This window comes from Phodopus roborovskii, unplaced genomic scaffold, assembly GCF_943737965.1.
Source record: "Phodopus roborovskii unplaced genomic scaffold, PHOROB, whole genome shotgun sequence".
NCBI classification, from domain to species: domain Eukaryota; kingdom Metazoa; phylum Chordata; class Mammalia; order Rodentia; family Cricetidae; genus Phodopus; species Phodopus roborovskii.
The window spans coordinates 8,539,901-8,661,796 of record NW_026126516.1 but is presented as its reverse complement, the minus strand read 5'-3'; the positions used below and the strand labels follow the sequence as shown (position 1 = coordinate 8,661,796).

Sequence of the window (121,896 nt, the reverse complement as noted above, 5' to 3'; positions counted from 1 at the left end):
AAGAAAATTTGTCCTTATGTTTTCGTTACAGAGACTCTTAATTACATCCCTCTCTCTGGCTTCCTGGAATGATGAACAAATACTACCTGTAAAGATAACATTTAAATATGGTACCACCACGATAGTGCTATTTAATACTATTTATAAATAATTACAATGTAATATATACTTAATGTTGTGGTAATTGGCTCAAATATATAAAACTTATCATTGTCTTCATAACTAATAAAATATAGAATAATACTATATAAGTACACATCTTAAACACGCCTGTGTGCAGATAGGTCTCTCCTCTCGATTTGTACGTTGTTTGTGTTCATATGTGAAGTGTCACCCAGAAGCTTTGAATGCTTGGTCTCCAGCTGGTGTGGCTATGGCGGGAAGGTCTGGAAACTTGAGGGGGCAGGTCCTTGGATGGCTGGTGGCTCTGGTCCCTTCTTTCTAGCTCTGTCTCCTAATAATTGGACAGTAGGCGTTTCTCCAATCTGCTTCTCGCACCCCGCTGTTCTCCCTAAATGCCCACGGCCAATCGACCTGGCCTCTGACACCAGAAGCTAAGCCAAGCCCTCCTTCCCTGAAGTGGTTTCTGTCAGGCATTTGGTTACAGTAACACCGAAGGAGGCAATGTGCGCATTTGTATGGGCCTCTTTCCCTTCCTTGACATCTAATCATCCCTCTATCAATTACATGTGACTTTTTGCAGCACTCTTCAGAGTTGTCCCATTTGATGAAGGCTTCTACACTATATGCAAGGCCGAAATCCGTCTGCAAGGGACCCAGGGGAATGAGCCCTCCATACAGGAACATAATGTAGTGTGGATCGTATCTAATTTTAAGTATTTTAATTTATATACTTCCAGAAACATAGGTCAATAAGAAATTCACTTTCAGAGTTTATTTCATTATAGAATATATTTGATAAGGGTAAGTACAAACGGCTTCATCTTGAGTCACGTTCTTTTCTGGTGCCCTGCCCTTTCACAGCAGACTTGAGATGGTGAGGGAAATGTCTCCACTGTTGTCCTCCATTGGCCATTCTAAACAGCCAGTGTGGTAGAGTTCAGATAACTCAGTTCGCGTACTTGCTTAAGTGAGTTAAAAATCTCAGTATTTGTCCTTAACTCTTTGCAATCCTTCTATTTGAAAATCCAAGATCCAGCCCCAAGTGTAAACAATGAATCCAACCTGTCACACAATGGGTAAGGCCTTCTTGACTGACTCACTTAGACCACCTACGTTCTACTCACCAGAGCATAATTTTTGTCCCTGTGCTCCCCCGGTCCATGCACGAGAGTCAGGAAAGGGAGCTGCCCTTAGCACAGGAGCCTCTGAGGGTCTGTACTCTGCAGGCTGCCACCACGCCGAAGACAGTCTTTCTCCAATTTGACCTACTTGGTCATCCGGAACAAACATACAATGTCCAAAGCACACAGGTCAAGGCCCAGCCTTGGGCATTTTATCATGAGCTGCTAAACTCTACACAAGGGCAATATTGTATCATCATGCCATTAATACACAGAGGGTGGTGGCTAAAATGTCTCACCATTAATCAGGGCACAGAGACTGGGGGGGGGATAATTTGTGAGGTGCCCAGAGGCTGGCTGTGTCCCAAGAAGGACAGTCTAGCCAGGGCATGGAAGCGCCAGTACACCCCACTGAAACCCATGGTTCTGGAGTAGAAACTGCTTATCCAGAGAACACAACCTCTTTGTTGCCAGCCTCCCCACGGGAGGGGTTGGTGCGATCTTAGTTACATGACCAAGGAAAGTCTGGTATTTGCATTCCTGATTCAGCTGAGCAAATCAGGTACGTGATCTATCCTTTGAGGACGAATTGGTCAGCATTGACCCAGTTCTGTACTCCATTCTCACACATATCTGACTTACAAGGTGGAGCAGTGAAGACTATGTACAGTATTTTAAAAGGCATTCTGTGACCATTTTGAAGAGTTCATAGAAAAGTGACTATAAGGACACACCAGTCCTTTCCGCTGATGCCACTGCCATGTAAACCTTGGGAAACGTCCTTTCCCCAACATGCATTCTGTCCCGCACTATATAACAAAAGTGGACGTGAAACCGCTTATCTGGTGTGACACTTGCTGGCTCCCCAGCTAAGGTAACCGGTAGAGGGACAATTTTCCTGAGGTTTGTAAGAGTTTGTAGACAAAACAGAAATCACAGTGACCAAGCAGAACGCGAGTCTGTCTCCTCGGGCACGGTCTGCTCCCGGAGCTCCCGCGGGGACTAAATGATCCGCCACTGCATGATGCTCGTGTCTTTCCCACCTGTGGAGATGAGGTGGCTGTCTTCGCAGAGGAAGTCAACGTTGGTGACATGGCTGCTGTGTCCTCCATAGATGTGGCTTGGCGCCTGGGAAAGTATGGCAAGGAAGAAAGCTTAGACGGGGCCGACTGTGGCCTCAGGAAATGCTTGGATTTGAGATAGGTCCATAACTGTGTTAACACCCCCCACCCCAAGCTGCTCTTGTCTGGGCGCCTGCTTTGTGTACAGGACTCAAGAGGGGTGCAGGAATAATCCCCTGGGACAGAAGTAAGCACAGTGGATGCCAGAGGATACATCAGGTATGAACCAACTCTAGGGTGGGGCTAAGCAATTGCTGGGGTGAAGGACAGGGTCTTCTGGCTAAAGAATGTTCAGAGTCACCAAAGCCCAGGAAAGCAATCTAGGTACAGGGGTGGGCAGCTCAGTGGGGTTGGAGTGGGTGTGGGAAGGTAGGGAGTAGGTGTGTGTGTGTGTGTGTGTGTGTGTGTGTGCGCGCGCGCGCGCGCGCGCACGCACGCGGTGTGTCAGCATGAAGCTCATGTAGCTGCAGAGGTAGACATGACATACCAGACACAGAGAACTTTGTAGACCACATCTGGGTTGAGGTTGCCCCGAGGGCAGTGGGGAACCACAGAGGTGCTCGGGGAGCAGATTACCAGGGTCACATGCTGGCAACCCTCACGCACAGGTTTCCACCAGGTCAGAGCACCAGAGTGTGTCCCGTAGGAAGAGAGTGAACAGCTAACCCTTACCCTGAACTGCGAGCAAGGGTAGGAGAAGAGGTGCACTTTGCCAAAGTCATCGCCTGTGCACAGGAGCTTTTTCTCGTGGGCCCGGCACACGGCGTTGATGTCTGTTCCGTCTGAGCCTTCTGGCCACACTCCTGAAACGGCACAGACAGCACTGCAAACCCCAGAGCCACAACACACAGGAACTGTCACCAACAGGCCACAAAAAGAAAGCCACCTTCAGTCTGGGCTTTAGAATCAAGGGCCAGGAGGCTGCTCATCTGCAGCCCCTGCCTCTCTCCGGTTCCTGGTTCGAATCTACCCTAACAGTTAGCTGAGTGGCATGGCCCCAGCAGCCGTGGGAACGGCCTGCCGCCTCTACTGGGGCCCTTCTGGGTGGAAGGGCAGAGTACCGGCTGCCCCAGTTATGAAACGATGCCTTTTTCACTGTAGGTCCTTAAGACTGCAGGGTCACCTGGAGGGCGGGGCACTGTGTCCTAGGAGAGACTTTTGGTTGAGAACTTTACATACGAGAGAGCTGAGTTCATAACAGCTCCTCAGCAGGCAGCCCTGGTGTGAATCTAGAGGGCTTGACAGGAAGAAATTTTAGGCTAAGGGTGAAAAGATAGAATAATCCTAACAGGTGGTAAATAAGTCATGGAATCACCGGGAGAGGACCATCCTGTGCTTGGGGAAGGGTTAATCACCTCCCTCATCCTTCTCACCTGGCCCGAACCCGGAAGACGAGGAAAGTGTGTGTCATGGCCCCAAGCAGGGACAGCAGAATGGCAAGATTGAAGGTGGGGGGGGGGGGGCTGGAAAGATGGATCAGTGATTTGGAGCAAGGGTTCGATTCCCAGCTCCTACATGGTAACTAAAAATTATCAGTAACTCTAGTAGCAAGGGGATCTGACGCTCTCTTCTGGCTCCCCAGGCACTGCACACACGGTGCACAGACAGACAGGCAGACAAAACACTCACACAATTAAAAATAATTAAATTCTTAAAGAGAGACTTGAGGTTGTGTGATCTCACACATCACAACATATTCTGCGTTCAGAGTTGAGGACATTTGCAGACTCCTACCAAACACATGGAATCCCAAGGTGCAGGTGTAGGTGGCCCACTCGATGTCCCTGGTGGTTTCCACACTCACGACTTGCTTACAGGCAGACGGGACCCCTGGAAGAAGCAAACAGCCTTGTGACTTTTCAGCCAAGGCCCCAGCTCTCCCTGGGGCCAGGCAGGGTCCTCAGAGCCTTCCCGTCTGGGGAGACCCTCCCCCACCTTCCTACCATGTGCACAGCTGTCCGTTTGTCAGGGAATGAGTGCAAATCCGGGTTTCGGCAAGGGCAGCCTTTCAGTATCCTATATCCTTTCCTGAGACTCTCTGCTCCCTGCCACCAGCCTGCCTTCTCCCGTCTGTGACCAGTCTCTGGTCCCCAGCCTCCTATCGCTCAGTGACCTCATGGCAGGCCTGAGCCCTGCTGCTTCTGACTGTTCAGTGTGCATGCACACACATGTACATGCACACACGTACACACATGAATACACACACACACACACACACACCTGCATGTGCCTGCAGGCCCTCATGCAGATCTCTCGACCTCTTCAGCTTTGAGGCAGGGATGCAACTGCACGGAAACCAATCTCAGCAGGTGCCAAGGCCTCCAGGCTTGTCTGTCTGCTCCCCCAAGTGAATCTCACCAAAGGCTTAGGTGCCTGTGTCTGTAGGTTCTAGAACCAGGCCTATCCCCACAGCATCTGCCTGCTGAGTACCTGGGTGAGGTTGGACCTGTGAAGGAGGTCCTCCTGGAACTGGCTGCCTCTCTTCTCTGACTCCTTCCCAGACTCCTTAATAAGTAGGCAACAGGACCAGGAGGAGTATAACTTCCTCCCTACCCACTGGCTTTTGGCCCCTCACTGGCATCTGAACCCTGATTTCTGTATTCATGAGCCTGAAAATGCCAGAAGACACTGTGGATCATGGGGAAGTGTAAGTAAACAGCAGGGTGCATTCTGAGGAACTTCCTGAAGGTGGCGACCAGAACACTATCAAATCCATGCCCCCCTCCAGTTTGCTCAGGGCATGGCACACACAAGTACTCAGTAAATGCTGCTGTTAGCATACTCTCTCCTCCAAGATCCTGCCTGTGTACAGAGACTAGCTAGGCTTGAAGAAAAGGATTAGGGTCCAGGGGCCCAAGTGGGAGGGACTTCATGGTGTCTTTCTGCTTACCAGGACCAATCATACTGTGATATTCACCTCTTCCCCGGGGATGGGCCCTGCTCTTCAACTAGACCCCTCCTAATCAACCCAATCCAGTATTAGACCAACTCCTTCACATCACAGAGGACGCTAAGGGAAGGAGAGGGCCTCATCCCACACGGCCCCGTGGGAGTCTCGGAGTGAGTGTACTGTGGACTCTAAGCCCAGACAACCCTGTTGCCTGTTACTCACAGTAAAGGATTTCATAGTCGCCAGAATTTGACACCAGGAATTGCGAGTTCACGGACCAGTCCAGGTGGGTGATGAAGCTGGAGTGACCCTGGGAGAGGAGAACACTGGGTAAGTTCCCTTGCCCTGCTGAACTTGGCAGACACCATGCCACTGTAAGGAAATACCCACGTAAGTGTCCCCTGAAATGGGAAAACGTACGGAGCACTTGCCAACTCTTGTGTATTTCTTCCCGTTGTCGCTAACTCCATATATGTAGATGCAGTTGTCGTGGGAGCCTATCGCTAAGAAATTCCCATCTGCAGAAACAGGACAGATGCAAATGTGAAGTCATCATTTTACTCATCACAAGAGAAAACGCTACCTGCCACCACAGATTTGGACCAAGCTGCCCAATTAATGAACTATTCAAAGGGAAACATTGTTTTTCAGTGCGTCCTACACAGCTTTCAAAGCTCTCGTTTGAAAAATACCCATAGAATAATGAGTATAAGCTTGGTAAAAGTTTATAAATCCTTTTTCTTCTAACTTTTAAAATATCGTTTTGAAACCTTTATTTTATTTATGTGTATGTGTATTTTGTCCACATGTACGTAGGTATGTATACCCTACATACATGCAGTGCCTGAGGATGCTAGAAGGGGGCATCGGAACCCTTGGAACTGAAGTCACAGGTGGTTATGTTGCCTTGTGGGTGCTGGGAACTCAACTCAGATCCTTTGCAAGAGCAGCTAGTGCTCTTAATCACTGAGCTCGCTCTCAAGACCCTGCAATGTAATTCTATAAATTGTATAAGATCCTTTCCTGGCTATTCCTTTCCCCATCCCTGCAAGGTAGAGACCCAGTTCCTTAGTCCAAGACTCTGTAGCCACAGCCTTCCTCACAGGGCACAGGTCCCTGTGTCTTCCTGAGGTTCCACTTTAGTGGATTCACTCCCCTGTGTCAAGGAAGTCTAGGCTGCTGGGCTGCAGAGCTGCAGGGCTGGTGCTGAAGGGCCAGGAGCTTCTGGTAAGGGTGGTGGAGTCCTTCCTGTAGCTGACCAATAAGCAGCCAAAGCTGATGGTGGAGGAGGCCCTAGGACCCACCAGGAAGAAAAGGGTCTGGAGACTAGTCTAGAAATGCCAGCGTGTCCCAAGCAGGGCTAGCAGGAAAGACACGGAAATGAATGACATCAGAGTGGTGGCCTTGAGTTGTCAGGAGGGGAAGCTGAGAAAGGGGCAAAGCATGATGGGTGCCTCCAGCCAAGTCCTTGCTCTCGTCAATCACCCGTCCCTGGCCATGAAGCATGCTGACTTTGGGTCTCTGTTGCTGTGAAGAGACACCATGACCACAGCAACTCTTAGAAAGGAAACCATTTAATGGGCTGGGTTATAGTTCAGAGGTTCGATCCGTTTTCATCCTGGTGGGACATGGTAGCGTGCAGGCAGACATGTGCTGGAGAGGGAGCTGAGAGTCCTACATCTTGATTGGCAGGCAACCAGAAGTGGACTGTCTCACTGGGCATGGCTTGAGCATCTGAGAGCAAAGCCCACTCACCACAGTGACACACTTCCTCCAACAAGGCCACACATGTGCAGGCTACCTTTCACAGTCCTCATCAGGCTCACTAGACAACCTCTGGGAAGTCCCTGGCAGCCACTGGCACACACTATCACTTCCCCCAGAAGGCCAGTCCTCGCCCCATAGGAGGAATGCACAGGGTGGCATGAATTGAGACCATCAGGAAATGGTATTTTAGAATGCAAGATTCAAACAGCCTAAGCAGCCTGGAAGCCCAAAGGGAGGAGACAAGCATGTTGTTGGAGAGGGAAAAAGAAAGAATACCACAATGCTGGCATACTGGGCAGACCATCCACACTGCTGGCTCCAGACAGGGCCAGGGTGCCTTAGAAGAGCCAGTGTCCCTGCACTGACACCATCTGATCGTGACCTCTGCACTGTCAACCACTAGTAACTGTCACTTTCCCAGTGGTGGCTGTGGACCAATGCTGTCTTAACTGTTCCCACACTAACCTGCTCAGATGTTATGAGGCAGGGGTTACCAACCCTGTATTTTAGTATTAGGGCCATGGTGGCTCCAGGGTGTGTGTGTGTGTGTGTGTGTGTGTGTGTGTGTGTGTGTGTCCGCATGTGTGTGCCAGCGTGTGCACATGCCACAGTACATGAGTAGAGATTGGCAGACAAGTCATAGGGAATTGGTTTGCTCCTTCTACCATTTGGGTCCTAGGGACCCAACTCAGGTGGCCAGGCTTGGCAATAAGAACCTTTCCCTGCTGGGTTCCAGCATCAGCTCTGGGAGCTGAGGCCATTGTGATGGTTTGAATTAAGAATGGTCCCCATAGAATCATGGATTACAATACTTAGTCACCAGGGAGCGGTACTCTAAAGGGTTAGTGGAGTAGGTGTGGTCTTGTTGAAGAAATCGTGTCACTGGGGATGGGCTTTAAGGTGTCAAAAAGCTCATGCCAGACCTAGTCCCTAATCTCTCTCTCTGCCTGCAAATCAGAAGTAGCTCTCAGCTGCTTCTCCAGTGCCTGCCTCCTCCCTATAATGATGATAATGGACCAAACCTCTGAAACTGTAAGCCAGCCCCAATTGAATGCTTTCTTGTATAAGTTACATTGGTCATGGTGTCTCTTCACAGCAACAATACATTGACTCGGACGGCCATTCTGCAAAGTCTTTGTCCACTGCCCAGGTGCTTCTCCTAGGCATCCCTGATGCTTTCTAGACGTTAGTGACAATTTTATCTCCCACAGTCCTCTGTCAGAGAACACATGGACACCTCCTCTTTTAGTTGAGCCTCTCCATAGTGTACTGTCTCATTTGTCAAAACCACTGGGTTGACAAAGAGCAGTGACTCCAGACAGTTGGCTGGCCCAGGGCGCTCACATGGAGTGGGCAGTCCGTGACTCCGAGCAGGAAGCAGCGTTACCCAGAGGAAAGTTCCAGGGATTGCCATTGGGATAACAGAAGAAATGGCCCTGCTCACATTAACAGCTTCTGAGGGAGGCAGGCTGCAGGATGAGGCTCTCTTGTACCTACTGAAGAGCTGCAAAGTAACTATGAGAAAGGAGAGACACCTAGGGGCAGCCCCAAGGATGCAGTGAGGGACTGGGAAATATCTGCGAGCTGAAGACACCTGCTAAAGTGCCTGAGGTGTGGCTTAGGAGGTGACTGCAGGGATCTATAGCCTAGAGCATCTGTAGGGTAAAGAAAGGGACTCCATAAATAATCTGTTTGCTTTCCGAGGCTAGGAACTCAAGTGGGAACTCAAGATAAGTCAACCAGGAAAGCAAAGAAGGGAATAAACCTAGGTCAGAAAAAGAATAGGAAAAACCCACCAGTGACATACAGAATTGTCTCTTTGCAAACAAAGTCCAGCAAGATTGACAAGGTGGCAGAAGCTATGCTGTCACCCTTGGGAACAGTCATAGGTGTGTTGCAAATGGAGCTCCTTAGACGGCAAGGCCCTTTGGAGAGTCCCATCCATTTGACAAGGACCTGTGGATACAATACTGCAAACTCCTGCACTGACCTAGGGAGCTCATGGGCTTCAGGCTTCTCTAACGTTTGCTCTGATTAATTTTATGGGTAACTCTTAGTTTTGCCTTGTTAGTCATGATCACGCCTGAGTTTACTGGGAATTGTAGAAAAATGATATTCCTCTGATCTGTTACAGAAACCACTTTCTCCCATCGTCCCTGGCTGCCTTTGCAGTCACCCTGAATATGCAGGAGGAACTCACTAAAGCTGATGATTAGTGCTTGTCAATACCAAAAAGAGATAAATATATCCCAAAGAACTCAGGAACCAAGAAAATGGTTTCTTAAAAGATGACATTAAAAACCTTATAGGAACACAGATGGAAAAAGAGATAAGATATGAAAGGTCAGACGTTTCTCTGGCGCCAGGACATGAACACTCAGATACTTTCCCAGCATCAACGTATCAATGAAGGAATCTAAAACTCCTAGTTCCTCTTAAAGAAGTACATTTAGAAATTGTCAGGAAGGATAAAGAAACTTAGTCTCAATAATTAAAGAATTAGGTATTAATCATTACTGTTTTGAGAACTTATAAAGAATAGGATTATAACAGCAATCCACATAGTAAAGGTGATATAATTATTAGAGACTGGTATACACCTGAAAATGATATCCTAGACATCACAATACACTCAGCTGATTCCATTTTGTTAAGAATTAATCACAGGGCTCAAATCTCTTACTTTGTAACCTCATGTTTGCTGCTGGCCAGGGCATAGTATGAATAAGATGTATTTAGCTAGATACAAACATTTGGCTTACTAAATAATGATATGGGGTAAAGGTCAATGACGTCAAGTGAGTGGAAAAGAAGAGAAAGTGAAATGTTAATGGTTCTTGGAAAATTGTTAAAGAGATCAGATTGAAGGACAACTGGTAATTAGACTTCATTTTTCACAGCCTTTGCACGTCCTTCCTGCCGGAGCTGAACTCCAGCAACGAGGCTTTGTCTAGTTGACTGAGTAAAAGGACATCAGTTTCCAGCATCAGGATTGAGACACGGGCTACTCACAAGCAGCCTGGGAGAAACCAAAAGGATTGTAATCAAATACTGTACGTGTTGGTGCCAACAAATCACTTAATGCAGACGAAATGAGTTCCAAACAGACCCATATCGTCAAACTGTCTTAAAGGCGGGGGAAAAATCAGCATAAAGCTACAACATTTAAGAAGGCACCTATCCAGCTGTTAAAAATCTCCCCAGAGCAAGTGTGTGGAGGCCCATGCCATCGCAGCAGGCAGGGTGGACTGCTAGAAGTTTGAAGCTAGCATAGGCTACAACAGCCAAGTTCACACTAGCCACAATTTTATATCGAGACCCTGTCTCCAAACCAAGCAAAGTGTATACATAAATACCACCTACAAAGAGCATCTCCATAGTTTCATTGGGTTTATGTGAATGCTATCAAATAGTTAATATGTATCCAACAGGTGTGTGGCGCAGGCCAGGAATCTCAGGACTTGGGAGGTTGGAGGCAGAAGGAGGATAGCTAATTCCAGGCTGGGCTACATAGCACATCTGTCTCTCTCTCTCTCTCTCTCTCTCTCTCTCTCTCTCTCTCTCTCTGTGTGTGTGTGTGTGTGTGTGTGTGTGTGTGTGTGTGTGTGTGTGTGTGTGTGTATCTTTGTATCTCTCTGTCTCTGGACTGTAATTCCTCCACAAGCTCAGAAAACAGGAGGACACACCTCATCATACTCTATGAGGCCAATAGCATTTTCCTAATGAAAACATCACAGTAACACTATAGACCAACATAACAATGAGTGCAAACCCTCCACAAAATATTAGTAACTAAAAATTAACAATATAGAAAAGACATGAAACACTGCAACAAAACATCGTTTACCACAGGAACATAGTTGTTGAATGTCGGAAAATTAACGTATCACAGTTAAAAAGAACAAACACATTCTCCACCTTTTTTTGAAGACAAGGTCTCACTATGTAGCCCTGACTGTCCTGGAACTCTCTTTGTAGACTAGGCTGGCCTTGAACTCACAGGTTCTCCTCCCTCCTCCTGGGATTTAAGGCAGCACCACTGCCCTGCTACTTTCCCATTCACTGTTTTTTCCACACTCCCCATCTCACCAGATGTATAAAAGCATTTGACCAATCTCAGCACGACATCAGGACAGAAGAGAATGTCCTCAGGGTGTGGCATCTGAGGGCAAAGCAAGAGAGCCACCAGGCCAGCCCCACCCACATTTTACTGGAGGAACCAGCTATGCAGTGAAGGATAAGAAGGCAGATTTGTTATTTATAGATGATATCTATAAATAGATGTTTGAGGAAAATCCCAAGGATTATACACACACATACATAAACCTCACATATACATACACACACAAACACCACACGCATTCACACCCACCATCCATAGACACAAATACATACATACATACACATACACACAAACCACACACACATATACACACACCACACATACACATACATACACATATACACACACCACATACACCTACATAAATACATACATACACATACATACAAACCACACACATATATACATACACCACACATACACATACATACACATATACACACACCACATACATACATACATACACATATACACAAACCACACACATATATACACACACCACACGCATACATACATACACATATACACAAACCACACACACATATATACACATACCACACACATACATACATACATACACACATATATAAACTACACACAAACACATGAACACATACAAACCACACACGTGTACACACAAACCACACATGTATAATACTCATATATGCATGTGATGCCCCCACCTCTTTAAAACTGACTAGACAGTTTAGAAAGGGGAACCTATATAAGAGTCATAGGCAAAATTCAATTTTCTTTCTATACACGAGTAGCTAATCATCTGAAAATTAAAATCCGGAAAATTTCCATTCACAAGAACATAAAAATAACAGGAATATCTAGAAGAATAAGTACACATTTAGCAAACAGGGCTGGGAAATAGGTCCTCCAGACTCATGCTTACATGGCCCACACTTTATGGATTGAGCCATCTCCCCAGCCCCCATGAACCTCTGAACTACACGTTTGAAATGGACAAATGACACGCATCTTGGAGGGACATGGAGGCAGCAGAGTGATTGCGTCAAAGTCTGGGGATGGGCTGGGGCCTCACCCTGATGCTCTGTCTAATTCTGTTTGAGATTTTATGTAACACAAACTGAGCGGCGGCGGCACACACCTTTAATCCCAGCCCTCGGGAGGCAGAGGCAGGTGGATCTTTTTGAGTTCAAAGCCAGCCTGGTCTACAGAGTGAGTTCCTGGATAGATGGGGCTCATAAAAATGAGAGAGAGAGAGAGAGAGAGAGAGAGCGAGAGAGAGAGGAGACAGAGAGGGAGAGAGAGAGGGAGAGAGAGGAGACAGAGAGAGAGGGAGAGAGAGAGAGAAGAAGAAGAAAGGCGAGGAGGAGGGTTGTCACTTGTTTCTTGTAGAAAATGGCATTATTTGAGAGAAAATGGAAAGCTGTATCTGACCTGGTGAATAACGCATCACAGACAGCTGCTCGTTTCCGTCTGTATGAACGGTGACCAAGTCCTTCGTCTCTGTGTCAAACACGAACCACCTGTTGTAAATGTGAGATGCAGTGAACTGTCTGTGAAGCACAAGGCTGTCCCAAAGCATGAGCCTGTTCATTGCTGGTTCATGTAAACACACTCTGCGCTTACTCAAGGAAATCCCCCCCACCCCGACACAAGCTTTCCCCTCAGAAGGGCGCACTGACAACCACCAGAAGCTTTTCAGAACTTAACACTGAAGACTTTCTCGGGGTCTTGTTTGCACATGGGAACTTTGCCCTGAGCAGGGAAATGAGCAAAACCTGGCATCAGTGCCTGTGGTCAGAGGTGCAGCAGAGAGACACCGGCATGAGGTGGCTGTCCCGGAGCTCTGGCCCAGGGTGGGGGAGGAGACCAGCCTCCAGAGACAGGAGCCACAGAGAGTGGAGAGATGGGAAGGGAAAGAGAGAGGAAAGAGCGGGAGAGAGCAGAACAGAGAGAGGGAGAGAAAGAGAGAGAGGAAGATGCGAGGTGGGCAGGGCCCTTTCGAAAGGGAACATGGTGAATGTGTACAGGAGTTTCTCTTAGTGGCTGCAGCTGAGGACGTATCCTGTCAGGACCCCAAGGACAGGCCAGTACAGATGCCTGAACTAGGGCAGTTTGCCCCCTGAAGCTCCCCACTGTGATGAGACTATTTAGTGCTCCCCTAAGGGCAGAGGTCAGGGAACAGGGTGCGTAAACATCAGAACGATGGAGCTCGTGCCATCCTGTACCGTTCAAGATCCAACTACCCGGGCGGGTACCCAGGAGGCCTCCATGAAACCTATACATTGCTTTCAGCTAGAATCAAAGATGGGAGAGGAGTAGGAAAAGTGGTGGGATTAGGTTACATGTGTCACCTATTCCAAACTAGGATACTTCAATTCTGAACGCTGTCCCCTGTCAGCAGAGATGACGGTGATGTCTGTCAGACTGCCAGCCAGTCTCCGGAGGGACAGGCCTATTGAATTAAAGCTATGATATCTCAAAGAGAGTCCCTGTGTGCCTGCATGCACACATGTCATCACACAATGTATATATATAAAGAAAATCGTATGTACAGGTCTGAGTCTGTGTCTAGGTTTTTATACACACATGCAGTACCAGGGAAGACCAGTAGAGGGTGCCAGGCACCCCTGGAGATGGAGTTACAGATGGCTATGAGCTGTCTGAATGGGTTCTGGGGAACACACCTGGGTCCTCTTTAAGAGCAATATGCGCTCTTAACTGATGAGCCATCTCTCCAGCCCCTCCCCGGCAAGCATTTTGCAGAAGGTTATTATGACCTGTGAGTAGTTGTCTTGGCAAACCCCACAGGTATGGGGCAGAATCAGAGTGGCATGCTTTTAGGAAAGGGTGGGTGGGAAGGGGACACCTAAGAATGTAAGGCTGGAGCTATAATAGACTCAGTCTTCCTCATCCACGGCTTTGCACTCTATGGTTTCATTGCCCCTTTCACCCTCAGGCTTGAAAATTATTGAACGGGAAAGTGCAGGGGGAAAAAAATCTGTAAGTTTTACAATGTTCCGAGGACATTCCTCACTTCATTCCATTTCTTTGGGGAATTGAGTCATTTTGTCCCATCATGGTGGAGGGGAGGAGGGTGAGTCCATCATAACCAGATGCTCTGAGACAAAACCATATGTACAGAATGTCTACAGTCACAAAGACTCATTATTACTTAGCATCATGCATCTCACGGAGCCGCATCAAATTTTATCACAGGAATGTATGAGAGGGAAGAGCTAGGGCGTAGGGGGCTCTGTACCAACCACAATTTTAGACATCCAGCAGGGGTCTCAGACCACATCCCCTGAGGCCTGCTCTATTGAGTCAAACAAAACGGAAACACGGCCAACCCCTGCCAAGCAATGGTAATACCAGCCACCGCTATCACCAGAGAGTCAGCTCGACAGATGTCCCTATGCACAAGGCTTTTTCAGTCGTCAGTGTTGGTGGCGTTACCATAACTCACCGACTAGAAAGACAGAGAGTTTACATAACTGGCTCACAGATGTGCTGCTAGGCAGGGAAGCTGAGCAGCCGGCACAGACCTACTTACTGCCCAGGGAATTAGAGGAGGCTATGGAGAGGAAGCTGAGGCCATGAGGTGGGAGGGCCCAGGAGCTGAGTGAGCGCCTTCTACAGTGTTGCAAGGTTCTGTAGCCTCATTTCAACCTTCCTGATGCTGTGAGTCTTTAATAGAATTTGTCACATTGTGGTGACCTCCAACCATGAAACTATTTCACTGCTACTTTATAACTGTAATAGTGCCACTGTTTGGCATCTGTATTTTCCAATGAGTTTGGGGTGGAGAACTACTCTATAGCAGGCTTCCAGGAGCTCTCCAGAGCCTCTGGAGCTGGAGGCTGATGGGGTAGGGTGGGGTGGGGGTGCAGCTGGGGAGGAGACATGTTGACAGATCCATGGCTTTCCTCAAGGTTTCTACCCGCAAGGGCTCAGTTTCGCTTTTGAGTTTTGACTTAATTCCTAGTAAATGACTGGGACAGAGAAGATGCACCCCTCAGCCCCGCCTCTGGGGAGGGGCTAGGACGTTAGCTGCTCCCCATAACTCTGACAGCATAGGCTGTGCTAGGGGTGGGGTGGAGGCGGGGACTTACCTCCCAGTCAGTGTCCCGACGGCAACCACAGACCCTGAAGGATGAAAACCAGAAGACTGAGCTGGATCCTAAAATATTTTAAAGGAAGTGTAAATAGACAGCCAGACACAGCGAGACAGCACAAAACCCACCCTCTCCTCGGGCTACGGGCTCTGCTTGGAAAGTCTCTTAGCTCCCCGGAAGAAGCACAGTCCCCCGGGGACCCATGTTGTACTGCAATCGCAGAACAAGCCTGTTCTTGGTGAATCTCTCGGTTGCCTTATAGTCTATCCTATCTACAGTAGTCACAAAGGGCAGATAGGGCTCTTCTTCTAGGCCATAGTTTGTGTATCCAGACCTCTTGCTGACCCCTAGGCTCAGTGGAAAGTTGGCCAAATACTGGACTCCAGCTATCTGGGAACATAACCGCTGACCACCGCCAGGCAGGAGTGGACATCGGAAGCACAGGGATGTTACCAGGTCAACTGAAACCACAAGAGGGGACAGAGACTCGATACCAGAGACTCACACCATCTTTAATTCCAAAAGAGGTCGTCCTCACCAAGCCTGGCCCTGCTGAATTGCAAGCAGAACTCGACCCCACTACCCGACAAGCTGTCTCCGCAAACACAGCTCACCTGAAGCACACAACCATTTTCATATGAGGTGCTGAGGTGTGAGGAGGCTAAGGGCCCCTCTCCATCGGGGAAGGTGGGAAGAGGGTCGAGGATACTGCAGAGCTGTGGATTCCAGCCCTGTCCCAAATTTGGGTTAGCTGCCTGGTGAGGGGCAGGGAGGTGGCCATGCTCACAGAACTGCAGGAGCGCCGCCCTCCCTCCATGCAGTGAAAATGCCTACCCTTCAGACCCTCTACCCTGGGGCTGCCCTGACCAGGGCCCTGGGACAATCTTCTCTGAAAGTGGAAGACAAGGGAGCCAGGCCCAGTCCCTGGCCCGGGCAGCTTGGCAGGGAATAAACGCACAATCCCAGACACTGCAACTCATACGGGTGTGTGAGTTGTTGGGACACAAGTAACCGATGGCGGCTGCCTGTGACCCGCTGCAGTGTGACGAAACAACACAGCCACTTAACGTTTATATAAGTGTTTTGTCTGCGTGTGTGAGTGCACCATGTGTATGCCTGACAGCCCAGAGGCCAGATCAAGGCCTTAGGTGCCCTGGAAATGGAATTACAGATGCAGTCTGTCTCACTGCCTCTCTCTATGTGGGAGACGGGCTGTTCACACACAGAGTACATATGCATCCAGTGCAGGGATACACACATACATACAACCACACATGACATCCAGAAACACACAACTGTCATCAGACGGTTGTGAGTTGCCGTGTGGGTGCTGGGAACAGAACACAGTCCTCTGTAGAGCAGCTAGGGCACTTAGCCACTGAGTCATCCTCCAGGTCCCATTTACTAACTTAGTGACCTTGACAAGTAACTCAGCCTCTCTGTCCCCTGCTTTCCTGATGAATTGATGGAGCAAAACTAAAATTCTTCAACCTGCAGGGCAACTGTAAGAAGAAAGGACTATGGAACACATTCACAGCCTGGTGTACCAACAGCTAAGGGATGCTGGCCTGATCTCCACCCTGGGGAAGACATGAGGCACCAATAAGAGATCTGTTTCCTCTGTAAAGTTCAAAATGAATGCTTTATCTCTGGCACCGAAACCCCACAGAGGGATAAATGAAAGCATGTCCTCAGTGTGGCTTATAACTCTGTTAGGCACGCCAGCACAGAACCCAAGGCTCTGTACAAGGCTTTCTCAGCACCTGGGTCAGTTACATCTGCTCTCAGGAATTCAGATCATCCGATCAGAAATGCTAACTTGCTGTTGAGAAAGCTCAATAGTACATTTCAGAATGATATGGGTGAGAACACTGGAGGTACTGTTTTTAAAGATTAATTTATATAGGGGCTGGAGAGATGGCTCAGTGGTTAAGAGTACTGACTGTTCTTCCAAAGGATCCAGGTTCAATTCCCAGCAACCACATGGCAGCTTACAACTGTCTATAACTCCAGGATCTGCCAGGCTCACACAGACAAATATTCAGGCAGAACACCAATGCACATAAAATAAGAATAAATAAAAAATATATACATATATATGTACACACACATATATGTATATATAATGTATTTATTGTGTATAATGTGTTCTGTCTGCATATGTGCCTACAGGCTAGAAGAGGGCACCAGGTCTCATGGCTGTGAACCACCATGTGGGTGCTGGGAATTGAACTCAGGACCTTTGGAAGAGCAGCCAGTGCTCTTAGCCTCTGAGCCATCTCTCCAGCCCTGGAGGTATTCTTAAAATCAAGGTAATTATTAAAAGATTAAAACAACTTATTATCACTGTTAATTTCGTGCAAAAACACATCCCTGATGAGTTTTTATAAGAAAATAAGAAAGGTAGCATGCACACTTACCTCTATGATTTTGTCCCAGACAGGCCGGTGACCAACAGCATCCCAGAGAGTAGCATGCTTGTCATGTCCACAGGTCAAGAACTGAGGTTTGGAGGCATGGATGGCCAGCCCCCAGAGCTCATCAGTGTGACCCTACAAAGAACCAAGACACAGGGACTCAGTTCCCACGGTTGCAAAGGAACCTCCACTATGCCTGAATGACTCTCTTATCCACTCGTTCCTTCCCAGCTTAGTACGACACCAAACACAACTCTGAAGTAGAAGGTCATCCCACTGGGAGACTCAGGAGCCAGCCCCCCTTCCAGTAAGAGTTTGGCATTTGCCAAGCTGAGCATACCTGAGTGATGGGTGTGAAGTCCCCTGACAAGGTGCCTTGCAGGACAAAGTTTCTAGTTGTGCCTATCAAGATGACATTGCCCTTCCCTTCAGCCACTGTCCGTATCGGGCCGAACTGCTCAGGAATCTGCACGGTAAAGAGTCACGTGAAAACAGACTGGTGATTTCATTCAATTGGCTTTTTTTCTCTTTCTCTCTCCTTTCCCTGAGAGAGCTCTCACTGTGTAGTTCTGGCTAGCCCCGAATTTACTATGCAAACTAGGCTGGCCTCAAACTCAAGGAAATCCTCCTGGTTCATTCTCTCCCAAGTGCTAGGATTATAGATGTGCACCAGCATTTGGCTCAGGCATTAAAAATATTTGCGTCGCCTGGCAGTGGTGGCACACACTTTGTTCCCATCACTTAAAGGAGGCACAGGCAGGTGAACCTCTCTGAGTTCCAGCCCAGCCTGGTCTACAGAGTTCCAGGGCAAGCCAGAGCCACACAGAGAAGCCCTGTCTCAAAACAAACAAAACAAAACAAAAATTGTGTTGTGTGCTAACTTTTATGACAGTTTTATATATGCACCCAGAAGAGAAGCTCAGTTATATAGATTCCAAGGCCAGCTGTTGAGCAAGTGATCAAAACCCTAAACCGTGTGTATGTGTGTGTGTGTGTGTGAGAGAGAGAGAGAGAGAGAGAAAGTGTGTATGTATGTGAGAGAGTGTGTGTGTGTGTGTAAGACAGAGTGTGTGTACGAAAGAGTGTGTGTGAGAGAAACAGAGAGAGTGTGTGCTTGAGAGAGAAACAGAGAGAGTATGAGAGAAATAGAGTGTGTGTATGTGTGTGTGAGAGAGAAATAGAGAGAATGTATGTATGCACACACATGTGTTTGCTTGTTAGTGGTGTTAGAGGTGGACCTGGTACCTGTTGCATCTACACAAGCACTTTGCTTTTTAAACTATAAAAATTCTAAATATCTGAAATGAATCAGCAAGAATAAAGTCTTAGGGCAGGATGGCCTTTAAACACAATTCTGGGGAGGAAGAGCAGAAGTGCGCAGATCTCTGTGCATTTGAAACCAGCTTGATCTAGGCCGTGAGTTCCAGGCCAGACTGAGTCTTTACACACACACACACACACACACACACAGAGAGAGAGAGAGAGAGGGGGGGGGAGTGATTGGCTAGTCTATCCTTTACTTGTTAGGTCTTCTGACTCAGTAGTTGATAAAACCTGAGAGGTGTAAGACTTCCAAGCCTCCTTTAACTTCAAAGTGGTCCTTGAGCAGCGCCATTGTGCATGTTGATAAGCATGGGGGGAGGGGAGGCGGGGACACTGGGAATGTTAAGAACAGCTCGCTCTGCTAAAGTGAGGTATGTTCTTTCACTACAGTGAGAATGCTGGGGCAGCGGGGCCGACCGGGCTGTCGCGGGGTCTCCAGGCCTGGCACGATGAGAAGCAGCCTGCCCCGGCACACCGTCTCTGCCTGCAGTGTGTGTCGGCAGACATGTGACACACGGCCAAGGCTGGTGTAGTGGATCGTGCCTGGACTCCTAGCGACTAGGAGGTTGGAGAGGGATGGTTAGGGGTTAGAGGCTAGTCGGGGCTGCAGAGCGAGATTCTATGCCAAAACAGAGAAAACAATTGGGAGATGGCACAGTCAGTTGAGTGCTTGCTATGCAAGCTTAAGGACCAGAGTTTGGTTTCTGGAACCCAGGTAAAAACCAGATGTAATCCCAGCACTGGGAAGATTGAGGGGAACAAACCCCAGGGGCTTGCTCTCAGCAGGCTGGACGAATCAGCAAGCCCCATGGCTGGTGAGATGCTGTCTCAGAATCAAGTGGATGGCTCCTGAGGGATGGCACCAGAAGTTGACATCTGGTTTCTACATGCATACACATGTGCATGTTCACTCACACACATAAACACACTCACACACACATACTCTCTCTCACACACACACATTCACATACACACACACTCACACAAAAATCAAAACTAAAACTTTTTTTTTAAATGGCATTCTGCACAGTGGGAGAGCTGGGTGGTGAGTGACGTCATCTGAGATGCCAGGAGAGGTTCCGGTACCTTTTTTACCATTTAACGTAAGAATGCCCACAACTAGCACTGCACAGCACACCCCTCATATGCTGACCCAATCTTAGTACAAAGAAAGGCATGTGTTTTTGGTGCTGATGCTACAGGATTTAATTCAGCACATGCGATGCTTGTCCTCTGAGATGGGATGTCACGAGTGTGATCAAGGACTTCAAATGCCAGAAGATGGTGGCTGCTTTTCTACATTGGTCAAATGGAAAAGAAAGCAGGAACAGAAAAACCAATTCTAAGGCAAGGGACCCGAGAGTTTACCCACCGTGAAGAACTGGAAACAAAGAATTTGAGTTACAGAGCAAACACCTGACTTCCTTCCCTGTCTGGCCTCCACAGATATGTGCATGGGTATGCATTCCCATATACACACATGTGCACACACCACATATACATCACACATACACTCACACACAAAATATATAAGTAAAGGTGTATGACTGAATAATCATGGAAAGGGAAGGGGCTGCTAATACTCAGAAGAAATCCCTTCTCTACCAAGTAATGATGAACCACAACCTCACACTGCCCCAAACAGTGCCACAAGCATGCAGCGTGCGACTCAGAAGCTAGAGAAGCAGACACACCATCAACATGCCATCAACACGCTATCAACACGCCATCAACATGCCATCAACACGCCATCAACACGCCATCACACGCTAGGGATGGAGCGCTGCCCCTCACACTGATGTCAGTTTTGCTGTCTCCCTGCTCATGACCCAGATCTAGAGGGAGAAAGCTCAGCGAGGCTGCTGGGTACCAGGTGTTCTGCTTCGGCTCCCGCAGGAAGACCATCTACTCTCAGGTCTTGGGTGGTGAAATGAACCATCAAGGACTGGAAGTGTTAGAAAGTGTGCCGGCCCTCAGCTGAGAGCCATGAATAAAGCAGGAGCCCAACACGCCTGGTTCACAGTGACAAGATATATAAGCAACGTGCTGGGGATTGGAGAAGAGAGATTGGTTATGGAGATAAATCTAAACGTGCATAAGGGTCCCGTGGAAAATGGCAATTGCTTCTATGAAAACAATACTCCAAACAGGAAGTGTTGGGTAGCCTGAAATCATATTTGGTTTTACTTGTGCTCTATGGTTTTGTATTCTGATTATGTACCCTCCAGTCATATTTTGTTTTGCAGCCTCTATGATTTTTCTAAGACTGTTGCACCCCTCCATAAAAATTCATCTGATTCTTTTCAAAACTCTGAGCTGAAGATTCCAAACCACAAGCAAGTGTGTCAGGTGAATACGTACAGTGTCCACGCTGTGGCTTACCTCTGTTTTGTGAAGTTTTTGATAGTTTCCATTCCAGGAAATGAGCCTCCGGTCCTTCCCTCCTCCCGACACCAGCGTGCCATCTCTCAACATACAAAGTGCAAAAATGCCACCCTCGTGGGCCCCTTGAACTGCATAGCTTATCCGATTTGTACCTAAACATGCCAGGAAAAGCACCGTTAACCAGGACAGAATCAAAAGGCTAGCCATTGCTAGTCCTGTTTCAGTTTGTTTTAAAGGTGTTATGGTCGGTTGTGGCATTATTTTAATACACTCCTAGGAAGGACCCAGATTGTTTACGTTCTCTGAGCCCTAGCATGCACGAACCTGATCACCCTATAATTGAGGACGGCACAGTGTCATGGGAGCTGCGTGTCTGGGAACATGGACTCTGCCTGTGCTCTCTGGCTTCTCCCTAGTGGGCTGCTTCCGCTCCTCTCCCCACTTTGTGGAATGGGGCTACAGCTTACCCTGCAGGGCTATTCTAAGAGCCAGATGAACATTGTCTACATCACCTTGCCCTTCTGACATTACATTGGGAGGTCTGTCTCCCACTCCATTCCCAGACCCAAGTCTGAGAGCCAGGAGGACAGGAGGGCGTGTCTTCCTGCACACTTGTGAATCCTCACTGGACTGAACTGGTACCTCTTCTCCAAGTGACACTGTCCTTTTCTAGCTGTAGGGATTCCTAGCTGACCTGTGCTCATGCATCTCGTCTGTATGGGTGTTTGTAGCTCTCCAGCAACATCTGTCAGGCGCTGTGTGGAGCACAAAAGTTGCCCGCCTATACCACAGCTATGTAGCCATTAATAACCTCTGCATTGTAATCTGCTAATAGCTTTCCCAGCAAAGTGATTAACGCCATCGTAGTAGCCTGACCTTAAGAAGCCTTTTACAACGACATATGCAACGCCACCAGCTCTTAACATCCCCGCTTCCCTTCTACCTTGACTGTGTGGTTTCACTGAAACCACACACACAAACACACCCGTGCAACTTGGAACTCAGTGGTCATCCTGGACGTTACACCAACAGCTCGTTTCTATAAACATCCTCTCCAATGTCCTAGTTCCCACATTACCGAAACCATCAGACTGCTTGTTACCTTTTCCCCACACCAAGATGTTGCCACCCGAATCTCCAGTAATGGTGTCACCATTTTCAGAAAACGTCACACAAAGGACAAACTTTGGCTTCTCTTGTTTCTGCAGAATGTAGGAAGTATGCATGGCATGTTATTTACAGAAGACATCCTTTTCTTTGTGGTGATAAAGCTAGGACCCCATCAACCCCAGCAGGATGGTGTCGGCCTCTGTTGTCACCCTTGTGACCTTTAATTTTATGCACTGCCAGGACACGTGTGCCTCCAGATTAGTCACTCTAAGAGAAAGAAATATCTGGCAACACTAAATGGCTGGGAAATCCTAAAGCTGCAGACAGTTCAAGCAGGGTGGTGGCAATCAGGGGTGTGAGGGACGGGGGTCAGAACACAGAAATTCCCCGCCACCCTTAGCAAAGCCATGGTGCCTATCCCTAGGCGTAAACGCCTGTCTCAGGCTCCTTGCAGCTAGCTGCTCCATCAGGAGGTCCCGACTTCTCTTCCCATTTTACTACCAGGGAGATGCTCAAGGCAAGGGGGGCTTCCCAACCACGTGGGGAACTTCGAGGGAGCATCGTTTGCTGTACCCTCATATTTGTCACTAAATCAAACACAAAGACGGAACTATCTGGACACTCCCTCCTGCACGCCATGCTGGAAGACTGAGCGAAAAGTGCAGTTTACCTCAAACAACCCTTGCTTCTTATTCAGGGAGTTCCCTTCTAGGGTCCAAAAGTAAAGATGGGACTTCCCGCAGGTGACTATGATATTGGTGTCTGTCGGGTGGAAATCCGCAGCAAACACCGCCTCATTCGAACACTTTAAGGAAAACAAAGCAAAACAGAGAATCAAATGCCGCAGGCCTCTTACAACACTTAAAAGACTGTTCGAGCAGGGCAGTGGGCCCCACTGACTTCATTCTGCATGGTTAGTCTGGCTGCTGCCTCTTTCCCCCTTTGTCTTCTGCCTTATGGCACAACCCATGACTCTGCACGTCCTGTGGATTCTTACTTCCAGGACAGGTGTCCTGGTCCACCGTGGCTAGCCATGCCTATTGCGTCTGTGTAATGATTCAGTTCTAGGTTCATAATCCTGGCTAGGACTTTGCCTCTGGCTGCTTCTGACCTGGCACACCGGACAAACACCATGCATCCCTGCTAGGGACTCTGGGAGACAGGGAATGTCAGGTCTGGAAACACACCTGGTTAGAATATAGGTCTACACCCCAGACACGGCACAGAGAGCTCGGTAGCTAAGGCTGTCTGGACGCACCCTCCGGTAAGGTATTAAGGCTGTCTCAGCAAGCCTAATGCTATCTGAGGAAGACTGAATGTTGTTTTTCTCTAGGGCCAGGATTGTTGAGGCTGACAGAAGCCACCAGCAGAAAGCAGAAGTCAGATCTATGAACATAGGATCCAGGGGCGCTCTTGGTAGAAGAAAACCTTCAGAGAGCTACAGGAATGTCAATTCAACATTCTGGGCAAAGCCGATTAGAGGCAGAGTCCTGACCTCAGGGCTGCTGGCATGGACCTCTCCTGCAGCCCTAGAGACTGGTAAGGCCTGAGTGCACCTCGGTCTCCCTCTACTCCACTCCCAGCATCCTCCACTCCCAGCATCCTCCACTCCCAGCATCCTCCACTCCCAGCACTCCTCATGGAAGGCAGCCCAGCACATAGTGGGCACCTGGGTTTGTTGAATGAATGTCAGCAGATGAGTGACGGAATGAATTAAAATTAGGGTTTTCACTATGAAATAAGGAAGAAAAAATTCTGCAGATGCCGGAAGGCGGGGTACGCCCTGGCAGGCCTTCAGCAGCATCTCATGAGGGAAGAGAGATAGAAGCAGAGGGATCTGCAGGGAAGAGTTGTCCCGGGGGGCAGGGTGGGGGCGGCCCTGGAGCCTGACAGCTGTGCAGGCGGTGCCCTGTGGGGAAGGGCTTAGCCCCAGTGGATGGCTTGAGCGAGACCTTCACATCGGCCAGTCTCTCTTCTCTCTGCCAGTCCCACACAGATAGTACGTGGTCATTGGAGTCGTCCACAGCACAAAGATGGCTTCCTCCATTCTGCCAAGAAGAAGCGTTCATGGGAAGACCGTACGTGAACAAAGGGAGACAAGCACAATTAAACAGGATCATTTACTTCACCTTTTTCTTCCTTTTTTTGTTTTGTTTTTGTTTCTTAAGACAGGGTTTCTCAGTGTGTGTAGCTCTAACTGTCCTGGAACTTACTCTGCAGTCCAGGCTGGCCTCACACTCACAGAGATCCGCCTGCCTCTGCCTCCTGAGAGCTGGGATTAAAGGTGTGCGCCACCACCGGGCAGCTATTAATTTTACTTTTGATAAATCACTTATTACTGAGCTGGGTAAAGGGATCAGTTGGCGAGAGCTTGCTACACAAACACGAGGAGCTGAGTTTGAACCCCAGAACCCAAAGCTGTGGTGTGTGCACTTGTAACGACAACATTAGGGAGGCGGGGGCGGGCGGGTTCATAGAGCTTGCTGGCCAAGCGCCCCGGCTGGATCTGAGAGCCCCAGGTCTCAGTGAGAGACACTGCCTCAGAACCAAGGTGGGCAGCAACTGAGGAGCAGCAGGTGAGGCTGGCTTCTGGCCTCTGCATGCACGCATACGCATGCTCACCCCACTGTGTGCACCTGCACACATGTACCGCCCCCCCCCCCGCCCCGTTATATCATAGGAGAGCATGCACTCATTGTTTCGGGGGCCTGCACTCCCGGCCAGCCACATGGCTGCTGTAGGGTTGTGTGCAGAGCTGGCATTAGGGGTCCTGAACGTATGTCTCCACACTGAAGTGCCTTAATTACGGCTCTGTTGGACCATCCTGCCTTGAGAAAGGCCGGGAGCCCCGTGGCTAGAAATGTTTGATTGGAAATGTGTCCCTGTACATTCTCATACTTACAGATTTTGAGAATGCGATGCAGGTGACGGCCCGGTCAAAAAAGCCTATTCCGATGACATGCAGAGTGTTCAGGGTCACAGAATCCCAGATGCGCACATGTGGCGGCAGTTGCTATTTGGAAAGAGTACAGCCATCGTTTGTGAATGCCAGTTAATTACGTCTCTTTGCCTTGGGACTATAAATTATTTTGGTGTCAATCAAAAAGTCTTTTTCTGCATTTTCGGAGTCCACCCAAGAAGGTAACTAAAGCATTCCCAGTGGCTTAAAGAGAGGCACTGGGCCCTGTGGGCAACTGAGGAGTCGGGAGAAGGCTACCAAGTTTTAAACTTTGACTAGTCAGCCTCTGACAGCAGAACCAGATAAACTGGCACTCCTTTTGTATATTTGCATTTCTGCAAATCTTAGAAATGACATTGCACCAAAGATAGCATCATAGTGCAATCTGCAGATTTGTCATCACGAAAGGGCATTGGGTGAACCTTGTTCTAGTTCAGCCTCGTCTCCAAGTAGTTGGGCACCATGTACCATTATGTGCCTTCTCTGGGTTTCCCAGAAGGACAAAAATCATCTCAGATAACCGTAATTTTCTCTTGGTTCTATAGCAGATTCAATTCCAAAGCCAGAAATGGAAATACACCTTCATGCCACTAGAGGGTAGAATAGTTTGTTTCTGATTTCAAAGAGCTCCTCCAGGCTTTTCTTTTAAAAACATGAACTGCTCCATTTATGTGAGTTTACATAAAAGTAGCCTGGCTTCTGGAATTCCACTCTTTGCAAGTGTAGAATGCCGATGAAAACCAGCATGGAATTAATGGTTAAAATTTGATATTATGAAAGCACCTTCTCAGATAAGGTTGCGTTCATGTTTTCTGGTCAGATATACATTGATAAAAATGAAGGTCCCGTTGTGATTGGTTTTAGGTAAGACATCACACAAGGACAGCTGTACAAACGGGGGTTTAAGAAACTGTAAAGGTTTTGCATAAAACATGACAGTCCCACGTAGAAGCCAGCCTGGAAATGTCTTGGCTGTTAGACTCACTAACTCCCTCACCTCCTTTCTTAAAAGCCAGACTGAAGTCTTGCTAATGCACTTGCAGAGTTTGCCTGAAGCTTCTAACAGCTTCTGTGATGAACGGAGGTCACGAGCTCCGCCCCCTGAGAAAATAACTGGTGGACGCTCACAGCCAAGGACTTCCCATCACATGTTACTTTGTGACTTTAATTCTGCTCATTAGATTGATAGATTTTTGTGCTGATCACGTATGCAGATAAGAATTTCAAGAACTGATTCTTGGGCAAGACACTGCTGTTCTAATTGTGCTGGTGCTATTGTTTGCTCTCTCTCCCTCTGTTTCTCTCTCTCCCTCCATCTCTCTCTGTCTCTGATTATTTTGAGACAGGGTTTCTCTGGGTAATTTCCCTGGCTGTCCTGGAACTCACTCTGTAGGCCAGGCTGGCCTCAGACTCACAGAGATCCGCCTGCCTCTGCCTCTCCAGTGCTGGGAAAGGGCGGGTGGCACCACCTCTCAGATTCTTTGCTATTTTTAAAGACAGTGTGTTGCTATGTAGTCCAGGCTGGCCTCGAGTTCCCACGCATCTGCCTGCCTCTGCCTCCTGAGCCCTGGGGTTAAAGGTATGCACCACCACAACCAGTGATAGTGTTATGTAAAATTTTGTTGAAATTACGGTGAGCTCGGGGGTAGGGGGTGTAAGATCATGATGACAAGTTCAATTTGCACAAGGAGGGCTCGAAATTCCCAGGTGCTGTAACTATGTAACCATCAACAAAAGTGTTTTCAGGAGGGTGTGCCAGTTCCTTACAAAGAACCAGGGTGACGATGAACAAACCTCACCTTTCCGTCTTTAGATGTGCCCGCAACTTGTCCTGTTGCTATGGTGATCCTGTCAGGGTGGACCGCTAGGCTAAAACAAGGATATTTATCAGACACCTCCACCATAAAGTTGAGTTTTACCTTTGATTAACTCCAATCTTCCAAAAGTTTAAACACAAGAACCCATACTGCTTAGCTTCTTACAGACTCACCCAAATTCCCCGAACAGCCCAACAACCTCAGACAACAAATGTTTCTTTTATCTGAATCCCCTTATTTCTTCTTAAAAACTCCCAGGCTTAAAGAAAGTCATCCTTTGTTGGGAAAATAACACTTCAGTCTCAGAACCACTGACTTAGTCCACACCCTTTCTTACAAGTCACTTCTGGGTGTGTTAATTAGGGAAGGTGCCTTAATTTCTGTCGGGAGGATTTTTGTCACTAGCCAGGCATCCAGGATGACCACAAATCCATCTACCTTTCCAATCGCTCCAAGGTCTTCCCTAAGCTATAAGATGAGCTGTAGGCATATCAGACTAAGCCGTGCATACACAACAAAGCACATTTACCTTTACCTAAAAGCAAAGACCCAATCTGAAGCTTTTGCATTTGGTATGTTAAGAAAGCTTCCTGGAGTTTTGTGTTTGTTTCCTGGTTTTTCTTCCTTCCTCGGATAATCTGGCCACACAGAAAGGAGTGTACCGAGGACAGACAGCTGCATGAACCTGGCAGCAGAGGCAGGGAGCCCAAAGACGCCGTGGAGAACAGAAAGAAGAGCTTTGTCCAGGCCAGCCTCAGGGCCCAGCTCCCACACCCTCAGCCCTGGTTTGTGCTTCATGCTGACCTCTTTGGGCAAAGGCTGGCTCGCCTATGCTGACCCTGTGTGGCGAAGGCTAGCTCACCTACGCCATGGCGCTGTTCGTGAGGACTCACCACTTGACGTCGTCATTGTGGCCCGCGTAATGCCTCTGCAGCTGCTCCTCCACGTTGTAAAGAACTACCACCGAAGCGATGAAGTACACGGTCTCCCCCGTGGGCAGCAAGTACAGGTTATTTCGGCAATCTCGCCCCCGGTACCCATAGCTTAGTGTTAGTCAAGATGAAAACAGTTTGCCTTTAAGAGCTGGTAAACCACTGATTTTTACTCAAGAGGCAAGTAAATGCTGCACAGCTATTCCTATCAGTTTCACCGACTTAAACAACGTTGAATGGAAAACACGTCCAGGGCGTGGTGGTGCATGACTTCAATACTAATCAGACCTCTGTGAGTTCCAGGCCAGCGAGGGCTGCATAGTGACACCCTGTCTCAAACAAAGCAAAATGAAAAACACTCTGTACCTAGTAGACCTTAATGTTTACATGCCTGAAATAAAGTTGTAATATGAACACATCGTCTTGCAGTATTGGGGGTTGAACCCAGGAAAGTGATCATTGTGTATACCAGGCTGGCTTCAACTCAGACCTTCTTGCCTCAGTCTCCCTTGTCTGGGATTATAAACATGCCTGGCTACATGGTCCTGTCTGGTGTGAACACGTATTTTTTTACAGCATGAAGATTTGTCTGACTTTTAGAAGCTATTGAGTCTGTAATCTAGGAGCTAAATCTTTTCATTAAAAATCACTTAAAAGCATCATACAAGTACTTACAAAGAGTATAAATAACACTCAAACATAATAAAGGTTTAAAATTAAATCTTAATTGTTAATTAAGTTAGTGAATTAATTAGCCTTGCTCCAGCATTTTAGGGATTATCAGTGGTTTTTTTTTTTTTTTTTTTTTTAATTTATGGCATTTGTGTGTGTGTGTGTGTGTGTGTGAGAGAGCACATGTGCATGGCTGCTATAGTGTGTATGTGGAGGTCAGAGGGCAACTTGCAGGAGTTAGTTTACTCCTCCTACCATGTGGCCCAGGGAATTGAACTCAGGTCCTCAGGCTTGGCAGTAAGTGCCTTTACCCACTGAGCCCTCTCACTGACCCAGTGTTAAAATTTTACCCTGTGTTCAAGCAAAGCATCACTTGAACTTAAGTGTAAAAAATAACCTGGCCAAAATGCCATTTATTTGGAGCAAATTTTATAGCTTTGCATCTTTTAAAACACAAACAGGAAGCATCCTTTGGATAACATTTTCTGGATTAGATTTAATAAACTGCTCAACTTGATTAAGAGGCAGATCCCATCCACGGCATGCACCAAAATAGATTGCCAAGCAATATCTAATCCTTTGATTCCATAATCTCAAACACTAATTTCTTGCCAATGAAGGCAGGTCAGCATCAACTTAAACCGACATCTTGCAATTTGTCTTCAGAGTGTGACATTAGTAGATGAGCGGCAGGCAATCACTGTATACTTGAGTGTCAAGCCTTTGTAGAGGGAGAGTGGCTGCTGTAGCCTTCTCCCACAGTGAAGATGACTACAGTGAATTAAAGGGCAGAAACAGAGCACCAGCTCTTGTAGGGAGCAGCTGCGCATGCCTACAACCCAACATTCAGGAGACTGAGGCAGAAGGATTGCTGTGGGTTAAAGGCTAGGCTACAGAGTAAGACCCTGTCTCAAAAGGGCAAGAGCAACAAATGGTCCCATCATGGTCCTTAGTCCAAATCTTACCCACTTTGATTATTTTCACTCAGCTTGCTTTTCTGTGTCTGTCTAACTAACTGTTCTTTTAGGCTGACAGGCAGGCCTCAAATGTGATGTATCCCCCTGCGCCCAAACCATTGGTCTATAATGATCAATTTCATGTTGTCTTTTCAGGAAGACAGTGATGCAGGAAGACAGCGGGGATGCAGGAAGACAGCAGGGATGCAGGAAGACAGCGGGGATGCAGGAAAACAGTGGGGATGCAGGAAGACAGCGGGGGGTGCGGGAAGACAGTGATGCAGGAAGACAGCGGGATGCAGGAAGACAGCAGGATGCAGGAAGACAGCGGAATGCAGGAAGACAGCAGGATGCAGGAAGACAGCAGGATGCAGGAAGACAGCGGGGGTGCGGGAAGACAGTGATGCAGGAAGACAGCAGGATGCAGGAAGACAGCGGGAAGACAGCGGGATGCAGGAAGACAGCTGGATGCAGGAAGACAGCGGGGATGCATTTGATCAGGAACCACAATCATGAAAACTTGCTCAGGAATTGCTTCTCCTACATGGCCACATTTGAAAACTCGATTTAAAAAAAAAAATGTTTAATTTTTATGAATCTTTCAACTAGACTTTCAGCAGTCACCCACCGACAATCTGGCCAATGAATAAAGGATACACCCATTCCAGCTTCAGCCGCTTTGTTGGTAACTCAGCTTTTGCCTCCAAACTGTAAGAATCCACTTGGTCTTTGGGCATGTACATGGTGACAGGGCGGCCTCGGAGAAACATTTTTACATAGCCCTCTTCTACAAAAACAACGAAGATGTCAGCGATATATCGTGGCGGCCTGAAAGCAAATGCCACGCACCGGCTTGCCTGTCAACACACAATTTCCCTTGTGTACCTTAAAAGATTTTTCCAAAGTGCATTTATGTATTTAATGTGTTGTTGGGGGTGTGGTGGGGTCACATGGCACATGTGAAGGTCAAAGGGCAACTTTGGGGAGTCTGTCCTCTCCTCCATCGCTCCCTCCATCTCCTGAGATGCGGGGAATGGGGCTGTCAGTCAGGCTTTGGCAAGCAGCTTCATCTACTGAGCCACCTCACCGGTCCCATCACCATCCCCATCTCTAGCCCCCACCCCCACCCCATTGTTGTTCCATGGGAGATAAAACCTAACATGCAGGGGTTGGAAAGATGGCTCAGTGTTTAAGAGCACATACTCCTCTCCTAAAGGACTCGAGTTAGATTCCAGCGTCCACATCAGATGGCTCACAATACTCCAAGGGATCTATCTTCTGCCTTCTTCTGGCCTCCTTGGGTACTTACATACATGTGTACATATCCCAACACAGAGACGCTTACACGTGTAAATGAAAATTAATTTAAAAATCGAACACAAAATAAAATAACTTGAAATAAAAAGTTTATGTCATCATTATTTTTGAGCTCATTCAAGTTCACACCATACATAAGAATTGGTAAATAGGTATGAACTAGATTTTAACAATCATTCACTGAGACATCTTGGTGCAGATATGTTATTATCCGAAGAAAATGTACAATCAAGAATTACAACTAACTCAAGAAACCCACTTAAGTCTGCTATTGAGTCCAACGGATATAAAATCTCAGTACCAAATTTTAAGAAATATCTTTTGATATTTAAATTGATTTGTTATATTAAGTGTAAAATATAATTCCATTTTCACATTGTACAATTCTTTCAAATGCAAAGAATGCTAAGTGCATGCAAATATTTAATAAAAGAAAATGCTAAACAAAAAAAATTGAAACAGGGTTTCTCTGTGCGCCCTTGCCTCTCCTGGAACTTTCTCTGTAGACCAGGCTGGCCACAAACTCAGACATCTGCCTGCCTCTGCCTCCCAAGTGCTGGGATTAAAGGCGTGTGCGACCACTGCACAGCTAAATAAATAAATCTTAAAAGCAAAGTTTTAAAATCCAAAAAACACTTAAAGAGAAGCTAAAAAAGGAAAGTAAGAAGAGAAGACCCAACGGAGGAGGAGGGAAGGAAAGAGAGAAGGAGGAGAATGGGGGGGAGACACCAAAGAGGGGAGTTTTCTAGAAGGACTATTTCCATTAAAATAACTGTCTTTTTTTAACTGGAGGATTTGGTATTTTTATGTATACAAGTATATGCACCATGTGTATTCCTGGTGTCTCTGGAGGCCAGAAGAGAGCCCCAGATACCATGGGGCTGGAGTTAGAGGCAGCTGTGAGCCACCATTTGGATGCTGGGAACTGAACCTGGGTCCTCTGCAAAAGCAAGGGCTCTTAACTGCTGAACCATCTGTAGGCCCCTAAAATGACTTGTGGCATTCTAATAAATAGAAGGGTCAAAGTAAAAAAGAAAAAAGTAAACAAACAAATCAAACCCATCTGGGGTCCTGGACTAGATTTTCAAGGCTACACTATGAGCAAAGAAATCATGCCACGGACTCCCGGTGAGTTTGGAGTCAGACCCTCCTTTCTGATGCCCCTGCAGACTGGAGAATCCAGAATCAGTGGAATCTGAAGCAGGCAGAGGCAACAGCAATTCTCGCAGCAGACCCCACAGAAAATCACCCCAGAGAGGATACGGCTGAGTTATAGTAAGTTACAGGCAATCACAGTACTTCAAGGGCTAAGGACTTTCAAACAGGGCTGCATGCATCATCATTCATTACCAAGGGCATGCGATTCAGATCCCAATGCATGTGACATTCTCCACTCTGGGTTTAATGAAGCTTGGCTTTTAGGTAAGAACCATGAATGTGCCTATCCCCTTGGCGCACACTGTGCCAGCCACTGCCCCAGTGATGGTTGGAGTGTTTCTTACATGGGCACCACCTTCCCCGGCTGTATCTGAAGCAAGCCTGCCATCACTGTAACTGCTCTCTGTAACACCTTATCTACTGTTGCCAATCCCATTGAGCCCCAGCTACACTTCAGCTGAAGCTTCATCCATCACGGCCACTGCCTACTTACTAGGCTGTCTTTATCTGACCTCATCTTTACATCCACCCCATGAGGAGTCTCTTCTCAGGCCAGAAGTGTCTCTCGGTAGCCTCCCTGTCATCCCTCTGAGCCCCAGCTCCAGCTCTTCCCTCCTCTTCCCTCCCCTTCTCTCCCCTTCCCCTTTGAACCTCTGACCTCCTTCCTCTAACCTCTCAGCCAAGTTGCTGCTCTGCCTTTAGTGACCACAGACGGAGACTTAGAAAGCAGCCACCAGCCCCACCCTAGAGAAAAGGGAATCAGGAAGGATGGAGTCTAAAGTGAAATGGAAAGCGATCCCGTCAACTCTCTGCAGGACTTGCGTCAACCCTGCCAGGGTGGTGGGACTAATGCCCGTATAATGGCATTTCCAAAAGACAGGGAGACAGCCGATTGTGGGTGCAGACAGAGCACAGTCTGTTGGACAGTCTGTTGGAGTTACCTGGTGGTTAGGCTCTGGTGAAGAGTGCTGTGACTGAGGTTTTCTTACCTCACCACTAACCATGGCCCACACCTACAATCCACACGGCACGGGGAAGCGATACTGTTTCAGGCATGTTAGCGGCACAAAACACAATCGCCAAACCCAAAGGCGCTAGCTAGCAGGGGGCAGCGGTGCAGAGCTTCATGCCGTACAGTGGACACTCAGGGGGCTGCCTTCCAACTCTCTTCAGATCCCTTCAGACCTCCCATAGTCAGCCAATGACAAATGGCGATCCAAGTCACAGCCACGTGTTGAAGCCCATCCAAGTGAACGTTCAGAGGTGCGTTGGTTTTAGGACAAATTACGGAAACTTTGTTGTCATGCGAGGAGGGCTGTGCCTGCTTGAAACAGACTCTGGACTGGGGCGGGGCCTCGTGCAGAGAGCTGTGGGCTAGGGAGCTCTGCCTACCTTTGCAGTGTGTCACCCGGCGCTTCCCTTGGGGTTTCGGAGACTGAAGGGCTAGACAAAGAGATGGCTGGTACTGCAAGTGTGGCTGGCCTGTCTGCTGGGCGCTCACTGGCCAGTCGCAGGCTGGCGCTACCCTGCCCCCCAGAGGACAAGGGAACGGGGGACATTTCATGTATCCTGACATGTATGCTCAGTTTGCACGCTTGTGGGTTTATGGTAATTACATTCTCAGGGATTAGTCTTTATTTTGCATGGAGGGGGGGGGGAACTGGGAAAATTAAAATCAGGTGGATTTATTTATTTACACACTCGTTTTTTTGTTTTTGTTTTTTTTTTCTAAAAAAAAGAGAATGCAGCATCTGCTTTCTTATAAAAGTGTGATTTAGAGAGATATATGGACAGCTATCTGTGAAGTACTGGTTTGCATTTCAGGAAATTGGAGGCAGAAAGGGAGCAGGTACTTTGAACAGCTTTATGGAAGAGACTTTCTCTTGGGGAGAGGTGCAGGAGACGAAGGCTGTCTTCACTGTGGAGTTCTCACTCTGACCTCTGACCCTTACTGACCTCCATGTGGGCCTGACAAGGGCTAGAAGGGGTCTAGTCTCTGCACGGTTTATTGGCGCTCCTGCTATCAGCTGAGCTGCACTCATAAACACCAGAGCTGTTTCCAGAGTACCCGAGGCCTGGCTCCGAGGCCACTATTTTCTATTTGCCACCCAGTCAAGGTCTAAATTTTTGCCCTCCCTGATCCAAGAATGGAACTAGAACTTACCTGGGCTGAATGCAGGCTCCTTGGGTTTGCTGTGAAAATAAACAAACAATTTAGTATTTATATGTATGCATGTGTACATATGTATTTGTTTGCACATACACATGTGTTTGCAGTGTGCATACACATATAGATGTGTGTTTGCATGCGTGCAGACATGAGTGTGTGTGCATGTTCACGTGGAGGTCTGAGAACACGTCATGTTTTCCCTTGGTAATTCTCTGTCTCACAGATGGAGGCAGGGTCTCCCACTGAACCCAGAGCTCAGTTTTAGCCAGTATGGCTAGCCAGCTTGCCCCAAGAATCTCCATCTCTGCCCCTTCACACAGGGTTCACAAAAGCGTGAGCATATCCGCTAGACTTTGATGGCTTTGGGGGGATCTGAACCCCTGTCCTCACTCACTGTCAGGGTTTTGCCTGCTGAGCCATCTCCCCAGCCTCCGAACACCTTTTAAAGGGCACCTGGGTGTTTCCTCTCGAAGCTCTACAACCACATGCTACAGTCATTTTCAACACTCGTGGTGTGCATGAATTAATATGCATGAACTAAGAAATAACATGCACGAATTAGGAAAACAAGACCAAATGCATTGCAAAAGATTGTCTATGTATATGTATGTGTATGTATGTATATATACACACACACATATATATGGTCAAAATTAAGTGAATGAGATTCTGTTTTGTTTTTTTTTTAAATCAAAGATGTGCTTTAAGGAGAGCAGACACATGTCCAGGGACAGCCTATTCCTGCCAAAGAGATACCTGTGAATTCAAGATTATGGCTGCATGATTCACAGCAACAAGGGATGGAACCATCTGTATGTTCGTCCACAAATGGATGGAACCAGCTGCATGTCTGTCTACAGAAGGGATGGAACCAACTGTATGTTCACCCACAGACATAGATCCAGCTGTATGTCCGTCCACAGACAGATGGAACCAGCTGTATGTCCACCCACAGACATAGATCCAGCTGTATGTCCGTCCACAGACAGATGGATCCAGCTGTATGTTAACCCACAGACAGATGGAACCAGCTGTATGTCCATCCACAGACAGATGGATCCAGCTGTATGTCCACCCACAGACAGATGGAACCAGCTGTATGTCCATCCACAGACAGATGGATCCAGCTGTATGTCCACCCACAGACAGATGGAACCAGCCAGATGTCCACCAACAGAAGAATAAAAACGTGGTACAGGAACACAATGAACTTTTATGCAGCTGCAAAGAAAAATGAAATTTACAGGAAATGGATGGATCTGGAATATACTATATTAACTGAGATAACTCAGGCTCAGAAAGACAAACATCACATGTTGTTCTAGTTAGGGTTACTATTTCTTGAGGAAACACCATGACAAAAGACACTTGGGGAGGAAAGGGTTTATTTCAGCTTACACTCCCAGGTAACCTTCCACAACTGAGGAAAGTCAGGACAGGAACTCACACAGGGCAGGAGCCATGGCAGAGGCCATGGAGGGGATCTGTTCACTGGCTTACTCCTCATGGTTTGTTCAGCCTGCTTTCTTATAGAACCTAGGACCACCAGCCCAGGGATGGCCCCACCCACAATGCACTGGTCCCTCCCCCTGCCAGCAGTCACTAATTCAGAAAACGCCCTACAGGCTTGCCCACAGCCAGACCTTACGGAGGCATTTTCTTACTCCAGGTTCCCTCCTCTCTGATGACTTGAGCTTGTGTCAAGGTGAGCTAGTCAATACAAGTGCAAGTTCTCTCATTTAAAAGGAGACCATGGAGGGGAAGATGAGCTGGGAGGGGGTGATGGAGGGCAATAGAGCACATGCAACTCGAAAGTGGAAAGGGGGCTATGGGAAGTCAGGCTTACATGGAGGACAGGGAGGAGGGGGAGGAGACGAGGGAGAAAAACTAATAAAACACATTTTAGGTAGGCTGGAGAGGTAAGGGTTAGCTGTCCCAGCACTAAGAGCACTATCTGTTCTTTCAGAGGACCCAGGTTCTGCTCCCAGCATCCATATGGCAGGTCCAGTTCCACAGGACCCACAGCTCTTCTTTCTCAGTTGAGGCTCCCTCTTCCCAAATGACTCTAGCTTGTGTCAAGTTGACATAAAACTAACCAGCACATCATCTTGCATGGCAGACGCTACTAATTGAACCATCTCCCCTAAAATCCCAAGATTGCCTTTTTTTCTCTTTAGTCCTGATTTGAAATACAACGAAAAATACCTTGACCAGAAGTCACCCTTTAGCCTATACTATGTCACTGGTGTTACCCATGGCCACCCTTGATTTCCAGGCCACCACATGCTGTGTGGCCTGGGTGGTGGGGTTGCTGCTTGCAAGGTGGCTCAAGCCTGGCTCAGACATAAGCAGAAGAACTTGCTGTTGGTAAACTCTGAACTGTGGTCACCAAAATGAAGACTGTAAAAGCCCTGTCTGGCCTTTTCCACCTAAAAGCCTGGGTTTCCCTTGGGGCTCTATGGCCCCAGGCAAGCCATTTCTAACCAATTGGAGAAGTAGCTCCGGCCCATCTCCAGCCTGCAGCTGCTGTTCTGTGGCCTTGCCTGGTGCACTCCAGTATGCAGCCTTGGCTCCCCATCCTACCTCTTGGACATGAGCCTGCAGATGACTCACTTACTGCTTGGGTCCATACGTGTGGCCACTTCCTGTGGAGGCTTCTTGGATATCCAGCCAACACTGCAATGTCCCCTCAGGCCCCACTTCTGTGCCCCCCACTCCTGCCCCACCCTGGGGCATTTTGTCCATGGCACTTTTAGCCCTATTTTATTATTTAGCCCTAGTTTATTTTGCTCTTCCATTGACAGAACGGCCCATGAATGCAGGATCTTCACCTTGCTTACCACGGGGTCCAGTGCAGATGGTGGTGACCAATGCCTGACACTAAAGGCAGGGCCTGGGGATGTCTTCTCTTGGGTTTTCCCCACTCTGGCCTCACACCCCTGCTGACCTGGTGTACCTCAGAAGGTATCCCCGCCCACATTCCACTCGGGTCTGTTCTGGGCACTCCCTGAAGGTCTTAGGACCAGGAGTGTGCGAATGTGAGGATTTCCCTTGTCTTGTCTTTCTTGACATTTTACCAAACATGCAGCATGGGCCTGTCCCTTGAGAGGGGTCTGTCCTTTCTTGCTTTTTTTTTTTTTTTTTTTTTTTTTTTTTTTTTTTTTAGTCCAGTGTGCCACTTAGTGGATTCAGCTCTGTCCTCTGTGTTTAACTTAGCATAGCTGTCTTTCTGTGGCTCACCTGGCTTGTTCCCGCTGTCTTGTGATCTGTCCAGAGTTCTGATTCCATGTCATTTACGCATTAGGCTCACAGGCAAGAGTGAGGACAGGAGAGGGAAGGCTAAGAAAAGAAGACAGCAAGGCACTCCCGAGGTTATAGAAACAGGGTCAAGGGAGCCAGACGGTGAACAGAAAGGCAGGAAAAGAATTCTTTTCATCGTGATGTTAATCACATGGGTAAAAAGATGCAAAATCCCTGAACACTGATGTCAGTAATCTTGGGCAGTTTCTAGAAATAGGAAAGTACAGTTGTGAGAGCTGGGGAGGTGACTCGATCAGCACAGTGCCTGGTACGCATGCATGAGGACCTGGGTTCAGGTCCCCAGACCCACACAGAGAGGCTGGTGCCGGTGGGGGAGGGACCAAGGATCCCACGACTTTCTGGCACAGCCAATCAGTGAGCTCCAGGTTCAGGGAGAGACCTCATCTCAAAATAAGTGGGGGAGTGATCGATGTACATGTATGCAACCTCTGGCTTGCACACATGTACATACAGGTAAGTACACACACACACACACACACACACACCACTACACACATGCACACACACATACATAGCTCTAGACAATGGTCTACAAAAGAGAGAAAGTCCACAGGGAAGTTGAACCTCAGCTCTCCAGGGTTCTGAGAAGAGGGAATAGCTTCTAGGAGCAGGTAACACAAGGTGGGTACCAAAGCCGAAGGTCTCTGAGGCGGCATCAGGGTACTGGAGTGTTTTATTCCTTTACATCAAAGCTCTGCAGGGCATGGGGGGCATAGCCGACTTCCCCTTGGAAAGTTTTACCCCTTCATCCACAAAATGGACAGAAGCACCTCAGACTGAGTTAAGAAGGACCAAGAGCCAGCACACTGATGTTAATTACTTCCCACTTGGCCAACTTCGCCCTCTGCTAACAGTAAAAACAAAAACAAAAACAAAACAAAAAAACCAACTAAGGAAAGCCAGCACCGATTATTTTAAACCATCTTAAAGAGGTAAACAGCCCCAGGGCTTGAAGAGTGAAATGACCAGTGGTCCACCTCTAGGTGGCGCTCTTTACCAGTTTCTTAAACGATCACAGGTTTTTATGTAATTTCATTCATTCCAGGACCTCGCACTGGGCAGTTTTTGTGTTCCCTGCACTTTGCAAAGTGCTGCAGGGTCAGAGACTGAAAAAGGACAATATCTCTGCCTTTCTAGAGCCCAAGGGAGGGAAGGGAAGGGAATGTGGGGGGGGGGGGCAGAGGAGGGTAACAGACTCCCAGCCACAGACACAGGCAGGCTTTCAGCAAAATGCCTACCTCAGATGAGGGCTAAAGAAGGGGCTCTTCAGCTGAGCCCTGCAGGGTGTCCAAACACTGCCACGCCCCTCTCCACACTCCACAGCACCAGAGGGAAGAGCACAGCCCAAGTAGGTGACTCAGAGCGAGTCATGAGTTAGGTAAGCCACCTTCTTCCTTCTGTGTTCTGAAGGGGGTCTGAGCTCCGTTTTATCTCTTCAGGGCTGTATCCTCCTTGGCGAACTGCTTATCTAACCCTTCCCCTACTTCCCCCACTGGTTTGTGCTGTGTCTTACTGAAACCGAGGGACCAACCCCGGTCCGTGACCATGCCTTATCTACGTCCTGTCTGGATGAATCTCTTCACACAGCCCGTTCCATTCTCCATCCATGCCATGCACATAATAGGTCCAAGTGAGGCAGTGCTGTGTGACTGATGAGTAAGGTGACAGGCATTGTCCAAGTTCCTGGTTCCTTGCTTTTTAGGTTGGGGATAAGGGGCACAGAGTTCCAAAGCATCCGCATGACAGAGTTGTCGATGGGACTTGGCCCAGCATCACCTGGAAAGAGCATCTCCCCGAGGAATTGCCTGGATTGTGTTAGCTTGTGAGAAACTGAGGGTGGGGGGGGAGCCCACCCCACCCTGAATATGAGCAGCACCATTTGTCCTGGGCTGTGTAAATGTGGGGAGGGGCTTGAGAGGAAGCAAGTAAGCATGCCTGGGCTCTTTCTAGGCTCTCTAGTTTAAACACTAATGTGTGTGTGTTTCGCTTGCATGCATGCCTACATACCACATGCATGCCTGGTGCCCACAGAAGCCAGGGCAGTGTGTTGGATCCCCTGGAACAGGCACATAGGGCTGTGGCCTTCCCTGGCCCGACACTGGTGCTGGGAACTGAACCCAAGTCCAGCCCCACATTCTCTGTCCTTGACTATGGACAGATGCGATGTGTTTCACTTCCTCAAGCTCCTGCCACAGTGACTTGCCCAGAGTGACAGACCCTAACCTGGAACCTCGAGCTGAAACAGTTTATTTTTATTACAGTGACAGAAACATAAAGGTCCCCAGGAAGAAAGGCATTTTCACTGTGGGGGGGGGGATTGCGCAAACATGATCCCTGGCACCTGGGGACAGAGCAGCAGTAACCCTGGCAACTGCAGGCCACTCGGGTGTAGAGGAAGCTGGGGAGTGGACCTTATTGAGTCCTTCATGACATCTATGAGGTAGATACTATTTTTATGCTGAAGAATCCACCCTCCTTCCCCAAATCAAGTAACTTGGGATCATAGAACCAGAAGTGGCAGCATTGGGATGGAAACTTGGGTGTGAGCTTCAGGTTCCCTCATTTTAACTTTATCTCATCTCATTAAGAGAGATAAGCATAGTCGTTCAGCAAAGGTTTTCTACATACCTGTGTGCCTTGGCATTGTTTGAGATGCTAAACTAGTCTGACCAGTTGAGAAAAACCTTGTTGGGGTTTAACATGGTGGTAATCTCAACACTTGGAAATCTGAGGCAGGATTGTGGGTACCAGGCCAGTGCCAGCTGGGCTACACAGCAAGTTCAAGGCTAACCTGAAACACATTGGTGAAACCCTGTTTTTTTTTTTTTTTTTTTTTTTTTTTTTTAAGTCCCCAATATACACAATACTTACGCAGCTGCCTGGGAGGGGTGTTCAGATTATTCAAAATAGCATTTAGCATTTCATTGTTCTAAGGAAATCCTTCCAGGGTGTGTGTGTGTGTGTGTGTGTGTGTGTGTGTGTACCTGTGTAAAGTACACTATGTCTTTGGCTGGATGTGTGGGGACACACCTCTGAAATGAGTCTATCTGCTGACATGGGACTGTGCTTATACGGCAAAATAAAGAGGGGAGAGTGATGCCAAAATTAACCACACCGCCTGCAGGGTGTCCTAGAAAGATCTGGTTGGGAATGTGGAAAGTATCCCATGAGTCAGTCCCGAGTCACTGCTGACACCAGAGGAGACTTGCAAGTCCTCTTTCGGGATTTTCAGAAACAGGTAACTTGTAATAAACTAACTCTAAAGGACAGGGGAAAAAAATAACAACCTGCTGGGCAACATCAGAGGCATGCTGGAGGGGTGTGATGCCAGGGCCCAGGAGAGGAGGAGGAGCCAGAAGATGAAGGACCCGAGACCCGAGGCTGAGCACAAAGGCGACCACTAGGATGGTAATGCACAAGAGAAACAACCGAGTCTTTAGCAACTGGAGGAAGCGGCCAGAGGACAAAGCCATGGCCCGTAGAGCTCTATGAAAGAGGGAAGACCAGAGAGCCCAGCACAGCTGACCTCACCACCCTGTAAAGCAGCAAGGTCGCCTGCCTCGGTTCAGACGGCACAGCAGAGGAGGCTGTGTGCCTGAGGGAATGCTTGTTTTTCCCTTCAAACCTTGGGTGGACTCCAAAGATGGGCAATATGTGACAACCAAGATTCCAACAGATGGCTAGACAGTTATTACTCTACAGAAGCGCTCATCCCAGCGAGCTGTAGACAGACACATAGTACCTTAATTATGAAGTTGCCATATCTCTACCAGTGGCTGTAATCAAAAACTTTTTGAGACAGGGTTTCTCTGTATAGTCCTGGAAATTGCTCTGTAGACCAGGTTGGCCTCGAACTCACAGAGATCCACCTGCCTCTGCCTCCTGAGTGCTGGGATGAAACACTTTCTCAGCCCAGCAATGTCTACTGTGAACTGTGCTCATAAACTTATGAATAATCAGGCATTTCTCTGATATAAAACATTTTTAAGTTAAAAAGATTCCTTAGTGGATTACTGTACTGCTACATCACATTCTTCTCTCAGAGTGTTATTGCAGACACTCTATTGAAATTTAATAAGTACTTCATGCTGACAAGACTCATTATGTAATTATTAATATTCATTTGCCATGAATATTACATAAAGTAAAATATTACATTGCCCTACATTGTCAGTGCAGAGATTAAATGCTGTTAAACCTGAGGCTGGTTAGAAGCAAAGCATTTTTACATGTTAAACAGTCAAGATGGGAGGTGACAACTGTGCCAAGTCACAAGCAAGGCTGTCACCTTCACCGATCGCTTCTGAAGAAAATGAGAAGCCGGGCAGAGGTGGCGCACGCCTTTAATCCCAGCACTCGGGAGGCAGAGGCAGGAGGATCTCTGTGAGTTCGAGGCCAGCCTGGTCTACAGAGCGAGTTCCAGGACTACACAGAGAAACCCTGTGTCAAAAAGCCAAAGGGGGGGGGCAAAAACACGGGACGCCTAATAAAGAATGTAGCTCTGAGTAAGAGAAAAGCATACCTCTTTCAGAAGCTCCTACACGCGACAAATGCTCAGGACTTGCCAAACACTAACTTTCATCTCAAGAGAGAAGAGCTGCACGGTGCATACGGAATAGCCCTGCAGTTGCTCTCACTGTTGTTGAGGAGTTGTCATGGCATCCTTGCACCAATGACAGCTTTGCACATGGGGGGGGGGGGTGACGCATAGCATTGAGGCCACAGATCAGGGCAGAGCCTGAATTCTCTGACTGATAACGGTGCGTTTCTACCTATGCGCCAAAGGCTGTCCTGAGAGGAAGTGGAAAGGCCTCCAGACATCACGAAGAAATCATCAAGATTTCTCCAGCCGGAATCGCCCCTTCTACCGTCAGTGCACGACAGGTGACTGACTGGCTGGGAGGCTCACAGGGTGGGCCATCCCTTCCCAGAACCATGGTTGGATTTTGTCAGAATCTGGGTTGTGTCCAGTGGCCCGGACCATTCATACAAATGCAATTAAACCTGTCAACCCAAAGGAAAGATGTGTCACTTGGGAAGTCATCAATCGCTTCACCTTCTACCTGAGGAAGAGGCTGAAAGTTCGGGAAGACTGGTGCAGGCATTGTTTCCCAGCAGGTGACCATTTACTGAGCAGCAAGCACTGGCGCTCTCTTCCCAGTTAGCACCTTTGTAAGAGCGACAGAAATGAGGCACAAAAGTCTCCGAACCAGAGGAAAAGCCAGGGCTCTCCGTAGTGAAGACGCCCAGACCTTTCTATGTACTTCCATTCAGTCTCTCTACCTACAGGAACTGAACAGACGAGTCTTCAGATGGGAGGCAGCCACCTAAGGTGGCTGGAACTCAGAACCCCAGTGAAGTGGGGTGCCAGCTTATCTTCACCTTCGAAGTCACAGGAGAAGCCACCGGGCCCTCCCTAGCCTTTTCTCTGTACTAGCCTAGAACCCAAGAGTTCCTCAGTAAGCCGCCAGGCCTAGGATGTGAGGCTGGAGCTGGCCAGGCCTGGGGCTGCTCACGTGGGGAGAGCAATAAGGATGTGGGTCCAGGCCCACAACGATAACTTGATCCTATCGTTCCTACTGCTATCCCAACAGGCACCCCAAAGTACCTTCCAGTACCAATGGGGCCCCAAGTGTCCTGTCTGAACCCCCTGGCAGCATGATGGCCTGGGTGGTCTCTGGTTCCAATGAGATGGAGGGTTTGGCTTCAAGTGGACACTCTCGGTGGCCAGGGTTATTTTTAGAAAATGATTTGCAAACATTCCCATTCTCTCATTTCCAAATCAAAATTCCTTCCTGTGGCATTTCTCAAAAATCCCTTTGTAAATATCTTTTGTGGAAATATTTACCCAGTACATTAACCAAAGCCGTGGGATTTAAGGGATAAAACAGGTCTAGAGTTTACACAGTGTAGATTCTTTCTGGAAATTCCTAATAAAAATCAGATGTTCATACGACCTGCCAAAATCTAGACATTTCAAATCAGCACCAAACAGCCTGAATTCCACTCTGTGGCCACCTGCTCTCAAGGCCAAGGTCTCACTTGCCCATTAGCATGAGATTAGCATAATCTTCCCTAAGAAACACTAATAGCTGGAGAAGAAGATTTGAGAATTGTCAGAGGACTGTGAACTCAATTTACCATATAATTGAGATAGGTATCAGTATTTTTAAAGATTGTTTTACTTTAAGATTGTTTTGCCTGCATGTATGCCTGGGTACCTGGGTACATGGTGTGTGCAGTACCCAGGTAGAGGTTATTAGAGCCTCCAGGACTGGAGTTACAGGCTAGTAGGAGCTGCTACATGGGTGCTGGGAATTGAACCCGGGTCCTCTGGAAGAACAGTCAGTGGTCTTGACCGCTGAGCCATCTCTCCAGCCCTTTATCTTTTCTTCTCCATTGTCTTCTTCCTCTCCTCCTCCCATTCCCTCTACAAAGTTCCTTTCAGAACTAAAACTGACTCATCTAAGCATCCCTTACAAGACTGCTTTGAACTTGGAAGCTTCGCAGCCTGTGGTTTGGAACTGGCCCTGTTCTGACTAAACTGTCCCCTTACATGAACATCTAAAAAAGAAACAAGCTTAACCTCTAAAACTGAGCCTCCTTCCCAGACTTCACAGAGCAGAAAAACTAAAATCAGAGTGTGGCAAGAATAAGGCCCACACTAGGCAGACAGGCACAGGAACCTCACCAACACAACACATTCTTAAAGCAGGCTGTTAACACGCAAAAATAAATAGATAAATAATAAATAAAATGTTACTATGCATTTCACCGGTATTTATCGTAGTTTGCTGTAAACTAAAATCACAGAACCTTTAAAGTTAGGAGTAAGTGTAGGCCAGGAAACCAGAAAGGAAAATGGTTCCTAATTCTGGTCTTAGCTCACTTTGGAAACCACCCCTGAGTGGGTGTAACAGAACGACTTTCAACCTGTCCCAGAAAACACTGCTGACAAACGCGACACGTTCCAGGAAAATTAGCTTCAGGGTTAACTTGGGAGGGTGTGTTGGTGATGGGAGGTACGGCTCCTGGAAATTCAGAACCACTTCTGGGTTCATTTCTCAGACACTGCTTTATTTGACTCAGAATCGTTATCATAACTCAGACGTGGTGGCGGGCTGGGAGTCTGAGTTACAGGTTTTCTGGGTGTGACCTGTGATTGCCAGCTGTCATATTCCATCCTCCCCCACTTCCCCATTCCCCCCTCCTGCCATTAATGCAATCTCACTAAGCCTGGGGTTCAGACAGGGACCTGACTTGTCAGAGCGAGCCATCTCCTGCGGTGCCCCTTGAGTAAGAAACGGCGGATGGTATTGTCAGCGTGCCAGGGTTCCTGACCTCTCGTTCTTCTTGCCACTGGAGGAACTGCTGGTGGAGCCCGTGCGGTTCCGGCTTCCTTTGGAGTCCCCGGAGCTCTCCCTCCGGCCACCTGGAGACACCCGTTCAGAAGAGCTGGTTCTATTGATGCTGTAGGGAGGAAAGGCAGGCAGGTGACAATTGAAGCCTCCACAGGATGACTGCCCCTCACTGAGGGTAATGGGTACACACTCGGGCTACCAGACTGCCAAAATCCTTACCACAGAGATCAAAAGGCTCCCACAGTGGACCTGAAATCCACGTCTCTGCTTGCTCGCTGCCTTTGCGACGAGGCAAGCGAGACAGGTCAGAGTCGTAGAGAAAACTGAGCTGAGCTGAAGACCCCAATATACTATGGGAGGCTTTGAAGGCCAGGGACCTGCGCTTGGAGGGCGTGTCAGTCGAGATCAGTGGTGCTTCATCAAGGGTGACAGACATTTCTGGTCACAGGTGTGGGGAGGGGCTGCTACTGAGGGGTAGAGGCCAGAGAGACTGCAGATGACCCTCCAATGCATGGGGCACCCCTCAGCAGGGGGTCACTAGAGCAACAAGAACTCCTGCCAAAAGCACACGGGCACAAATGCAGACAGGGTGCCGTGGGTCACAGCATCTACCACAACCGTCTTTATTTACAGTCTGAAAACACAGCTTCGGACCATCGAATGAACAGGCCTGGAATGGTGGGAGCCTGGGAAAGAGCCAGCAAGGGCTTGAATGTCAACCTAGTTTAAGAACCCAGTCTAGGCCCAGCTTCTTAAACATTTTCTCACGTGCCTTTACCTGAGATACCGTCACCTGACCTGGGTTTATAGTGTCTAAAGGAAGCAAGCAAATGGAACCCTCACCACTAAGAAACTATACTTTTATTTTTAAAAGTTCTTTTGTTTACATCTCATTTCCCACTTACTGAAACCAAGTTGCATTTTAGCCACGCGATTGGTTATTTTGACATGAAGATTTAAATCTTAGCTGAATATCTGATGGTACAGGGCGTACAGCATCTTCAGTGTTTATCAGAGTTTACTGATATTCCGGTTGAATAACTCTTGATGCCAAGAACTCTACTTCACATAGATTTGTAGCACAAAGTGACAAAAGTTTCTTTAGGACCATTTCAACAAGTATCCCCAACAAGTTTAGAACTTGTTGGGGATACTATCCTAAATTAAAATTTATTCAAGAACTTACAAAATTCAAGGCTGTACCTCAAAACAGCAATTTAAAGATTGTTTTTGTTTTTAATTATGTATATACACACATATAGTATGTGTATGTGTGTGTGTATGGTGTGTATGTGTGTGTGGTGTGTATATGTGTGTATGGTGTGTATGTGTGGTGGGTGTGGTGTGTGAGTGGTGTGTGTGTGTGGTGTGTATGTGTGTGTGTGGTGTGTGTGTGTGTGGTGTGTGTGGTGTGTGGTGTGTGGTGTATATGTGTGTGTGTGTGTGTGGTGTGTATGTGTGTGTGTGTGGTGTGTGTGTGGTGTGTGTGTGTGGTGTGTGTGGTGTGTGGTGTGTGGTGTATGTGTGTGTGTGTGTGTGTGGTGTGTGTGTGTGTGTGTGTGTGTATAGTGGTCATTGGAGGCCAGAAGACAGCATTGGATCCCCTGGTGCTGGAGTTCAGGCAGTTGAAAGCCACCCAGTATGGGTTCTGGGGACCAAACTCTGCAAGAGCAGGAAGTGCTCTTAACCACTAATCCATCTCTTCTGCCTCAAACAGCAGCTTTAAAAACTCACACATTCTAACACAATAGAATTCAAAGGTAGATTATTAGATACTTACATGCTGAGGAAGGACGGTAAGAAAGTATTGATTAAGCTTATGTATGTACAGGGTCAGGAAACTTTGTATATATAGTAAAAACACCATAGTTCATAGCATACACTAGCCTGGAATCTGAGCCTAGGTGCTAAAACCAAAGCTCCCTGGCATTCCAGGCATGATGGAACGCACAGTACAGAATGCACACTGTGTGTTCAGAGCCAAGGCTGCAACCGAGACACATAAGGCGCTGTCAGAAACCTCTGGTTCATTATGCATTTAATTTCAAGCTAATTTTTGATTGCTGGTTGTTCGGAAATCCTTTATTCTTTCCCTTTTATTCACAGAATTGTCAAGATCCCTTCATTCAATCACTGACACCACACGTGCTTGTCATCCAAATTAAAAGTGTGGTCTAGGAGAAAGCAATCAATGTATGGGAATCAGTCAGCTGTGGTGGTGCACACCTTTAAACCTAGCACTTGGGAGGCAGAGACACATGGATAGTGGTGAGTTGGAAGCCACCCTGGTCTACAAGTGAGTTCTAGAACATCCAGTGCTGTTACACAGAGAAATCCTGTCTCAAAATACACACACACACACACACACACACACACACACACACAGACCACATGTATATGGGAATCCCATAGACAATGAGGAGCCCAGGGACAGTGAAGACTGAGTTATCCTCCCAGAGCCTCCAATGGTAATCTCTGCACCACAGTGCTGGAGGTGTGGTCCTTCGGGAGGTAATTAGATCAAGAGGGTGGAGTGAGCCCTGATGAATGTGGTTAGTGCGTTCATAAAAGGGACCCCTGAGAGTCTCCTCCCTGCCCACCTCATCAGGACACAGTTGGAAGAAGCAGGCTGCAGCCCAGGAGAGGACCTCATGGGCCTGGCACACGATGGATCTCCCGCCCACAAACATGAGCAACCACTTCCTCTTCTGTGGCTTGTCAGTCCACAGACTGGTGGTTCTGTGGGAAAGCATCCGGAACACACCTAGGCAAGCACACGACTGCTGCCGGCTTCTCTGGGAGCCCCTTTCCTTCCTTGTGGGCCAACCCTGAGATTTCACCACACCAGCTGGTTTCACATCCTTTGCAGAGCCCCCCCTCCCACCAGAAAAGATGCAATAAATGGATGAAATAGAGAAGTGTCAGTCTCTGCTCCTGCGACAGTCTCTGCCCTCACACTCGCTAATCTGTGAAAGGGGGAAGGCGTCCACTGTGCAGACAGGGGAAGAGCAGCCAGGAGCACTGGACACATGGAGCTTGGCAGTTACAAGCACAAGTGTGCAACTCGCGCCATGGCTTGGGACAGGACTATTCATCTGGTGGCTACTGCAGCGTGTCACTGTGCTGCAGATGTATGGAAGGCAGCAAGAAAAAGAAGAAGGTGATGGAGAGATGGCTCAGAGGTTAAGAGGACCTGAGTTCAATCCCCAGCAACCACAGGGTGGCTCATAAACCATTGGTAATGAGATCTGGTGCCCTCTTCTGGCAAGCAGGCACACATGCCAGCAGAACACTGCATACATAATAAAAAAAATTAATAAAGGAAACAAGAAGGAAGGAAAAGAGGGAAGATAAACCCCTCCCCCTCCCTAGGGAAGGTGCTTGTTTTTAGAAGCAGGTTGAAAGGCTGCCATGGAATCAGGTAGGTAGCAGAGAGACAGGACAGAGAACCTGGTAGCGTTGTAGAGAAGTGTGTGTGTGTGTGTGTGTGTGTGTGTGTGTGTGTGTGAGAGAGAGAGGGGGAGAGGGAGTGGGGGTAAGATTATCGCAGAGCTATGAAGGGCATGCCCCATGGCAGGGAGACAAGCCACCAAATCTCATAGCGCAGTACATGGGAGCTGAGGGCCCTAAGACAGCAGGGCCCCGCAGGGCCCAGTCCCAGGGAGAAACCACCTCTGTGTGCCTCCAGCCCAGGCTCCTGTCACTCATCCGTCTTCCTTTCTTGCCACTCTCTCCCTCCCTCCCTGGTCTATGCCTCTCTCCTTCAGTCTTCTTCCCTGATGGTAACCTTGTGTTACACTCGTAAAAGCCACCTAATGTGCTGGCCTTTGAGGGATCACCCTGTTCTCAGAGTGAGAAAATGTACTCCCAGTGACCGACCATGATCATGGCTCTTTTTACACACGGTCTTTCCTTTCTGGTGACCAAAGGAGCTTTGGATCTGCATCACTGGGCATCTCTTCATGGGCGGGCCTAAAGGTCAACATGTGTTTTTGTTTTTTTTTTTTTTTGTTTTTTTTTTTTTTGTGGGTTTTGTTTTAGAATGCTCAATTTGGGGACAAGAAAATGGCATGTCTTAGGACAACACTATTTTTCTGAAAGCCAGGATTACAGTCTAAAGACCAGAGTAATTGTTATGCTTGGGGCTCACCATCCTCACATGATGAAAGCCATCAGCTGCTGTAGCTCACCGTAGCTCGCCGGGTCACCTCTGCCAGGTACCCACTGCACACTCTGAAGCTCTCCTGTGGGAGCCGCTGGAAGGGCCCAGGAGACCGCAGCAGCAGAAAGAGGCCCAGAGCGAAGCCTCTGCAGTGTCCTTGTGGGAGTTCGTGTTAAGTTCACGGCAATTTAAAGGCCTACATAAAACACCCCAGTGGCGTGGTAAACCACATCTACCATCCAACTGTGGCAAACACTAACCAAACTCAAGCCGGTGCCTGGAACAGGTGATGTTGATGACGGGAAGAGCTGTTAACAGGAACTGGACACATCCCATCTTACATAGATTATTTCACCGAAACCTCATGCATTTCCTGCATAACTATCATCACTTTCATTTTACAGATGATGAAAACAAATTCATGGATGTCCAGCAACTTGCCTGAGCTTCTGAGAGCTGCTGGGTCAGTGGTTCTGGCCCATACCGTCTCTCTGGCTTTCTCTCTCTATTGGTCACCTAACGAGGGTCTTCCTGCAGGAAGCCTCCTTAGTCACTCAGCGGGGATAGCAAAGGGGTTATGTTCCCTCGGGGCTGTGAGGAATACCAGCTATGTATATCTGATAAGTTTCTACAAATTCAATACATAACAAACGAATACAGTTACACAGCCTAAGCCTTGCCACAGGGAGGCCCTGGATAAGGCCATTAAGCCACCGTGTTGGAGGGAGGAGAACATGGGTTACACAGCAGATCTAAGCTCTCTCATCTTGGCACTGATCTGTTAGGTGTATCTCAGACTCATTCTGTCCACACACAAGAGCGGCAGTGTGAGAAAGAATTTTGTTGTTTTAGATTTATTTATTTTTATGTTATGTGCATAAGTGAGTTGTGGAATATTAAAGATGTATTACATTTGTTTATGCTGTGGAACATTTGTTTAATGATGCAAAGATGTGTTGCATTCTCTTATGTTTCATCTGTTTAACTCTGTGACTCTGTGTTACTTTGCCTGTCTAAAACACCTGATTAGTCTAATAAAGAGCTGAACAGCCAATAGCTAGGCAGGAGAAGGACAGGCAGAGAGAATAAATATCAGGAGAAATTGGGCTCGACAGAAAACAAAAAGAGAGAGGAGCCAGAAAAGGAGGAGAGGAGGGCACCAGGGGCCAGCCACACAGCCACTTAGCCACACAGCCACCCAGCCACATAGCCATCCAGCCACATAGCCACCCAGCCACCCAGCCACCCAGCCACACAGCCACATAGCCACACAGCCACATAGCCACACAGCCACACAGCCCCACAGCCACCCAGCCACCCAGCCACACAGCCACATAACCACACAGCCACCCAGCCCCACAGCCACACAGCCACTTAGCCACACAGCCCCACAGCCACACAGCCCCATAGCCACCTAGCCACACAGCCACCCAGCCACACAGCCCCATAGCCACCCAGCCACCCAGCCACACAGCCACATAACCACACAGCCACACAGCCACATAGCCACACAGCCCCACAGTCAGCCACAGAGTAAGATGGAAAGATATATAGAACAAAGAAAGGTAAAAAGACCCAAGTCAAAACATAGCTAAAGAGAAATGGCATAATTTAAGCTAGAAAAGCTGGCTAGAAGCAAGCCAAGCTAAGACCAAGTATTCATAAGTAAACATAATATATTTTTATTTCATGTATTTCATTGGGAGCTGGGTAGCAGGTCTCCAAAGATTAAAAAACAAAAACAACTACACAAATGCTTGCTTGTGTGTGTGTGTGTGTGTGTGAATGACTGAAACTCAAGGAGACCAGACAAGGGCATCATGTCCCCTAGAACCAGAGTTATATACTGTTGTAGGCTGCATGTGCATGCTGGTAATTGAACCCTGGTCCTCAGCAAGAACAGCCAGTGATCTTAACCATTGAGCCACCTCCCAGCCCCAGCAGAAAGTGTAGTAAACTCTAGGAACTCGCAGGCTGCAAGCATCAGAAGGGACAGATACCAAGCTTTGCTCACACAGCTCACACAGCCATCACAGCTCATTTAGGACATTTGTCATGCCCACATTTGCATCTAAATGTTAAACTTTAAAAAGAAGAGTTACTATTGCCCTATGTGTAGAAAAAGAAAAACAAAAAAAAAAAAGACAATTTCTTTTGAGAATCAAGAGCCCTTATGAATTAAAGAGGATTTAGGAGGGCTCAGATGAAGGACAGAAAACAAAAGCTTGAAGACATTGCAGCAAGGAGGCAGCCAGAGAGAGCCGGGCCGTGGATTCGCTGCAGGAAGCTCCCTTTAATCACCAGCAGGGAATATCAAAGACCTTACAGTCCCTCTGGACAGCAAGCGAGAACAATGCTCTTTATTTGGGACATGGCAGGGGTACCAGCTTGGGAGAGGCCTCACAATAACACAGCTCATCTCTGGGTGCTTGAGGGAGGCTGGGCGTTTTTTGGTGAGTAAACACCAGAATTTCTTCCCATCTGCTTCTCTGTCCCCACACCCGACCCCAAACTTCTAAGTCTGAAGGGAAATCGGCTTTTTGTATTTCATTTTATATGCGTCAAAGAATTCTTGCCAATTTGACTCTCAGACACGATAACAATTTCTGCGATGGAGATGTGTGGTATTCCTCCTTGTGATGAGATAATAGCTCTCAGCCCAAGGAGCTACAATTATGGCTTTCTGTCATTAGATGATTTGAACTCAAGAAATGAGTTTTTCCAAAATTTCACGAAAAGGCCCAGAACATTTACAATGGGGGGTGGGGGTGGATGATTCTGTAGCAGAGCTTTTAGGACCTGAGTTTCTGATATGGATTAAGGACTGCGGCCCACAGTCTGAGTTTCTGATGATGGATTAAAGACTCCACAGATACGAGGCATTGACTGTGTCTTCCGCTGCAGAGGTGACAGGTACTAGGGTCACAGGGGCTTTCTGTCCTGCAAATTATGACAACTTAATTCTGACAGGCAGAGATGATATACTTTAATACTGATTGAGTAATGGTGCTCTTCCCTATCACTATGATATAGATTAAACTGTGTCTTTCCCCATTCTGTGTGCGGGCCTGTGCTGTGGGACAGGTGCACGCACCCGTCCATGTACACACATGTAGGAGCCAGGGGAGGGTGTCACGTGCCTTCCTCCACTGCTCTCTGCCTTCCCCCCTGGAACAGGGTCTCTCACTGAACTTGAAGTTGAGCTGGCAGTCAGTAAACCCCAAGAATCCTTCTATCTCAGCCTTCTACTGTTAGTGTTCAGGCATCTGTGCTTGGATCCTGACAGGATGCGCCCTCAGCTGCAGCCACTGAGATCACCGGCCCATCTCCCATCCTCTCCCCGCCCCCGCCCCGCCCCTCTGCCCCTCTTTCCTGCTGCTCTTGTCCCCACAGGCTGGTCTCCCCCCTCCCCTTTCCTCTTTTTTATGAACCCTTTCCCTAATTTAAAAAAAAAACAAAAAAAAAAAAACAAAACAAAACAAAACAAAAAAAAAAAACTCTGCTTGAACCCTGTCACATGGCGTCATTCTGTCACACGCTGCTTTTCTTAAGTTACAGCATCTACAGCACTGGGGTTTCATGTATGCACAACTCAGGCCCATGCTCGTGCAGCAAACACTCTCACCCACCGAGACATCAAACCAGTCCCTAAAACTTTTGTGACACAAGTACTTTCCCAGACACACCACCATGTACCCCCGCCACGGAAAGACTACTTGAGTTATGGGAACTGCATGGTTTCTGGTGACCAGCAGAGGCCAAAGTCCTTCCTGACTCAGCACCATCACCATCCCCACTCTGCTTCACTACCAACAACTGAAGAAACCTATATTCCATTAACCTCTCCATTGTGCTGGGCCTGAATACAAAGACATGTATTATAAATAACAGGGTCTCACCCTGCATCCCGCCTCGACCTGGAACTCCTATAGACTGCCCCCAACTATACACATGTTGGTGGCATTTCAACTGTCTCAGGCTCCCAAGTACTGAGATGATAGAGATGAGCTGCTCTGCCCAGTCTAGAAATAACTTTCCTAAAGCATCGACTGAAGTCAGGTTTTGATGTTTCGGTTCTTTGCATGGTGCGTGTATCTGTGCCAGGTCACACGTCCAACAGCCTGACTGCTTTCCTGAGGGCGGCTGGCTGTTTGGAAGCAATGGGTACTTTGCTCCTTCAGCCTCAGACAGGCACAGAGCACTTTGTTCTTTTGACCTCTGCTAATACTCACACCCCAACCGTCCTGCGCTGCTAGCCCCCCCCCCCCCAATGAGCCACTGTTTCTCTCTTGTGCACAGGGAAACTGCTGTTGATGGTCTCAGTAGTCCACAGAGCAAGGTGTGACCTACAATGTCTTCCCTGGATTTCCTGCCCTCTTCCCAAGGATTCCAAGGCAGTGGAGCCCAGGCCCAGACTGAGTTTTAATTGGCTACACAGTGCACCACCACTGCGGCTGGACTGTTTCCAAAGGGGATTTTGTCCTTGAGCACCAGGCTAACAGCCCAAGAATCTTCTCTTGAAAACAAACACACACCACGCAGGCCTCCCAGATGTCCCAGCTTGGCTCATTTGGAGTCTCCATTACAACAACATTCTTCGTGATTGTAAATGTGTTTATGGAACCCTGGCCTCCACCCTGTTCTAACCTCTACATTCAGGAAGTCTGGCTGGCTTCTTTTGGCTGTCAGAAACCTTTCCTAATGAGAGCTACTTCAATGCATTGCATTGAGAGGTGGCCGTTCATGCCTCCAGCTTCCAGTGAATGGGACACATAGACACATACCCTAGGAAGCCTGTGGCAGCTGGGAAATCTACAGTCCTCCTCACTTTCAGCGCTAAGTCTGGAAAAGGACGAGCGGCCAGGCCAAAGCTTCATGCTAAAACAGCGGAGCAGGAGAATTGGATGGGTCCCTTTGTAAACTGAAAAGGAAAAATCTAGCTGGGGGTGTAGCTCACTGGTAGCGATTGCCTAGCATACATGAGATTCTGAGTTCTATTCCTAGTACCACAAAAATTACTGATACCACAAAAAGGGACAGGAGGAAAGAAGATTGGGAAAAAAGAAAATGAAAGTCTACAGAGCTAGAAAGGGCATGTTTAAATGCGTACACACACACACACACACACATGCAGAACATTGGTAGTTATGAGTCATGATTTCTTTCCTCCTCTCCCTCTTCCTTCTCTCCTCTTAAAATAACACTGCCGACAGTCCCCACGACCCAGGAATCTTTCATACTGGGCTGAAATGAGGTAAAGACCCGACCACTACCTCACTTCACTCCTTGGCAGACCAGAAAAAGAACAACACAGCCTGGGCTGTGTTGGCCTGCGGGGTTGGGGGGGGGTCACTGAGGTTGGAAGACCCTCTTTAGATGTGAGCAGCACCATCTCATGGGCTGGGCCCTGTTGGGCATGTTCCTTGATGCGGTATGTATCTACCTGCCTTGACTTTTCCAAAGTGATGGGCTGCAACCTGGAACTGTGAGCTAAAATGAGCCTTTCTTCCTGAGCTGCTCTTATTGAGGGCATTTTGTTACAGCAGCAGGAAACCTAGCTGGGATGGCAATAAAATGCTCCTCTGTCTCTCACCTGATGGCGGGACACACACACACACACACACACACACACACACAGAGTCAGTGTCTCTCACCTGATGGCGGGACACACACACACACACACACACACACACACACACAGTCAGTGTCTCTCACCTGATTGGGGGGGGGAACGACAGTCAGTGATGTCTCAGAGGGCATTTCCCTTGGGAGGAATAAAGCAGACACAGGTCCACAGAGCCACCATGCATATAATGACAAGCTGCTTGGGTGTGAGCGGGACACAGGCACCCAGCCTCCGCTGAGATGAAGCAGCATCTCATGAGGGCATGCCCTGGGCCCAGACAACATGGCTGGGGTCCGTGGCCATCTTCTTGGGAGGGACCAAGACCAAACTAGAGGTGACAAGTGAGGGTGATGTCTAGATTCCCATTCTGAGACACAGCTGCAGCCCATGGGTGCCCTCTAACAGTATCCATACACAAATCCTCAGTGTCCCTAAGGTCACTAGTGTTTCAGTGAGCTCCATGGGTTCTGCTGTATTCTGGGTGTATGTAAGTGTGTGTGTGTGTTTGTATGCTTGTGCACATTCATGCGTAGCCATGAGGCTGACGTCAAGATTCTTCCTTGAGTGCTCTTCACCTTATTTATTGACGCAGGGTCTCTCAGTTGAGCCCAGAGCTCAGAGCTCACTGATGGGCTCTGAGGATCTGAACTCTGGCCCTCATGCTTGCTGTCTTCATGGAAAATGTTTTAGCCTCTGCATCATCTCCCTAGCCCTCATGCTTGCTGTCTTCATGGAAAATGTTTTAGCCTCTGCATCATCTCCCTAGCCCCCTGCCACATTCTTATGACATGCCTATGACGGAGGAATTTCTTCCAGGCTAGCTATACTATAAATTAAGTGAGCATTTAATTATTTTTATTAAAGATTTGTTTTATGTATGAGTGCCAGAAGAAGGCATCAGGTCCCCTACTATAGAGGGTTGGGAGCCACCATGTGGTTGTTGGAACTTGAACTCAGGACCTCTCAAAGAGCAGCCAGTGCTAGTAACCACTGAGTTGTCTCTCCAGCCCCTGCATTTAATTTCCTATAGTCTAAAAAGTTAATGCTTATTATAAAATATAGCATTGAAACTCAACAGTCAATGTCATCGAAGTTGAAAGTGAACTTCCAGAATCTCATCATTAGGCATAATTTAAAAGTATGGATTTACCTAAATCTTACCAATAAAAGTTAAAGGCTGCTATGGGAATCTGAATTCTTGCTATATTGCATGTAGGGATGTGGGTTGGAATCCCAGTCATGTTTATAAAGAACTGTTAAGTAACGAGACAAGCAGCACCTTGCCACTCAGGTGGCTGAGACTTCACCTTAAATCTAAAGCAGAGAAACCCTGAGACACCATTCTGTGGATGACAACAGTCTCCTATAAGCCTCAGCTCAGATGAGGCCACAAGCATCTATGAGACAGAGGCGCTCCTTCTAGTCCTCCAAGGAGCTGGTTTGAGAAGTCGGGGGGGGGGGTCCTTCACATAACCTACCTTTTGGTTACTGGCACAACCATTTCTTTCCTGGACCCCGAGGGGGATGGGAGGGAAGCACTGGGTTTCTTTGGTAACACGGTGCCATTGTTGACGGTGGTTCTTAAAGGCAGAGTCTGCCCCAGTGGTCTGGCTGCAAGAGAAGCATAGGATGAAGTCAGAACTTTATCCACAGCAGCAGTAACACTTCACAGAACCCAAACCGTATAGAACCAGAGCCTCACAGAACCCAAACTGCACAGAACCAGAGCGGTACAGAAGATGATTTCAATTCTACAAGCTAGCAGCAGTGGCATGGGTACAAAGGCAAGCTGGGGGACTTTTTCAGCAATGGTGAGTAACAGTGATCCCAAACAGCATCCTTCACCCCAGACAGACTAACAAGCAATGAGAAGCACAAAACTGAGCATCTCTAGAAGCAAGCCTTGAAGGGCTAAGTGATCGCCTGCTGCTCCTCCTCCTCCCCTGAAATTCCTCTTACTCCTCCTGCTGCTGCTCCGCCTCTCCCTCCCCTTCTGTCCTCCTTGTCCTGCTCCCCTCCACTTCCTAGTCTGCCTGTCCCCAAGTGCTTAGGTTACAGACGTACAGCATCATGTCCAGCTTACACAGTGAAGGGGATCAAACGCTGAGCTTCATGTACGCGACAGAAGCACTCAACCACCCGAACTGTATCCCTGACCCAGTGACGTTGCTGTTGTTTAAGATATGATACTGTTCTGGTTCCACTTCCGTTGCTGTGATGAAATACTCTGACAAAGGCAGCGTAGAGGAGGAAAGGGTTTGCTCCAGCTTACACTCAGGGGAAGTCAAGGCACTTCCACAGTAAAGGGTGGAGATGAAGGACTAGGACTCACACACTGGCTTCTGTACCTTCTTCTGCCTTGCCCTCTCATACTGTTCAGCATCCTTACCCAGGAGATGGTGAAACCCACATGGACCAGGTCCTCCTTCATCAATTAGAAATCAAGACAATCTCTCGCAGACGTGGCCACGGGCCAAACTGACCCAGACAATGCCTTGACTGAGGCACTCTTCTCGGGTAATTCTAAGTTAAGGCAAGCTGATAGCTAAAACTAACCATCACGGGGAGGGGCTGCAGGGATGGCTCAGAGGCAGCTGTGATACTTACACACACACGAAGACACAACATTCTTACACACGGAATTTTTAAAATAATTAAACTATTACAAACATCAAAAGCTTGATCCATGGGGGGAAAACTGACAAAGTGAACCTCGTGAAGAACTTTACAAGTTTGCCAAAGGAATTTGAAGAGGTTGGAAACACAAAATTATAGGTTGAAAGAAAGTCTTTTCAAATTAAGTGTCTGATAATGGACTTGTACAGAGTATAATAAGAGCTCTGAAAACTCAATATTAAGAAAACAAATGGCCCAATTAAAAAAAAAGGCACCTCACTAACAGTCTTTGGGTGCCAAATGAACATATGCAAAGATAGCTAACATCACTGTCATTAGGGAATGCAAACTAAAACAATAATGAAATAGCTCTCTCTATACATCTATCAGAATGGCTGAAATCCCAAAACCAAAACACCAATTGCTGACCGGGACTGGAGCCACAGGAACCCACGTTCATTGATGAGGGGAGAAAATGGTGCTACTACTTTGGAATACTATTTGGCAGTTCGTTATAAAGCTAACGATAATCTTACCATATGCTCTACTAATCACTCTGACACTAAGTATTTACCTAATTGTCTGAAAACTCATGTCCACACAGACCTGCACGTAAATGTTTATAGCAGCTTTAATCACAATTGTCAAAACCTAGAAGGAACCAAGATGGCCTTCCATAGGTAAAGGGATGAGCAAGACGGTCCATTCAACAGCAGGCTATGTTCAGTGAAGAAAACGATGAGCTGCCTGCAGCATTCACGGGTCTGAAGTCTGAGTGGGCGTGATGGCTAGTGTTAACTGTGAACCTGGGTGAATCTGGAATCACCTGGCTCTGGGCATGCCTGTGGGGGATTATCTTGGTTATTGTTCGTTAAAGGGGAAGACCTGACCACTGTGGGTGCCACTGTCCCCTGGCTAGGACCCTGAACTGTGTAACAGAAGAGAAACTGGGCTGAGCCCTTGCTCTCTGCTTCCTGTTTGTGGATACATTGTTACCAGCTGCTTCAAGTTCACCTAACCCCACCCACTTGGGGGGTGTCAGGTGACCTGGAGGGTGTGCCTGCTCCAGCCTCTAGCGCTCTAAATCTGGAGGGAAGAGGCGGGCTCTTAAGAATCTGCCACTCTGCTCAGCTCTCAGGCAGTGTCCTGTCGCTCTGGGACCACACTGAGAAAGGCTGACTATGGTACTGTCAACCTTGAGTGTCCTCTTTCTTGTCTTTAACCAATCTGTCGCCCCCTTCTCTAGGATTCCTATCAGGTTCTTGCCTGTCAACCTGACAGCTGGAATTAACTGAAACTCGAGTGGTGGCGAACACCTGTGAGGAAGAAAATCTGTTTCAATTAAACCACTTGAAGTGAGAAGACCTACTATTTTTGTTGTTCTTTTTCATTTCAAGGCAAGATTTCTCTGTGTATCTATCCCTGGCTGTCCTGGAATTCACTCTCTAGGCCAGGCTGGGCTTGAACTCAGAGATATGCCTGTCTCTGCTGACAGAGTGCTGGGGTTCAAGAAAGGTGTGAGACACCATGCCTGATTTTAATCTGGATCTTTTGAGGTGGGAAGACAAACCTTCAATCTGGGCCACACCTTCTGCTGCCTGCTTGCACTCACTCTCCGTGGCAAATCCACTCCTTCAAGGTTCCGGAATCTACTGAAGACTGGCTGAGACAGCCAGCCTCATGGACTGACGAACTACTGGATTCTTGGACTTTTCTGTTGATAATCATTTTGGACAACCTGGACCACAGCCTGTCCACAGCCTGTAAGCCATTCTAATAAATCCCCCACAAATATATTAATTCTATCCGTTCTGTCCCTTTAGAGAACCCCGACTAACACAATGGCGCAGTAGATTCCTCTGAGGTAGCATTTGGTTGACACCGTTGCTTCAGGTGAGCTATCCACTGTCCTAGGGTCACAGGGGTGGGATCACCTAGACACACACCCTCCTTCTATCCATGTGCTTTACTAGAATGGACTCTGCACCCAGGCCCAGAGCCCAAGCTAAACACTGTGTCCCTTGGGATAACAGAAATACATTGTCACCACCCCCAGCCCTCGCTGAAGGGCTGAGGGAGACAGCAGTTACCAGAGCCTGGGAAGAAAGCAGAGGACAGGGGGGGGGTAGGGGGGTGGAGGGGGGGTGGAGGGGGGGTGGCCTGTGAGTGAGGTGACTCCAGCAGAGGCGGCGGGGAAGGGCGGGAAAGTCCCTAGAAGAGCAGAGCCAGCTGTCATCACACTAAGAGTGCTGCATGCAGCCGGCTGCCCCCTGGCCAGTCTGTCCCATCAACAGTTGGCTTCTGAGAGGTCACACCTGCCACACATAGAGGGAACCTGATGCAGATGGCCTCCACATCCTCAGGTAGAGGCTTTCTAAAACAGTCGTGTTTTCTTTTTCTTGCTATTGTTCCTTGGATGACACGACTCATGTAGCATTTACTCTATAGTAGGCATCATATGTGACACAGGCGATTTCAGTTATACGGAGGGATGGGAGTGGGTTATATGCAAAACACATTGCCATTATATGTGTGGGGACCTGAGCAGCCCAAGATTTGAGTATTTGTGGGTCCCGGAACCAGTCCCCAGGGATATGGAGGGATGCCTTTATTTGTCAATCAGCTTACATTATATTTCAATAACATGAGATGGAGAGATGGCTCATCAGTTAGGAGTACTCACTGCTCTTCCAGAGCACGGAGTTCAGCATCCATCACCACCAACTGTCTGCTAACTGCAGCTTTAGGGTATGTAACACTCTATTCTGGCCTTTTTTGGGCACCTGCACTCAGGCAAAAACCTCAAACAGACAGACAAACAGACACACACACACACACACACACAATTTAAAAATGCAAACAAGGTCCAGGTCTCAGGGGACTGAGGGTGAACATAGGACTGATCTCCCCAACAACTCAGATCAGCCAACACCCTGCTAAGCCTCAACTTCCTTCTAAACTAAGGCAGGCAGCACCTTCCTGGCAGGCCACTGGGAGGGGAGGGCTAGGAACAGGAAATGAAAGTCCCTAGCACAGGGTACAGCACACAGGAGATGAGGTAGCTGACATCCTGGCTTCATGTCTATTGCTGTGATAAAACGCCGTAACTAAAAGCAATGTATGGAGAAAGGAATTCTTTTAGCTCACAGTTCCAGGCTACTGTCCACTGTAGCAGGGACATCAAGGCAGGAACCTGAAGCAGTTGGTCCCACCACAGCCCCAGCCAAGGGCAGGGGGAGAGGGGGACATGTGTGCTTCCTTCCCCTGCACTTGCCTATAGTCTAGGTGTTATAATTCTGCTTGAGATCAGACTTGGGTGCGAAGCCCACTGTGGGTGAGGGGCGAACACGCTATGCAAGCAGAGCTTATGTGGGAAGTTTTAGTGGGGGAAGGAAGGGAGTGGGGGAATGGGAAGGGGAGAGAGAGGCAGGGCAAAGCAAAGACCTGCCTCTTCAGAGGGACATCAGGAAGGAGAGAGCTAGAGTGGGCGGAGCCTGGCTTTTAAAGGGACCTTTTGTGCCTGCATAGGTATTGCTTGCCATGTGTACAGGGGTGTCAAACTCTGTCAAGTCCCCAAGGGGCAGGGCCAGATGTGCCTGGATGTTAAGACCAGGACCCGACATCACAGCTCTGTAAAATTCCGGCTCAGTCCCCAGAGCTTCACCCCCAAATTGACACAGTGTAGGGGGTCACTGCATCCTCAGGATACATGTCTCCAGCTTTCCTGACTCCCTGGTATTTCTCAGTGTGACTTTCCAACTTTCAAACTGATGATGCATTTCCACTCGTGAAAGCCATGTACACCGAGGCACCGGATAACCATGAAAAAGTCATTGCTCTTAGGTTTTGTAAAAGATCAAATGTCATTCATCAGCAAGTAAAATAAAACCCCTGGGCAAACCCTGTCTATGATTTCCCCTACTCTTCAAAAATAAGGAATTTTACAAACCCAAATCTTCATTTAAGGCCTTTGGGACACAGTCATCATCAAACCTACTTGTGAACAGCTGAGTAGGCCATAGAATGGCTAAAGCAATTGGGTTTCTGTTCTGAAACACCCCACCCGCTGTGTAACTTAGGAGCAAAGATCACTGGAAAGAATTGCTCAAATAGAGAGAGGAGGGCACCGTGTGCCTCTGATGGGGATCTGGCCCTTCGGCATCATGAGAGACAAAGAATGGGCCCTTTCCAGAGTGTGAATGACGCAAGGACTGGAGGGGACACGGCTTGGGAGAAACCAAGAAGACTCAGAGTTAGACCATCCTCTCCTGACTCCAGTGCCAGTCCAAGCCTCAACAAGGAGAGGGGTGTGTGTGTGTGTGTGTGTGTGAGAGAGAGAGAGAGAGAGAGAGAGAGAGAGAGAGAGAGAGAGGGAGGGAGAGGGAGAGACAGAGAGAGAGACAGAGAGACAGGCAGACAGACAGAGAGACAGATAGAGAGAGCACCTTGGTTTTAAGACAAGATGTCTCAGTGGTCTAAAGCTTGCCAAGCAGGCTAGGCCATCCCCTGGTGCTTCCCTGGCCTGGAATTATAAGCTCATAAACCCAAGTGGGGACCATCCTCTGGTCCTCCTGCCTGCATAGCAAGCATTTTATTGACTGAGCTATCTCAGGTTCAAGAAAGCCTTTTTTTGTTTGTTTGGTTTTTGTTTTTGTTTGTGACACTCTCTTTCTGTGCGGAATTCACAGAGATCCACCCAGTTCCACTTCCTGGGTCCTGAGTGCTGAGATTAAGGGTAAGCAACACCATGCCCAGACAAGAAAGGCAATTTTAAAGGGACATTAGCAACCTCAGTGTGTTTTAACCGGAGAAAACACAGAAGCCTGGATGGGGCAGCCACACTGAAAATCAACTCTGGCAAAAGTTGAGCCACTGCACCCAGATGCCAACATCAGCATACTAATACTCATGCACGCTCCAGAATGTTCTTTTACACTGTGTGAAGATACGTCACTGAGACTGGTTTAACAAAGAGCTAATGGCCATTCGAGGCAGGAAGAGGCTAGGTGGGACTTCTGGGGACAGAGAGGTCCCAAGGAAGAAGAGAGGTAGAGGCACCAGCTGGACGCATAGGGAGCAGGACAGGCAGGAGGAGAGGTAAAAACCACAAGTCACCTGGCAACACACAGATGAATAGAAATGGGTTAATTTAAGTTATAAGAGCCAGTGGGACCAGCCTGAGCTAAGGCCGAGTGATGGGAGATGTCATTCTGTAAATATGTTTCTCATACTGGTTAATGAATAAAGCACTGTTGGCCAATAGGAAAGCAGGAAAGGCGGGACTAGGAGACAAGGAGGATTGGAGGAAGTAGTAAGGAGGAGTCAAGATGGAGAGATGGAGAGAGCAGAACACCGGCGGCCTCTCTCTCCGTTAAGATAAGACCACGTGGAAATACTTAGATTAATAGAAATGGGTTAATAATTAAGACAGAGCTAGCTGATAAGAAACTAGTACCTGGCCAACAGTATAATATCAAATACAGAGTCTCGGTGTGTTATTTGGGGCTGGCGCCAGGGTGGGTCTAGGCCGGCAGGAAAAAACCTTACTCTTTACAGCCTAGCTTTCAGAATTAATAATAAGTCTCTGTGTCATTTTTAGTGAGGTGGAGGCCCAGAGAAAAATCTGTCTACACATGCATGGGGTGAGGGACTTCGTGACATCTTTTGATTCTGAAATTTGAAGGCAGGGCCACTACAAAGTTACTTAACACAAGCACTGCTTTTGTATGCCACATCCTGGGAAGGGCATGAAATAATGGCTTGAATTGGCCAGAAACCCACTGGAACAGACCTCTGTTATAGGCTGCATCACCCGTGGGTAGCAAGGCACATCCTGAAAGAAGCTGAGCAGACAGGTCAGAGACGCATTCTGTCCTCTGTTCTCTAAAGGGAGTCACCCATATCAACACCCAGGCTGCCCGAAGCTTCCATGTGAGATGCAAATGGAGAGGAGACATGCCCACGAAAGGTTCCGGATGGAGCCCCAGCAAGGGCATTCCGTCAGCTCTCTCTGCCCCAGGCAACCTGAACTGTTCTCAGAGGTCCATCTGGACGGTGCCTTTCTTGACTCAAAGAATATTTAGGGACCATCTACAAATGTGCACCTCAGCATCACACAGGACAACTCGCCAATAATACAACAACAGATACTGTCACACTTTCTAAGTTCAGTGGGGCGGGGCCAAGGACATTTTGATTTGGGGTCAGTCTCGAAGTGAAGGGCCCATTCAAGGCTACTGTGGGGGGCACCATGCCCACCCCGCTACAGACATTGCACCTCACCCACCTTTGGTAGGGCCTTTTCTGTTAAGCACAGCTTGTTGCTCCTCCGTGATGTTCAGCCTCCGAACCACGTCAGCCAGCGCGGACTTGAGCAGCTGAATGTCATCCTCCTGCATCTGCACTCGTTGCTCCAGAGAGGCGATCCGGTCTGATACCTCCATGCTGCTGGCAGCAGATGCGCTGTCATCTAGACCAAAGAGACGTGTCAGGTGATGTGCCCATGACAATCGGATCTGTACACACACCGGGACACTGTTTGAGTGTGACACAATCTACCATCTAAGATAGTGGCTTGTTGGCAGAATCACATGGCACGGTTTACTTTACGGAATTTCTAGTCTTCGTCCCATGAATGGCATCTCACTCTGCACGTGCTTGCCATGCTTAAACAGAGGTCTAAACTGGCATTCTATTTTTCTGCGTGCAAGCCAATGTGTTTGCTTGTTCAGTGGCATCAGACAACCTCAGGGACTTGAGTGATGTCAGACTGTTTACATCAAGTTCTCAACATTGCAGAATCCCCCTCTGCTTCCTTCGCCTTTACCCAACAGCTGACAGAGAGTTTGTGGACAGAGGGCCATGCTGGTCATCGGTTTGCTAAGCCTGTAGTCACAAAGCCTCTTGAAGCCAAGGGAGGTCTGTCTAAAGCCATCTTGCATCTCGAAGATCCCCCACCTAACCATGGCCACACAGTCCTGGCTGTGCAGAGCGAGGCTACACCAGACCAAGGTGACAATATCAGCACCAACAGGACAGCTCCATGAGATTCGGACAGTAAGTGCCATTCCTGAATCAGCACTGGTTTGGGAAATGTGCTTCCCGTCTTTGAAGGACAGAGCATCGAGCGGTCAAATCTGTCTGGTAAGCAAACCTTTATGTAATAGCCACGGTCATGACAACCCTTGGCCACTCCTCAGGGCTCCGCATGACCCCCACTTGTTTTTAGAATCTTCCTCCTCACTGACTGCATTCCGACCACACTACCTTTCCCACAGTGGTGTGAATGAACCCCACGGGCTCAGGTGTTTGCATGCTTGGGCCCTTGTTGGTGGAAGTGTTTGGGAAGGATTAGGAGGTATGGCCATGCTGGAGGTGTGTCACTGGGGGCGGCTTTTGAGGTCTCAAAAGATTAGTGCCATTCCTGCTGTGCGCTTTCCCTTGTGGATCAAGATGTGAGCTCACAACTGCTGTCCCACCCACCAGCTGCCATCCTTCAGGCCGCCGCCCTGGATTCTAACCCTCTGGAACTGTCAGCCCATTTCAGAGCTTAAAATATTATTTGTGTGCGTGCGTGCGTGCGTGCGTGCATGCGTGTATGCGTGTGTATGTGTGTGTGTGTGTGTGTGTGTGTGTGTGTGAGAGAGAGAGAGAGAGGGAGGGAGAGCACATCTGCAGATGCCATGGCACACACGTGGAAGTCTCCTGGGTCTAGTCTCTCCTTCTACCACGTGGGTCCTACTGATCCACTTCACTGGCCCAACAGACACACAAAGACAGGGTGGAAATAAACGGACAGGAAAAAATAGTATCATGAAAAGTGATTAAAATCTGAGAGGCAAAGAGCCATGTTACCAAGAAAGGGCAGGCAACCGTAAGGAAGATGTAACAGTTATCACTGTACCGGCGAGCCCGGCAGAAGAGGCAGAGCCTTCCACTACAAGGAGCACAGACTGAGTCAAACCATCCAAGTTCAAATTCCAGCCCTGCCCCTCACTACCCAACCAACCACATGCAAACCCCCAATCTCCACCAGAAAAACAGGGATGACACCGGTATCTACCTTAGATGGTGATTATAACAGTAGCCGAGTTCTGAGCTGCTTCACTTAGAATATCTCTGCTAATGAGTAAGTATACGCTACAACTAAATTATCATTATCAATATCATTAAAGCAATTATCAGAGTAAGCTCAAATGAACATTTCTTTCAAAATTCCAGAGTGCTCTGAACAGTTTTAAAAGTTTGTTCTGCGTCTAATTACATGTCTGTGCGTGGGTGTGTGCATGCCAGAAGAGGGTGTCAGATCCTCTGGAGCTGGCGTTACAGGAAGTTCCTGTAACCCAGTATGGGTGCTGGAAACTGAACTCAGGTCCTCTGGAAGAGCAGTGCACACTCTTAATCACTGGGCCTGCTCTCAAGCCCCTTTCTGAACATTTTTGTGCAAATAAGATACGTATTTTTTTGATAATGCATTTCATGAAATACAAAAAAAAAAAAAAAAAAAAAAAAAAGCTATTATAGTTTGGGTGTTTTCCCTCAAGGCTCAGGTGGCTGGCAGGTGCTGCGAACTTTTGGGGTTGGGGACCTGGTAGGGGCTCTAAGGTCACCGGTCACATGCCTTTGCAAAGGATGTAGGGCTTCCATTTCTTCTGCTCCCTTCCCCAGATGAGGTGAGTGGTTCTGCCCTATCTCATACCCTGTCATCACCACAGGCCCAAAGCAACAGGGCCAGCCAGCGAAGCATGGACCAGAAGTTTCAAACCGCTGAGCCAAATAAATCTCATCTTTCCTATATGTTCATGTCTTCTGGTACAGTCATGGAATGATAACACAGAAAGAACTGTTATGACCTCATGACCCCTCTGGGTTGTTTGTGTAGGCAGCGACTTTTAGAGAAGACACACAGACTTGTAAATGGGGGTCTGAGCCGGCACAGTATAGGAGCCTGTGTGGTCCAATTTTGTGCAGCAGCCGTGAACATCCACACACAGAGTAAGAAAGAACTGGCTTGCTGGCGGTGGCCTAAAATCCATGATTGAAAATGGCACCACTGTGTCCTCAATAGGTGGGTGGATGGGTAGACAGACAGGTGGATAGGCGAGACTTCAACAAAATGCATAAATCAGACATTCAGTCATCTCACCAAATTTGTACAGGGAAAGGTACAATTGACCATTTTACCAGGAAAGCTCCTCGATATCTGCCTTTGAACACAAATAAAACCTAAGCGTCTCGTCCGCTAAGGTGGTCCTCTGCAGCTGAGCCTTGTCCAGGTTGCCCCTGTGAGATAATCCTTGCTTTCTGGATCCCACTCAGCTGTGACAGTCTGCTTGCTTCCATTCCTGCGGGTAATGACTCTCAAGAGCTTGGCCGGGAGACCGCTTGGCAGCACTTGAGTCTGATGTCTCCCCTCGATATGGCTGGGGAAACAGATTAGCCAGAGAGCAGCAAAGCCCAGAGCCTGCTCTGACCCACATGATGGTTGCCGACGGCTGGGCGTGTCACCGAATCCCACAGCTCCAAAAGGAATGTTTTCTCTCACTCCTGTCGTAGAAGACCGTGTTGGACTGGGAATGTGGCGCAAATACAACCCGTACAAGTTATCTGTTTTAAAGTAATTTTATGGCTGGTACTTCCTACGCAGTTTATTCAGGAATATCATTAAAACGCAGCTCCTGACTAGAAGCTGAAGGAAGAGATGGTCCAGCAGTTAAGAGCACTTGGCTGCTCTTGCAGAGGACCTGAGTTCAGTTCCCAGTACCCACATGGTGGCTCACAGCCACCTGTAAGTCCAGTTTCAGGGGATCTTCGGGTCTCTGTGGGCACTGATAAACAGTGATGCAAATATATCATGTAGGCAAGATAAAAATAGCCAGGCAATGGTAGTACATGCCTTTAATCTCAGCACTTGGGGGCAGGGGTAAGTGGATCTCTGTGAGTTCAAGGCCAGCTTGATCTACTGAGTGAGTTCCAGGACAGGCTCAAAAAACGACATAGAGAAACCCTATCTCAAAAAAACAAGGGGAAAAAAGATAAAAATAAATTTTTTAAAAAAAGTTTTACATCTTAGTAACTTCAAAGTTTTCACAGCATTCTGTAAATCATTTTTCTTGTAATGTTAGAGGGGGTGTTAAAAAAAAAAAACAAGCTTTCTCTATGCTTTCAGTTCTTAATTGGGGTTTGTCCTTGAGAGAGGGTCTTATGTAGCCCAGGCTAGCCTTGAACTTGCTATGACTTTAAACTTCTGATCCTCCTGCCTCTTCCAGACTGCAGAGTGACTTCCAGACAGTAGCCACACCAAAGCGCTGGCACTGTGAGGCCTGAGCAGGTGATGCCTCTGTGAGCCTCGGTAACGAACAGATGTTCTCAAGGCCCACATTTACACATCCCTGCACTGTGCCGATGGTCCTGAGGCCAGCTGCTGAGCGTTACCTATGAGGAAGGGGGACCCTGGAGTTGGAGGGGGAACCGGATACAGTAGAGAGAGCACTGGCCAGGCCTAGGAGCATGCACAGCAGGATTCCTGATCTAAATCATTAACTATGAGATCCTGGCAAGTAACTTGACCACCCCAGGCCCAATTCTCCTGCCGCTGGTGTTCTCATGAGAATGAGTGTCAATGTGCACCTAACATCTAATATTAACACATTAATGGCCTGGATATCCTCACGCAGTGGTAGTGTGTATCCACACACAGGTGGAGTGTTCCTTCTCTGACATAGTTTGGACCGTAAGGTTTTGAAGTTTTTTTAGGCTTGTGGTTTATTGAGTGAGCATTGCAAATATCCGAAATCTAAACGGTAACACATTGATACTCTAAAGGCTTCATATCTCAGAGCCTTTTATACTTTGAATTTTCACATTAGGAACACTCTGGATGTGTGGCTCGCTGCTGCCAACGTTACTGACCTTCGGCGGCACAGATTACAAGCTGCGGTGCAGGGAGGTAAATCTACAAATTGTAGCGATTAGCCAGTGAGGTCACCCAGACTGAAGACACCGCTGCTGCTTCCAGCACAGTGACAACCTCAAGACACAGTGGTTGACAGGACATGAGCCCTGCTCTGGCAGCAGCCAGAGCAGTAGGACTCACGGAGAGGTAAGTGCATCCCCACCCAGCCTCCCTCTCCCTCCAGACCCAGAGGAGCCCTGCTGGCTGACTCCAGACAGGAGACAGCACAAAGCAAGGTCCAAATGCAGGTGAGGGAGGATCAGGGTTTCAAAACGGTGAGGGAAACCGAGGGCGGCATCTGCACACAGCTGCAGTGGAGCAGAGGCTTGCGAGGTTATTAGCCCTTTTATCTTGACCCAACTGCTCTCACCTCCTTCTTGCCTAACTGTTGCTGTCAGCTTGGAAACGTCCACCTAGGCTGCAGCATCAGATTCCAGGGACTGTTTGGGAGCCCACTGTAGTGTGCTGACCATGATGCTGAAGTGGGGGGTGGGAGGCGGACCCAAAGGTACAGCCAGACTGTAAGGCAGGGGTTCTCAACCTGTGGGTCACAGTCCCCTTGGGGGACTGCGCATCAGCTGTTCACAGGACACAAAACTGCAGTTATGCAGTAGCAACAGAAATAATTTTTGGTTGTGAGCCTGGCCTTTAATGGCTGAGCCACCTCTGCAGCCCAACAAAAATAACTTTATGAGTGGGGGTCACCCCAGCATGAGGAACTGTATTAAAGTGTCACGGCATCAGGAAGGGTGAGCAGCGCTGCTCCAGAGCAACTGGGAAGAGAGAGACAGTGAGGAAGATGGAAGCCCGTTAAGCACACGCCAGGACAGTCACACCATGAGGGAAGGCAAACACATGATGGGAGAAGGGGGGAGCAGGGGAGCCTGAGGTCAGGGCTGGGATCTGGAGAGGCTTGGGGACTTGGTCTAAGGAGGTTGCTGCAAATGTTGGAGTTCACATTGTCCTCCAGTTTGTTCGTCAGACCATTTGACAGAAAGGATCTGAAGAGGTCCATTTAAGGCTTTAAAATTAGGTCCATGGTTTCAAAACCTTTCAGCAAAACGTGTTGCTGTTAATCTGGTGTTTGTTCTCATCCCTAGACCCTGCTACTTGGGATCTTGAGCCAGGAGGAGTGCTTAAGCCCCAGCATTGGAGCCCAGCCTGAGCAGCATAGCAAGATCTTGTCTCTCAAAGGCTTTTCGTTTGTTTTATTTTTTGGTGGTGAATTTAATTTTTGAGACAGTTCCTCCCCATGTAGCCCTGGCTGGTCTGGCACTCCCTGTGTAGAACAGGGTGGCCTTGAACTCACAGAGGTCCGCCTACCTTTGCCTCTCATTATTTTCTATTTGAAAATAACCTATGAAAGTGTCTTCTTGACTTAATGCTGTGACTAGTTTCAGATGATGTGCCTGCCTGTGAAAGCCTGTCTCGTTACTGCTGGGATAAAATCAGAAACGTGGTTTGAAAGGTTGAAAATCCATCCACAGGGAGAAAGCCTAACACAGAGCTGCCCAAAGCATCTGGGCAGTGGTGGTCCCTCAGCAGGCTGTTGCTGCGCAGGGTTGGCTGGCAGAACACCTTTAAGAAGGAGAAATCTAAGTCCTTGTAGACTCTCTCTTAGGTCACTCTATGGGCCATTTGAAGCCAGGCATAGTAGCATATGTCTTTAGTCCCAGTCTTAGGCAGAGGCAGAGGCAGGCAGAAAGATCTCTGTGACTTTGAGGCCAGCCTGGCCTACATAGTGAGTTCCAGGACAGCCAGGACTACACAGTGAGACAGTGAGACCCTGTCTTAAAAAGGGGCCGGGGCGGGGGCGGGGCGGGGGCGGGGAGGGGAGGGAGGGCAGTGAACTTAGCTTTACTTCTATCCACTGTCCTGTGTCCTGTTTGTGACCGTTTTGTTACAGAAAACACTTTGTCCTTTTTATTAATATAAGGAAACTACTGTTCCTAAAGTGTCATAAACTTCTGCTTCGAGCCATGATGGGACATTGGGGTTCAGCTTTGCCATCTGAGCTCAAGTAGCTGAAGGGAAGAAACCAAGTGGGCATCCATCAGACAGCAAGGGACAGTGACTGCTGAGAGACGGCAAACACAGGGGGAGTCTACACCTATCTCAACACGTGACCGCAGCTTCCAGAACAGGCCACACAGGGAGGGGACAGCTGAAACCAGATGGTGGCCCTATGTCAGGGAGACAGAGAGGATCAGCACAGCCAAGGTAACAGACTAAAGTCGGCAGGGGACACACAGGAGAGGAGGGCACCGCCCGACGGGTCCCCCAGACACCTGCGGAGGGCGCATCCTTGTCTTCAGGTGCATGCAAGGTCACGAAGGAATCTTCTGGGAAAATGGCAGAGTGCAGTCTCCAGGGCCCACATAGGATGGTTCCTACCGCTCCATGCAGATGGTGTCACTAGACTCAGCAAGGAAAGCACCACTCACGGTGGCCCAGGAGCAACAGTGTTCCCATTCAGGAGCCCAGGGAAACTGAGGGAGGCTTAGACTCTCACACGAGTTAGCTGTCTGGGAGTTGATTCCAGTTCTCTATGGAACCGAGGGTCGGGAAAGAACGCCAGCCCACCTGAGATATGCATACACCACACCACCAATCTTTCCAAAGAGTCTGTGCATGTAGGCACACTCTAAATGGGAGAGCTGGCCGGCCGATACAGAGCGGCCAACTGCCTCTACTATTCAGTTCCACACCAAGGCCGTCTTACACCTGGAAGAATTCACCTCGCTTACCGTAAGCTTGAACAGCAAACTGTGTTTGTGTGGCTGTTAGGCTAAAACAACCAGGGCACGCATCCTGGAACAGTGCCCCACCCCTGTGTGAGTAAGGGGTACCAGTGACACCCTGTCAAATGGCTACTCAGGGCTCTCCCTTGTAGTGAGGACTCCGCTTACTGACTATAAAGCTCGGGGCCTTGGCCCTGCAGCTGTCTTTGTTTATTCAGAACATGAGCTCATCACTGGAAAGTAGGTACCAGGGTTTGCTTCCTTCCTTACTCTTTATCCCAAACTTAGAGTAGGCTCAGCCCTCCAAGGCACACGACATGCCTGTGCAACGGGATCAAAGGACACAACACACCCCTGGTACTCATGGAGCCTGCAGCCTGTGCACACACTTGAGCATTTGTCTTTAAAGAACACAACAGTCAGGTTGGAGCTGTGGGGCATCTTAATCAAATTTTGTGTGTCATAAAGGTTCAGGTACCCAGAAGAAGGCACATTGCAAATGTATGTATGTATGTATGTATATCCAAACTGTATGTATGTATTATGTATGTATGTATGTATATCCAAACTGTATGTATGTATGTATGTATGTATGTATATCCAAACTGTATGTATGTATGTATGTATGTATATCCAAACTGTATGTATGTATGTATGTATGTATGTATGTATGTATGTATATCCAAACTGCCAATCTTCCAGCCCCTCCTGCTGTGTCATGCTCAGCAGAAGAGATCCCCTTCTGGGCCCCAAGTAGAACAAGGTTGACACTGTCCAATGCAGGAGGTGGCCAGGAACTAGCACAAGCATAGGAGGTTAAGCTTGTCTGCTGGCACCAGAATCTCCTAAATGGTGGTTTTATGAAAAAAAAAAAAATCAAGTTATCACAAAACAAAGTTAGTTTTGTACTGTAAGCCAGCCTCCCCAGCCCTATGCTGGCACCTGAGGGTGTAGCAGGGTTAGGAGTCTCAACTAGACAGAAAAGGGACCTAGGTCTGTTTCTGGAAGGCAAGGCTCTATAGACGCTGTTGGAACCCACACGTGTCGCCACAGACGCCAGTGCCGATCCAGAAAACACAGATGGATTGGACTGGTGACAGCCAGCATGTCTGGTGAGGCAGGGTGGGCCAAAGAAAGGGATGCTGGAGAAGAAAAGACTAGAGAGGCTTCAGCAGCCTACAGTGGGATCCAAAGACATGACGCTAAAGATAAAAAATCCACAAGGGAAAACGCGTACACACACACACACACACACACACACACACACACACGCACGCACGCACGCACGCACGCACGCACGCACGCACTCACTCACTGCTTCGGGAGGAAGTGGGCACTCTGGCTTGAGGGTCCACCCCACACAGTTCCTCAGCTCCTCTACACCATTAACTCCAGCAGGAGAGTTGAGGCTGCTCAACGACCTCTTTATGTGGAACATTCCTGACAGCAAGCAGAGAAACAAGCAGCATTTCAAAACAGAAAACATGAATGCCACACCAACTGGCTCTGGATGCCCTACCCAAGGATTCTACAGGATGGGTCAGAAGAGGAGAGAGACAGAGATTAAGGAATGGGAGGCACGCAGAGAAATATTTGTAAGGCATCTCTCTCTTTCTCTCTCTCTCTCTCTCCCTGTTTTGTCTTGTTTATTTAATTCCAGCACTCAGGAGGCAGAGGCAGGCTGGTCTCTGTGAGTTCCAGGCCAGCTTGGTCTACATAGTGAGTTCCAGGACAGCCAGAGCTACATAGTGAGGCCCCACCTCAATAAATAAATAAATAAATAAATAAATAAATAATAGAAGAGAAAACATTAACACACATACAAATACGATTATTACTAACATTCTGGTACCTGAATGTCAAGTGTCCATTATTCACTTACCAGGGAACACGTGCATGCATGCATGCTCATGCACACGCGTGGATGGGAGTCTCCACTCTCATACATAGTTTCTGCAGTTAATGTCCAAGCCACCATTTAGACAGAGTCAGGGTGGCTCTCAAGGAAAAAAAAGAACAGCCCTGGAAGGAGGCAGACCTGAGAAGAACGAGGCGTAGGAAGTGTGTTCTCCACTTAGACGCTGGAGTTCTTCCTCACGAGTCCCAACAGCCCCTGATGCCGTCAGATGCCTTCGTGCAAAAATGAGCAGCCAGATATTTCATTTCCGCACACAAGGTCGTCCGTCTGTCTGCCCATCACTCGGTATTCTACTGCTGACAGTGTGGTGGCTTCAAAGCTGTGCTGGGACCTGCCTTCTGGCTCCCCCGCCCCCACTGGGGGATCATTCCAGCCATCAAACCACACATCCTCTTACTGTGAACAGCTTGTGGTTAGCCACAGAAGCATTACAAAGCCCACGTATTAGCATATGGGGATGAGCTTGCAGATACCAGCCTTGAGGATTTTTAGATCTGCCCCTATCCATTTCCTCATTTCTTGTAGATTCCCTACAGCTGAACAAGATGGGAGGCCTAGCACAGTAAACAGAAAGTTCTGGGGGTCAGAAGGTCTGGAGCACCGTCACCCTGAACGAGTCATGCCACATTGGGTGTAAAGAATGATGAGCCTCTTCTACCGGACTGCTCAGTGACGTGCTCACTATAAAGCTCTAAGAGCTGGGGAGATGGCTCAGTGGGCAAAATCCCTGCTGTACAAGCATAAGGTCCTGAGTTCAAGCCCAGCACCCACATAAAATCTAAGGGGATAGCGATGACTGTAATCCCACCACTGGAGAGGCAGAGGTAGGAGGATCCCCAAGGGCTTACTGGCCAGCTAGTTTAGCCAAGTCAGCAAGCCTCCAGTCAACCAATGAGAGACCCTGTCTCAAAAAAGAAAGAAGGAAGGAAGATAGGTAAATACGTAAAATATGGTTGGGCAGTGGTGGCTCATGCCTTTAATCCCAGCACTCAGGAGGCAGAGGCAGGAGGATCTCTGTGAGTTCAAGGGCAGCCTGGTCCACAGAGCTAGTTCCAGGATGGATAGCTAGAGCTGTTACACAGAGAAGCCCTCCCTGGGGCAGGTGGTCCCTTGGGAAGCAGGTAGACTTGTTAACAGAGGCTGAAATGTGCCTCAGCCTGGCTGTCTGCGGTGCCAGCTCACGGCTGCCTCCTTCCTTTCACACATCCCAACTCCTGTAATCCATCCAATCCAGTTCACTGCACACCGATGGCTTAGACACAAAGCTTGAAATAACCCTTCCTGGAGGTCAATCAAGGCAAACAAAACAAAACCAAACAAACAAACAAAACCCACAACTTCCATTGTGAACTGCCCCAGATCTTTATCTGAGGTAAAGGTGTGGGGGCTGTGGTTAGGAACAGGTTTGCTCAGAGGAAGCCATGAGGTCAGTAGGGAAAGATTCCCTCTGCACCTTTGGCTTCTGTTTTGTGCATGTGGACAGGTAAGTGTGAAACTCAGCACCTGACTGGATGGGAAAGCTATGATGAGCAGAGAGATCCAGATTCCCCCTCATCGTCTGTGGTAATCCTTGCTCTGCAAGCTGCCATCCTGGCTCTCCTCCACCCCAGGTGTATGGTGTGTGGTGTGCGCCTTTCTTAGGGCACGCTCGCCCTAACTACGAGCAAGAGCCACAACAAAGCTCATCATGGAGAATCGAGAAGGTAGAACACATTGACAAAACAATGAGCTGTGTTAACTCTCACTTCATCAAAAAAAAAAAAAAAAAAAAAAAAAAAGTCATAATAAAAGACAGTGTCCAGGCAAAGCCAAAAGGTTTAAATAAAATCGTTTAAAGACACTGCTACCGTTTGAGTCTGAAGCATTCCCCATACACTCAAGCATTTGAAAGCTTGGTCTCCAGCCAGTAGCTTAGAACTACTTGGATGTGCTCTGGAATTGGGGGGCAGGCACCCAGCAGACAATCCCCTGACACCCAAACCTGCTTCAGTCCTACAGTGGGAATGAAGACCTTCAGCTCCTCTCTTCTGGTCTCACTGGAGCCTCTCATGAAAGATGATGGCATATCTACCATCGTTCTTCCCTATCCTGACCATCCAACATCACAGAAACCTTAACTACTAGCATGTTCATTAGTATAAGAAAAAAAAAAAAAAAAAAAAAAAAAAAAGGTAGCATGTCTGTGAACCACAAAGCCAACAGGAAATCATTCTGCTTGGAAAACAACTAAAAACATCATCAGCATTTTACCAACCTGTTCAGACCTAAAGGCTGAGTTAACTCAGGACCCAAACTACACATCATACAGCTGTGTCACCACAGAGTGTCAGGCTTGCCGTGTGCACGTCCTAACCACCCCAAAGGCCTCCTGAAGAGCTTCACAGATTGTCTGTTCTCCTCTGATGTGGGAGACTGGAAGGCCCAGCTCTCAGAAGTCCTTTCCTAAGCCTGTTGACCTACCATGGCATTCCTTGTGAGTACAGCTGGCAGGGCCACACCCTCCCACTGCATAACCACATCAGCTTAACCTCATCCACCATCCATGCTGGGCCAGTGCCCCTGGGAAAACGTGTGTGTGTGTGTGTGTGTGTGTGTGTGTGTGTGTGTGTATGTCTTTCTCTCTCTGTGTGTCTATGTGTGCCTGCGTGTGTGTGTGTGTGTGTGTGTGTCTCTGTGGCTGTGTGTGTGTCTGTATGTGTGTGTCTGTTTCTGTGTGTGTGTGTCTTTGTTTCTGTCTGTGTGTGTGTTTCTGTGTGTGTGTCTGTCTTTCTCTCTCTGTCTGTCTGTTTGTCTCTGTCTCTGTGTGTATGTATCTCTCTGTGTGTGTATCTGCATGTGTGCGTCTGTGTGTGTGTGTATGTCTGTCTCTTTCTCTGTGTCTGTGTGTGTGTCTGTCTGTCTCTGTGTGTGTGTCTGTCTGTCTCTGTGTGTGTGTCTCTCTCTCTCTGTGTATGTCTCTGTGTGTGTGTCTGCCTCTCTCGCTCTGTGTGTGTGTGTGTGTGTGTGTGTGTGTGTGTGTGTGTGTGTGACTATGAAACATGATCTTAAATGGATAGCTTTGGTTCTGCTTTTCTTCCCGGGCTCCCTCACCCCTGTGAATGGCCACCTGTGCAGCCATCATTAATGTAAAACCTAGGTACACCCTTGGCTAATTCCCAGTTTCTTCCCATTGACATCAAATCAGTCACCAAGCTCTGTTGATTCTAAACACCACAGACCGCCCTGTGCTTTGTCTCTGTCTTGCATCTTCTCAGCCTCCTCCTGGGTTAGTTCCTGGTCCTTTGCTGTTAGGGCTCCTCCAATAGCCTCACTGCCTTACCCCGCAGTAGTCCCACCCTCCCCCCACCCCCCACCCCACCCCCACTTTCCATTCCTCCTTATCATACCCCTACCCCAGCTTTAGCATCTACTGAACTGTGAGCAGTTTCCCAGATGCTGCGTGTTCTCTCCTGCTTCCTGGTCTCACGATCTACACACTCATGCACACACGCACACGTGCACACACACACACACACACACACACACACACACACACACACACCTTCTTTACCTGACAATTCTACTGCTTTTCCAAGCTCAGTTCAGGTCATATCCTTCCCAAAACACCTCTCATCATCACCACCTGGAAAGCAAGCTGAGCTGGGGGACCTTCCCCACCAACGCCCACAGAATGCCCTGTATTCAGCATGGTCATAAGATCTATTTACTCAATCCTTTCCGCATTCAACCAGGGTACCTAGAAGTCATGGACCACAACGTTCACGTTTTGCGTCCTGGCTCACGCCGTCCCCAGGAGTGAGCCACACTCCTGAGCGGCAGTTCTAAGCTAACTCTCGAAATCCCCTGAGACCCCCCCCACACCCCCCATGAAGTGCAGGAAGTCGAGCACGTTTCCCTAGTGACACCAAGAGGTCATTTCCTGTGTCACTGTGCTGACATCCGAACTGATCGTGGAAAGGCCAGGAGGCAGCACGAGGCGGTTGCACCAAGTGCTTAGAATCTCACAGTCCAAATGAAAGTTCACCTAAGGTGACTTGAGGCTGCACAGGGCGCCAATGCTGTTCCAGCGCAAGGGCGTCAGGGCAGCACCCGGGGCAGTTCCCTGTGAGCCTTGGGGTGGGGGGTGAATCTGATTTTCCCTCAGAACAAGTGGACAAACTGCAAGTATTCACACCGGAGAGTCAGAGAATTCTCTAGTCAGCTCCTCAGAAGGACGGAGGGGCCAGTGAGATGGCTAAGCGCGTAGATGTGATCGCTCACATTCACTCACTCACCCTCATGCCCACCCGCACAACGTAAAAATAACAAAGCAAGGGTGATCCTGTCACTGCAAGGAGAAATAACTGACAGAGCTTGACATCGATAGCACTGAGCTTTCGGGGGAGGGGGATAGCGCTGAGCTTTCGGGGGAGGGGGATAGCGCTGAGCTTTCGGGGGGGGGGGGGGAAGGGAGGGGGACCAGGACTTTGCAAACTTCCATCAGCTGCTAGCTGCCTACAGACTCTTTTGATGACACCGTGGTGACGCTGAGCCTCAGAACACTCTGGTACATCACAAGTAAACACTCTACACAACTCAGGGACTTCATGTTTCTCCAGTGGTCTAAGCGTGTCACTATAAGGTCATATACAGGGAAAGGGCCATTTGAATGCAGGGCAGGACACCAGGCTGACAACTTGGTCACATAGCCAAGCTGAAGGATGAGAAGTGAAGCCGTCAGCAGACATTGTTCCATCAAAACCTGTTGCCAGGCGTGGCCAATAATAACCAGGCACTAAGAAGGTAGACATGGGGGAGTCATAAGTGAAGGCCTGCCTGGATTACAGTGAATTTGAGGCCAGGCTGTGTTGTAGAACAGAATATCCGTTTAACTATGTAAAGATGTATTGCAGAGTAATTGTTTAACTATGTAAAGATGTGCTGTTGTTTCATCCTGCCTGCCTAAAATACCTGATTGGTCTAATAAATATCTGAATGGCCAATAGCTAGGCAGAGAAGGGACAGGAGAAAGACAAAAGGGGCCCAGCCAGCCAGGGGTCAGCTAACCAGACACGGAGGAAGCAGGAAAACAGGACTGACATAGATGAGGTAAACGAGCCTTGGGGTGGCACATAGATTAATGGTTAATTTAAGTTAAAGGGGAAAAAAAAAGCTAGCTAGAAGCAAGCCTAAGCTAAGGCTGAGCACTCATAATTAATAGTAAGTTTCTGAGCCCTGACTGGGGGTCCAGTGGTTCAAGAAAGCCTGCTACAAGGCTGGGATGCACAACAAAACCTTGTCTCAAAAAAAAAAAAAAAAAAAAAAAAAAAAAACAAAAAAAAAAAACCAAACAAACATACCAACACACACACACACACACACACACACACACACACACACACACACACACACTAAAGAAATAAAATAAACCTCTTAAAAATGCACAGGTGCCTTCCTGCTTTTAGCCGGTGACTGTGGCACCTGGCCACGAATATCACGCTTGCCCCCATCATTCCAACCCATGTTTTCCTCATCTCAAACAAAGCACACAGCTTTCAAACTTGGGCCAAATGGAGAAGCACCCTGGGTCAGGAGAAACCCAGTGGGCCAGGAATGACAAGAACGTCTCTGGTTCTCAGGCCCCCGGTCACCAGGTGAAGTGGCAAGGGAAAGGGGGCTCTAAGTCCTTGCACCAGGAATGCCCACTGACATTGTTAGTGGAGTCAGACTCCAGCGCAAGCATCCCAGGCAGACTCCCTTGCCCGTGTGTATTCCCGGAGTAAGTGGGAAAGGTTAGCATGAGGGCAAGGGGGGAGGCGGGGGGGGGGGAGCCACCCCACTGCAGGTGCTGCCTCATGAAGCCTGGCATTAAGACTGTCAGGCATTTCTCTCCAAGGGACCACCCCTCCTTCTACACATGACACAAAACCCTCATCTCCACCACTCAACGACAGGCTCCCCAAAGTGATGATCCTTTAAATCATAAGGAAGAAAGAAAAACTGTCAGAAACCCTAAAAATCTCATTAGCATTTATAACTCAACAAAGTAACCTGGAAATTGTGCTTTGCAGGTCCCCGGTGACTTATTCAAAGAATCCCCAAGCCTGCCAGACAGTCAAGAGCATCCTTGACACTGCGGGGAGTATTACAAAGAGATGCCTCCAATTTGGCTAAAAGAATTGTCTCCTCATCCTCATTTTAACAAAGACAAATGAAAAAGCAAGCATTGTTAATAGAAGAAAATGGATCAGCCCATGCTAATCACGACATGACGGGGCATGGCACTTCTGTACTGGAAGGTACTCAGGTCTCTCAGATAAAGGCATGCAGGGCAGTTGGGCTCACTGAAGCCAAAGTGACTGGGCAATGCTGAGCTGTGAGGTACAGACATAGAAAGTGCCAGATCAAACCCATTTGGACCCTGGTTCTGTCACTCCCCAGCTGCCTGACCTGGAGCAATGAGTGCTGCCTCTCAGCTGGCCTGGCTGCAAAGTTGTTCCTGATTTTGGCACACACTCACTGGGCGTTCACCTTTGCTAGAACAGTGACAACCCCACTACCACCCAACTACACACATGCAACGCTGGCCTTTCTGCACTAGGGGTGCAGTCCCTAGTTGGGGATAGGATCTGTGCACCAGCCGGTGCGTTTGGGAGGGGATACACTGCCTTGAGGTACCACGGCTCAATAGCCCCAGACACAATAGGATGCCAACCTCATCGAGATCTGTAATGCATAGCTTTGGCTCACACCTGAGTACAATCCAGTCTTGATTTTATTGTTTTATAATCTGCCAATTTAAAGTCTCAGAGGGGACTCCGTGGCACACAGGGTGTGCCCTGGCAACTGATCCATGACGTGGAGGTACATGTTCTGGTTGTACATATCTGTTATCCTAGCATTTGAGAAGCTGATGCAGGACCGTGATTCTGAGGCTAGTCTGAGCCACACAGTGAGACCTTATCTAAATGCATAAATACATTTGCTTTTTTAGTGTGTGTGAGTGTTTTGCCTGCATGTGTATATGAGTACCACATGTATGCCTGGTTACCTGGCAGATCCCAAGAGGGCCTCAGATCCCCTGGGACTGGAGTTACAGTTGTGAGTCTCCATGTGGGTGCTGGGAATTGAACCTGGGTTCTCTGCAGCAGTAACCGGTGTTCTTATTCTCTAAGCCAACTCTTCAGAGCCTAAATAAACTTTTAAAATTCAATTTGGGGCTGGAGTGGTGGGTGGCTCAGCAGTTAAAAGCACTGGCTGTACTTCCAGAGGTCCTGTGTTCAATTCCCAGCAACCACATGGTGGCTCACAACCATCTGTAATGAGATCTGGTGCCCTCTTCTGACATGCAGGCAGAACACTATGTACATAATAAATACATCTTCAGAAAAATTTAATTTGTCTCACTCCAGGTCTGAATTCCATTGCAGTTGAAGGAATCACCAGTGAGTCATTAATGACATATCTCCATGGTTTTTAAATAGATAAAGATAGTTACCTTTGTCAGTTCTTAAAACTTTTCCGCAACTATAATTCTCATGCATATGCTGTATAAATGGAAAGGCCAGGTCATCTGAAATTGTGCCTGGAGACTGTGATTTGAAAGCTGGGGACACATTTGTTTTGTCTGTTAACTAAAAAGCCAGTCCTCCCCCTGAGTGGAGCTGGGCTTTGTTGTGCCCTCATTGAGAAACACAAAATCCACAGGGCTGGTAATGCAAAGCACACAAAACTGGCTCCGCCTTACCCATAATCCTTTTGCTCAAGTAACAGGATTGATCTTCAAGAAGAGGTGGCCTGGACCAACTGAGCCCTCCTTCCACGGGCGACACCAAGGGTCATCCAAAGACTTTGGAGCCCACGGGGCATGGGAAGTTTTGTTTGTTTGGTTTTGGTGGGGGTAGGGAGGTGGGATAGGGTGGGGTGGGGTGGTCTGCAACCCATTGGTCCACCTCCCCCGCCCCATTAACAATGCCCCAGATAAGAGAAATGCTCCATTCTATCTGCAAAATCGTGTAAGAACGATTTGTTATATGAAGCGCAGACCTTACGTAAGTGAAGAGTGGGTAGCTAATGCTGGGCACTAGGAACTCAATATATTCTGAGCCTCTGCCCAAAGGGTTATATTATTCCCTTAATCCCTGCTGCCTTGGGTCACACTTCAGTGAGGGCTGTCCTCCAAATGCCACCCCTAAATCTTGGCACTGTGAGTCTTTTTGCAGGGAGGGACTCTAGGAACCAAACTGTAGGGACGATTGTACGGGGGAGAAGAGAGGGACAAAGGAGCCCTCGGAAATGCTTTGTGTAGCCCTGAGGGGTCACTGAGAGGTTTATAGCTAGGGGAGAAAAGACGGACACCTCAATGCTGTGTGGCTTGTCCAAAGGCCAGATGGTCTGTAAGCCAGAACAATCCTAGTCACAATGCATCAGAAAGGAATCACCGTCAAGACAGCATTCCAAGAATCACCAGCTGCGCTTTCAGATTTCGGCCCGGAAACACTCACCGGCTGGCCTTCTTCAGCCCCTACCCACCTATCTGGGTGTCACAAAGGCACAGCCACACAAATGTCCTCAGTCAGGCACCCACATACAGCTGTGCAGGCACCCAGGCCTAACTGCCAAGATTGCATGCCATCCACCCTGGGTAGGATCCATTGCAACGAACACTGTCTCACTCCCAACATGAGGCAACACACAGCTCTCTAAGGAGAGTGAACACAACAGATGCTGTATTCCTGGGAAATAAGCAGTCATGTGGCCCGAGAGGACACCCGAATCCAAAGCTGTACCTGTGATGGTAGCCCCAGAAGACTGTGCATGATAGCCATCTTTGTGCAATCTCACTCTGAGTGCATAAGTGATGAGCCTTCGAGGGACAGAAGGGGCAGAATTCGGACACCCTTGCACAGACATATCTGAATGTAGGGATAGCAGAAGAAAAACTGTCTGGGTATGATGGCATAGGTCTTTAAGCCCAGCACTCAGGAGGCAGAGGCAGGCAGATCTCTGTAAGTTTGAGGCCACTCAGGTCTACATGGTGAGTTCCAGGCTGGCCAGGACCCTGTTTCAAAACAGAAAAAAAAAAAAAAAAAAAAAAAAAAAAAAAAAAAAAAAATACAGAGTAGGAAATAGCCATGCAATCCAATGAAGTATTTTTTAAAATTGATAAATAATTATGTCAATTAAATTTTCAAATAATGTACAGGGTAAGATGTGATGTTTGATATACACATGCAATGTTGAGTGATTAAATCTAATTAACACACCCACATGCTGGGTGTCAAGAACATAACAGCATCACTATTTTAAAAACATGCTGGTATTAACTGGGCATCAATCCATATGTGGATTGTGGCCACCAGACCGAGGTTTGTAGTTCACAAAACAGCCATCGAGAGTATTTCCCTTAAGACTTGTAAGGAATAGGAACCCAATGTATGGCCCTGAGGCACATACTATAGGTAGCTGATACATCTAGTTAGGCTGAGTGTGCGTGTGACAAAGAGCTGTTACTTTGGAGTTGAGTTTTGAAAAGTGATGTGTGGTGATCAGCATTTACTTTCCCGGGGCATTTGAAGGCTGCAGGAATTTGGTGAGGGGGAGCTGAGCCACTCCCTCGAAGCTTTGGAGTGTGGCTGCCAAGCAGATGGGAAGAATCAGACTCCTCAGGCCACACACCAGGCTTTGTTTACAGTGGACACACAGATTCCTGCTGAACAAAGCAAGAAGGAAGGAAGGAGAAGATGAATTCAGCGAAGTCACTGGGACCCTCCTGAACTCTGCTTTCTCAGGATGAGAATGGCTACTTGGCTTTCCAGGCACCTGGCCACACTAGATCAGGGTCTCTTAAGCTCCACCCACTCCAGGCCCTTGTCACCCGAGAACATTTTATAAGACTGTAGGTAGGCAGAACATAAAACAGGAAAGAAAACAGACATTTACTGATGATAAATCATAAAGAAAATGTTTACTTTTTAAGGCTGGCCTCACTATGTAACCCTTTGGCTGGCCTCAAACTTACAGAGGTCCTCCTGCCTCTGCCTCCTGAGTGCTGGGGAAGAAATTTGTTTCTAAAACAACTTTTCTGTATACATATAATTTCACCATTTATTATTGTAACACGTAATTATTACCATTAAAACAAAGGCAAATTTGCATTCTAACGAGACGGATACTCTTATTTATTTTTCCATGAAGAATAAAATCTTAACCTGGAAATTTGATACTTCTGGACATGGACCATTTTCCTGACATTTCCCAGCACTGACTGACACTTCGATTTTATAATTGTCAATGCTGAGAAAGCCACTTCACATAAACGTATCATACAAAACAGCGGAAGTTTGTTTAGGGCCATTTCAGAAGTTGTTTGACATTCTGGCCTAGTCCTAGGCCAAAATTCATTGAACGATTCTTTTTAATGAAATTCAAGTCAGCAACTCAAACGACACTTGGAAGTCAAACACTCGAGCACAGTGTGACACACGCATCTTTGCCCCTAGGCTGAGGAAAGAAGGCAGGAGGAGAGTGGACGTCTCTGTTTTCCATAAGTCAACCAGCGCGGTTCCATTGGAGCACAGAACTTCGTATGCGTCTTAAAAAGACTCCAATGGGAGTGGAGGTGAATCAAGCAATGTTGTTTGGTGCCGAGCCGGTGAGAGGGTGAGGGTGAGCGGGTGAGCGGGTGAGGACGTGCACATGGAAGAACTCTCCGGATGTGTGCTCATCACCAATACTTTCAGTGAAGCGGTGTGGCAGACACTGGTGGGAGTGGCCAGAAACACCTCCAGTGGATTTGATCCTTAATTAATTAATTCGATTTTAATTAATTAAAATCAAATTATTAATTCTCACTGCTGCCAGCGTTCCCATGTTTGGTGGTTATAGGATGCCACATGGGGTGCATGCAACCTGTAGTTTTAAGAGCTGGACTCTAGAGGACACTGTGTAACAGGTGGTTGGTATATGTTCTCATGGTTTCCCCAGGGACAGGGGACACCTAAATGTCACAAACGTCACCCAAGTACCGAGCCAGTGTCTACAGGTGAGGCAAGTGGAGGGCCTGGCTTGCTGGCCAGAACACAGTGTCCCTTACACTGCGTACACTTACCTAAGCCTAAATGTGTCAGCTCTGATGTAGGTGTTTAAACCAAAGTGTGGAGCATGAAGGTTACCCTACACTAGAAGGGTTAGGGTAGTACTCACAGCCACTCAAAACTAGCTGTGCACAATACACGAGAAGGGTTAGGGTAGTACTCACAGCCACTCAAAACTAGCTGTGCACAATACACGAGAAGGGTTAGGGTAGTACTCACAGCCACACTCAAAACTAGCTGTGCACAATACACGAGAAGGGTTAGGGTAGTACTCACAGTCACATGCAAAACTAGCTGTGCACAATACACAAGAAGGGTTAGGGTAGTACTCACAGCCACACTCAAAACTAGCTGTGCACAATACACTAGAAGGGTTAGGGTATTACTCACAGCCACACTCAAAACTAGCTGTGCACAATACACGAGAAGGGTTAGGGTAGTACTCACAGCCACACTCAAAACTAGCTGTGCACAATACACAAGAAGGGTTAGGGTAGTACTCACAGTCACATGCAAAACTAGCTGTGCACAATACACTAGAAGGGTTAGGGTAGTACTCACAGTCACACTCAAAACTAGCTATGCACAAAGGCCTGGGCATCACTTTGTGGTGAGGCGCCTGCTTACATGCACAGGACTCCAGATTCCATCTCCAGCACCACAGACAGAGCAAAACCAAACTGAACGAACCCACACCACCATGGACAAGCAGAATTATTAAACAAAGAGAAATCACTAGAAACCATTGGAAACCATGGGCTTCATTTCTGAGTCTGAAATGACAGCTCAGCAAATATCAGCCTGACTCTGGAGCCATGGGCCGGAACTCAGGATGTCTGAGGTGAACCTTGGGCTGGGGAAGGGCCCAGCAGGCAGGTGGTTCCAATAAGGACTCAGCATGCTGAGCAGGGCTCCATACAAGCACTGGACCTGTCTTCTGTGGGAGGCACTCTAATCTAAAGTCAGCGAAGGCCTCAACTTCTTGAAGTACCTCACCCAGGGGTCTGATGGAGAAGGGGGACTTAAAGACAAAAATGCAAGCCACTCTCCCCAGGATGTTATCTGAAGATAAGGCCAACGATGGCAACCATCCCTAAGCATAACAGAAAGGCATTGCTGCTTTAAAAAGTTGCTGAGGGATAGTTGGGAGGCAGAGGCAATAAGATCACAAGTTCAAGGCCGACCCTGGCATCTTGGTGAGGCTCTTGACTTAAAAACTAGAAAAAGAGCTGGGGATGCAGCTCAGTGGCAGAGCGCTGACTCAGCATACCCAGAGCCCTGGCTCCAAGAAAAAGGGAAACACAGTGAGCGTCTATAAATAAGTTTTATCTGGAATTTTGAATGTTGGTGACCTTAAGACAAGGCATTATTATTAAAAAGAAAAAAAAAAAAAAGTCCAGGATCTAAGAGGGGGAAGTCCCTCCAAATTGTCAGAAAAAAAGATGCAATTTCATATCATACTTTCTTTTTCTCCTGCCCACTCTCTCTCTCTCTCTAATGGTGCCTTGGTGTGTACTCACACTGGCCTCAAATCCTCCTGCACCAGCCTGAGCTGAGATTATACCAGGCTTATGTTTTTGTTTGTTTTGTTTTGTTTCTTTCAAGTACATAAATGTAGATGGACAGAGCACTTCGGGTATAAACACAAAAACCCAGGCAGGCTGGGATGTTCAAAGAGCCCTGGGTTTTCATCGGGAACCCTGGACTTGTGATCAATCATTGACGTAACTGTTTGGCTAAATGACTGAAAACACATCCACATAGGCATCTGTAAGAGAGGGAGGATAGAATAGGGTTCTGCTAACCGTAGGGCTTGCTTACAAAAACTGAATGAGAAACTGGTTTGAGGTGCTTTCTAGCCTCGGCCACTTGGGAGACTGCGATGGGAGGAGTATTCGAACTCAGGGATTCAAGGCTAATGTGGACAACAAGAGAACACATTTTTGAAAACCAACAGTGTGTGTGTGTGTGACTATAGTGTAGACTGCTTGAAAGGCACTTATATGGGACTGTATCCTAACAAACTAGTTGAAAAGAATGTATCATCATTTTTCAAAAATTTCCTCAAGCCCTCCCCTGGGCGAAGCACAGAGGTTTGTGTACACTGCATCATCTCTCACTAAATCCCTCCCCAAGTGGAACAGATTACTGTCTGTTTGCTGAACACACAGCTTAGCCTGCACTTAAAGGTCATGTTGAGCAAAAATAGGTAAACAAAATAATAAACGCTACATTTTGCCGGGTATGTGTTCACACACATGTGATCTGTGAGTGTGGGCTGCACACACCAAGTCCACCCCGAGGTAATCAGGAGGATTAATCAGTCACTGTGAAAACCCGTGCTAGGGATCCAGCTTTCCCCGTCTCTCACACTATAAAGATAGCAAAGTCCTTTGAATGAGTTTAATATTGTTTTTCACTCAGGGTGTGTCCAGTGGGTCCATAGTACAGGCAAGGCACCATGCAGAGCGAGGGCTAGAGTCATATAAAGAGACAGCATGGAGCATGTCTCTTACAGAGATTCACCGAGAACCACAGGCACTCCCCGCTAACCACAAGACAGAGCAGAGCCAGCACTGTTCAGGGGCAGGCGAATCCCAACTAAGAAATACAGGGAATGACCAGAAACCTGTGAGATCAGACAAAGTTTCACCCGGGAGGCACGCTGAAGCTGAGTTCTAAGGAATAGGCATACATTTCAGTACAGAAACAGGAGAGCCACTGGGGTAAGGCATGACCACAGAGCCATGGCATTCTACACACACACACACACACACACACACACACACACACACAACTCAGGGAGCCACGGTAAGACCCCTGAATCCAACATTCATGGGATACCTACTATGGGTACTGGGAACACACACAAGTCAACTCAACTGACAACATTCAGGAGGCACCTGTTGTAATAGTCAGGGCAGGATAAAGGCCGTACTCATTAACTGTTAGCATTCCCATTCTAGAAAATGAAGCTCAGGCCCTTGAGTGTGCCCACAGACCTTGTCTCGTACCCTCCTCCCTGTCCTCAGCACAGGGAGGCTGACTATGGGATGCATTAGTAGGCCTCCCATACCCAACGTGGAAAGAGGGGAGAGAAAAGAAGCCAGGAGCTGGCTTCTCAGCTGCCCCACGTGAGGTCACATGGGTCAGCTTGCCATGACCTCCCTCCTCACAGCTCTGTCTGAAGCAGGTTTGGACTGGGCCGTCTGCACCAGCTGTAGGTACTGTTTTAACCCTCTGACTGCACACACACACACCCCTCGGCCTTTGTAACAGTGTCTTTATCAAGAGTCCCTTAAGCTGCCCAGCTTGAGGTTCCGTTCTTCATACCTAGACTACAGAATCTCATTCCAGCCCTGGAACCACCCAGCCTTGTTCTAGCCAAGGAACGTGAGATCGGGGAAGATAAGCAGTTCTCCAGGGTCACAGTCACCTCAGCAGTGTAGGGCAAGGCCTGGGTGGAACCCAGCCCCACCTATCTCCCAGCCCCTGCAAAAGTCATCTGTGGGCACAGAGAAGGTTCTAGACAGAACGCACGTCATCTTTTGTGCTAATTCTCAAGGATTATTCATTTGGGGCACGTGTGGCTTACGTCTGCTTATCTCTTTAAATGGCCCTGGAAATTGGAAGCCTCAACCAGGCATTCGTGTCAGAAAATTATGCCAATGTGCAAAAGCAAACGCAATCTTTAAAAAGAAGGAGGAGAGGAAAGAAGGAAAGAAAGGAAGGAAGGAAGAAAGAAAGGAAGGAAGGAAGGAAGGAAGGGAGGAAGGAAGAAAGAAAGAAAGAAAGAAAGAAAGAAAGAAAGAAAGAAAGACTCAGAGATATTCCGAGATTGCAGGCCAGACCCTCCCTAGACTGGGGTCTTACATCTGCTGTTTCCTTTCTTAGTGTCTGAGCTAGCACAGAGAGAATGCACGCTACTGGTTAGGAAAGCAGATGTTTCGGGATTTCTTTAGCAAACAAGTGTCGCTCATCAGCTCTCTAAACTGCTAAAATCCCTGTCTGTCTCCCACCCCCCAACTTCCAGCCCAGCTCAGATGCCTGTCTCTCCCCTTAATTAACCAAGTAACCTTGGCCACTGCTAGATGGCTGGAGAAGACAGGCCGGTCTCAGAGCCAGGACCTCAGTGTCCTGTGCCATCCTTGAGTGTGGCCTCAGTCTGGCGCTAGTTGAAAGATGACGTTCATTTACCATTGTGAATCCAGAGGCGAAAGGGCAGCCTTGCATAGGCTGAGCAGAGGTACTTACACTGTAAGTGAGCTAGTGTGTGAGCTAGCACACACCATTGTGGCATGTGACAGCCAGACACTGAATCTTTAATTAGACACTAGGTTTGGAATCCCATGGCTTCAGGAGACCACTGTGTTTTGTTTTTTGTTTTTGTTTTTGTTTTTTTTTTTTTTGAAGGGTCCTGGGGGGAAATAAATCATTTACAAAAAGACAACAGTACATGATTGCACTCACCCAAGGATGCCAAGTGTTCAAAGTCTCACAGACCAAGTAGGATGGCCATCCTGGGGGGGATGGGAGGCAGGGAATAGCTGGGGGGGGGCTTACTCGGTGGAGACAGAGGGGAGCTTGGGATGATAGACAGAAGCTGTGGACAGATGGGGCCTGGATGACCTTATTGTGACTTGGCGAGTATTAACACACGGTTAAGGTGGATCATTCTAGAGCACGTGGGTGTTGCTACAATTACATTTTTCCCTGGCTGAGAAAAGAGAATAAGGTGAGAAGAAAAGCTGGAAGCTGGAAGTGGTAACGGACGGACAGACAGAAAAGCTTCAACACAGCACAGAGACAACTTCGGTGCCTAACACAAGACCTCACAACTTGATCTTCTCCTTTTCTTGGCGGCACTGGGGACTGAGCCAAGGCCATCACACATTCCAGGCAAGCATTGGAAGCCATACTCTTGCCCCTTCTTTTTGTTCCTTTGGAACAGGTATGGGAGCCAAGCCCTCACATGTGGCAAGTGCATGCTCTGACATAGAGCTACAAGCCAAGTCCGTAGTGTACAGCTTCCTAAGCACGCTAAAGCCCCTCAGTTAGCATTTGTGCCCTGAAAAGAGTCACTCTGGTCCAACAGGCCACACAGTGGCCACACAGCGGCTGAGCCGACAAGATGCCATCCGGCAGTTCCTGGTCTGGCTGGGGGTTAGCGTGGGCACCAAGGCGGCTATGTTGAATCACATCTGGTCTCAGGAGCACTTCCTGTGGTGAGCAGGGGTTCTGAGCATGAGGAGAGAGGAGTGAGGAGGGGCTAGGGAAGGGTTGCAGAAAGAAAGAAGGTGTATGAGACAGCGTGCTTGTTCAGAAACTCCCAGAAGTACATGTGGCTGGACCCAAGGGCTTCTGGGAGGAAAGGCTGCCAGTGAGGCAGAAGGAAGAACAGATACCCCGTGAGAGGCTGAGCCTGGGCACCACCCTAAGGCTCAAGGGGCAAGACTTCTCAGAATTCAGAGATAAGTAGGCTTTCTATTTCCAAAAGTGTAAATGAAGTACAATTTAAAAACGACAATGACATGTGGTATCAGTTGTCTTCATTGGTTTTCCGTTACCAAAACACACCACCACAAACAGGTTGGGTAATAACAAAATAAAATATTTTGATTCACAATCTGGAGAGGCAAAATTGAGGGGCTCTACCTAGTAATGTCCTCTTCCTGACAGAGTCCCAAGGCAGCCTAGAGCATGATGTGATGAGAAGACAGGGGTTAGTGTGTGTGTGTGTGTGTACATGTATATGTGTATGCATTTATGTAAGTGTATGCCCATGTATGCTTGTATGTGTGTTTACATATATGTGACTGCATGTATGGTAAGTGTTCATGTATATAAGTATATGTATGTGTGTATACACGTATGAAACTGTGAGTATATGTGTATATGCATGTATGTAAGTGTGGGGATGGGGTGGGGTGTGGGAATGTGCCTGTGTCTATGTGAATGCCTTCTTTCTGGCATTCCTCATCTTAGGATTCAATCATAGGACTGCACACTAACAACCTCGGCTAACTCTAATTACCTCTCAAAGGCCCGAATTACCTCTCAAATACCAAAACCAGTGTTGGATCGCCTTCCCACCCTTGAATGCCTCATAATGGAGTTAGATTTCAGCGCATGAAGCCTTGAGAACAGGCGTGCCCAACAACATCCGCATCCAGCGATGATGACACTTGTTCCAAGGCCCGCTGCTGCACACCAGGTGACAGGCAAGCAGAGCTGTCTGGATACTGTGAGAGTCAACCGTCCCACAGCTGAAGCCATTTCCTCAGCCCCCTTCCTGTCTTCAGTCGGTCTGTCTCCTGACCTATCTTCATCAGACATAACCCAGTGTTCAGTATGACTCAGACACTGGAGCCAGAATGCTTGGGCTCAAATCCAAGCTCTGAAATTCACCTTGAGAAAGTTCCTTAAAAAGTTCCTCATCAGTCAAGATGGACCCAGTGAGGGCAAGGCCCTCCAGTGCAGAGCTGTGAGCTCCCACCAAGAGAATGTATGCAGATGGATAAACCAGCATCTGGTGCTTAGGGGCACCCTCTTTTGGCCCTGCTAGTCTACACACACACACACCACACACACACACCACACACACACATACCACACACACATACACCACACACACACCACATACACACACACCACACCACACCACACACCACACACACACACCACACACACACCACACACACACATACACACATACCACACACACACACCACACACACACAACACACACACCACACCACACACATCACACACCACACACACACCACACACACATATACACACACATCACACACCACACACACACCACACACACACCACACACACACACACACACACCCCACACACAGACAGCCTACACTCTGCTATTGACTTCCTGCTTGGGAAACAGGAACTCTAGGGGGTTAGAATTAAGCACAAAATGCAGTCTGAACACATTTTTATGCCACCAAATTATGGCAACTCGGCAAAGCACACTCAAGACAGGAAAGAAATGCCCTGTAAGCAGATTTTAATGTCTGAGAGCCGGGAGTGTGAATCCACTCTTTCCTCTCACGGCAGTGACCCTGTGAAGCCCTGCCAACACCCTATTAGATCTCTGCTCTCCCTGGGGAGTGGCTGCCACGTTTTGGCCATGGGTGTGGTGTGCTTTACAAAAGACTCCTCAGAGTGACGATCATCACTAAGTGTTGTTGCTGAGGCTCCCAACTATGATGCCCACAGCCAGGGCTAAAATGTCTTATAAATGCTACAGCGTGACAGAGTCATAACCCCGATGAATCACGGAAGCACAATTTTCTAAAGAATGTAAAAGTCTTGCTAAGCAATTTCTTTGGGGTGGGGAAGTAGTCTTTAAGGCAAATCCTTTTTATGGCTCAAAAGTCTGTTTTTTCCAGGACCCCCTCATTATGTCAGTTACTTTGTTGGAGAATAATGCGCTAAGACTGTTAACCGCCATATGCTTTCGGCAAACGCTTCTACTTACTGACCTAAGTGGCAATGTCCAGCCAGTGCTATTCTGTAAGAGAGTGCTGGAGAGGTCTGACTCTGTCAGACCCATCCACTCCCAGTCCTACATTCTCTATGCTGGGTTGATTTGTCTTCTGAGTACCTGTCTACTGGCTCCCCAGGCAGGGAGCCATTGCTAAGTGTGTACATGCTCCCATGTCTTCAGAGAGAGTCTGGGGGACAAGATGGCCCTGAATAGCCCCAGTGGGTATTCTCCAGGAAGCCCACCTTGTACCAGGCACTTGGAGAGGCTAAGATGCTAAGAAGACCCTAGGAACCAGACTGGGAAGACCGTAAGTCAAGCGCTGCACTTTACCTGTGGTAGGCGGATGCACCCTAAGTGCACCCTGGAGGACCTTGGGTCCCAAAGAGCAAGAGAGGGGAGCTGCAAGCTACTCTGCTGGGCTCTGTCACTCAGAGTGTCCCAGTGTTTAAGTGAGCTCATCCAGGCGGTGGCTTTAATCACTGTTTGTGCTGATAGCTGGCAAACTGTCAGCTTCCATCCAGGCACGCTGGGGCTCCAGACCCTTTGGGCTGGTGTGCTCGGCCCCTGGGAGGCACATCCAAGTCCCTCACAGACCAACACTAACCCCTTATCTGCTCACCTGCCTGTCTCTGCCTTAGAGGAGCCGTAGCCCAGGTGCTGTCCCCTCTCCCTGTCTCTGATCTAAGTGCCTATGATGTCACCCACTCTGTCTCTCTTGAACTCCACCCCTTGGATTTCAGCCTCCGGCTCCCCCAGTCACTTTCTCTTGCTTTCCCAGCCTACCCTGCCCACTGCTCTGGCAGTGACCTTTCAGAACAGAGAATCCAGCCAGACGAGGTGACTGCCGCCATCTACAAGGCCCAGGCTGAGGATCACATGGGGGCTGAAGTTCAAGGCCAGAGTGAACAAAATAGAGAAATCTCTACTTTAAAAAGAGAAAGAAAGAAGAGGGAAAGAGAGAGAGAGAGAGAGAGAGAGAGAGAGAGAGAGAGAGAGGAGAGAGGAAGGGGGGAGGGAGAGAGAGAGGGAGAGAGAGAAAGAGAGAGAGCAACTGGAAGTTATTCCCCTGACTCAGTGCTCTCCCATTGCCTTCCGGGTTCTGGGAAGACGCAGCACAGAGACCTCACTCCATTGTCCCACACCATGCCAAGCACTCCACTCTTCACGCTGAGCTACCTGCAGTTTTCCCAGGTCCTGATGCCTTCCAGCCTTCACCCACCAGCCCGCAGTGAGTGGGGTGGAAGGATGGGTTGTTTCCTTAGGAAAGGGCTAGGACAGGCTAACACCCGCAGCACTCACTGTGCCGGGGTTCCTTAGACTTCCCCAGCACAGGCCGTTGGTCACCAGATAACTGAAAACAGTGTTGACACTTTACCCCTGACAAGCACAGTAGGGTTTCCTACAGGCCAGGGCAGGAGGGCCCAGCGGGTCACTGGAGGCTGGGAACAGTGTGACAATGGGCACAGTGGGGTCCTACATTCTTGTGGAATACACAAAGGAAAATGGACTGAGGGGGCTGAAGCTCCAGGCAGGAAAAGTGGTTAGGGCCGGCCCTTCAAACCAAACCATACCCTGGGAAACAGGCAAGGGCTGAGCTAAAGCAGGAGGGATGGAGGGCAGACATTCTAGAAGAATCCACTGAGCCAACTCGGATGAGAGGCTGGGAACAAAGGGCCTGTTGTGTCTAGGGGGACCACGTATTTAACATTATGGAAGGGGTGTTATGTAAGCACAGGGCCATATCTGTACATGTGTGCATGTGTGTGTGTGCTGCACATAAGTCTCTGGGTGTGTTAGGTGTGTACATGTCCATGTCTGTGGATGTGTGTGCTATGTGTGTACATGCCTATGTGTGTGCACGTGTGGAGAGAGGCAGGTGACTTCCTTGATCATTCTCCACCTTTTTGAGACAGGATCTCTCACTGGGCCTGGAGCTCACTAATCGACTAGACTGGTGGTAGCCAGGACCCTCTGTCTCAGCTGCCTATGCTGGGATTACATATGCACACTGTTATCCCTGGCTATTTACATGGGTGCTGGGGTTACAAATTCAGGTCCTTATGTATGCATGACCAGCACTTTGCCCACTGAATCATCTCCTCTGCACATTACTGTGAGCCCACTGGAGGTGTGCACTGGAAATCACATTATCCTGAGCCCACTGGAAGTGTGCACTGGAAATCACATTGCCTGAGCCCATTGTGGGTGTGCACTGGAAATCACATTGCCTGAGCCCACTAGAAGTGTGCACTGGAAATCACATTGCCTGAGCCCATTGTGGGTGTGCACTGGAAAGCAATTGTTTGCCAAGTAGCCTTTGAACCTTCTACTGCACACCTGCCCTGAGTAGCTTTATGGTACCAAAGCTCCCAAAGGGCTGCAGCTGGGGACCCTCCACTGCACCCAAGAGGCAGTACCCCCTACAAAGGGTGTAGAGCACACCATCAGCCCGGGACCACACGCCAACACAATCACCATCCTTAGGGGCCTGCGGCCTCCAGCTGGTCTCTCTCCCTCTGACCCTCTAGGAAAGCTTCCTTTGAAAAGACCCCAGACTCTGGTCTTGGTGCTCCCGGCCTCCAGCCATCACACACATCATAGGCCAGATTGTTCCTGCTAGAAGGAGTCATTATTCAAGGCCAATAGTTTAAATGCTTTCCAGACGCTAGCAAGACAGAGAGAGACCATGGACAGCCCTGGAGAACACCACAAGCATGTAGTTTTCCACACTGTCAGTTCTTAAAGAAAGGCACAGCTCCTGATGCACAAAACTGGAAACGTGTCTACCTGGTTTTCTTTTCTGCAGGTGAGGGGGATGGGGTAGCCGAGCTAGGAAGCTTAGGAAGCCTTGAGCTCTCTTGGCACAGAGGTTATTAAACTCCTGGCTGCCCCGCCTCCCACATGTGGGGATTACAGCGGCACCTGCCATCTTACCCACCTCTGACCCGATTCTTAGATGAGTAATATTAAACACTATGCTTTTAAAGAAAAACAAACAAAAACCTCTCCCAAAGCATCTTTTCTTTAGAGGAAATATACCCTCTACTGATCAAACTGAAGTCTCTGCACCATCCACATGAGGAGATCCCTGCTCCCCGCAGGATGGTAAATGTATTTATGGGTTTTCAGGGGCTGTGGGACGGTCCCTATCACCAGTCATTGGACAGCACAGAGCGTGGGTAACAGACTGTTTCTTTTTTTATTAGCAATCTTTCTGAAAGCTTTTAGACCATTTCCCCAACATGAGAGCCTGCCTCCTGGTGGAGCCAAGACTTTTAAAGGATGACTAATCATTCATTAAAGAAATTTTTCTCAGCCTGGCAATGGCGGCGCACGCCTTTAACCCCAGCACTCCCAAGGCAGAAGCAGGCAGATCTCTGTGAGTTTCAGGCCAGTGTGGTCTACAGAGTGAGTTCCAGGACAGCCAGAGCTGTTACACAGAGAAACCCTGTCTCAAAAACAAACAAACAAACAAAACAACCCACACACAAACAACAACAATAACACTTACATACATAAAACAAAATAAAACCAACCAACTGACCAACCAACCAACCAAACAGAAAAATTCTAATTAGGAAATCAAGTAGATCTGAGTCCTTGGAGAGAATGCCTTTCTTCGGTTTAAATAAGGCTTACCCATGCTGTTTTCTCATGTTGTCAGCAATGCAAGTTTTCAGGCAACTATCTTCAGGGTGTGAGCAGGTTGTAATAGCAGAAACAAAGACATATTTCCCTTTTCTCTTACATTCCACCCAACGATTTCTTTTAATTTTTTTTTTAAAAATACTGAACACTCACAAAGTTTATTTCTACATATGCTTTTCTCTTTTTAAAACTTATTTATTAATTATGCATACAGTGTTCTGCCTACAGGCTGGGAGAGGGCACCTGTTCTCATTACAGATGGTTGTGAGCCACCATGTGGTTGCAGAGAACTGAACTCAGGACCTTTGGAAGAACAGCCAGTGCTCTTAACCTCTGAGCCATCTCGCTAGCCCTTCTTTTAAACTTTTAACAAATGTGTGAAAGAGATTCACATTACCTTAGGTACAAATAATAACCAATTAATGACTGCTTTTAAAACACAATTTGGGGAATTTTTTTCCCCACCCAAATACTTGTGCTTGTTTATAATGTCTTAAATGGTTGTGGTTTCCTTATAAAATAGATTCCTTGCTGGGTGGAGGGCCTGTGCAGCAATTAGGAGCCCTTCCTAGGCAGGGCACTCACTTTGCACATTCCCATGGAGGCTTCTCCTTTTGAGATGTCACCATGGACCCAGCCTGACCCATCTACATCAGAGCTCTGTCACAGCATAAGAGTATGAGATGCCACAGAGGCTTGGAGACACCTCTTAGTGTCCAGCTGGTTCTCTTGGGCCTTCCTAGAGCCAGGAGAAACTTTTACGTATGAGTCATTTTGAAAATTTGACCACAGTCAGCAGTACCACAGACATCCGAAGTGACTAAGATTAATATTAAGGGGCTGCCAAGATGGCTCAGTTGGTGGAGGTACTTGTCACTATGACTGATGACCTGAGTTCAAGTCCCTGAACCCACACAATGGAAGAGAGGTTTAGCTCCTGCAAGTTGTCTCCTGATCTCCATTCACATGCCATGGCAGAGGCACAAACACTCATGCACACACATACGCACACACATGACACATGCACACGTAAATAGAAAGCTAGAATTACAAGGCGTGTGCCACCACCGCCTGACTCACTGTCAATTCTTAATACATGGAAATTAAATTTCTATCTGAATGCAATGGTGCCCTCCTTTAATTGCAGCACTCAGGAGGCACAGGCAAGTAGATAGATCTCTGAGTTCAAGGCCAGCCTGGTCTACACAGTGAGTTCCAGAACAACAAGAGCTACATAGAAGACCTTATATAAAACAAACAAACAACGACAACAAAACAAATTTCCATTTCAAAGTGAGAGAAAATTCTTCGCAGGAGCTGGAAAGACCATCCCCCAGCAATACTGAAATTTGAGCAGGCAGGTCAAGGAGGCTTGACTAGCCATGGTCAGGAAAGATAAGGCAACCCTGGCCACCCTGGGAAGATAGGAGACATACCCTGTCCACACAGGTTCCAGAGAGAATCTGTCAAGGTCTGGCTCAACACCTCCTTCAAAGGCAAGGAGGAAAGTGAAGGCCATGAGCCAAGGTCGTACCTTTCACACCTCCGTGGAGCCTCCAAACTGAACCACCAGTGAGTGCTGGCATTGCACATACACCACACAGGTTATATTGGGTTGACTGCCTCTAGAAGGAAACTCCTCAAAAAAGGTGAGTAACAGTAAGGAAATAAAGGCAAGAACTTTGCCGTAATGATGTGAAGCACAAGCCTTCTAGGTAAATTTAGAGGCAATTACATAACATGCCAAAAGAAGGGGTCGGTATCGTCTCAGATTGGACTGTTACGGCGAGGTGTCCGGCTCCACTTAAAAACCATGCCAGGGGGCTGGCAAGATGACTCAGCACCTGCTGCCAAGCCTGATGACCCAGTTTCCATTCCCAGGACCCACATGTTGGAAGGAGAGAACTGATTCCCAAAACACCTCTGACCTCCATATGGACAACATGGTGTCCCCAAACACCCCACTCAAATAAAGAAAATGTAATTAAAATAATCATGTCAGGGCTGAGCAGGATGGCCCAAGCTGGCCCCTGACATCCCACCACTCAGGATGGGGACAAGAGGTTCAGAATTCTATACAGACAGGACTATACCAGGAGATGCTGCTCTCCAAACACACACACACACACACACACACACACACACACACACACACACACAACACCAAAAAACAAAACCCAAGCATGGCGTCTACAGATTCACGCTCACCTGTAACAAGTTAAGAAAGGAATACAGACAAGAAGCAGGTGTAGGTGACACAAACCAGGAAAATTAAGCATATAGGATGGCAGGGAATGAGCAATCTTTCTGTCTGTCTGTCCTTTATTTGCTTGTTTTGGTATTTGTTGGTTTTCAGAAAAGATCTCTTGATGTTGTCCTGGAACTCGCCATGTAGTCCAGGCTGACCTCGAACTCACAGAGATCCTCCTGCCTCTGCCTCCTGAGTGCCGGGATTAAACACAGGGCAACCCACTCAATCTGACTGTTTTAAACAGGAGGTTGGATTTGATGGTGATGGACCCAGGGAGCAAACTGCAGGGAGCCAACTGGGGGCCACATTTTGGCTACATACAGGACTTGATGGTCTGAACTGTCTAAAGCAGGAGAGCATTAAATGTGGAGTAGTGAGCAACAGCCAGGGCCCTGCTCCAGCACAGCAGGGGCAGAGGCAGGGAAAGGGGCAACTTCAGCCAGAGCAGCCACATCCATCTCTATCCCATTCATCTTTGGGTGGTTCCTGGGTCGGCTTGACTTTGGCTCAAAGGCCTAAGAAAACAACCAAGGAAATGATATTGCCTGCTGAGGGACAGTGGCCCCCGCTGACTCACTGGGTGAGCAGACAGGAATATCTAAGGACCTTCGGGTACAAAGCAGGGCCATTCTCTTCCCTTCCCACTTCATTCTCTCGTGGGCCTCGCTGTAGGAAAAGGAGCTTGACATTTAGATTGCAGGAACTTCAAATAGGCTCATCAAAACATTAGAGCCAGTGTCACCACATGACCCAGAAATTCCATTCCTTATTATCTGTCCCCCCCCAAATAAGGACGTATGTCCACACAGAAGTGTGTGAGTCAATATAGCATTATCCATAACACACACACAAAAATTAGTATTAATGAAGCCCATTATTGTGCATAATTAATATGTGACAAAAATATCTTTGTGGGGCTGGAGAAATGGCTTAGCAGTTAAAAGCGTGTTCTCACAGAGGACCTAGGTTTGTTCCCGAGCACCCATATTAGACAGCCCAGAAACTTCTGCAAAAATCCAGCTACAAGGGCTCTGACACTTCTGGTTTCCACAGGCAGTCACATGCACATACTCTCCCAAAGAAATGCAAATATGCATAGTTAAAACACATCATACCCAGAATCCATAGAGACAGGAAGTAAATGAATGGCGGCCAGGGGCTAGGGCAATGGGGTACTGTGAGTATGATAAAAATGGTTGCTTCCCAGAACCACAAAAATGAACAAATAAAATAAAATAAGGGTTGGTAGATGGCTTAGTGGGTAAAAGTGGTTGTCCCCAACACAGATGACCTGAATCTCATCCTTGGTACCCATGCAGTGGAAGGACAGAATCTACTTCCTCAAGTTGTCCTCTGGCCTGCACATGTGTGGACATGGACACACACTAAATAAACAAATGTGATGCAAATTAAAAACAATAGAACAGAATAAAAACTTCTTTTAAAAAAGATAGTTATGGTCCACTTTTCAAAACCCTGTTTTCATTACGGCATTAAAAACAAGTTTGTGGGACTGGGGAGACAGCTCAGTGGGTGAGCCCTGTGAGCATGAGGATCTGAGTCTTGACTCCCCAGAGCCTATAATAATAAAAGTCAGTAGCAATGACACACACATGCAACCCCAGGGCCTGAGGGAAGAGGGGATTGCTAGCCAGTCACTCAATCCAAAACAGCAATCCCCAGATTAAGAAAATCCCTGTCTCCAAACTGATGTCAAGAGTGAGAGAGACACCAGATACCAACCTCTCTGCCCTTCTCACACAGATGCACAGATGCACACACCTGCACCCACATGTGCACACGCACTCACATACCACCATCCGCCCCCCCCCCATGTTTGTGATTTCCAGTTCACTTTTCAAAGTCTAAATATTTAGAAGGGGAAAAAAATGCACAGAATTCCAACTTAAATGAGAGAGCAGGTTCCTAAACGATGTGTGTGGACAGCCTTTTCAGGAGCCTGGAGGCGTCAGAACTTCCTAGTGAGCAGCCATTAGAAACTAAGTAGAGGGGAGAACAGGAGCAAAGTTGAGAGGGAAGATTAGAAATCTCATTGCTAAGGGGAGTTTCTCTCATGGATGCGTCACCTTCCGCCTGTATCTTGTCACGTGACCATCCAGTTGGTTAGCGTGTGTGTGTGTGTGTGTGTGTGTGTGTGTGTGTGTGTGTGTGTGTGTGTGTGTTGCCTCTTCGGAGGCTGAAACAGTAAGTACAGCTACAAGACATTTGAGCCCTGTCATTTTAAAAAGCATGAGGCGAGCTGGACATATGAAAATGTGTGAGTTCACAGATTATCCTGCTGGGATCCGGCCATTGAGATGTAAATCTCTACTTCAGAAGGCAAGAGGACTCTCTTCCCCATGCTGCTAATGAAACACTCAAATGTTTCATTTAGTCCTTCTTGAGATGGCATCTCTGTGACCTGCTGCTTCAACGGAATCATTGCAGTAATTAGCTGAATGGCATTCACTTATATTTTCAGTTAACGGAAACTTACTGAATAATTTCACATCAACACATCTGTTGCCTAAGACATCCCTGGGTAACAATCGTTTCTGTCCCCCAAAGTCTCTTTGGTTTTAGACTTTTGTCATTATGGTAACCCAAAAAGAAATTAATTACCACAGTGCTAACTCTTTAAGGAAAACAAATTCAACAGTTGCTTGTGCATCATTAAAGTGCCAGTATTGTTTTATTTTAAAGCTATTTTTCTTCAAGTGGTCACCGCTCCAGCATGCAAGAGCTGGTTTCAACCTTCCAGCCTCATTACCTGCCAAATATCATACCAATATCTCTAAGATAGCAGTAAACCATTTGTGAGACCAAAACACTCACAAATAAACCAACTTCACAACAGGACTACTAAAGAACCTGGGAACCCCACCCCAAAGATCTCCCCCAATAAGGTCCTGGTCCCCATTTTCATACCATAATAAAACCATCAATCACACGCCCACATGTAGAGCCTGTAAAGGCTCTGTGCCTTTTGAGTCTCATGCCTTTCACAACCAACGTAAGGATTCTACCAGAACTGTGCTAAAGTTTGCACCTACCTTGGACAGCAAAAGTAGCTGTTCAAACATGATTGATTATCAGCCAATTAAGGAAACTATTCAAAGTGCTAATTGAAGAATCTATTCAACCTACCCCGGAGCAAAAACATTCCCATGAGTCTATACTATTAAGTACCCCAGTGGCCAGCAGAATACTAAATGCAGTCTATCTGCCCCCCAATGAAAATTATAAGCTGAAAAACTAAGTATATACAGTTATTTAAAAAAAGGGACAAATTGCACCAGACAAAGAAAATCAGTATATTGAATCAATCAATCTATTTGCTCCTCTTTACCCTCTCAGAGACAGCTTCAGTTTGCAAACAGGTGTTACTAACTAGAAATGCCTCTCTAGACGACAATTACAACTGCAATGTAAAATTTCTCTTGTTGTTCAAAATTTTTCCTGAGTAAATTTTTTAAAATCCATATTTCCCCCTTTAGCAAACTTTTGATAAAGCAATAGCTCCCAACATGCAAAAAAAAAAAAAAAAAAAAAAAGTGTGGTAAACTTTTTGTGCATGAATTATCGCACATCATGTTCTGATAAAATATGCAGAGCGTGGTGAAAATCTTTCCCAAGCCCGCTGGAGAGACTACAAAATCTTTACAGCATGTATGATTCTGTATATTTTTAAGATGCCATATTGGTAGTGATGTATGTTTCCTTTCTGTAAAAACTGCACACACATATATTCACACGCACGAGAAAAAAATATATGATCTTATAAACAAAATAAATTAAATAAATAAGGTCTAATACTTTTAAGCCAGGTCCACTCGGGCTCTAGATCACAGTAAACCGTGATGATTCCATCTAAGTGGCCCCAAAAGAATTCTGGAGGTCCATCTGCAACCAGCCCTGCGTGCATCCTAGAAGGGTTTTGTTCCGGCACTGATTTGTTTGCTGAGTTCTGCATCCAGCACTGTCCAAACAGATGTGAGTTTGGAAGCGAAAGAGCAACACGTCCCCCGAATGCCGAGGTTGTCCGGGCCTCCCGGCTCCTGGGCTCCCGCGCGCGCTTTCCGCTGCTGCATCCGCTGGGGCTTCGGGGAGCCACGGATCCGCCCGCACCGGGAGCCCCGGGGTAGGCATCGGGGAGTCCGGGAGCCGGTAGCCGGGGAGAGGCGCGGCCCCGGCAGCCCCAGCACAATGCGCCGGCGGGAACCGGGGCTACTTGCGCGGCCTCGCCCTCGGCCCGGCCTGGCCCTTGCTGCTCGGTCCCGGTACCCTCGTCCGCCCGCCCGCGCTCACCGTTGCAGAACTGCAGCAGCGAGGATGTGTCGTACAGGCTGCTATAGCTGGAGAAGCCGTCCTCCATGCTGAGGCCGGGCCGCGCCCGCTCCGGCCGCGCTCACCCACACACTGCGCCCTGCCGAGCCGCCGCGGCGCTGGCGCTGGGGCCGGCCCTGCTGTGGCTGCCGCCGGTCACCATGGCAACCCGGGCCCGCCGCCGCCGAGGACTAGCACCCGGCGCCCGCGCTGCCCGCGAGGGGGCGGCCTTGGTGGCGTGGCCGGGAGGAGACGTGGCGGGCGGGGCGCAGAGCTGGGCGCGCCTGGGTCCCGCCTGGGTCCCGCCTGGGTCCCGCCTGGGTCCCGCCTGGGTCCCCGCCCTGGTCCCCTCCCTGATCCTTGCCGCGGGGATCCTCAGCCAGAAGGCTCCTAAGAGGCACAGGCACAAAAGGCGAGAAGTCGAGAAAGGGAGGGACGCTTGGAGCCCGTCCTGGGACCCCGGGGACCCTCTTGTCCACCCTCTGTCCTCCATGCGCTGTCCCTGCGCCCCTGGCAGCTGCCGTACCAAACATGGACAACCATGGTGGAGCTTGCCACTGCAGAGCGCCTCCCTCCTGGCCACAACCTGGAAGGGGCGTCCCTGTCTTCAAGTTCTCATGCTCAGGGTTTATAACTCCATGAGAATCCTTGTGCCCCAGGGGACCAACGGGGCCAACAGAGGCCACCTCATTCTCCTTCTCCAGTGATCAGCTCGTGTGACGCTGTCACTTTACCGTTAACTTGTTACAAATCCAGAGATCTGGGCTCATGGTTAGGAAGAGACCAGTGAGTCATCAAAAGAAAAGCATAAGGAAAACACAGATCCAAGAGTCAGTAACATACCCAGCCTATACATAGGTTAGTGCTCTGAACTTTACTACCCATGGCCAAAAATAAAGATGCTGCCAAGTGTCAAGTGAGGAAGCAGGAGAGAGAGGAAGGCTTAACGCAAGGGTGGGCTCTGTCTACTAGAGGCAAAATTCTCAGGGTTTAGGTATTAACTTTCCATCCCCTGAATACAATAGTCACCTGATAATCATGGAACATAAAGTTTAAAAACTCTCCTGACTTCCCTGGGGCTCTGAAGTCAGTCTTTCTGGCAGTGACCCCTGCAGACACACTTCATTAGATGATAAGGCCAGGGATGGGATCTGTCACTCTGGTACTGAAAGATGCAGGCAGAAGAGAGACGAATGAATGGCCACACCCGTTCCCTGTCCTAACTAAGGAGATTTAGAAAATACGGTTGTTTGGTGGAAATTATGGTGGGCGGAGACAGAAGGGCCCCAGATGCTGTTGATTCAACTGTGTAAGATGGGTGAAGGAGAGCCATGTGGACAATGGGCAGGGATCCCTGTCAGCCCTGGAGATTCCGCCCAACATGAGTGAGGGGCTCACGTTGCAGGCATGTGGGGAATGACACAGAGCTAAAAGAAAGGGTCCAGATAAGAAGCCTGGAGGGGAAGAATAAGCCAGACTCTGGAGATGGAGGGACAAAGGGAAGTCCCCAGGCAGATATGTGGATCGGTGGGTTGGAAGGCTGAGGTGGGGTGTGACCCGGATAGCCAGAGTCAAGGCCTGTGGTAAAACGGCTCCGTGTGTCTCTAGTGCTCCAGAAGGGAGGTGCTGAGGGCCCGCTGGTCAGAGCGAGGAAGGATGGAGGATGGGCTGCAGGGAAACTACCATAGGACACACAGGACCGGAAGGATGAAGCAGGTCAAGTGAGGGCAGCAGAACTCCACTAGGACTCTGCAGCAGCTGCAGTGACAAAACTGGGAGACACTGACAAAAAGATCATGCAGGAACCGTGTAAAGAAGAAAGCAGAAAGTCCGAGAGGTGCTGGGAACAGAGCTGTGGCAAGGCTGAGAGAAGGGGAGGCTGAGATGAGAGAGCAGCCAGGAACCGGGCAGCTCAGAGGAGGAAGTGGCCTCAGGAAGCTGCCAGCACAGAGCTTCCGGGAGGTTGGCGCTGTCCTCGGTTCTCTGTAGAGCACATCTAGGAGTACCAGGCTGGAGGAACACACCTGTGGGTGGGGGCAGAGGGCTCCAGGTGATCTGTGGCATGGTGGAGAGGCAATGTAGGGTGGAAGGTGGGTTCCTGGGACAGCACAGGTAAAGACGGTGGAGAAGCATGTCCCAGACTTTGGCAGGAAAGGAAACGAGGCCAAGGATGTTGGCAAATGGGTGCAGTCAAAGTCTTCATTGCCCTGCCCAGCACAGGTGGGTCCTCTGCGGCTATCAGAGCCAGGCACTATAGGGAAGGCTTTTCAGGAGGGCTCACTCCATGTTCTCCTCCCAGCCTTGATGCTTTCTCCCCTCTGCTTTACGGTAACCCTTTAGGACATACTGGGTGGCTGGTATAAAAAGCTGAGATGTGGAGCTGGGACGGTGCGCAAAGCGCTTGTTACAGGAGGGTGGGGATCTGAATTGGAATGCCCAGAGAGCAGATAAAACTAGATGTGATAGCTCCCACTGGGAATCCCAGCATTCCTACAGTAAATTGGGAGACAGACCCGGAGAATATGGGGTATTCATGGGCCAGCTAGCATGGCATGTGCAACAGAGAGCAACAGAAAGAAACTGTCTCAAGGTAGAAACAACTGCAACTGACCTCTACACTACAACACAGCAAGTGCATGCCTGAACACACACACACACACTATACACTGGAGTGCCTGAACACACACACACACACACACACACACACTATACACTGGAGTGCCTGAACACACACACACACACATGCACACACACACACACACACACACACACTATACACTGGAGTGCCTGAACACACACACACACACACTATACACTGGAGTGCCTGAACACATACACACACACACGCACACACACACACACACTATACACTGGAGTGCCTGAACACACACACACACATGCACACACACACACACACTATACACTGGAGTGCCTGAACACATACACACACACACGCACACACACACACACACTATACACTGGAGTGCCTGAACACACACACACACACACACACACACACACTATACACTGGAGTGCCTGAACACACACACACACATGCACACACACACACACACACACACACACACACATATCATCCACTCACACACAGAAAGAAAACAAGTGGGGGATGTGTTGTTTAAACATGGAAAGAAAATGATAATCAGAAGCAAATTATTAAAGATGATTTTTTAAAGCTATATTTATGTTCCTGGTTTGAGGTGCTTTGTGGCTATTTGGTTGACACAACCAAAGTCTGGGGACAGAAGAAAAAAAAAAAAAAACTGGAGTGAGAAAGGGAAAGGAGAGACATGCCCAGTTCAGCTGCAGAACAGCAGATTCTCTTACAGGATATTATTTCCACTGCAGTGAAATTACAAATAAGAGTTCATTCAGAACTCAGGTCGCTTGCTTTTGAGGCAATAAAGAACATCATTACACTCTTAACCTTGGGGATTAAACAGCCGTGGTTTTCCCACAATCATAAAATCTGGGTGAAAAAAAGAAAATTTTACAATAATTAGAAGGATATGTATTTTGAGTCAATTAGGTATAATCTAGCAGCATTTTTAAAAGATCTAAAGTGTTCAAGAAAAATCGCTAAAGACTTAATTGATAATGTGTGATTTTCTTTTTGTGCCCAAACATTTTAACAGACTATTATTCCACATCACTTTGAGATAATTTGTGACCTGAGTCCAGAAAATGTTGTCATCGTAATTAATGAGGTAGACTCTATAGGACAATGTAGCCACAGTGCTCAGTGGGATTAATAGCAGCATTTGTACAATGTGTGAAAAGAGAGAGAGACAGAGAAAGGAAAATGGGTGTTTTGTAGCCTTTATTCATAGAGAAACAATAAGAAAAAAAATCACTCAGAAATGTGAGGCTTTGCATGCCTATTGTTTCATTCAGCATTCTCCAAAAATATCTGCCCGGTGCCAGGCACCACACTTAGGGCTGGGAATGAACGAAGCACAAGGAACACAGTGCTGCCCATACCACCAAGATACCTGGCCAGAATCAGCAAGAAAGGAGGGAGGGAGGGAGGGAGGGAGGGAAGGAGGGAGAGAAGGAGGGAGGGAGGGAGGGAGGGAGGGAGGGAGAAAGAAGGAAAGAAAATTCACTTCTGAGAACATATTTAAAAGAATTGAAAGCAGGGATGTGTTGAGATTTTTGCACGTCCATTCATGCCAGCGTCAGGCACAACAGCCAGAAAGTGGGGATGGCCCAAGTGTGCACTGGCGATGGACTGGAAAAACAAAATGCGGGGCATCCATGGCATGGAATGTGATTTTGACTTGAAAAGGTGAGGAATTCTGACATCTGCTACCTCGTAGATTATGCTGAGTGACTAAGCCAGTCCCAAAGGATAAACACTGTAATGCTCTACTTACATGACCTTCCTAGAGTAGGTGGAGGTAAAGTGATTGGTAGGCACTGGGTGTGTGTGGGGGGTGAGATTTAGGAAGCGGACGCTTACTGAGGTTACAGTTCCTGCTTGGGATGATAAAAATGTTGGAGAGGCCTGCAGATGTGGTATGGCAGTTAAGAGAGCTTGCCAGGCAAGCACAGGGACCAGAGATCAGAGCCCAGCAACAAGTTACAAGCCAGGCATGGTCCCATGCATCCCTGAAACCCCAGCAGACAAGAGGGCTGCTGGGCCTTGGTGGCTGCCATTCTAGTGGGGGTGGGAGGGTGCTGTGAGCTCCAGGATCATAGAGACATCCTGCCTCAAGGGAACAAGCCCAGTGATATCCAATTCCCTCCTCTGGCTTCCATGCAGCCACACAAGTACATTCACACCCATATGTGTGCATGTGTGCAAGCCTGTGTGTGCCAATGAGTGCGTGCGCGAACACACACACACACACACACACACACAAAACATATACCATCCTTCCTCAAAATAAAGAAAAGGGAGGGAGGGACAGAGGAGATGGACATGAAGACAGAACACAGGTATCTATTGTCCAAGGGGAGCTTCTCTCAAAGCCCTCAGAGGAACAGCCCTGCCCAAGCCTTGACTTTGGCCTTCTAATCTCTAGAATCACAAGACAACAGAGGTGTTAAAATCACCTGGTATGTGGCATTTTGTTATTGGAGTCCTATCGAGCAAACACAGTCATCAGTGAATCTCAGAGCCAAGGATGGGTTAGTCTGCCGACTCCAGCATTCACTCCTGATATTAAAATCTAAGATATAATCAGCTATGGCGGGGCATAGCTATAATCCCAGTGCTTAGGAGGCTGAGACAGGACGAGCGCATGTTTGAAGCCAGTCTGGTCTCAAAAATAGTATATGATGTACAGGGGATACACTGTAAGTAATATATATTGTATCCACACATAATAAATGTTCTCTAAAGTAAGTTATGGATGGCTTCCTGCCTGCCTGGCAGTGTAAGTGTCCGTTCGACAGCATCCCTGACATGGGACACTGAACCCGTCTCAAAGCTGAAGAGTCCCAGTGATTAAATATATTCCTTTTTTTTTTAATCCTAGATGTCCTTGCCAAAACATTCTTCATTGATCCCTTTAGTCTAGCTTATTCTGTCTGCCTGCATCGTGCCTGAAGTGTCTATCTGTTCAGAAACATCACAATATTACCCTGTGCAAAGATCATCCCTGCTGGCTCCATCACTCCAGGGCTAACAGAGCCAACTAGAGTTAACCCATGCCATTTCATCCTATTGTCTATCATTATGTGCAGACATCTTGGCATAGACTTGATGCTCCTGCCACAAAGGCCACTGTTGGCGTCTGGCACGCCCTGCCACACCATGCTAGCTAGCTATACCTCCTGTTCATAGCTTTCAGTCAAGTCATCCGCTGAGCACTTTGCACCCTGCCAGCAAGCTCTCTTGCCTTTAGTCCTCATCCCTTACTGCTTTCCATCAGCAACAAGGCCGCCCCATCAGCAAGGCCTCCGTGGGGATCTGAATGCACATCCAAACCTATCCCTTCCATCCCTTACGTATCCCTGAAGACAGTGGCCCTTGGCTTGTGGGAGCCTAGAGCATGTCCATCTGTCTTCTAATGCTTCACCAAGACCCAATGTTAAAGAAAACATTGATGTTTTCTGAAAACTGATGAAGGAATGACTCCTCTCGATGGAAAACAGTTTCCCATCACACACACTAGACTTTCAAATGCCAGAAGAGAGACTACATCTCCCCAGGGTAACATTCTCCATTGGCGTGCCTAGACACATAACATGACCCATGGTTTCTAGACTCCTTATCAGCACAGAGGCCCAGCCCCAGTGATAACCTCACCAGGACCCTAGCGGGGTGGCCCTGCCCTTTAGTGTCCAGGACACTATGATCTTATTGCTGTGAATGAGATGTATGTTTATTATTGTTGTTATTATTATTACTATTATTAGAGTAGCCAAGGTGTGCATGCTGGCCCACAGTAAGCCATGGTCAATCATAATCCTATCAGTGTTTCAAATGAACTGACATTAGATTTTCACCATCTTGTACTGAGCTAATTGGTTTTGTTTTTAGCTACAGACGGGATTTATCTTTATTCCTAATAAATGTCATTTTATTGATTTCCATCCATCATTTTAGCCAACCAAAATCTCCTCAACTCTCAGATCTGGCATCTAACCCACCAGCTCTGTGGTCGCAGTGAATATGGACAGAGAAACCTCCCAATGTCTCCTTCATCCTTGTCACCCATAAGCACATTAGCAGAGCAGGTGGGGGAGGGGAGGTCCCTGGGCAGAGAGCTGGGGAGGCCTCCCAGGCGCCTCTGCTGATCTATTTATCAATATCTGGATAGGTGTGTTCAAGGAAAGATGAGGTCACCCCAAATGTCTCCTCAGCCAGCCTAGTTGCCTCCATACCCTCCATGGGATGTCAAGACAGGTCTCTCTGGTCTCGTCAGTTTAGTCTGGTAAGACCATGAATGGGTGGATTTGGCTCTTAATGACAGCCTTTCCTGCCAAGCATTTCCACTCTAGCTCTTCAAAGATCTGTTGAAAGCTTTTCTCAGAACCAATATTAATACGAGATATATCGCTTGTATCTTCCAGAATCTAACTTTCCCTCCTTCTTTTGGAAAATGGTAACCTTTTCTCCCTTTCCGGTTTTCTGTAATTCCATCTGGCAAAATTAAAGACGGTTTGTGAAAATCCAGAGACTGTATTCGTGGTTACTGGGTGACTCTGTACGCTCTCTCCTCTCATGGGCTCTTGTGAAGGATATTTCTTCTGTCCCTTCACTTTAGGAATTTAGTAAGGATTTTCATCCTTACTAAAGAAAAAAACCCAGAAAGCCAAGAAGACAGGTTAGCATTCCTGGTCCTTAATGGCTCCTGTTCCAAATTCTAGTGTCTTGGGTCTTTATTGCACACACAGCTCATCTCTTGAAGGAGAATTCTGCATTCCTATGAATCTCAGGGTCAGGAGTCTGTGAAGGCACCAAGCAAGACACAGTCTTTTCTACAACCACCTTAACCTCACAGCCCCATTACAAAAATGCTGACCTGTCATGTTCCCACGGATAATGTTGTTCACTGTCTGTTTATTTGAAGAAGTTCTTTAAGATTTACATCCATCAAATGAACTCACATGTTCTGAAGTATTGGAAGTCAAGTGGAAAATTAAAAGCAATTTGCAGCTGGTTTTCCTTTTTTAAGATTATTTATATTTTCGTGTGTGTGTGTGTGTGTGTGTGTGTGTGTGTGTGTGTGAGCTTGTGCACATGAGCATAGGTGCTGACACAAGGGAAAAGAACGAGCTGTGTACCCTGGAGCTGGAGATACAGATGGATGTGGGTGCTGGGAAATGGACTTGGGTCCTCTGCTAGAGCCGTGTGCATTTTTAACTACTGGGTCACCTCTCCAAGCTTGTAGTCAGTCTTCAATTTTTTTTTAATGTCATCTCATTGAGAAACCCCGGAGCTGTAAACATCAAAATAACCCACATACAATAACGCAGGCACCGCGGGACATTGTACATGGGTTTCAGCTTACAGTGTCTCAACAGGACAATTTCATCTTGAGAGCATGCATCTGTCTGCTCCATCATGTTGCCTGTAGGCCCCACAGCAGCTCTTGGCATGCTACAGGCTGACCACTGAGAAGATCAGCTAATATTAGAGCCATGCTCATCACAGTGGGCCTGGGACAGCCAGGGTCCTGCCTATGTCCTGGCAAATGTCCAGTTGTCTCCCTTTAACTTATTCTCATGGGGATAATAAATTGTATGGTCATTCCGACTGATGCAGGAAGGCAGAGAATCCACTCACACTGTGTTCTGGAAGACATTACTGGCATTTATATGCTCATATTTAAAATGCCATCGGAAGCTGCCTCTAAGCAGCAGAATTTCAAACATTACTGTGAAGTTACTAGAAATCTGGAATTTTATCAAGAAAGTAAAGAAAAAGACCCACTTATGGGTTAGCTTGGGACTTCCCGCCAAGGTCCTCCAGGACTTGCTCTTCTTGGAGGAAGCTGTCCAGAGTGAGGACAAACAGGGGACCCAAGGAACAGAGTCCAAACCAGGGGACAAGAGCAGAATCCTCGGGAGGGCCGGATGGGATGAGAAGCAGCAACAGGATGCTAACAGTCAGCCAGGATGGTGTGTGCATGCATTGTGTGTGTGTGTGTGTGTGTGTGTGTGTGTGTGTGTGTGTTTATACAAATGGGTAGATGCCAGAGGTCAGCCTTGGGTGTCATTCTTCTGGCACCATCTACCTTGTGTGTTTTTTTTTTTTTGTTTGTTTGTTTGTTTTTTGTTTGTTTGTTTGTTTTGAGATGGGGTCTCTCTGTTGCTGACTTGAAACTTAACAAATGACCAGGCTGGCTGACCAGAGAGCTTCTGCATCCAGTGTTGGGTTGACAAGTTTGGCACCACTCCTGACTCTTTTCTGTGGGTGCTGGGAATCAAACTCAAACTCAGGTCCTCATGCTTGTATCGGGAGCACATGGCCGACAGAATCATCTCCCTTGCCCTCCATACGGACCCAACTTCCATTTGTTCAATCTGTTGATTCCTTCACAGACTCGGCCTACAGAGGTCGATGGAACTGTCTTCTGAGGAGGGGAACAGCATCAATTCTTGACTGACAGGGCCTCTCCTTGGACTAAGCATCACTGTAGGGTGACAGCTCTCTGGGCCTTTTCACTGAGGCACCAAACCCGAAAGTCTGATAATGAATCAGGTCTCAATTTCAATTGAATGGACCCACAGACGTGCCAGCAATGACTTATACATCACGGGGGCTCCACACTAATGACTCCCACAGGATTTGACTCTTCCTCCATTTATAGCAGACATAACCCTTCCTTTACTCCAGTCTGAAAAAGTGCTAACTGAGTGTATCCAGTCAGGGTATGTGCAGAGGACACTCTCAGGACCCCTTGCCCATACCCAGGCCCACCATGCTCGGGAATACTGAATAGAAAGCCATCCACCTGGCTTGAGCCCAGCACTCCAGGCAAGGGCTATACCACTGATTTCCACCCTAGCCCTGTGCTTAAGCCATATCCAGATGACACTTCATCACCTGCCAATGTCAATGGTACATGAATAGCTGTGACACTGTAGTATTTGGAGATTCTGATCATCAGAACAACAACAACAGAAAAAGACACTGGTCTTTTGAAATGTACACTCCCCCCCAATAGGTGACTGGCTGAATTCACGGGCACAGAACCCACAGACACACACAGGTGCACCACTTGTGTACAGGGACGGCTGTGTCACCTGCTCAGGCTTGCTTTTTGAGAGTAGGGCATTTTATTGTGCCATTTTAATGCAGCAGGAAAAAAATATACTCTCAAAAGAGAGGCACAGTTTAGAGAGAGCCCACCCATCTGCTTCAGTTGGAAAAAAAGAACACACACATCAGCTATAGCATAAGAACATGCAATGGGGATGCTCTTTCTCCCAAATGCCGCTCTTTGTGTCCCAGCTGTCCACACTCTTACATGTCCTGAGTGTGCCTGCAAAGCATTGTACTCATAATCCACTTTGCCATCCCAGTATGTATCCCATGGGTGATAGCGAGACACTGAGGACTTCCGTGCACGCATGAGGTGACTCCCTGTCTCTAATACTATATTTAATCAGATTAAGAACACAGCCCAGGAATGAGGATGTATTTATCTTCCACACCTGGAGCTGGTCTGTCACGGCTCAGCTCTTACCTTGTCCCCGCTTCTCCCAAGTAAGAGGGATCTGGCGCTGAGCCCACAGCAGGCCGTTTGTGTGTCGCCGACCTGCCTAAAAATGCCACGTGCTGTTCTGTGTTCGGCTCCTGCTCCCCATCTCACAGCTGGAATTATGCTTCCTACCTCTGCCCCTTAGTCTCTCAGTCACCGTATCTCAAGGCTCATCTCAAATGGTACTCAGCCCAGAGGCCTTCTGCCCTCCCCTCCATACATACCCTGCCTCCTCTGAGCTCCCGGCACCCGGGCACTGTACATGATGCCCCCGTGACCTTGCTTTAGGCTCGGTGCTCCCTAAGAACAGAGACTAGACCCCTGCAGAGACTCAGGAGTTAGAGATTTCCCTAAGCTGGATCATACCATCGTGCCTAGGGTGCATCTGATGAAGACCACACTCTGCCCTCACCTCTTGGGCAATGCACCTGCCCGCTGAAGCTACATTCCTGACTACGGAATGGCTCTCAATGGCTCACAGGATGAAAAGAAAGCATGGGGGGTTTTACATTGTGGGTTTTTTTTTCCTTTTAACCAGAAAAGGCTCTTTATGATCACTGGACTAGTTTCCATTTTAAGCTAATTAGTAAACTGCATTTTGGCTCTTTAACTGGCTAGCTTAAATTTAGCTCATCTTTTCCCTTAAAGTCAAGCTGTCGGTGGGGTTTGCAAGATTTGCAATTAAAATCCTAATTCATTTCCAAGAGGAGGAAGCACACCCCCACCCACCCCCACCCCGTCTTTCCTATCTTCAGTTTTGTTGATTGAGGAGGGGCCCCGAGTGGACAAAGAAGATCGCCCGCCCCAAAGCATCCGTGAGCCTGGTCAACGCCCTTGTTTGCCTTTCAAACAGGTATGTGGCTGCAAAGTGTCCTTCAGGTGTGTAGCTGAGCCCCCAACCTCTACAGGATCCCAGTGGGGTTATTAAAAGTGTGCAGTAACCTCCCCAAGGCTAGCCACAGAGGGCTAGCAGAGATCGCCTGTGTACCAGCCATGCAAACACTTTAGTACATGGGGTGGACTCTGAGGAATCTCAGAAGAGCCTGAGTGCAAGCAAGAAAGGTATAGGTGTGTGGGGGGGGAGCGGCAATATCCAAATACCGACTATTACACAGTCATCATGGCCAACCAGGACACCATAGCTGAGACTGAGTCCCACTGGGTTCCAAGAGTGCCTTGGAGAGGAGCGTGGACAGGTATGAAGGCTACCGTCACCAAGCCTCCTGCCTCTGTGACTGCAGTCATTCTGAGAACTGGAGAAGGCTCCCTGCCCCTGGACTCTCGCCCTCCAGCCTCCTGCTCGCTCCGCTATGCTGACTCGCTCTCCTCTTCCTTCTACTCCAGCTCCCCTGGAACCACTCCAGGAGCTCTTTCCCTGATCAGATCTGCCTGCCTTTTCCAAGCATGGTCCAGAGGCTCCCACCACAGCCCAGCACCCCATGCAAGTCAGATTCAAGGTGGGAGTGACCTGTAGATGCTCACCCAGCCTCCTCGGAGCAGAAGAAAGACATCAAGCCTGGTCCTCCCTGTGTGAGCCACCCGGCTGTCCCTCCTCCAAGGAGAGCCTGGAGGCAAGGCAGATAATGAGCAGACTGTGTGTATCTCATGACCCTCCTGGCTGTTAGTAACCATCCATTTCCAAGGCTCTAATGGGACCCACGGACCCCCCAGAATGCTCCAGGAACAGGGTTGGGTCTTTGGTGGAGGGTGGGGGTAGGGAAGAGCAATCACCTCAGTTAGCTGCCTCCTCTTCCCATCCAGGCTCCTGCTCTCTGCCACAAGACCCTGAGAATCTGGGAGGTGGTAAGTAGGGCAGATGGGATGCCTCAGGGGGCAGGCTGCACTTAGTGAAATGAGCTCTGTGGCCTGGGAATTCTACTGAGCAGAGAGGACTGGGAAGTGAGACCTGTGTCTCTGCAGTCAGAGTTACCCTAGGGAAATCTGGAACCCCTTTGTTCTCCCAGCAGCTTAGCCCTCAGCAATGTCCTCCCCCTGCATCTGATACATGGACTCTGGAAGCTTCTGGGTCCTTCCAGCCTAGCCCCCTAGGGTGCTGGCCAGGTGGGAGCTCCTGGTGCCTGCCCATGGATATGTGATAAGTCTGTTGGGAATGGAAACATGCTCCACTTAAGGGGCTTTGCCTTCCTCTGAGGTTGTTCATCTGGCATTTGAAATGAAATAAACTTCCTTGGGCGAGCAGGATGGCTTAGCAGGTAAAAGCACTTGCTGCTAAGCCTGATAAACCTGCATTGGAGGCCCTGAACTCACGTGAACCGACTTCCACAAATTGTCCTCTGATGTCTTCACTTTGTGCACCGTGACAAGTGTATACGCGCACGCGCGAACACACACACACACACACACACACACACAAATACAATAAAACTTAAAAAACAAAAATAACCTTCTTTTAAGGAAACCATAGCCAGAGGTATCAGGCATCACTATTGCATGTCCATATTTAAATGGCAAAATAAGAAATTGGCAGCCTTTTGTCCCTGCCCGTAGTGTGTGTGTGTGTGTGAGAGAGAGAGAGACAGAGAGACAGAGAGAGAGACAGAGAGAGACAGAGAGAGGCGCAGAAGGGGAGATTTGTGTGGTAGGGGAGTGTCAGAATATTACAAAAGTCTTTGAATTGTTTCAATTGAAAAATGAAGCCTGAGTGGAGTTAGGCTCTGTTCGATGTAGGCTGGCAGGGGCAGGGTGGGGGTGGGGAGAACTTAGTTGGGTGTCCCGTTTCTGGCACAGCATGTGATTGTTCTGCACCCAGTATGCTCAGAACACAAAGCCCTCTGGGCCATGGGTGGGGAGGGAGAAACTGCATCTTTTTTCTTCAGTGAGTGCCTCGTTAGGAGCACCTGCCCCTTGTCTGTCAAGCTGCAGAGCACCATGGGTCACACATGGGTTGTGACCCACTAATGGCCCATAAAATCAATTTAGCAGAGACTAAGGGGACCAGCTACAGAGTGACACGTGTGGAACCAGGAAAAATATCAGAAGATACTTAGGAGAAATGTGAAGTCAGAGACCGTTGTGCCACGTCCGCTATGAACAAGACCATCCATAGGTACCCTCAGGGTGCACAGACCCCAGACCAAACAATAAGAGAGCACCCCACAGTTAACAACAGTCAGGACTTGGCACATCAAAAAAAAAAAAAACCCACGGTGCAGCCGCCTTCTGCATACTTAAACAACCGCATACTGCATACCGCGCACGCGCTGTGCTCGGGTCTGCCCCGAGAAGGTGCTCTCTGCAGCCCGCTGATGGCTCTGTCCTAAAGGGGACATCTGTATCTACACCCCTCCCAAAACTTCGTGGACACCGCCTGCTGACCAGGCAATGCCTGGAGAACGGGAGTGGAGTGGGCACAGGGGAGCGCTGTGAAGTCTTCTACGTGTGGCGTGACCACTGCCGTCACGCGTTCTCAGGAGCCGTGGTTATCTGTACCTGACCTGTCAGCTTTCCACCATGGATGGGGAGGGCCTGGGGCTCCAGGCCTCCATGAGGAACTGTAGGGAGTTAATGGCTGCGGTGGGGGAAGGGGATCGTCTTTTTCCTCAGTGGTGTAGCCATATATGTCATCCGTGATTAGATAAACAACCACCACCGGCAAGCCTACTTCAACGCCTGCTAGGTCTCAAGCCTGGGATAAACATTAGTTCAGGCTAACTGCAATGACCATGACCATGCCCAGAAGGCGGACCACACAGCACTCCAGCTGTCCCCACTTCAGTGATGGTCACTGAGCCTTGGGGGTTGTTGAGAACGGAGGTACTTGCTAACGTAGCAAAGCAGACTCTGGTTACCAGCTTCCGCAGCATCCCTCAGCCTTAGCGAGCTGGGGTTTACTATTGCTTTGAGGAGACACTATGACCATGGCAACTCTTACAAAGAAAGCATTTCATTGTGGGGGCTGGCTTACAGTTCAGAGGTTCAGTCCGTCACGGCAGGGTGCAGGACTGCATGGTGGAAGGCACGGTGCTAGAGAAATCGCCACATGTCCTACATCTTGCAGGCAACAGGAAGCTGACTGACTGTCACACTGAATGAAGCTTGAGAAAAAGCCCTCAAAGCCCGCTCCCTAACAGTGACGCACTTCCCACAGAAGGTGTGGCCCAGATTGAAGGTGTACCCTCCAGTCTCAAGGTCTGGATTAAAGCCAAGCGTCATCCAGCCTCCTTCTACAAGGCCACACCTCCTAATAGTGCCACTCCCTATGAGCTTCTGGGGACCAAATACAATCAGACTGTCACAGCTGACATAGCCTGCCCCCTCCCTGAAAGCTCCAGTCCAGGGGCTGACTGTCTCTCCCAGATACTCTTCTCTATGTAACTCAGCCATTTTGTCTGTAACGTTGGCCCTCATTGGACCCTTCGGCCTCTTGGCCACTGCTCCAGGGTTCACTCTCCCTCCCCCTCCCCCTCCTCAAATGGCCACTTCAGTTTGCTGGCCATGTCCGCCCTGGACTCTTCCAGATGTCTCTAGCTCTGCCTTCTATTGATAATAAAAGCCTCAAGCCCTTAGGAGCAGTCATTCCCTCTTTTTATTTCGTCATTCAACACCGAGTCACAAAACTAAACAACATAAAAGTAGGCAGAGAAATTAGTGGAAAGAGGCGGTTCAGTGGGAGCAGGAAGGGGCGGGAGGGAGTAACAGGGCTGTGAGAATGATCAAAGTGCGTGCGTGTGTGTGTGTGTGTGTGTGTGTGTGTGTGTGTGTGCGTGCGTGTGTGTGTGTGTGCGTGTGTGTGCGTGTGTGTGTGTGCGTGTGCGTGCGTGTGTGCGTGTGTGTGTGCGTGTGTGTGTGTGTGTGTGTGCGTGCGTGCGTGTGTGTGTGCGTGTGTGCGTGCGTGTGTGTGTGTGTGTGTGTGTGTGTGTGTGTGATACATTTTAAGACATTTTCGAGGAGCGTGGTGGCACTTGCCTTTAATCCCAACACTCGGAGCCAGAGGCAAGCAGATCTTCAAGTTCAAAACCAATCAGGGCTATACAGAGAAATCCTATCTCAAAAGACAAAAAAAAAAAAAAAAAAAAAAAAAAAAAGGAAGGAAGGAAGGAAGGAAGGAAGAGAATGTTCAAGGATCAACCTCACATAGCAAATCTCTCATTTATGAGGCCTTAAGTCCAAGCACTCGTACAGCACAACTAAAGTTCCAAGAGATGACCTGCTGCCTGTCCATCCAACAGAGCCAGCAAAGGAGGCTTAGAGAGTGGGAGAGGTGGTCCAAGAAAGGGCAGAGCTTGAGGAGCCAAGCATCAAGTCCCACCAGATCCTCTGCTGATTCCCAAGTCACACATACTCTGACACAGACTAAAATCTGAACCAAGACATGAGCCCCAACTCACCACAGAGGTCAGATCCTAAACTTTATGTCTAACCAAGTTCAGTAGCAAAAACATCAACATTTGGGACTGGAGAGATGGGTCATCAGCCAGTCCTGCTCTTCCAGAGGACCCAGGTTCAGGATGGTCTGTCACTCTGGGGCCATGGGCTCTAACACCCTCTCCTGGTCCCCACACAATGTGGCCTTCTCTCCCTCTGCATTGCTCTGTTTTCATCTCTGTCAACCCCCCACCCCCACCCCCCACCCCCCCACCCCCACCCCCCCACCCCCCTCACCCCCCACTCCCCCACCCTGCCTCCTTCTGTCCTTCTCTCTCCGCTGGAAATGCAACTCAGTTTTAAGGACTAACTCAGACAGCACACACCCATCCTAAAATGACCTGGGTACTGGAGTTATTCAACAAAAGTTTTAAAGCAACTATTATAACCAATGTTTTCAGTAAGATAAAGAAAGTGTGATCTAATCAATATAAAGATAAGGCATCTCAATCAAAACGTATAAAATATAGAAGTGAACCAGATGCTGGCATTGTTCATAATAACCCAAAAGTGGAGGGGGGGGGTAGAAATTAAATGCCTACCATCTAGTGAATGGGTAAACAAATGTGCTATACCCACACAATGGACTCAGCCATAAAAATGAAGTACTGATAGAAGTCACAACATGGGTGAAGTTGAAACATTACATTAAATAAAAGTAGGCAGACACAAAACACTTCCTAGTGTACGATTCCCTCTGGGGAAATGGCATAGCTTGGATGTGCAGTACTCTTCATATTTCACAAGTGTGAACACTTGGTCCCTAGGGCTTCTAGAAGAGGCTGTGGAACCTTCTGGATCTGGGGCTTCGTTAACAGATACAAGGCCATAAGCGTGGACCTTAAGGATTAGAAGGCTTAGGTCTCGCTCTTGGCCTCTGGATTCCGTGAGATGTAATAGGCCACAACACTATGAGCGGTGCCCAGCCACCGTGACTTCTCCACCGTGATACCCTCCTCCTTGAAGGTGTTTTTGTTGGGTATTTTCTCACAGGGACAGGGAACGCTAACTAGTACATGAATACACCGAGATGTTAAGAACAGGCAAGTCCACAGACATGAAACAGACCCATGGGTACCAGGAGCTGGAAATGATTGATTGATTCATCAGGAGAGTGGTTTTCTGTTTGGGGTTAATGGTTTTGGCTTTACGTGTAGACAATGGCTATTTAAGTCAGGGGACAGACTAAGAGCCACGGGGCTGAATTCTTGTATAGAATGAAGTGAGCATCGAATGACTGCATGGTCGGTGTCTGAAATCAAAGGAGTGGCTGGATGGGCTTTGCATCAGTGAAAAATGACAGAAAGAGCCAGCAAATCAGGAGAGAGAAGAGCAAAAGGTGTGATGTCATCAGACAGAGAAGGAGGGGCGGGGAGAAGGGAGGGGGAAGGGAAGGAGGGGGAAGGTGAGGGACAGAGAGGGAGGAGAAGGGCAAACAGTCTAGGTGCTGTTGGGACTGGGAAAATGGAGCAAAGAGCAAACTGAGTGAAGGCAGAGAGGAGGGAGGGCTTCAGAATAATAGGCGAGGCAGCAGGGACTTGTGGGAAATGTGCCTGCGGTGGGGGTGGGTCCAGATCAGGACCCTAAGCCCTGCCCACTTCCACATAGAGCAAGATGGCAGAGGTCCCTGAGCTGCTCCGGTCCCCCCTGCTGCTCCCTGGGGTCTTCCCTGGGGCATACAGCTCCGAGGGATTTTTCTTTACATTTAAATTAGAGGCCTTCACATTGCTGGGACCTGAGTCTGACTCCCTGTAACCCTGTAAAAAGTGTAGCGGTGTGTGCTTGCAATCCCAATGCTAGGGGAGCAGAGCCTGGTGGCCCCTGAGATTGGCTAGGGGGCCAGCCTAGCCAGCTTTGTGAGTTGCAGACCAACAGGGTGCCCTGTCTCAAAACAAAACAGTAAAAAATGTGGGCAGTGACTGAGGAATGTCACCCGAGGTTGTCATGTGAGAACAAATATGCAGATACATTTAAAGTAAGAAAATAAATAAATGCAGTGTTCCGGTTTAATGCTCTGAGCAAATCTGTGCACCAAAGGCTGCTGGAGCTGGGGCTAGCCCACATTCTTCCCTACAGTTTTGAAGTTTCTCCTTCCAGGGCAGCTCCATCAACTCTACAGTCCTGCATCAACCATCCCCAGACACCTCCTCCCTGCCAGACTCTGCAAGCCGGTGAGCTCTCCCCCACTACACAGAGGGTTCTTACTGCGACTCAGTCCAATCTGGGACCCACCTGTGCATGTGAGGGTTTCCATTAACACAAGGCTCTGTGGTGGTCAAACTTCCTCACACTGAGCAAGCCTTTTCCCTTGGTCAATGTTAGAATGGACCTCACATTCAATGTACGCGGACAGTGTGGGGGTGGCTATCCCTATCCTCACCCAGTGCAAAGCTAATGGGAACCCAAAGGTGTACCCTTAAATCAGGACAACTCAGTCCCTGCTGGATGCAGTTGTCTGTCCCCTACCCTTGGCTTGGTAGAGAATGGACTTAGCAAGCTTATCTTGGATGCAAATTCAAACCCTATATTTCTTTCGCTTCTGTCTGTACAGTCATGTGTGTGGCCAAGTAGAAGCCTCTGAATAGATATATAAAGTAGTATTCTTGTTACCTAGGATGTCATAGGTGTGTGTGTGTGTGTGTGTGTGTGTGTGTGTGTGTGTGTAACAGAGGGAGGTCACAAGGAAGACAGAAAACAATAGTAAAGCAGACTAAGCCCTCTTTACCACTACCATTTTTGACAAAGAATAAGGGATTTTGTGTTATTCCGAGCACAGCTTTACAACTTGCAAACACCCTGCATTTTCTCAACTGCCTGATTCCCATTCACCATCTCTGATTTACAGAGAATGGAACTGAGTTTTAGAGAGGATGTGTCTGTCCCCCAACAACAGTGACTGGAAACTACTGGAACCCGGCCCAGCTCCCAGCCATCCGTCCTGCCTTGCGGTCCCTCTCAGGTATAGCAAGATCCACCACAGAGCCTGTCTTCCTTGCTATCTAAGCTCATAGCCCACTTTCCACAGACGTCCAAGCCTGGCTGTGGAAATATGAAGTAAACCCTGAAGTTTCTCCCTTCTTCTCACATGGTCACCATGGTGATGGGAAAATATTATGCAGTGGAGGAATTGTGGGGATATGAATCAGCAGAAGCAGGGAGAGACCTTTGGAAAGTGGGGACTCCCAGTGGACACGCTGCCTTCTCAAAGTAAACCCCTGAGATGATGGATTGCCCTCCGCTTCCTGGAGAAGCCAGCGCCAGCCTCGCTGCATTAGTGGCTGACCTACTCGCTCCATGCAAACACTCCCTACAAGAAAAGCAACGGCCATTTATTAGCGAGATGGCTGCCTGGCAACATGGAGTTATGGAAATCTGCTGGCTTCATTAAATTTTAAACATCCCTCCTTGCCAAGTGAAACAAAGTATTGATGTTGAGCTGGGTGGACATTTAATGTTGTCCAGTAGAATTTCAATGGTGAAGAGTTGAAGCCTGGTTTGGGGGTTGAATGCTGGAGCTGTTGGAAAGGAAATGGCGAGCCTAGGCTGTGGTTGGTAAACACTCGCCCAAAACTTCTAGCTGATCTAAGTGCAATTTTTTTTTAAATGTATCCATTGAGTTCCTCAAAATGATTAAAAATAAATTGGTAATTTGTACCCGCAATCCCGCTTCCAGAACACTCCAAAGAACCAGAAGCAGGGATGCAAATAGAGCTTTCCCACTCGTTCTCATGGGAACTCTATCCATAGGAATCACAGATGGAAACAGCCCACACATCTACTGAAGGGGGGGCATCATCTGGGGAGCACTCCTGAGCCTTCAGAAGACCATGGCAGGCTGAGGATGAACCCAGTTTGGAGAGTGCTTGTCTACCCAGTGCAAAAGGCCCTGGGTTCCATTCCCAGCACCACATGAACTGGGAGTAGTGGTGCCTGCCTGTAATCCTAGCACCCTAACAGGAGGGTCAGAAGTTAAGGTCATCTCTGGCTATGTAGTGAGTTTGAGGCCAGCCTGGGTCACATTAGATGCTGCCTAAAAAAAAAAAAACTGTGGGAGGGGAAGGAAACTGAGAGGGGAAGAAATGGATGATAGAATTGTTCTAGTATCTCTACGCATCTCTATACATTGGTGTTCTTTTGATGCAACTAATGCCTATGAAACACAAACACGAGACTCAGCGCCCATGTGGAGTTTATTGAGAGAGGGGAGAGAAAGAGGGGGTAGCTGGTGGCCAACCGAAAGCAAGAGAGAGAGAGAGAGAGAGAGAGAGAGAGAGAGAGAGAGGAAACAGAGAGGGACCAGAGAGAGAAACCAGAGAGAGAGCCTAACAGTATATTTCATCAAAACACTTGGTGGCTTGGGAGGCAACAT

At 48.2% G+C, this 121,896-nt stretch overlaps 1 protein-coding gene across 1 annotated transcript; it reads right to left on the bottom strand.

Moving 5' to 3' along the window:
* Window positions 1-827: 827 nt before the first annotated feature.
* Eml1 (EMAP like 1) lies at window positions 828-102,163 on the bottom strand. Its single transcript, XM_051196589.1, has 22 exons — window positions 101,947-102,163; window positions 63,828-64,010; window positions 56,404-56,536; window positions 45,118-45,246; window positions 34,450-34,478; window positions 30,468-30,597; window positions 28,144-28,293; window positions 27,233-27,302; window positions 25,377-25,487; window positions 24,427-24,522; window positions 23,145-23,279; window positions 22,467-22,566; window positions 21,362-21,516; window positions 17,997-18,122; window positions 17,660-17,791; window positions 15,237-15,304; window positions 12,556-12,644; window positions 5,676-5,773; window positions 5,478-5,565; window positions 4,100-4,195; window positions 3,038-3,168; window positions 828-2,372 (listed from the first exon to the last, which is right to left on the bottom strand). Exons 1-22 carry the CDS (start codon window positions 102,011-102,013, stop codon window positions 2,247-2,249), a joined length of 2,442 nt encoding a protein of 813 aa, XP_051052546.1. The 5' UTR covers window positions 102,014-102,163; the 3' UTR covers window positions 828-2,246.
* Between the last annotated feature and the right edge of the window lie 19,733 nt (window positions 102,164-121,896).

Excerpts from the sequence above, each read along its gene's own strand:
- Eml1 (XM_051196589.1), bottom strand. The coding sequence starts at position 102,013 with ATGGAGGACGGCTTCTCCAGCTATAGCAGCCTGTACGACACATCCTCG. Across the intron at positions 34,479-45,117 it reads AGTGGCAAGAAGAACGAGAG|CAAACCCAAGGAGCCTGCAT; the intron begins GTCAGGAACCCT and ends TTATTTTCACAG. Across the intron at positions 15,305-17,659 it reads TCTGGGACAAAATCATAGAG|GATCCAGCTCAGTCTTCTGG; the intron begins GTAAGTGTGCAT and ends AAAATATTTTAG.